General features: G+C 45.3%; 2 protein-coding genes and 1 long non-coding RNA gene across 3 annotated transcripts; 1 reads left to right on the top strand and 2 right to left on the bottom strand.

Annotated features, from left to right (window-relative positions):
- The first annotated feature begins 7,359 nt into the window (after positions 1-7,359).
- On the top strand, positions 7,360-102,471 carry NID1 (nidogen 1). The gene is made up of 20 exons (XM_015126951.3): positions 7,360-7,942; positions 28,191-28,490; positions 31,654-31,880; positions 35,030-35,412; positions 39,016-39,165; positions 42,832-43,083; positions 45,772-45,972; positions 49,722-49,967; positions 51,959-52,102; positions 59,325-59,450; positions 63,112-63,261; positions 64,387-64,509; positions 84,627-84,854; positions 87,482-87,654; positions 93,124-93,250; positions 96,523-96,694; positions 97,632-97,789; positions 98,340-98,463; positions 99,186-99,298; positions 100,308-102,471. Exons 1-20 carry the CDS (start codon positions 7,718-7,720, stop codon positions 100,427-100,429), a joined length of 3,744 nt encoding a protein of 1,247 aa, XP_014982437.3. The 5' UTR covers positions 7,360-7,717; the 3' UTR covers positions 100,430-102,471.
- On the bottom strand, positions 50,051-51,683 carry LOC114678808 (uncharacterized). Its single transcript, XM_077988785.1, has 3 exons — positions 51,679-51,683; positions 51,031-51,391; positions 50,051-50,088 (listed from the first exon to the last, which is right to left on the bottom strand). The coding sequence occupies exons 1-3, from the start codon at positions 51,681-51,683 to the stop codon at positions 50,077-50,079; spliced, it is 378 nt and encodes a 125-aa protein (XP_077844911.1). The 3' UTR covers positions 50,051-50,076.
- On the bottom strand, positions 87,566-89,550 carry LOC114678804 (uncharacterized). Its single transcript, XR_003730348.2, has 3 exons — positions 89,427-89,550; positions 87,912-88,011; positions 87,566-87,701 (listed from the first exon to the last, which is right to left on the bottom strand). It is a non-coding gene; the product is annotated as an uncharacterized LOC114678804 (long non-coding RNA).
- Positions 102,472-103,002: the final 531 nt, after the last annotated feature.

Genomic DNA, 103,002 nt, shown 5'->3' on the forward strand with positions numbered 1-103,002 from the left:
CTCCCGGGTTCAAGCGATTCTCCTGCCTCAGCCTCCCAAATAGCTGGGACTACAGGTGCCTCCCAACATGCCTGGCTATTTTTTTTTGTATTTTTTGTAGAGGTGGGGTTTCACTATGTTGGCCAGACTGGTCTTGAACTTCTGACCTTGTGATCCACCCACCTCGGCCTCCCAAAATGCTGGGATTACGGGTGTGAGCCACCGCGCCTGGTCTTGTTTTTTTTTTTTTTTTTTTTTTTTTTTTTGAGACGGGACTATCACCCAGGCTGTGGTGCAGTCGCTATCTTGGCTCACTGCAACCTCTGCCTCCTGGGTTCAAGTGATCCTCCCGCCTCAGCCTCCCAAGTAGCTGGGATTACAGACGCATGCCACCACGCCTGACTCATTATTTTGTATTTAAGTAAAGATGGGGTTTTGCCGTGTTGGCCAGCCTGGTCTCAAACTCCTGACTTCAGGTGATCTGTCCTCGGCCTCCCAAAGTGCTGGGATTACAGGCGTCAGCCACTGTGCCAGCCTGAAATTTTTCAAATTAAAAACTTTAAAAATGACCATTACTGCCAAAAACACTGAACAACCTGATTCAAAATCAGCAAAGACATGAAAAGACGTATCTCCAAACAGGATGTATGCATGGCCAATAAGCCCGTGAAAAGATGCTCAACATCCCCAGTCATTAGAGAGATGCAAATCAAAACTACAATAAGATATCACTTCATACCCATTAGATGGCTACTATTAAAAAATATAAAATAGTAAGTGTTGTCAAAGTATATAGAGAAACTAGAATGCTTGTACACTGGTGGTGGGAATGTAAAATGGTATAGCTGCCATGGAAAACAGTATGGCATTTCCTCAGAAAATTAAAACAGAATTACCATATGATCTAGCAATTCCCTTTCTGGGTATACACCCAAAGGAATTGCAAAGAGGGTCTTGAAGAAATATTTGTCCATACATGTTCAAAGCAGCATTATTCACAATAGCCAAACATGAAAGCAACAGATATTTCCACACACAGATTAATGGATAAGCAAAATGTGGTACTACATACATACAATTTTTTTTTTTTTTCTTTTGAGACAGGATCTCGCTCTGTTACCCAGGCTGGAGTGCAGTGGCATGATCACAGCTCACTGCAGCCTTGACCTTCTAGGCTCAAGCGATCACCCTACTTCAGCCTCCCCAGTAGCTGAGACTACAGGTGCACACCACCATGCCTGGCTAATTTTTGTATTTTGTAATTTTTGTATTTTTGTATTTTTTGTACAGATGGGGTTTCACCATGTTGCCCAGGCTGGTCTCGAACTCCTAGGCTCCACCTGCCTTGCCTGCCAAAATGCTGAGATTACAGGTGTCAGCCACAACACCCAGCCTGTGCAATGAAATATTATTCAGCCTTAAAAAGGGAGGAAATTCTGACACATGCTACAATATGGATGAACCTTGAAGACATTATGCAAAGTGAAATAAGCCAGTCACAAAAAGACAAATAGTGTATTATTCCCTTAATATGACATCTAGAGTAGTCAAATTCTTAGAGATGGAAAGTAGAATGGTGATTGCCAGAGGCCGAGGGAAGGGAGGATGGGAATTATTGCTTAATGGGTGCAGAGTTTCAGTTTTGTGAGATGAAAAGAGTCCTAGAGATGGATGATGGTGATGGTTGCACAACAGTGTGAATGTACTACCATTTAATACATTGAATGTAATACTATTGAACTCTACACTTAAAAATGGTTAAGATGGGAGATATTATGTATGTGTAGTTTACCAAATAAAATTCTTTTTTAATAACTGAAGAGAGAAAAATATTTGCAACCATTACAATAACAATTGATTCTGGTAAGAGTCATTAATGGGGTTAAAATTAGAGAGTAAAAGTTTAATGAAAGGCAGAATATTTATGTAGTGTCAAATTATCTGTTTCCAATATATTTATTAATTAGAAAAGAAAACCCAGTAATTTTACAGTGGAGAAATTAGGAGGTATAAATGTACCAAGTGATGAAAGTAAACACTATCAGCATTAGGACAAATGGACATGTTCCTTCTGGTATGTTGCACTAAGAAGGACACAATATCACTTCTATGTTACTGCTGCCAAAATGTATGCAAAATCTGATCTAATTATGAAAGAAACACCAGACAAACCCAAACTGAGGAACAGCCTACAAAATAACTGGTCTGTCCTCTTAAAAAATGTCAAGGGCCAGGCTCAGTGACTTGTCCCTGTAGTCCCAGCTACTAGAGAGGCTATGGTGAGAGGATCACTTGAGGCCAGGAGTTTGAGGCTATAGCATACTGTGATCACACTGTGAATAGCCACTGCACTCCAGCCTGGGCATAGCTAGATCTCATCTCTAAAAAAAAAAAAAAAGTTAAAGTCATGAAAGGTAAAGAATGACTGAGGAACTCTTTCAAGTTGAAGAAGACTGAAAGCACATGACAATTGAATGCAATTTGTAATCTGGTATTTTCTTTTGCTATTACAGGACATTATTTTGATATCGGTGAACTCTGAATAAGAGCTGTCAATTACATTATAGTATGATATCAATGTTAATTTTCTTATTTTGGCAATTGTGTTACGGTTAGGTGAGAGAATGTTCTAGTTTTAAAGAATATACTTAAGCATTCAGAGGTAAAGAGGTGTCATGTTTGCAACTTACCCTCAATGGTCCAGATAAAAATATATGTGTATATATGTATCGATGTGTCTGTGTGTGTGTGTGTGCATGCATGTGTGAGTGTGTGAAGAGACAGAGAGACAGAGACAGAGACAGAGAGTGAGAGAGAGAAAGTAAACATGGCAAAATGTTGCTATTAAGGAAAATCTGAGTAAATGAGATATGGGGATATAAGGGTATATGGAACTTTTTTTGTATTATTTTTGTAATTTTTAGGTAAGGCTGAAAATTACATAAATCAAGATTAAAAATTAAAATAACAACAAAAGGCAAGTGAAACCCCGGCAGTGAATGCTGGAGGACTGATGATAATGAACCAGGAAAACATTCATGGGAAAACAGGATGTAGAACTATAGGAATTAAACTTTACCCTGAAAAGCTTGGCATCTTCCCAAACACATAGGTGGACATAATTGTGTTTTCCCAAAGTACTTTTTATCCGAATCTCCTTTGAAAACAGAATAAAGTGAGCACCAAATCCTGCTTCATTCTCATCCTTTGTCAGGGTGTCTTTTTTTTTTTTTTTTTTTGAGACAGAGTCTCGCTCTGTCGCCCAGGCTGGAGTGCAACGGCACAGTCTCGGTTCACTGCAAGCTCTGCCTCCCAGGTTCACGCCATTCTCCTGCCTCAGCCTCCCGAGTAGCTGGGACTACAGGTGCCTGCCACCACGCCCGGCTAATTTTTTGTATTTTTAGTAGAGATGGGGTTTTACTGTGGTAGCCAGGATGGTCTTGATCTCCTGACCTTGTAATCTACCCACCTCAGCCTCCCAAAGTGCTGGGATTACAGGTGTGAGCCACCGTGCCCGGCCAAAGGTGTCATTTTTATCTGAGATCACAATTGAGTGTGCGTTGTTTAAAATATTCCTGAATTAGGTGAATTCCCTGGAATTGGAATACTAATACATTTACATCTACATGGTATCTGGAAAATAAAGGAAAGCTCCATGGCCATATATGGTCAGTTTCCAATCCTCACAGGAGAGTGAGATTAGAACAAATGCCTCCTTCAGTGCAATAGCCAATTGAACTCTTTTCCCACTCAGCTGCCTGGACTTTTGTCTGAATCATCAGAGAGAAAAGTTACCTTGGGGCCGGGCGTGATGGCTCACAACTGTAATCCCAGCTCTTTGGGAGGCTGAGGCAGGAGGATCACCTGAGGTTAGGAGTCCGAGACCAGCCTGGCCAAAATGATGAAATCCCGTCTCTACTAAAAATATAAAAATTAGTCAGGTGTGGTGGCATGCCTGTAATCCCAGCTACTCAGGAGGCTGAGGCAGGAGAATCACTTGCAACTGGGAGGTGGAGGTTGCAGTGAGCCAAGATCACGCCACTACACTCCAGCCTGGGTGACAGAGCGAGACTCCATCTCAAAAATCAAACAAACAAAAAAGTAAAATTTACTGTGGCTTCTTATAGACACACAGCCTGAGACCTGCTTCTCAAATTTTGTGTTTCTGCCTCATCAGGATGACAGCCATCAAGAAAAGAGTGTAAGTCTCAAAAGAGCAAGGTTTCATTTTTTTTTAAACTGGTGTATTACAGAATTATGGGTGCTTTTGGTAATGCAGATATCAGATGATTCTTCAACATATCACTGAGTTCTTAAACGGTTAAGAACCATGCACATTTTATTCATGTGTATGCAGCATTGGGCTAGGCTCTGTAAAGTCAGGAGAACAAATAAAGCACATGGGCCTTGCCCCCAAAGAGCTTTTATCCCCGAAAAACATAGAAACAACTAGAAAAAAAAAGACCAAATTATTATATACACTTAGAAAATGTCCAGAGCACAATTTAAAAGTAAGTATTCTATGACGAATGTGTTTGGAACTACAAATTCTAAAGGAGTGACAGGGACACACTGTCCTACTAGGAGACACAGCATCAGTATCACGTCCTATAAGGACTGGGCAATGTGAGGCGAGTGCAGGGCTATAAATAGTAAATGACAGAGAATTTACCGTATATACTGGACTTACTCAGGCCAAGAGATACTGATGAAATAAAGGAGCACAAGCATGCACAAAGAGATTATGGGCATTATGTATAAACAATGGAGCAAATAGATCTTGTGGGTGGAAATAAAGGGAGAAACCTTTCCTTCCATAGAAGGGCAGGATTGTGCGGCAGAAAGAATAATAGCTTTGGTGTCAGACAAACTGGGATTCAAATCCTAGGTCTTTCACTACCTGTGTGAAACTGGGCAAGTTATCTCATCGCTGCAAACCTTGTTTTGCCCATATAGGGCTACTAGCTTGTGCAGTTATTAGTATTAAATTGAATGCTACATGAAGCATCTAGCAGAAGCAGGATTCAACAAGCGATATCTCTTGTTGGTTTGTGTATTTCTTAAAGCATCGCACTGTGTTATTGCTGTGTTTGTCTCCCCAATAGATTGTGAGTTTCTCAAAGAAGGGATTGTGCCTTAATGGTCTTGGCATTTTGAATTTCTAGTATAGAAATTCCTTGATGACTTGGGGCCCTCACCTGACACTGGCTTGTGTTGTACACTGGTGACTTTGCCTCGGAGGGTGGGACCCCGTTTCCTGGCGAACCATCCTTAGGTAATAAGGATGGTTTGATATTAACTGAATATTTACTTTGTGCCCAGCTAGGAGCATTTAATGAATCACCTTATCTAATCCTCATGACAATCCTTTGATTTTAACTATGAACATCCCATACAAGCGACAAGGATATTAAAGCTTAGAAACCTGCCCACGCTTATACAGCTAGTAAATGGGGAGCCCTGACCTCAGCCAGGCTGGACTCGGGAGGCTGTGCTGAACCAGCAAAGCAGAGAACTGCTCTCCTCCTGTATTCCCCGAGGAAAGTCCCACGGATGGACCAATAGGAGTTTCAGAAGCTGCCTGAGTACCAAAAAGGGAGAGAATTCGTGAGAAGGGTAAGAGCATTCCAGGCACAGACCACAGCTTCAGAGACAGCTCTGATGTGTGACAGAGGCTGGGGTGGGGGTTTTCGAAGGAGGAGTGTTGGAGGCACAGACCAAAAAAGGCTGACAGAGCTTAGGGTTTCCCTCAACCACAGGGCATGGGGAAGTTGTGGGGCCGGTGGCACGTGCGGGTGAGCATAGAAAAGAATCTCCACACAGAGCTCTTGCAGCGCTGGAACAGGCAGTGCTGGGGCTCAGAAGCCCAGAAACAGTCAGAACCACAGATGGCATAGAGCAGAGTCAGAAGGGCTTCTGGGGAGCAGACTGGGGACTCACAGTGCTGTATTGTTGGGCGGGAACTGAAGGAAAAGCACCGTATTTGACAACAGACTGCAGGCTGCATTTGTAACTCTTCAACAACAGGAGTAAAAGGTAGTAAACAGATGGCACTTAAAGCAGTGGCTATAAGTGGGGTCCTTGCAGCTGGGACACCTAGGGTCACTTACCAGCTCCCAGCTGTGTGACCTTAGCAATATGACTTAACCTCTCTGGGCCTCTATGCCCCTTCTCTGTAAAACAAGGCAGGTCTGTTTCCTAGGGTTACTGTTTCCTAGGGTTACTGTGAGAGCAAAATGAATGAATATTTGTAGAACACACCTTGTCTCTGATGGGTAATAAATGTTATCTCTGATGGCTAATGAATTCAAAAGAAAAAGACAAGATCTCATGAGATCAAAAGCGTTTTGCTTAGAAGGCATGTTTCCTTTGCTTTTTCTTCCTGTCTGCTGGTTCAGAACTCACGCCCCCTAAATTTTATACAGAATTTGCTGTTTTCTGAAGAATTATTATAAACTAGGTTCAAGGTCGTTAGTTTTAGCTGCTGACAGGAAACAGGGATGTCCTGTTGACCCCTCCAAGTTAATAGGTGTGACATCAAACATATCCAGCTCCAGCTGTCCCAGATCCTCTTCCCTGACGTCAAAAGGCAGTACTGATTTTCCAGTCCTCTGAGTGCAAAACCTTGAACTCAGTTTTAACTTCGTTTCTTCTCCTCTGCAATGCCGATCTTATAATCAGGTTTTGCTCCTTCTTTCATTTCAATGTTTTAGACTTGGTCCTCCAATAACTTACCTGTCTCTACCTTCACCCTAGTGCCTAACTAACGATTAACCGATTATTCAGGATACCACTTAAATCGCTTATCTCCCTTTGTCAAGAACTTTCAATAGTTTCTTCTCCGAGTGATAGAGCGAATTCAAATTCCTAGAGTTGTGATTCAAGGCTGTACTTCAACCGGTTCCTCCCCAGATCCTCTGCTGGGGGATGGTGCCCTGAATCCACCCGGCTCGGTCCTCCCCCTCCCTTCTCTGCCTCCTGATGACATCCCATTTCTTCCAGAGGACCTGGGTTGATTCCCGCCATCCCACCTGCAGCTTTCCCTGCCAGTTTTTCCAGCCCTAATGTCCTTGATGACTTGGGGCCCTCTCCTGACACTGGCTTGTGTTGTACACTGGTGACTTTGCCTCGGAGGGGGGGGACCCCGTTTCCTGGCGAACCTCCACAGTAGGGGGCACAGGATCAGGCACTCAAAAATCGCTCAATGAAGGGGTGGATGAGCCCATGAACGTGCTGGTGGCTCGGTCCCTTGGCTCGTTCCCAGCTCCCACCCGGTCTTCCTACCAGGGTCAAGCGAATTGGAACCCGGACGCAGCCGAGCGGCAATGGGGTGGGCGCCGTTCCCGAATCCGGAGCGTTTCCACGTCGCGGGCTCTCCACGACCCAACCCTAATCAGAGGACCATGGTGCGGGTCCCGCGCTCTGCTCCCCCTCCCGGAGGCGCCGTTCGGTGGAAGCCGGGCTGCTTTCGAGAATCGCAGGCACCGGCGCCCACCGCGGGAGGTTACGCTTCGCCCCTCGCCCTCCCCCTCGTGGCCATTGGGCTGCCCCGCGGCGCGCCCGCTGGACGGGGCGGGGCCCTCCCCTTTCCCCTCCGCTCCCCTCCCCTCCCCTATTTCCCGGGGTGGGAACGCCGGGAGGCGGGAGGCGAGGGGGCTGCTAGGGGCGTCCGGTTACATCCCCGCCTTCCTCTGCTCTGGCCGCGGGACCGGGTTTTGCGGGACCGCAGTTCGGGAACATGTTGGCTTCGAGCAGCCGGATCCGGGCTGCGTGGACGCGGGCGCTGCTGCTGCCGCTGCTGCTGGCGGGGCCTGGGGGCTGCCTGAGCCGCCAAGAGCTCTTCCCTTTCGGCCCCGGACAGGGGGACCTGGAGCTGGAGGACGGGGACGACCTCGTCTCCCCTGCCCTGGAGCTGAGTGGGGCGCTCCGCTTCTACGACAGATCCGACATCGACTCAGTCTACGTGAGTGAGCCCCGGGAGGGCGGGCGAGGGGCTGCAGGGCGCGGCTGGCCGGGGGCGCCCGTGGAGCCGGACGGACGTGGGCGTCGCAGGCGGGGACCGGGACCCACTGGCCACCAGGGCACCGGGCACGGCGCAGGGTCTCCCGCCTCTGCAGGGTCCACGAAGGTCTCCCCGACCCGGTCCCTGTCATCCGAAGAGCCGGTCGCGGGGGTCTGGGTGGCTCCGCGCGCCCCCGGCCGTGACCCCGGCACCTCGGTACCCCGCGGAGCTTCCTCCCCGGCGGCTGTGGGCTGCATCGCCGCAGGGAGGTCAGTCCACGACCCTCGGTTGTCCAGTGCCTTCGGGGCTAGGACCCGGCCGGTCCCGGGTAGAGCCAGGTTCTCGCGCGGAGCCTCTGCAGGGCAACAGCCGGAGCTGGGTCGCAGCCTGCGCGCGGGCCCCGGGACTCTTGTGGCTGCGGGAGAGTTTCGCCGGCAGCCTCCTGTGTTTGTGTGCGGACTCCGGATGTGTCTTGGCAGTGATGCTGCTTTCCAGTTGGGCTCGTTTCAGAGTCCAGAGTCCAGAGCGGGAAACACAGGGCTCCCAGTGATCCAATTTCCTGTGGCCAGGCATTGTCACCACGGAGGCCCCAAACGAGGAGCGGGGCCAGATGACCTGCAGCTCCCTGGAGCCTCCCCGGGACTGGCCGGGCCTGGGGGCGCTGTCAACTTGTTGAAGTCCTTTCGTGCCGCTGCCTTCCTCCGCTGCGCACCATGTGGATTTCATATAAGGCTTGTGTGCATTCCAGAAGTGCGGGGGGTTGGTGGGGGGGAAGGGGGTTGGAACTGCAAACGCGGCGGCTGCAGCCTGTCCTGCCCGTGAAATGGCTGTGCTCCCGGTCTGGCCTGGGCACACTGCGCCTTAGACAACACTCACGTGGAACTTGTAGGCTTTACCTAAAACGAATGAGCCCTTCAAGTCTGGATCCACAAAGAGCCCTCACCCTTGTTGGTTGACTGCCCTGGCCTCTTTGGACACGGATGAAGCCTGTAGATCCCTTTTCAGTATAACGCTTTTATTTCAGTTTTTAGAGAGACGAGGTCTTGCTCTGTTGCCCAGGCTGGGTGCAGTGGCGCCATCTTGGGTCACTGCAGCCTCCAACTCCTTGGCTCAAGCTGTCCTCTGGTCTCAGTCTCCTGAGTAGCTGGGACCACAGGTGAGTACCACCACGCTGGGCAGTATAAAGTTTTAAATGCATAAAATAAAATCCACAAGATGACCAAGGAAGGCACTTACGTTGAAATACAGATCAAAATATTAAAAAACACACATCTTATGTTCTTATGTACTATATATGCTTATATGCATTTTTTTTTTTTTTGAGACAGAATCTTTCTCTATCCCCCAGGCTGTAGTAGTTCAGTGGCACAGTCTCAGCTCACTGCACCCTCCATCTCCTGGGTTCAAGTGATTCTCCTGCCTCAGCCTCCTGAGTAGCTGGGATTACAGGTGCCTACCACCACGCTTGGCTAATTTTTGTATTTTAAGTAGAGACATGGTTTCACCATGTGGGCCAGGCTAGTCTTGAACTCCTGACCTCAGATGATCTGCCTGCCTCAGCCTCCCAAAGTGCTGGGATTACAGGTGTGAGCCACCATTCCTGGCCCAATATATGCTTACCTTTTTTGTTTTTGTTTTTGTTTTTGAGACGAAGTCTCACTCTGTTGCCCAGGCTGGAGTGCAGTGTGAGATCTCAGCTCACTGTAACCTCCACCTCCCAGGTTCAAGTGATTCTCTTGCCTCAGCCTCTTGAGTAGCTGGACTACAGGTACGCACCACTATGCCTGGCTAATTGTTGTATTTTCAATATAGATGGGGTTTCACCATGTTGGCCAGGCTGGTCTTGAACTCCTGACCTCGTGATCCACCCACCTCGGCCTCCCCAAGTGCTGGGATAACGGCGTGAGCCACCACACCTGGCCTATATGCTTACTTTTAACAACATTAAATAACAAGGTATAGCAGTGGATCCAAGGGCAGTTCAGGTAACGACTGAACTTTGAAGATCAATAGCAATATTCCAAGACACATGCAGCAACTATGATACGATACGAAAAGATCTGTGACTTCTATTAGTGACTGCTTTGTTGCCTGCATTCATAATTAAAGGAAATGCTAAATACCAGTTTTTGGTTTTTTGTTTTTGTTTTTTTTTTGAGACAGAGTCTCGCTCTGTTGCCCGGACTGGAGTGCAGTGGCTCAATCTTGGCTCACTGCAACTCGCACCTCCTGGTTTCAAGAGATTGTCCTGCCTCAGCCTCCTGAGTAGCTGGGATTACGGCACTCACCACCATGCCTGGCTAATTTTTGTATTGTTTAGTAGAGATGGGATTTCACCATGTTGGCCAGGCTAAGTCTTTAACTCCTGACCTCAGGTGATCTGCCCACCTTGGCCTCCTAAAGTACTGGGATTATAGGCATGAGCCACCGTGCCCGGCCAGTTTATGGTTTTTCTCATGTAGAGACCCACTGAATAAGAACCTCTTTTTTTGTTTTCTTTTGAGACACAGTCTTACTCTGTCGCCCAGGATGAAGTACAGTGGCTTGATCGTGGCTCGCTGCGAACTTTGCCTCCCGGGTTCAAGCGATTCTTGTGCCTCAGTCTCCCGAGTAGCTGGGATTACAGACGCTAGCCACCACACCCGGCTAATTTTTGTATTTTTAGTAGGGATGGGGTTTCATCATCTGTAGCCAGGTTGGTCTTGAACTCCTGACCCCAGGTGATCCACCCGCCTTGGCCTCCCAAAGTGCTAGGATTACAGGCCCGCCTAAGAACCCTTTTGTTAAATTGAGACCTGCTCTCTTCCTTTACTTGTGACATCAGACTAACCGCACTAAATTCTAAAGGTCTAGAAAATCTGTTTTTTTTTTTGAGACGGAGTCTCGCCCTGTTGCCCAGGCTGGAGTGCAGTGGCGCGATCTCAGCTCACTGCAAGCTCCGCCTCCCAGCTTCATGCCATTCTCCTGCCTCAGCCTCCCGAGTAGCTGGGACTACAGGCACCTGCCACCAGGCCCGGCTAATTTTTTTGTATTTTTAGTAGAGACGGGGTTTCACCGTGTTAGCCAGGATGGTCTCGATCGCCTGACCTCATGATCCGCCCACCTCGGCCTCCCAAAGTGCTGGGATTACAGGCGTGAGCCACCGCGCCTGGCCTAGAAAATCTATTCTTACAAAACAATTCCTGTCAAAGACTTTCCTGTCTAGTTGGGTTTGATCTGCGCTTCCATGAGAAGGGATCCCAGAGGTCTCTTTGCATCTTCTATCTGTCCTGTAGGTTGGGTTCCCAGGAAGCTGACTTTGACTACGCTGGAGATTGGGAGGCAGATTATTTCATTAGGGTGCTCCTTGGGTCCACACCTGTGGAAGGGCGGGAAATGAGGAAGGATTGAGCAGAGGAGAAGCCCAACTGCAGGGCAGTCCCAGCGAAGGTCTCCGCCAGCCCCTGGGGGAGCTCTGGAGCTGGGATGGCCTTGCAGAGTTGTCTCAAGCCTTGAGGGGACTGGGCCCCTGTGCCCTTGCATGGATCAGTGAGTCAGTGAATCACTAGATAAGAGCTGTCCTGGATGGAGATACACCCGGGGGTAAGGCAGGTTTCTCCCTGGAAGTAACCCTCAAAGCTGACAGTGGAGGGCTACATTTCCAGGAGCTGAAGGGGGATCTGGTGACACACTGCAGTGTCCACCCCTATCTACAGCTGTGCAGATACTCTTTGCATATTGATGGAAGAAGGTGAATTGATAGGAAGTGTAGGCACGAAGGGATGGTCTTCACCATTCTAGGCATTAGGAAAGTGTAAGAGACACCCACTAAGAAAGAAAACAGTTATTGGTTGGGTATACCTCTGTATGTTAGAGAGATTTGCTAGTTTTATATGATTTAATCCTCAAAACATTCCTCCCTTTCTTCAGATGAAGAAACAACAATAATATCAATAATTAGTGATATACCCAAGGGCATGTGACCAGTCAAATGCCAAAGCTTGAATGCTAACCCAAGTCTGTGTCTGACTCATAGTACTTTCAAGCATTAAGCCTAAAACATGTAGCAATGGATGTGAGGGATTGCTGTGAGCAAGAGTAGTAAGAGAAGACTTCACAGAGGAGGTGACATTTAAGATTTCGAAGACAGGTCCAATTGCAGTAGGTGGACAGGAAATGGAGAGGCCATTCCAGATGTACTGCAGGAGTAAATGCATGAGGATGGGAAGAAGTTTGGGAAAATGATGAGTATCATCTGATGAAAGCAGGTAGTTCTATTGGAATAGGAGGTTTCTGTCTGGACAGGCATGTGGGGGTCAAAAGATAGAATGCATCAGTTAGCTTTTGCTGTGTAACAAACAATCTTGGCTGGGCACAGTGGCTCACGCCTATAATCCCAGACTTTGGGAGGCCAAGGTGGGAGGACTGCTTGAGCCCAGGAGTTCCAGACCAGCCTGGGTGACATAGTGAGACCCTGTCTCTATGAAAAAAAATTAAAAAGAAACCAACCTCAAAAACCTGTGGCATGTAATAATAAGCATTTATTGCTCACATGTCTGCAATCCAGCTGGCAGTGGGCTGATCTAGGGTGACCTTGATGGGGTATTTGAGATGATTTTGTTCTGCTCCACAGGTCTTTCATCCTCCAAGCCCATTTTGGCTAATATGGTAGCCACTAGCCCTATGTAGATATCTAAATTTGTTTTTATTACAATTAAATACTATGAAAATTTCAGTCTTTCAGTCACACTAGCTGCATTCCAAGTGCTCAATACCCTCATCTCTAAAGTCCAATTTATCTTGGATCTCTAATATTTTATTTTATTTTATTTTATTTTATTTTAATTTGAGATGGAGTCTCACTCTGTTGCACAGGCTGGAGTGCTGTGGCGCAATCTCTGCTCACAGCAACCTCCGCCTCTCAGGTTCAAGCGATTCTCCTGCCTCCGCCTCCTGAGTAACTGGGACTACAGGCGTCTGCCACCATACCCTAATTTTTGTGTTTTTAGTAGGGATGGGGTTTTGCCAAGTTGGCCAGGCTGGTCTCGAACTTCTGACCCCAGGTGATCTGCCTGCCTTGGCCTCCCAAAGTGCTGGGATTACAGGCATGAGCCACCGAGCCTGGCCTCTAATATTTTTTTGATTGACTGAGTACATTAATTTTTTCAGGACATTGGGTATTATTTTTTGTAAATTGCAGTGCAGTGTTAACATCTGTCATATATTCATTCCACAGATGTTCAACTTCTTGCCTAACAGTGCTAGGCTTTGGGGATAGAGATTGAAAACACCATCAGTGTTGCCACTGCCCTCATAGAGTGTAAGGTCTAGTGATGAAGACAGACATTAAATCAATGATTACGCCTACATTGTGATGAGTTCAGGGCGGGGATATATTGGGGTGAAAGCTGAACTGATTGGAGAGATAGGTGAGCCTCCCCCAGGAGAGCTGAGATCAGGGGGTGAGTGGAGTTTCACTATGAGGAAAGGGGAGGAGGCAGGAGGATGGTTCCAAGGAGGAGGAGGAGGAAGCATGACCACATGTGAGACCCTGTCCCTTGAAAGGAACAGGAGCTTGGTGTGTCCTAGGAATGGAAAAGTGGATGGGAGCGCAAGGCAGTGGCGTCAGATGAACTTGGAGAGCTCAACAGGGGTGGATCCCGTAGCACCTGGTAACTCAGACCTTGCCACTCCCAGCCTAAAGCCCTCTAAGGGTTTCCTTTGTGCTTAATGAAATCCAAACTCCTCACGCTGCATGGTCCGCAAAGCCTCAAGTGGCCCAGCCTCGCTGGTCGCTCCGCCCACATGGCTTCCCATGTCCGCCTCATGTGCCAGGCTGCAGCCACCCTGGCCTTCTTTCTCTTCCTTGACCATGGCCAGCTCATCCCATCCGGGTCAGGGCACCTCTCCTCTCCTTTCTGCCGGGGACACCCGCCCCCAGCTCCCTGGGGCTGCGCCCTCCTGTGGTCAGGCCTCTGCTCACGTGCAGCCTCTTCAGGGCGCCCTTCCCCATCCACCCCCTCGCTGTCTCCTTCCCCTCATAGCATGTCTAATCACCTAACATTAGTTTGTTTGCTTTTTGTGTTTTTGAGATAGAGCCTCACTATGTTACCCAGGCTGGTCTCAAACTTCTGGGCCCAAGTGATCCTCCCACCTCAGCCTGGCTGATTCTTTAACATTTCATTTGTTTGTTGCCGGTCTCCCCCGTTAGAGTCTGAGCCCCATGAGTGCATGCCCACCATGTTCACCACCATCTGCTGGGTACTAAGGATCGTGCCCGTGGAATATAGTGAGTGCTCTGTTATGATCTGTTGAATGAATGAATGAATGAAAGCCTGTTAGGATTTTAAAAATTTTATTCTATGAAGCAATGAGGAGCCATTAGACATTTCTTTCTTTTTTTTTTTTTTTTCTGAGATGGCGTTTCGCTCTTATTGCCCAGGCTGGAGTGCAATGGCGCGATCTCAGCTCACCACAACCTCCGCCTCCCAGGTTCAAGAAGAGATTCTCCTGCCTCAGCCTCCTGAGTAGCTGTGATTACAAGCATGTGTCACCACGCCCGACTAATTTTGTATTTTTAGTAGAGACAGGGCATGTTGGTCAGGCTGGTCTTGAACTCCTGACCTCAAGTGATCCGCCCACCTCGGCCTTCCAGTGTTGGAATTACAGGCATGAGCCACCGTGCCCGGCCATTAGAGATTTCTAAGTAGATGGCTGACACGATTTAACTTTAAAAGATTATCATTTTCTTCAACATTTTCTTCAACAAATAAATGGCATGGTGGGGAAGAAGGAGGAGACCTGGTGTGGGTTAAAGGAGACTTCAGAGACTTGTTGACCAAATGCAAGTGAGGACTTTGTTTCAGTCTGATTAAGACAAATCGGCCGTAAAAAGGTATCTTTGAGACAAACTGCATTTCCAGAAGAGGTATGCATGCAAATGTGTAGATTTCGTTTCTCTTGGGTACATACCTAGGACTGGAATTCCTGGGTCACATGGTAACTCTGTGTTTAATATTTTAAGGAACCGTCGAAGTGTTTTCCAAAGTGACAGCACCATCTGACATTCCCACCAAAAATATATGAGGGTTCTGATTTCTCGACATCCTCACCAACATTTCTTATTTCTGACTTTTTGATTTATAGCCATCCCAGTGGGTGTGAAGTGCTGTGTTGTGAATCTGATTTGCATTTCTCTGATGGCTAATGATGTCGAGAATCTTTTCATGCACTCATTGGCCATTTGTGTATCTTCTTTGGAGAAATGCCTGTTCAAATCTTTGGTCATTTAAAAAAGTTTTTTTTTTTTTTAATGGTTGAGTAGGGCATCTTTCAACAAAAATACTTCATAAATGAGACCAGCCTGGTCAACAGGGTGGAACCCCATCTCTACTAAAAATACAAAAATCAGCTAGGTATGGTGCCACGCACCTGTAACCTCAGCTACTCAGGAGGCTGAAGCAGGAGAATCTCTTGAACCTGGGAGGCAGAAGTTGCAGTGAGCTGAGATCATGCCACTGCACTCCAGCCTGGGTGACAGAGTGAGACTGAGACTCTGTCTCAAAAAAAAAAAAAAAAAAAAAAAAGAAAAGAAAAGAAAAGAAAAAAGAGAGAGAGAGAAGAATCCTTCATAAATGAAGCTGTATTTTTCACATTGGGTAACAGCAGGCAAGTGATGTCTGATTATTGCTTGGCTTGCCATGCTAAGATTAATACCTGGTGTTAAGGAGATTACAGTGAGATCATGCCTGTCAAGTTATATTTTTCCCTACATGAGCAGCAACTGAGTTATGGGGTGACACTCACTTTGGCCTTATCATCTATTTCCTTGCCCACCAACCTTTCACCTAATAGTTTTAGCATCCATTGATGATCTTTGCCTGAAACAGTAATTAAATTAAAGGTTGCAGGATGCTGTTTTATTTTGTTTTGCTGGTTGCTTGTTTCTGTCATTCTTTCTGCATTTATTAGCTGGCATATTCTGTAAAGAGGTTTTCCTCATCAACCGTGACTTTTGGGCAACACTGATATACTGTTCCTTCTGGAAAGACAGATAAATACTTAACTCTTTTCCTGTAATTTTTTATGTTTAAGTTAAGGAATTTGTGTAATACAGTACTAGGCTCCAATTGCCACAGGTAAACTTCTGATATCTATATTCAGGTTGTTAAGGAGAAACATGTGTCTCCCCAGAGATTGGGGGTCTCACACCCCAAGGCCCTTGGTGTGGCATCCTCAAGGGCTACTTCTTTGATAGACACACGAGTAGTTAAAATTTAAAGAACCCAACAATTTTTTTTTTCCCAGTCAAATTTAGCCTGGGGGGTTGTATATCAACTTTAAGGATACTAATACTAATGAGTTCTGATAACCCACTACCATCGGACAAGCCCCAATCATTTTTAAATGTTGGAAAGTAATCTCAGGTAGAAATTTTCAGCAGAAGAGAGGGGTAACTGATCCAAAGTCACTTGGACATTCACTGGATTAAGCTGAAAATGTTGACTCATCTCTATTACTCTTATGTCAGAGGCATGTGAACAAGAGCAACTCCATCTTGAACAGGGGCTGGGTAAAATGAGGCTGAGACCTATTGGACTGCATTCCCTGATGGTTAAGGCATTCTAAGTCAAAGGATGAGGTAGGAGGTCATCACAAGATACAGGTCATGAAGACCTTCCTGATAAGACAGGTTGCAGTAAAGAAGTCCGCCAAAATCTATCAAAACCAAGATAGCGATGAGAGTGACCTCTGGTCGTCCTCACTGCTACACTCCCACCATCGTCATGACAGTTTACAAATGCCGTGGCAATATCAGGAAGCTACCCTATATGGTCTAAAAAGGGAGGTATGAATAATCCACCCCTTGTTGAGCATATCATCAAGAAATAGCCATAAAAACGGGCTACTAGCAGCCCGTGGGGCCGCTCTGTCTATGGCGTAACAATTCCTTTTTTTTTTTTGAGACTGAGTCTCACTCTGTCGCCCAGGCTGGAGTGCAGGGGGACGATCTCAGCTCTCTGCAACCTCCACCTCCCAGGTTCACACCATTTTCCTACCTCAGCCTCCTGAGTAGCTGGGACTACAGGCACCCGCCACCTCGCCCAGCTAATTTTTGTATTTTTAGTAGAGACGGGGTTTCACCATGTTGGCCAGGATGGTCTCGATCTCTTGGGCCTTGTGATCTGCTCGCCTCGGCCTCCCAGAGTGCTGGGATTACTGGCGTGAGCCATAGCACCCAGCTGCTGTTCTTTATTCCTTTACTTTCTTAATAAACTTGCTTTCACTTTATGGACTTGCCCTGAATTCTTTCTTGTGTAAGATCCAAGAACCCTTTCTGAGGGTCTGGATCGGGACCCCTTTCTGGTAACCCTTAGATTGTTCCTCAGCTTTATTTACTAATCCTTTTGCTTCTATTTCTGTTTCATGCCAGAGTCATTTCTTCTGTGGAGTTAATGGGAATCACTTGCAATTTGTACTTGGAATTTTGTTCTGGCACTTATAGTGTTTGATCTTAGGCAAGTTACATAAACTGAAACTCACTTTTTCTCAAAGAGTGAAAATGATATTAATCTTTACTAGGTTTAATGAGATAACTACAGTAAAAATGCTTTGTAAACTGTAAAGTGCCTTGCAAATGGATTAGGCTCCAGGTCCACTTGTGGGCTCTAGGCTGAAATTAATCAGTCTCCACTTTGATTGTGTCCCGGATTTGCCTATTTTCTGGACTTCCTTTTTGTGTTTTACGTTTTTTTGGATTCATTTTGTTTTCCAGCTTTTCGTAGCTGCCCAGTCACTAACTTTGAAGCCATCCCAAAAAACATTGCAACTTGCATGACTTTTGCCCCCAGTGTGTCTAAACTAGGCAGCCAAGTGTAACAGAAAGAACATGGGTTATGGACTCCAGCAGATGTGGGTTCCGATCTTGGTTCCATCACTTGCTGGCTGTGTGACATTAAAGCTAAATTAAAATCTCTTGTCATTTCCTTGTCTGTTTCAAGTATGTGAAAACAGGGATGATTGTACTAAATGCCTGTTGTATGATATTTAAAAGATAAAAAGAGCCTTAGTAAAGGACCTCAACATTAGGTGACAGCCAATGTTTGCTGGTTTCCACTCTTTATGTTAAATTATTTTAAGTTCCCGTTGCCTCCCACCCATGGAGTTTGCTTTTGCAAGTTTCACTGTCTTCTCAGTACAGCGATTTGCATTTGTAAAAGGACGGTGTTTTTTTCTTATTTGTTTCTACCTCAAGTATTCTCTAAACACACGTTTTGGAGAAGGCTCCCCCCAAACTATTGCAGGCCGCTTTCTGCCCTGGGGACTGTTACTAGGCTCATTTAAGCCCCCCCAAAATGGCTGTTGTTTCACTTTTTCAGGGTGTATTTGGACATAAGAAATCTAACATAAATTATAAATTTTTTGAGCATCTGCATATAGACTTTCTCCAGTGATTCTTACTGTCTGAAAGTTCACGTGAAAGAAGAAATGAGACAGGAAATGCTTTCTAAGATGGCAAACGCCCTCCCATTATAAGTTAGGTGCTCTGTCCATCCCCTTCTTGTCAGTTGGGTTGAAACAATTGTACATAAGTGGTTCCAGCTGTTACCCATGTGGTGCTTGGCATTTTCACCCTGGGTTTTTTGTGATCTAATTGACATGCTCTGCCCTAGGGCAGCTGGATGAAAAGTCGTATTGTTTTCTGTGTTTTTTGGGGTGAGTGGGAAGACATGGTTCTGTAAAGAGGCATTAGTTTTACTAGCCGCATAGTGAGCTGAAGTTTAACTTTGCTAAAGGAACTTTTTCCCAGTGTGAACTGATATTGTAAGCAGTATTTTAGGGAAATATTTACATTGCTCAACATGTTGGAAATAGCTGTTTTTCAGTAAAGAAGTTTTTACTCCTTAATGCAAATTCACAAAGAGCCTCACCTCGGCAATATTTGGTTACCTTAAGTTACCTTAAGATGATAGTATTACATTATTATTATCAGCAGCACTCTCAGTGACTCAGACGGGCTTTCTCAGAAATGCATTCACCCCATGAGGGTTTTGCAATATGATCAATATAGCAAGGAATGTGCTGCTGCCATTGCGAGTCAGGGGTCTAAGATGCCAAGTGCAAACTTAGAGAGAGAGGCAGACAGAAAGAAACATGTGATAAACCCTGGTTGGGAGGTCAGAAAGCCTTCACAAGGGAAAATGAGACTTTGCCAAGCACATGAGCTGAGGATTATCAAGAAGGCTTTTCCCTTCCCTTCCCTTCCCTCCCCTCCCCTCCCCTCCCCTCCCCTCCCCTTTCTTTCCTTCTTTCCTTTCTTTCTTTCCTTCTGTCTTACTCTGTTGCCCAGGCTGGAGTGCAGTGGCGAGATTTCAGCTCATTGCACCTTCAGCCTCCCGAGTAGCTGGGATTACTGGTGTGCATGATCACGCATGGCTAATTTTTGTATTTTTAGTAGAGACAGGGTTTCACCATGTTGGTCAGGCTGGGCTCAAACTCCCGACCTCAGGTGATCCGCCCACCTCAGCCTCCCAAAGTGCTGGGATTACAAGCGTGAGCCACCACACTCAGCTGAGGAGGTTTTCAAGAAGGAGGGAATCGTAGATCCAAAAGCATGTAGTGTTAACTAGGAGAGACACCATGGAGAGTTTGGAGAATCAAAAGCAATCTAAAATTTTTTTTCTGGCACATTTCTCCTCTAGCCTTTTACTCACCAACATTCATAAAAACTAAATCGTGGTCTCATAATCCATGTACTTTTTTGAGACAGAGTCTTTCTCTGTCACCCAGGCTGGAGTGCAGTGGTGCAATCTCAGCTCACTGCAACCTCTGCCTCCCGGGTTCAAGCGATTCTCCTGCCTCAGCCTCCAGAGTAGCTGAGATTACAGGTGCCCACCACCACGCCTGGCTAATTTTTGTATTTTTAGTAGAGATGAGATTTCACTATATTGGTCAGGCTGGTCTCAAACTCCTGACCTCAGGTGATCCACCTGCCTTGGCCTCCCAAAGTGCTGGGATTATAAGCATGAGCCACTGTGCCCGGCCTGGTGTACTTTTTAAACTAGTACAAATGTAGTGAACAGAAAGTAATACTGGTGACTGCTGTGTAATACTTAGGTTTCATAATTTCTTTTTTCTAGACTCAGGGCACTGTATGGGGTCCCTCAGGCTCTGTAACTTTTGATTAGTTTTAATGACAAAATCTGCTTTCACCAGCACCATCTTCTGCTCATTAATGTGGTCTAATGTGCCCAGTGCAACTAACACTCCTGTGTCCCTGGGAGGGGAGTGGCAGTGGTAGGAAAGTCTGGGGAAGGAAGAAATTCAAAGATCATGAGGGATGGAGGTAGAGAGTGGAATGATGGTTACCAGATGCTGGGAAGGGTAGGGTAGGGGATGAAAAGAGGTTGGTTAATGGGTACAAACATCCAGTTCAATAGAAGGAGTAAGTTCTAGTGTTTGATAGCATAGTAGAGTGACTACAGTTAACAAATATTGTATATTTCAAAATGGCTAGAAAGGAAGCTTTGAAATGTTCCCAATGCAAAGAAATGATAAATGTTTGGGGTGGTTAATTTCCTAATTATCCTGATTTGATCATTACACATTGTATGCATGTATCACAATATATACTCCACATGCACCCCATAAATATGTACAAATATGATGCATCAGTACAAATAAAATAATAAAGTGGATCTTCACCGACACAAAAAGGACAGTGAAGGGGTCCCGCTTCTTCATTTTAGCTTTGTTGCTTGTGCTTTTGGTGTCATGTCCAAAATGTTATTGTCAAGATCAATATCAAGGGGCTTTTTCCTTAATGTTTTCTTCCAGGAGTTTTATAGTTTCAGGTCTTACATTTAATTCTCCAATCCACTGTGGGTTAATTTCTGTGAGTGCTATAAAATAGGGGTCCATTTTCATTCTTTTGCAGGAGGATATCCAATTTTCCCAGCACTGTTTATTGGAGAGACTGCCTTTTCTCATTGTGTGTTCCTGGTGACCTTGTCAAATGCTAGTTGACTGTAAATATGTGGGTTCACCTCTGGGCTCTTAGTTCTGTCCTGTTGATCTATCACGGCTATCTGTGATAGCTTTGCTAGCCAACTTGATTGTGGTATTCATTTCACAACATATACCTGTATCAAATCACGTTGTACACCCTAAACTTATACACGTTTGTTTGTCAGTTATACTTCAATAAACCTGGAAAAACAAAACCAAACAAAAACAAGGACAATGAGCCACAGGCCCCACTGACAGAGAATGTTAGTCTTGGCTTATCTATTAGAACCATTTGCCCTTCTTTGCTGAATTTCAGATCAATCAGGTTTGTTATATGTTTTTTTTTTTTATTTTTTACTCTATTTTTGTTTTTTGAGATGGAGTCTCAGTCTGTTACCCAGGCTGGAGTGCAGTGGCGTGATCTTGACTCATTGCAACCTCCACCCCCTGGATTCAAGTGATTCTCATGCCTCAGCCTTCCCAGTAGCTAGAATTACAGGTGTGGTTAGCCACCGCACCAGGCCTGTTATGTGGTTTTTAAAAATAAACTTTTATTATGAAAAATTTCAAATATACTAAAAAATATAATGAACTCCCCTGTATTCATTACCAGCTCCAACAAATAGCAATTTGAGACTAATCTTCTTTCATTGATGTCCTCACTTATTCCTAATGTTCCCTCCCCATCCCAAACTGAATTATTTTTAAGCAAATTCCAAATATTTTATCTTTTTGTAAATGTTTCAGAATGTACCTCAAAAGAAAAGACTCTTTAGGCCGAGCCCAGTGGCTCATACCTATAATCCCAGCACTTTGGGAGGCCAAGGTGGGTGGATCGCTTGAGCTCGTGAGTTCCAGACTAGCCTGGCCAACATGGTGAAACACTGTCTCCACTAAAAATAGACAAATTAGCCAGGTGTGGTGACACACACCTGTAATCCCAGCTACTTGGGAGGCTGAGGCAGAAGAATCGCTTGAACCTAGGAGGTGGAGGTTGCAGTGAGCCGAGACTGCACCACTGCACTCCAGCCTGGGTGACAGAGTGAGATTGTCTCAAAAAAAGAAGATTCTTTAAAAAAACAAAATAGTAAAATCATGATCATACTTTAAGAAATGATAATAATTCCTTAATATTGTCTAATGGTGCAAATATTGTCTAATATTGTGCAAATGGTTTCATGAAATGTTTTATTTTGCTTTTCAGTTGATTGGTTTAAATCAGGGCCCAGACAAAGCCTACATATTGCATTTGGTAGATGTGTCTCTTAGGACTTTTGTTTTGAGATGAGGTTTTGCTCTTGTAGCCCAGACTGGAGTGCAATGACATGGTCTTGGCTCACTGCAACCTCCGCCTCCCAGGTTCAAGTGATTCTCCTGCCTCAGCTTCCTAAGTAGCTGGGATTACAGGCACCTGCTACCATGCCCAGCTAATTTTTGTATTTTTAGTAGAGACGGGGTTTCACCATGTTGGCCAGGCTGCTCTCCAACTCCTGACCACAGGTGATCTGCCCGCCTTCACCTCCCAAAATACTGGGATTATAGGAGCAAGTCACCTTGCCTAGCTATCTCTTAGAACTTTTAAAATCTACAGGTCCTCCCCCAATCCCCAGCTCTTTTTTTTTTCTTTAAAATTTATTTTTCAAGAAACTAGGTATTTCTCCATTTTAGTGCTTTATATTCTGGATTTTGCTGATTGCATCCCATTGTGTCCATTAGCATGTTCTTCTGTCTCCTATATTTCCTGTAAACTGGCGTTTAGATCTGGAGACATGACTGAATTCAAGTTGTGCACTTTTTATTTTAGTAATTGGCATTTTACTCCAGTGGCAAGAACGGCAGTAATGCATAGTTCTCTGACCCTTCATATCATCTACAACTGAGCTCACCCTCAGGCCTTATTTCTAAAATAACCTGGGTACACAGGTCTTATCCTGCTTTGAACCTACCTGTCCCCTATGTTGGAGGAAGTCAAGAAGTGGGGAGACTCGTATATATCAGACCATGTGTAAGCTCTGGAACTACCGTGGTGACCAAGACAAATAGAGTGCCTGACCCTGAAGAAATGACCACATAGTGGGGAGAACAGCCGGAACCTACCAATAGGCAGGAAGAAGACATATCAGGGGCTGGGGGTGTGAGGGAAGGGAGAAAGGAGTGAGTGGAAGGAGCTTCCACTGGAGGGGATGCCAGGAAGCTCTGAGAAGGCACTATTTCAGCTGAGGAATAAGGATAAGAAGGGCCAGTCATGTGACTAAGGAGGTGGTGGGGTTGGGCGGGGGCGTGCTGGTGGTAGCTGAGATGGAGAAAGTGCCATATACAGTAACTTCTCACTTACCATTGTGGATAGGTTCTTGGATACTGTGGCTTTAAGCTAAAAATGCATAACTAAACCGATTTGACTGTAGGGTAATTGACAGAAACAACATTTAAGTTCCTATGGCTTATTTCTGGTCAGGAACACATCACCAAAATTCCCATAAAGCCCAAAACACTTCTAGTATTAAACATTGAAATAAATAAATGTGAGCTATACATACATTTAAGATGAATAAAAACAACCAAGATATTATTTACCCAATTTTTGATGAATCAGTGAATAATGGAGGTCATGGTGGTAGTGGGATCAGACAAGGAAGAAATGTTTGCAAAGCAACATTGTCAGCACTTCTGATCCATGAAGTTCAAAAACAAACAATCACAAATCCGACAGCTTGCTGAGTGCTTTTGTACAGCATAATTTATTGGTGTGCATTTGGATGATTATTCGTACTTGATGCATTTTCATTCTGTGATAATTTGTATTCATTCATTCATTTTCCAGCTGCTTATTCCAGTTCAGAGTGGAGGGTGGCCGGAGCCCATCCCAGCAGCTCAGTGTGCCAGGCAGGAGCCACCCTGGACAGGATGCTGTCCTATCGCAAGAGGGCTCCCACACACCCACACTCATTCACCATCGGACAGTTTAGACGCGCCAGTTCACCCAGCTTTGGCATAGCTTTGGGATGGGGAAGGAAGCCAGAGTACCCAGAGAAAACCTACGCAGACATGGGGAGAACACGGACACACAGATGGTGGCTCCAGCCGAGAATAGATTTTTTTTTTTTTTTTTCTCATCAATGTTTTAACAAAACAAGGTTGAATGCAATGAAGTTATTTGAGGACCTGCTGTAGTTGGAGATAGGACATGCAGCGTGAGTGGTGAGAAAGCGGAAGGAACCAGGACCCACTTCCAGGTTCCCTGGCTTCACCAACTGAGCGAATGTTGGTGATGGCCTGGGCATCAGTGGCTGCACGGGCCTGAGGACTCCCCAGCCCAGTCCTCTTGGGGATTGTGCTCGAGTCTGTGCCTCCTTCCGCCTGAGTGCCTGTGTCCCTTCCCTTTTTGCTCCCTGCCCTTCTGCTGTTGAGTTGCCCAATGTTACTTTCAAAAGATGGAGAAAAGGAACAAGGCTGATAGGAGCATCACGCATTTGACAGACTTTGCAAAATGAGACTTGCACCCAAGTAGACGGGAATATTGTTCATCAACTTTGCTATTAACTGTTACTTCCAGGAAAAAGAAGTTTACAGGGTAGAAGGTTAAAGCTAAGAATTCAGTGAAACTTCTGGACATTCTGCATGTTATATTTATCTTTGAAGTCATCTTTCTTCATTATCACAGACGATTGAGCTGAATGTTCAGTAAAACCAGCTGAAAAATAATTTTCCAATGCAAATACTAATGAGGGTTACACGACCATTGTCCAAAGCATTTGCAGTGCTGCAAGACATTTGTCTAAAAACCTGACTCTTAAAACACTCCTTGTGAAAACAGAAATATTCCCATGCCTAGAAGACACTGAGAGTGTTTTCAAAATTATTGGACTGATTTAAATTTCTTTCTTTTTTTTTTTTTTTTTTTTTGAGACGGAGCTTCGCTCTGTCACCCAGGCTGGAGTGCAGTGGCGTGATCTCGGCTTACTGCAAGCTCCACCTCCCGGGTTCACACCATTTTCCTGCCTCAGCCTCCCGAGTAGCCGGGACTACAAGCGCCCGCCACCTCGCCCGGCTAATTTTTTATATTTTTAGTAGAGATGGGGTTTCACCGTGTTAGCCAGGACAGTCTCCATCTCCTGACCTCGCGATCTGCCCACCTCGGCCTCCCAAAGTGCTTGGATTACAGGCATGAGCCACTACGCCCGGCCTGGACTGATTTAAATTTCACTGGAAAACAGCTTTGTAAAACTAAATTGTCTGGATGTGGCCTCCCTGTGATCACTTCCCACCAGCAGCTGCTCACTGCCAACTTCTGGCGGCTCAAGAGAGTGAGCCGTTTCCCACGCTCCCACACGGCAGCTCCCTGGGATGCTTGTGCTAGGAGATGTTTGGGTCCCTGGAAGGGAGACAGAGGGACCAGCTGGGAGAAGCCCCTTGTCTGACTCCCTTCTCCGCAGCCTGCCAGTATCTTCTAGAAAAGCTTTGCTGGTGCCTGGTGATGATGGAAAATATGTCACCCAAAGAGTTAATAACCCATAACATGTGGTTAAAAGAGAAGGTTTTGTTAAGTCTGCATTTCACTCTCAGAGCTCTGGTTCCAATCCTCACCTGGGAGCCAATCGGTTCTGTACATTGAACCTTTTTATTAATAACAAGTTTTTGGCATATTGAGAGTTTGCTCTTTAGTTCCTCTCTCTTTTTCTGCCCCTGCCCTCTCCTCTAGTAATGAGGTGTGAAGAGACTGAGGGATAAGACTCTGGGAGGAGGAGGAGGAAAGGGAGGGGGAGAGGGAGGGGGAGGGAAACAAGTGGCCTGGAAAATCCACTGGCCTTCTAACAACTGAGGGTTGCTATTCTGGACTCGTGTTTTTCCAATCTGTAGCTCTTAAAGTGTAAAATAAAGTACAGTTTGCAAAATCTCTCCCTTTTGATTAGGGAATCTTTTTCTTTCTCTTTTCCCTCCCTCCCTCCCTCCTTCCCTCCCTTCCTTCCTTCCTTCCTTCCTTCCTTCCTTCCTTCCTTCCTTCCTTCCTTCCTTCCTTCCTTCTTTCCTTCCTTCCTTCTTTCCTTCCTTCCTTTCCCTCCTTCCCTCCTTCCTTCCTTCCTTCTTTTTTTCCTTCTTTCTTTCCTTTTTTTTTTTTTTTGAGACAGTCTTGCTCTGTTGCCCAGGCTGGAATGCATCAGTGCGATCTCGGCTCACTGCAGCCTCCGCCTCCTGGGCTCAAGCGATTCTCCTGCCTCAGTCTCCCAAGTAACTGGGACTGCAGGCGCTTGCCACCATGCCTGGCCAATTTTTTTTTTGTATTTTTAATAGAGACAGGGTTTTGCCATGTTGGCCAGGCTGGTCTCGAACTCCTGCCCTCAGTTGATCCACCCATCTCCACTTCCCAAAGTGTTGGGATTACAGGCGTGAGCCACAGCGCCCAGCTAGGGGGTTTTTTCTTTCAGTTCACAGATTATCTAAGGAAAATTATCACTGGCTTGGTCTTCCATGTCATCAGTGGATTGTGTACTAACAAGAAAGTGAGGGGTGTTAGACCTCGTTGGTGAGCCTGAGTGCCCCCACACCAAGGGGCGGTTTGCCATAATATCTCAGGGGCCCTTTTCCCATTTTCCCAAGGAGAATGGGTTTTAGCTGAGTATGAACACTGATATCTTTTTTTTTTTTTTTTTTGAAACGGAATTTCTCTCGTTGCCCAGGCTGGAGTGCAATGGCGCTATCTCGGCTCACTGCAACCCCCACCTCCCAGGCTCAAGTGATTCTCCTACCTCAGTCTCCCGAGTACCTGGGATTACAGGCATGTGCCACCATGCCTAGCTAATTTTGTATTTTTATTAGAGATGGGGTTTCACCATGTTGGTCAGGCTGGTCTCAAACTCCTGACCTCAGGTAATCCACCCGCCTCGGCCTCCCAAAGTGCTGAGATTACAGGTATGAGCCACCACACCCGGCCACTGATATCTTTTAATAGGCAGTTATAACTGATTTCAAGGAGGCAGTTCATGAAGTAATTAAAAGGGCCAGTTTTGGAAAAGGACCAATTTTGCAGTCAGACTCCGTGGGTTCAAATCCCAGTGTTGCCACTTGTTACTTGGTAACTTTGGACACATTGATGAATTTGCCTAATTTTCCCCATCAGAAAAATATGGATATTAGTAGTTCTTAGTCTTTGTTTTTTTGTTTTTTTTTTCCTGAGACGGAGTCTTGCTCTGTTGCCCAAGCTGGAATGCAGTGGCACGGTCTCGGCTCATTGCAACCTCTGCCTTCTGGGTTCAAGTGATTCTCCTGCCTCAGCCTACCGAGTAGCTGGGATTACAGGTGCCTGCCACCACACACCCGGCTAATTTTTGAATTTTTAGTAGAGATGGTGTTTCACCATGTTGGCCAGGCTGGTCTTAAACTCCTGACCTCGTGATCTGCCCACCTCGGCCTCCCAAAGTGCTGGGATTACAGGCGTAAGCCACCACGCCCGGCCAGTAGTACCTAGTCTTAAGTTCTTCTGAGCATTAGATATTAGTAAAATGCCTGGAACATGGTGAGTATTCAGTAAATATTAGCTATTATCCTGACACATTAAAGTATTCAAAATAATTAGTGATACCATAGTGCCCCATACAGATTTGCTTCTTGACACTATATTGTGTCGTCATCTCTTTGTGTCAGTCCTTTCTCTTATCCTTCTGGATTGTGGGTTTCTTAAAAGGTGGGGGCTGGACCTTAACCATTTTTTTCTCTCTTTTTTTTTTTTTTTTTTGAGACAAGGGTTCACTCTGTCACCCAGGCTGGCATGCAGTGGCGTGATCATGGCTCACTGCAGCCTTGATTGCCCAGGGCTTAAGCAATCCTCCCAGCTCAGCCTCCCAGTTAGCTGGGACTGCAGGCCCGTGCTACCAAGCCTGGCTAATTTTTGGTATTTTTGTGTAGAGATGGGATCTCACTTTGATGCCCAGGCTCCCAACCATTTTTGTACGCACACCAATTAGCAGTCCTGGTAGGGAGTGATTACTCCCTTTTTCGAGTAAATTCACTGGGATTTGAATAATGACTCTTGTTCTCTTTTCACACAGCCTGTTTTGCCTAGAAAAGAATGCTGGGATCTGCAGTTCAGGCTCGTATCTCTCTCAGATTCTGTTGTATTTTACATAGCATGGGTACTGGTGACAGTATTCTGGGAGTGGGCACTCAGTCTTACTGAGAAAGGACCCGTTTCTGCATATTCCTTTTAACCACACTTGGTTTTCTACAGGTCACCACAAATGGCATCATTGCTACGAGTGAACCCCCGGCCAAAGAATCCCATCCTGGGCTCTTCCCACCAACATTCGGTGCAATCGGCCCTTTCCTGGCAGACTTGGACACGACAGATGGCCTGGGGAAGGTTTATTATCGAGAAGACTTATCCCCCTCCATCACTCAGCGGGCAGCAGAGTGCGTCCACAGAGGGTTCCCAGAGATCTCTTTCCAACCTAGTAGCGCGGTGGTTGTCACTTGGGAATCCGTGGCCCCCTACCAAGGGCCCAGCAGGGAGCCGGAGCAGGAAGGCAAGGTAAGCGCTCCTCCAGGTCCAAATGCAGGTGAGCAGACACACTGGCTCCATACACTTTGGTTTCATGGTTTGTGCTGCTTGGACATACATTATACACCACTGATAAAGACAGGAAATCCAAAGCGAAATCTAGTAGGCTGCTTCCTGCAGGTCCTAAACCTCCAAAAGCTTATCTGCAAGGTTGTATAACTATGTTTCAATGACAAGTAGACATAAAGAAAGCCAGCTCCTGGTAAGACAGCTACGTGGCAAAAATGGCATTGATAAATGGCATCTCCTGGCTGCTCTTACCTTAGGTGGCAGACAGTGGAAGGATAGTTTCTTTCCTTTCCCCTTTCCCCTCCCCTCCCCTCCCCTCCCCTTTCCTTTCCTTTCTTTTACTTTCCTTTTTCTTTCTCCTTCTTTCCTTCCTTCCCTCTCTCTCTCTTTCTTCTTTCTTTTTCTTTTTTTTTTTGAGATGAAGTCTCTCTCTGTCACCCAGGTTGGAGTGCAGTGACACGATCTCAGCTCATTGCAGCTTCCATCTCCCAGGTTCAAGCAATTCTTGTGCCTCAGCCTCCCTAGTAGCTGGGATTACAGGCATGCGCCACCACACTGGCTAATTTTTGTATTTTTAGTAGAGACGGGGTTTCACCACATTGGCCAGGCTGGTCTCAAACTGCTGACCTCAAATGATCCACCCACCTTGGCCTCCCAAAGTTCTGGGATTACAGGTGTGAGCCACGGAGCCTGGCTAGAAGGATAGTTTCTGATTAGAGAAATTATTAATATGAAACAAAAGGTGAAAATAGCAAAGTACTCCTGAGGTATGCAAAGATAGAAAGGTAAAGCCCAGACTCTAGTTGGGGAGATAAGGATCATTTGGACCAGGTGAGTGGTTCAAAACCCAAGTATTATCATAACCCAGGGTTGGCACCTCCGTGGGCACAGTCATCAGGGAGGGCTTGAAGGACCAGGCTGTAGAGCACCGGCTTGCCCTTGAAGGAAGCAGGGCCTTTTAGTAGGTCAGGAACTCACTGCTAGACCTGAAGTGACTTTTTAGGGCAGGCCTCGATTTTCCCTTGGAAAAATAATTTCTCTCTATCATAACTTCACTTTTATAGGATAATGAGGAAGAGAGAAACCTAATGGGTCCCAGAGCACTTCATATAAATGGGAGGTATTTCGGGCTGGTGGTTCCTAAAGTGTCTACCGCAAAACACCAGTCCTATAAGATAGTCCTTGAGGAAAAGGCCTTCTAGTTTGGGAAATGCTAAAACTGTATCTCCCTCTTGGTGATTCACCCTGAAAAGTCCTGCAGTCAGGAAACTTGCAACCTGCCTGATGCTGTTTTTTTTTTTTTTTTTTTTGAGACAGAGTCTTGCTCTGTCACCCAGGCTGGAGTGCAGTGGTGCCATCTTGGCTCACTGCAATCTCCATCTCCCGGGTTCAAGCGATTCTCCCGCCTCAGCCTCCCAAGTAGCTGGGACTAAGGGCGTGAGCCACCATTCCAGCCTTGCCGAATATTGTTTAACTGAGCAGTCTCCAAACCTGTGATCATACCTCTTCCCTTCCCCCGCTCCATAAAGGTTGCATTACATCCCACAGAGCACACTTTGGGAAAGTCTGTTATGGGCCTGCATGACACATTTTGCTTGCCAACTGTTATCTGTCTGAGTGCCAAATTTCAAAACAGCTTAAATGTTAAATGTCTCAACTGCCTCCCTTTCACTTGGGGATAAACGCCCAGCCCCTTGGTATGGAGCCCTTGCCTGCCTCTTGGGCCTAATCTGTTCCACCTCCACATACCCTTTGTAGCCGCTGTACCAGATTACATGTAATTCCCTGACCTTGCCCTCGCTCTTTTTTTTAAATCCACAGTATCTTGCACAGGCTGTCCTCTCTGCTTGGGACATCCCCTCTGTGACCCCCCTACAAGTGGCAGCTTCCTCCTGCTTGTTCATTCAGACTGGGCCCTCCTGTGAGGCCTTGACCAACCACAGCCTCCTGGCATGGGACGCACTCCCACCCCTCCTGGCATGGGACGCTTCCTCTTACAGCTCCTGCAGCGCTTTGCAAATGTTTCGATTACAGACTGCAACCTCAGGTTTTACAATGTTTTGTTCAAATGTCAGCCTTCCCATCTAGACCGTAGATTCTTGAGTGCAGGGACCACATATTTTTTTCTTCACATCCACAGAGCTCAGGACGATGCCTGGCATGTCGGAAAGGTACTAATATTTAAAGAATACTTTCTCTGTGTCTGATCTTTCTTTCTTTCTTATTCTTTTTTTGAGATGAAGTTTCACTCTTGCCGCCCAGGCTGGAGTACAATGGCATGATCTCAGCTCACCATAACCTCTACCTCCCGGGTTCAAGCGATTCTTCTGCCTCAGCCTGCCAAGTAGCTGGGATTACAGGCATGCGCCACCACGCCCGGTTAATTTTTTGTATCTTTAGTAGAGACGGGGTTTCACCATGTTGGCCAGGCTGGTCTTGAACTCCTGACCTCATGATCCGCCCGCCTTGGCCTCCCAAAGTGCTGAGATTTCAGGCATGAGCTACCGGCATGTACCTGCTCTTTCATATGTGACCTCATGTAGTCTTCCTCATTTCTGTGAAGGAGGTGGTTTTATCTCCATTTTACAGATGCAAACATCGAGGCTTAGGGAACTCAAGTATCATGCCCAAGGTCACATAATAATGAGTAGAGCAAAGATTTGGATCCAAGTCTGTTTTCTCCCAAATCTCATGTTTTTCTTTTTTTTCCTACTGTATGATGCTTGGGTTCAATAAATGTTTGTTAAATGATGAATGTGGTTGAATATGTTAACAGCCATGGAAACAAATTCTGTGGGTAAAAATTTCCTAAATTGCATGAGATTTTAGGCCACCATCTGGAGGTACCATCTGTATAATTTTTCGTTAACCTTAGGGCCACAGTTACGCAGAAGATATTTATGAATTAATCAGAAAATGTCATGTTGACCTAGTCTTAGGGATATTTCAGTGGAACTATCCCGGAATCTTTGGTTCTTGCTACAAAAGTTCTTCTTTTAGAATAAGGTGAAAATATTGCCATCTCTTTACAGCACTGTATACTTTATAGATAGTCTGGCGAATAACACATTTTAAGATCTATAGATATTTTTCCGAGTAACTGAATTTTAACTCATCTTCACAGAGAAACACGTTCCAGGCTGTTCTAGCCTCCTCTGATTCCAGCTCCTATGCCATTTTCCTTTATCCTGAAGATGGTCTGCAGTTCCATACGACATTCTCAAAGAAGGAAAACAACCAAGTTCCTGCCATGGTTGCATTCAGTCAAGGTTCGGTGGGATTCTTATGGAAGAGCAACGGAGCTTTTAATATATTTGCTAATGACAGAGAATCAATTGAAAATTTGGCCAAGTATGCTTTCTTTGTTCTTCAGTGGATTCTCCTCTTAATAATATTTTTTAATGTGGATAATGTAATGTGTATTATAGATCATTACCTAAAAATGTTCCTATGGATTTAAGTTTTACATATAAGTTTTGCATATAGTTTTTATATTATGAAATACTCTTTTTCTGATGAACTTAAGGAAATATATTTTTAGAATGAACAGATATCCTATTTTTTAGATATCATCCTCATTTAAAAGTTTTTTTTTTTTTTTTGAGACAGAGCCTTACTCTGTTGCCCAAGCTGGAGTGCAATGGCGCGATCTCGACTCACTGCAACTTCCACCTCCCAGGTTCAAGTGATTCTCTTGCCTCAGCTTCCCAAGTAGCTGGGATTACAGGTGCACGCCACCATGCCCAGCTAATTTTTGTATTTTTAGTAGAGACAGGGTTTCACCGTGTTGGCCAGGCTGGTCTCAAACTCCTGCCCTCAGGTGATCTGCCCGCCTCAGCCTCCCAAAGTGCTGGGATTACAGGCATGAGACACCGTGCCCAGCCTTATAAGAGTTTTCACCATTTTGTCTGTAAATACAGTTAGAAATAAGGGTTATTCAAACCTATCTCCTTCTTTGACCTCAAGGCTGAGAAAACCTTTTCCTTCACATTGACTACGGGGAAAATTCTTACAACAGAAATAGTGCTCTCAGGTTATGTTGCAGAATTTGACAAAAGGGGGAAAAGCCCAAATTGGTTTTTGAAAATTAAAACCTTTCCTTTCCCTTTATTCTTTGAAAACCAAGAGTGAATCCCCTAAAACCACCTTTTAACTTTATATCATCAAATCTAGCTTGAATTCCTCTGCCCTTCACTTAGTGGTGTGCTGTTAAATGCTTAACAACTGGTTTTATGAGGGCAGGGGGAGCCCTGATTTATAGCATTTGCCTATTTCTGTGATGTAAATACTCCTACTATGGTCAATTTCAAGTTATTAACATCATGTCACTCAATGAAGAGTTCAGAAAACATGCACCATTATATATATTCTCACCATAAAGATACAATAGGCTTAATATATATAATTTCAAGAGCATGGATAGCAGTATGAGAATTAGAATATGACGAGTTTTGAATATTTTTTCCTTTTAAAAAATATAAATTGTTTAATTGGAAGTTCATGTAATTTAATCGTTTAGAATGGCTGTGTTTAATAACTGGCTTGCAAGATTCCTAAAATTTTAACAGCCAGCTCTCACAAGTTAGTACAAATAAGCTCCCACACACCACTGTCTTTACTTCAATCCCAGGCAGATAAATTGATTAGACGTCCTAGTTATGCAGGACTTTGGTGATTTCTCATCCCCACCCCACCTCATTGTTTTGCTCAGTATTTTCCACTGAGTAATGTATGTCCCCTCTGTCCATTGTATAATATAATCATTTAATGTGATTTCTGATAGGAGCACTTCCAATTACAGACACAGAAGAATGGTAAAAATGGTGGAGGAAGAAGTAGAGATCAGGGATATTCTGCTATATTTTATAATTATAAAATGCTTTTGGATTTTGTATCTCATTTGCTTTTCACCACTTCCTTTAAGCACCAAAGGTAAACTGAGACTAGTCCAAGATCCCACAGCCAATGGAGATGGGATTTTTTTTGTTGTTGTTTTTGTTCTTTTTGTTTTGAGACGGAGTCTCGCTCTGTCCCCCAGGCTGGAGTGCAGTGGCGTGATCTCAGCTCACTGCAAGCTCTGCCTCCTGGGTTCACGCCATTCTCCTGCCTCAGCCTCCCGAGTAGCTGGGACTACAAGTGCCCGCTACCATGCCCGGCTAATTTTTTGTATTTTTAGTAGAGACGGGGTTTCACCATGTTGGCCAGGATGGTCTTGATCTCCTGATCTCGTGATCCACCTGCCTCAGCCTCCCAAAGTGCTGGGATTATAGGCCTGAGCCACGGTGCCCAGCCCTGGAGTTGGATTTCTGAAAAACCATGTCTGCAATGTTTTCATTCACACTTCTGACACCAAATGGGTGGGTTTTTTCCCCCCCACACCAACCAATTCTCTGCCCACCAGCTGGGTGTCCTACACTTCAGTTCAATTCTAGCACTGGTGATAGTGCAGACCCCACAGGTTAAGGGCTCAGTCCCACAGGACTGCCCCCACTTCAGATGCCAGTCCCAAGTCCTGTGTTTCCACCTGTACTTCTGACCAACCAGCTATAAATGGAGGGTTTTCATGACATGCTCCTCAGATTTGATAATTTGCTAGAATGGCTCATGTAACACAGAAAAATGCTTTACTATTACCAGTTAATTCTAAAGGATACAATTCGGGAACGACCAAATGGAAGACAGGCATAGGACAAGGTATGGGGAAGGGGTCAGGGTTTCCATGCCCTCTCTGAGTATACCACCCTTCCAGCACCTTGATGTATTCAACCCAGAAGCTCTCTGAACCTCACCATTTTAGGGTTTTTATGGTGGTTTGCATAGGCATGGTTGATTAAATCACTGATCATTGGTGACTGACTCAGTCTCCAGCCCATCTCCCCTCCCTGGAGGCAGTGGGGAGAGCTGGACATTCCAACCCTTTAATCATGCCTTGGTCTTTCTGGCCACCAGCCCCCATCCTGAAACTGTCTGGGAGCTCCCAGCCATCAGTCGACTCATTAGCCTACAAAGTACACTCTTATCGCTCCAGAAATTCCAAAGGCTGTAGGAGCTCTTGTTTCAGAATGTGAGGACAGAGACCAAAATTGTATCATACCATGCCATGGAAAGAGACAGTGGAGAGCATGAATGACTTCAGTCGTAAATCCACTGTCAGTCCTATGAGCCACCTTAGCTCATAACATAGAGCATGTAACCAGCAATTAGGATGAGTAAGTTGAATTTTAAGTCCTTACAATGTCCCTGGAGCACACCTCTGGAATGGCTGGGACTGAGCTTGTGCTAATATTGTGCCCATTTGGACACAGTCTCACCAGTCAGCCCTAGACTGTCTCAGCCACATGGCGCCCAGACGTGACGGCCAGTGCCCTTCCACTCTCCAGTCCTAGCTGCAGGTGATGGCTTGCAGACCAACACAGATCCCCAGGGCTCCCTCTGCTTGGGTAGTGGTGGCTGTTTGTGGGTTGCTGGCCTGTTTCTAAGAAGCCTGTCCTTCCTCCTAGGAGTAGCAACTCTGGGCAGCAGGGTGTCTGGGTGTTTGAGATCGGGAGTCCAGCCACCACCAATGGCGTGGTGCCTGCGGACGTGATCCTCGGAACTGAAGAGGGGGCAGAGTATGATGATGAGGATGAAGATTATGACCTGGTGACGACTCGTCTGGGCCTGGAGGATGTGGGCACCACACCCTTCTCCTACAAGGCTCTGAGAAGGGGAGGTGCTGACACATACAGTGTGCCCAGCGTCCTCTCACCGCGCCGGGCAGCTACTGAAAGGCCCCTTGGACCTCCCACAGAGAGAACCAGGTCTTTCCAGTTGGCAGTGGAGACTTTTCACCAGCAGCACCCTCAGGTCATAGATGTGGATGAAGTTGAGGAAACAGGAGTTGGTAAGACCATTTAAGTTGCAGTCGGTAAGGTCTTGCATGTGTGGACTTCCAGACAGGCATACTGCTGGGGAGATGTCAGTTGTGAGCATTACGTGGTGGTTTGTAAGGATAAGAGCTTGAGAAAGTACAGGCTGAACTCTCACAGCCGTGGAGCCTTGGTGTTATATGCCCAGTGGCTTCAGAGATGCTCAGTGATCTTTTGGGATTAGGACCATGGTTTTGGAGACTGTTGAGTGTGTCTTCTTTCAAGTTTCCTAGTATTCCATTCCGTCCGTTTTAAAGAGAAAACGTCCATTAGAATTATTTTGAAAGTCAGATTTTCTTGTGATTTCTCAGATCAGAAATGTATTCATCCACCTGAAAAAACATTTTAGAAGTTCTTTTGGCTGTTTATGAAGCTTATCTTTGACATTTATTTCCTCTTGGTTTTGGAATTAGAATTGTTGATTATTTTTCTTCCCAGGTTCCGTCAGTTTCAGAGTTGGTTTGTGAAGATCAAAAAAAAAAAAAAAAAAAGTAGATACTCTTAAAAAAAAAAATAGGGCTGGGTGCGGTGGCTCACGCCTGTAATCCCAGCACTTTGGGAGGCCGAGACAGGCAGATCACAAGGTCAAGAGATTGAGACCATCCTGGCCAACATGGTGAAACCCTATCTCTATTAAAAATACAAAAATTAGCTGGGCGTGGTGGCGCACACCTGTAGTCTCAGCTACTCGGGAGACTGAGGCAGGAGAATTACTTGAACCCAAGAGGCAGAGGTTGCAGTGAGTCGAGATTGTGCCACTGCACTCCAGCCTGGCAACAGAGTGAGACTCTGTCTCAAAAAAAAAAAAAAGTTTTACAGTACATTTTCTGGTCAACTATGTTATATCAGATTTTTGCTACATTTTGAGGGAAAATAGAACTCCTGGATGCTTTCATTTGTCTTATTAAAAGATGTTCCAGCCGGGCACGGTGGCTCATGCCTGTAATCCCAGCACTTTGGGAGGCCAAGGCGGGTGTATCACCTGAGGTCAGGAGTTGGAGACCAGCCTGGACAACATGGTGAAACCCTGCCTCTACTAAAAATACAAAACATTAGCCAGGCATGGTGGCACACGCCTTTAATCCCAGCCAATCTGGAGGCTGAGGCCAGAGAATCGCTTGAACCTGGGAGGTGGAGGTTGCAGTGAGCCAAGATGGCGCCATTGCACTCCAGCCTGGTTGACAAGAGTGAGACTCTGTCTCAAGAAAAAAAAAAAAAAGATTTTCCAACTAAACTGTCCTCATTATTTTTTTTCACATTAGTTTGATACAGAATCCACTAAGACTCATATAAATGGGATAGTCCAAGCCTTTAGATAAGCTTATTGCGACTCTCTAATGCTTTTCTACTAAGGAATGATCAGAAAACCCTTAGAAAAGCCTGGCCCATTCCACACTGTTCCCTCATTTTCATTTGCCCTTACTTGTTCTGATTTATCTCACAGTAGTAGCCATACAATCTGGTTCTCACGAGTATCCCAAACTGTGGACGAGATGGGGTGCTTACTGGCTGGCGTGCTCACTTACTTCTGAGGCCCAGAAATGGAGAAGCTGCCGTTTGGTGGCAGGACAAGGACAGGGGCTCATGTCTTAGGGTTCTTCTACTGCACCCTGGGTTCCCGGGGTGATGCTCACATTGCTCAGCACATGCCACTCTGCCATGGGTTTTGGAGTCATCTCCCCCAGATGTGTTGGGTGTGTTTCCTTGCAGATGTTGGGTTTTGAGTCCCACCCTTTCTAGGTATCTCTGAAATTCTCATTTGTGAAGTCATCACATTTCAATGAGACCATATCTAGCCCAACAACTTGGGGCAGTGTATTACTTAAGACTGAAGAAAGCCTAGATTTGAACACAGATTGTGTCTAAAACAGATGTTTTCCTGTCCCTCTACCCCAGTTATTTCCCTATGTTTATGAGAAAGGTCAGTCTTCTGTGGCCGGTAGTGCATTCCTGGTGTTATTTGAATAGTTCACATACACACAGGCCATAATGACCCCTGAGAGCTCTGCCCACAGCTGGAGTTTAAGTAATCAGTAGCATCACGTGTTCAGTTCGGGGCTCAAGTGTGCTCGGCTCCAAACGCTGTCTTTATAAAGCCAGAAATTCCCTTCGGAGTATGTAGGACTCACAGAGTCTACCTGGGTTTAAACTTTGCTTTTCTCTTCACTCATAACAGTCAATTATGAATGGGATCATTATCCTCTCTAAAAGTTTACCCCTCTTGTGCTTTTGAATTTCATTCCAAATTAATTTGCTCTGGATTATTAAATATAATGAGCTAGTTCATGATTCTAATAAAATGAACGTGGAATGTGGAAATTTAAAATAGGGAGACATTCTTTTTGTTTCTTAGGTCAAAGGCTTTTTAGCCCAGGTGTGACTAGGGCATTATTTTTGTTCAGCTTTTGAGCGTAAGTGCTTCCAAATTACTCCTCAGGGAAAAGTGTAAGTTGGGGTGCGGTGGGGGGTGATTGAAAATTAAAAAGAATATAAGCCAGGCATGATGGCACCCACCTGCAGTCCCTGCCACTTGGGAGGTTGAGGAAGGAGGATAAAATATATGTACATATTTTAAGGTTGTTAAAATGGCAAATTTTATGTTATATATATTTTACCACAATAAAAAAAGTAAAAAAATTATATCGTATAATTATATGTAGTATATACTGTATTATACATACTATTATATAATATATAAATATATCTTATCTGTTATAATGTAATATAATGTAATATATTGTATATAATATAATATAATGTGAATATATATTATATATAATTTATATATTATTATATTATAGATTATATAGTACATATAATATACATTTACATATATGTACATATTTATAATTGATGTTATATATTTATATTTAATATATATTACATATATGTAATATATTTGTTACATGTCGTATATAACATAGATAATATATATTATATATGTTTTTATATATATATATATATATATTTTAAGAGTCCCCCCCCCAAACATGAAGCTCATTCTTCTCACTAGTTTAGATGGACACTGTCCTAAGATTGCTATTGGATAGCACTAATCTAATATTGATGCCAAGTACACTAGATTCTAGCAGTTTTCAATAATTAATAATCACCTTGTGATTTATCAACTCCTTTTAGACCTATTTGCCTCAGTGATGTGAGTTGGGGAGCCACATTACTATTATTATTATTTTCCTTTTTGAGACAGGGTCTGGCTCTGTTGCCCAGGCTGGAGCACAGTGGTGCAATCATGGCTCACTGCAGCCCCAAACTCCTAGGCTCAAGTGATCCTCCCACCTCAGCCTCCTCCAGTAGCTGGGACTACAGGTGCATGCTACAGTGCTCTGCTAATTTTTGTATTTTTTTGTGGAGATGGGGCTTCACCATGTTGCCCAGGCTCACATAACTATTTAAAGGCTACATGTAGGGGATTGTAATCTTCTGTAGTAAGCCTGGTCCCTTGAATTGCCCATGCAGGTGTGAGTCCCTGCAGTGCTTCAGGGTGCCTGGATGAGACAGTCCACTGGGCTAGAGCTGCGTGAAATGCTTACAGGTGTGCACTTGTTTTCTTGGACCAGTTTTCAGCTACAACACAGATTCCCGCCAGACGTGTGCCAACAACAGACACCAGTGCTCGGTGCATGCAGAGTGCAGGGACTACGCCACGGGCTTCTGCTGCAGCTGTGTCGCTGGCTATACAGGCAATGGCAGGCAATGTGTTGCAGAAGGTAATTTGCTTTTCTATGTTCATTTCATGCGGGAGAAGGCGGAGCGGAGTTTTTGTTTTGGTGCTCGTTTTCCATGTTGCCTTTACCCACATCTCCGGAGGTGTGTAGTGTTAGGGCAGCCATACGTGGTCTCTCTTTCCTCATTTTCTCACATATTCTCTACAGGCATCCCCCAGGAAGGCCCACTTTTCAAATATGGCAAAGTCTTTCTTTCCTGTGCTATTTCTCCATCTCAGGGGACAGCCACTGGGAGCCCATCTTCACAACTGCCTGGCGCGTGGCCACAAAGGCCGTGGTGTTAAAATTATGCAGCCTGGACAAAGAATTGTTTATACCCCTCACTTTCCTCCATTTCTTTGAAACCTCTTTCATGTCTTTTTCTCTTAGAGTCTCTCTAATTTTATGTGGTGTTGCTCACAGAACCATCTTTGTTTTTTCTTGAGACACAGTCTCACTCTGTCACCCAGGCTGGAGTGCAGTGGCGCAACCTTGGCTCACGGCAGCCCTTCATCTCCTGGGTTCAAGTGATTCTCCTGCCTCAGCCTCCTGAGTAGCTGGAATTACAGGTGTGCACCACCACACCCAGCTAATTTTTGTATTTTTTGTAGAGACGGGGTTTCTCCATGTTGGCTAGACTGGTCTCGAACTCTTGACCTCAAATGATCTGCCTGCCTCGGCCTTCCAAAATGTTGGGATTACAGGTGTGAGCCACTGCGCCAGGCCAGACCTATCTTAATGGTTGTTAAGCCCCAGCAGGGCCACAGAAGGCTGGCTTAGACCAAAGTCTATGGCAGGTAAAGTTTATTCCATCATCCTCTCCCTCCTGTCCCTCTTTCCTGGTGCTCCCGAAGTCATAGCGTGGTTATGATTGAGCATCAGAGATGCACCATGGTTAATGCTGGGGTGCCAATCCCATTGTGTGGCCAAATGGATTCGGCTACGGGCCAATGTCCGTTCTAAACTCTGCCCTCAAAAGGATCAACTGGTTTGGATGCTTGCAGATGGTCACGAGAATCCTTTCTGTGCAAATCTGGGGATCCTGGTAACATTCACTCAGTGCACCATCTGGGAGGCCGGAATTGGTTTTAATTCCAGAATTAACACAAAAACGGCAAAAACCCCACCATGTTAAACGCTCATCCCTTTAGATGCCGTCTTAGTCACTTTTCTGATGCTTCTAATAGAATACCTGAAACTGAGTAATTTATAAAGAAAAAGAATTTATTTCTTACAGTGATGGAGGCTGAGAAGTCCAAGATCAGGGAGCCACATTTGGTGATGGCCTTGTTTCTGGTGGGGCTCTCTGCAGAGGTGGCACAGGGAACTGAGCATCCTAGCTCAGGTCTCTCTTCCTCTTCCTATAAAGCCATCAGTCCCATTCCCGTGATAACCCATTCATCCATTAATCCACGACTGGATTAATTCGTTCTTCAGGGCAGAGCCCTCATGACCCAATCAGCTCTGAAAGGCCCCATTTCTAAATGCTATCACATTGGGGATTAAGTTTCAGTATGAGTTTTGGAGGGGACATTTAAGCCGTAGAGATGCCAGCAAATTATCTCATTTGTCAGGGGTCATTTTCCTTGTGTGTTTAATGTGGAACTTCAATTGCTTTGCAAAATTTGACTAAGTAAAACTCAGCTGGAAGAATGGTTTCTGTTCTTCAGACCCCCTGCCTGCCATAGTTACAGTTAAATTCGTTATCATTTTAAGCTGCTAAAAACAAAAAATCATTTCCTTCTGTGTCCCCATTAGATAAAGTGAGGTTTTAAAAAAATACTACCTTCAGTGATGAAAGAAAATTGAGTATGCTTTACTTATTAATTTTAGGGGATGTTTTTAACTTCTAAACTGTTTTTGATTTTCTTCTAAATCCCATCACCCCAGGGGTGGTGTGCCTTTGCTTCTTTGTTTCAGGCTTGGCTTTTGTACCTTCCCCACCCCAGGAGAAGCTTCCAAAATCCACAATAAGAGCTTATTCTTAAAGAGCAACCCCTTAGCCTTTTCTACCCCAAATATCAGAGCTTGAAATGCTGAACAGTTTGTGTTTGGCAGCAAGCTCAGATATGACAAACTGTTCAGCCACATATTTTGACATTATATACACACTCTGAAATAGATTTGTGGTTTAAATATTTGTTGGATTCCTGCTACTTAAAAAAAAAAAGTTTCTAGCTCAAAGTTTGGTGGAAAAAATTTTGTTTGGTTTCTTAACTTGGCTTTCTCGCTTGTTTTCCTAATTGTTCTTGGGATGCCTTTTTGCGCTGTTGGCCAGCTAACTTCACAGCATTCCCCAGTGTAATGAGACAACATGTGTGCAGGATGACTCTGTTGGATATGCCCTGGCTGATCAGAGAACCTGTTGAGCCGTTTGGGCATATGGAACCCAACGAAAGGTCATCGGAACGCAGCTGATCCCCAGGTGCCAGCCCCTGCCTAGGGATATTTAACAACATTCACTGAGAACTTACTACATAAAGAAAACCCTGCCGACCACCTGTGAAGGGCTGGGAGTGAAAATCCTGACCCTATGATGGTCATAATCTAGGAACAGAAATAAGATATGTACAATCAATAACTGAAAGCAGTACCACATCAAACCTGAACAATGCAACGTAACTTCCGTTTTCCCTCTTCCTTCAGTTTTTGTTTGAAATATAATTCACATACCTTTTTACAGTATACAATTTGGTGGGTTTTAATATGTTTACAAAGTTGTCCAACTATTATCTCTAATTCTAGAACATTTTCATCACCCCCAAAAGAAACACTGTATCCATTAGCAGTCACTTTTGATTTCTCAAAATCCCCCCAGCCCTTGCCAAGCCCTCGCCTACTTTCTGTCTTTATAGGTGTTCCTATTTCGGATGTTTCATACACATAGAATCGTACAATACGTGACCTTTTGTGTCTGACTTCTTCCCCTTAGCATGATGATTTCAAGATTCATGCATGTTTTAGCCTGTATCAGTATTTTATGCCTTTTTCTTTTCCTTTTCTTTATCTTTTTCGAGATGGAGTTTCGCTCTTATTGCCCAGGGTGGAGTGCAATGGTAAAATCTCAGCTCACAGTAACCTCTGCCTCCTGGGTTCAAGCAATTCTCCTGCTTCAGCCTCCCGAGTAGCTGGGATTATAGGTGCCCACCACCATGCCTAGATAATTTTTTGTATTTTTAGTAGAGACGGGGTTTCACCATGATGGCCAGGCTGGTCTTAAACTCCTGACCTCAGGTGATCCGCCTGCCTCAGCCTCCCAAAGTGGGATTACAGGCATGAGCCACCGTGCCCAGCCTCCTTTTACTCTCAAATGTGATAAATTCTATGGTCCCCCTAGTTCTAGATCACCCCTGATATTGTTCTTCTTCTGAAATTCTATTTTTTTGTTCCTGCAGTTCCTCAATGGCTGTCCATGGAGCCACCTTTTGTGCTATCCATTTTCAGTCACAGGAGGAGAGGCAGGGGCATTGGAATTTTGAAGGCTCACAGCATACTGTTGTGGATAGTCTCAGGAAGAACAACTACTTTTGCTTACCCAAAGCCATTTACCCCAGTGCTATTTTGTTTCTTTGCTGTCTTCATCAATAGGTACAGGTCCTACATATTACTCGTGTTTGAAAGGCTGGCTTGGAAGTGATCTCTATATTCCTTCTTTGTTTTCTTGCTCAGGTTCTCCCCAGCGAGTCAATGGCAAGGTGAAAGGAAGGATCTTTGTGGGGAGCAGCCAGATCCCCATTGTCTTTGAGAACACTGACCTCCACTCTTACGTAGTAATGAACCACGGGCGGTCCTACACGGCCATCAGCACCATTCCCGAGACCGTTGGATATTCTCTGCTTCCGCTGGCCCCAGTTGGAGGCATCATTGGATGGATGTTTGCAGTGGAGCAGGATGGATTCAAGAATGGGTTCAGCATCACCGGTAATTTATATCCCACATTAAAATTAATGGGACCCACAGTAGTGCCTAGGGGGAGGCCTGGGAATGGATGGAAGGAGAACTCCAAGTCTGCAGACAACTTAGAAGCATGTTGTTGCTCCTTTTTGTCTGTAGACAGGGCATCCTGTAGTTCTGTCCTGGAAATAAAATGATGAGGTAAAATGAACATGTAATATTATCATTAATATATAGCAATTGAGACTGCCTAGAATTGGCTTTTGATTGAGGAGCAATTTAATGGTGGAGATTTAGGCGTTTCTGGCAGAACAAGTAATATCAGCTTGTAGAACCGCACAACCAAAACTGCAGGGCTCACAGTTTGCCTCATTCTATCAGCCTGCCTCTGAATTCCAAAGCAACATGAAACTGTTCTCAAGCCTGCCTCTGAATTCCAAACCAACCTGGAACTGATCTTCGATATTTCCTAGGATCTGCTCAGAGAGAAGGAACCTGCCATTTCCAGCTAGTTACTTAAGCCGCATAAACATAATCCTAAGAAGTCTTAGGAAGCCCAAATATCCTTGGAGTTTTCTAGAGACTGCGCCCTACTGAGGAAGTTCAGTCTTTATTGGACGTGTGGGCAGATGGCTTGAGGGATGTTTCCTTGGTGTGGTGGACTTCTCCTTGCTCTGCCAAGTCCAGCCCAATCTTTGCGTGCTGGAGACCCATTCCCGGGAACAGCTGGGTTGGAGGAGTCTGTGTCCTTCATCACTGGTCACTTCCAGGACCTGGAGCTTGTTATGCCTGGGCACAGGTACCCAGCCACTGCCTCCGACGCCCTGGACCTGCCTTCTCCCTGACTGCCTGAGCCAAACTGGAGCTTTAGCCAAGGCTTTATTAGAGGAAACGCTGCTGGGAGCAGGGTCCCCATCCAGGCTGCATGCTGGTAACCCTCCAAAAGTTATGGCATAGAAATACATAAAGTGTGGCCGTCTTAAGAAAGGAGAGGCTGTGTATTAGAAAAGGAGCAAGGCTGGGTGCGGTGGCTCATGCCTGTAATCCCAGGACTTTGGGAGGCCAAGGCACGTGGTTCACAAGGTCAGGAGATTGAGATCATTCGGACTAACACAGTGAAACCCCATCTCTATGAAAAATACAAAAAAATTAGCCAGGTGTGGTGGCAGGCACCTCTAGTCCTAGCTATTCAAGAGGCTGAGGCAGGAGAATCGCTTGAACCCAGGAGGCAGAGTTTGCAGAGACCCAAAATCATGCCACTGCACTCCAGCCTGGGCAACAGAGCGAGACTCTGTATTTAAAAAAAAAAAAAAAGAAAGAAAGAAAGAAAAGGATTGAACCTGCTCAAAAGATTTGCTACTTTTTGGCCTAATGTTTTTTCTCCCTAATCCACAGGCATATATATTCTGAGTGTTATAACCATATTGATGCCCTCATGCAAACCAGATGCCCTTTTCTTTGCAAATATAATTGAGCTGCAGCCAAACTCACAGACCCCACTCTTTCCCTGCACAGCTTTTCACACTGTTTTTTTTAAATATGAGTTAATTTATATTGGTGCTATTTTGTAATATACATGGACTTCAGCTGGGCTGAGGAAGAGGGAGTCTTTGCAAATTCCCAACAACAGCAAATCTCTTGACTACAATGATCCTTCTGAATTTCTCCTGGTCCTGTGTTATCAGTGAGATATTTGCCTGGGACTTGTTTAACTATAAAGCTGAGGTTGTCAAACTTTTTCGGCAAAGGGCCAGATAGTAAATATTTTAAGTTATGCCTAATTATTTTAGGCCTTATGGTCTCTGTTGCAACAGCTCAACTCTGTCACTGTGGAGTGAAAAGCAGCCACAGACAGTATATAAATGAATGAGCATGGCTGTGTTCCAATACAACTTTTTGAATGGGCACTGAAATTTAAATTTTATATAATTTTCACATACCATGAAATACTATTCTTCTTTTGATTTTTTTTAACCATTAAAAAATGTAAAGACCTTTCTTTACATTTGTAGAAAATGTAGAAAAATAGGCAGCTGGCAAGATTTAGCCCTGAGGCCATAGTTTGTCAACCCCTGCTGTCATGGGGCAGGTCATTGTGGAAAAGGGAGAAGTACTTTTCCTGCCTGTCTGGGGCTGCCGCCTTGCACAGACCAAGAGGAGTTCCCAAGCCGTCATGGTAGCAGGTGATCCTAGGATGGTTTCTGGTACTGGGAATGGTTTGCGCCCTGAGCAACTCACCCATCCGACCAGGAAGTAGCTATTTCAATATTCATCACTGTAACTGGCATTATGGAGCAATTGACAATTTGCAGAACATAGATTGTATCCTTTACAACATAGATTGTATCCTTTCTTTTAATCATCAGGGAATGGAGGCTCACAGCAGTTAAGTAGCTTACTCAGGTTCACCCAGACAGAGCCTAGCACGGCTGGGAGTCAAACCCCTGTCCTCCACTATTTCCAGCACAACCCTTGAGCCAACCCAACAGATGCTGGGCTGTGGCTGGGAAGCCTCTTCTCTCCTCTGTGCGTGGCTCAGTTGGGCCACAGGGATGTCTGAGTTCTGTCTTCAGCGTCACCAGCTCTATGTTCTACCAGCCAAACCAAAGCACCTGCAGACGGTTCGCACCAACCCCACTCCACACTGTGAGCCTGGGGCGGGCAGAAGGGCGCACTCCCCAGTCAGCAAAGTGACAGTCTCATCTTGTTTTTCAGGGGGTGAGTTCACTCGCCAGGCTGAGGTGACCTTCATAGGGCACCCGGGCAAGCTGGTCATTAAGCAGCGGTTCAGCGGCATCGATGAGCATGGGCACCTGACCATCGACACGGAGCTGGAGGGCCACGTGCCGCAGATTCCGTTCGGCTCCTCCGTGCACATTGAGCCCTACACAGAGCTGTACCACTACTCCACCTCAGGTGAGCCCCAGCCGTGTCCCAGGGCCAGCCCCGGACCGGCCACCAGCCTCGTGCTCTTGACCCACCACGGCAGCCGTGAGCTGGGGCTGTCTCTGGGATCTTGAGAGGGAAATACACTGGGCCTTACAGTCACCTTCCCCCCAATTATAGATGTAGGACGCACTCCTTGTAGAGAATTTTGTGCAAAACAGACAATATGCATAAGTTAGAATTATAAAACCTGGACATAATTATTATGACATTTAAGTGTATTTCCTTTCAGCCTTTTCTCCAGCATCTATCTATTTACATGTATATCAAATATCCCAACACATAATTTCAAGCTAAAGTAATTTTATTATACATCTATATGTACTTTTTTTTTTTTTTTTTTTTTTTTTGAGACAGGTTTCCAGCCCAGGCTGGAGTTCAGTGGCGCAACCTCAGGGCACTACAACCTCTGCCTCCTGGGCTCGAGCAATCCTCCTGCCTCAGCTTCCTGAGTAGCTGGGCCTACAGGTGCATGCCACCATGCCTGGCTAACTTTTGCATTTTTAGCAGAGATGGGCTTTCACTGTGTTGGCCGGGCTGGCCTGGAACTCCTGACCTCAAGTGATCCACCTGCCTCGGCCTCCCTAAGTGCTGGGATTACAGGCATGTGCCACCGCGCCCAGCCACATCTATATGTACTTTTAAAAACTACATTTATTCTCCATTTGGTGCCTGGTTTTAAATAATTTCAAACTTACATGAAAACTGAAAATAACCCAAAAAATGTTCACATACTATTTATCTAGCTTCACCAATTGTTAACATTTTGCCACATTTACTTTACCTTTCTTTCTTTTCTTTTTTTCTCTCTCTCTCCTTTCTTTCTCTCTCTCTGTATATATATATGTGTGTGTGTGTGTGTGTATGTATGTTTACTGACCATTTGAGAATAAGCTGTATGTATTATGATAGATCATTCTTTAAACACTTCATTTGTTTTTCCTAAGAACAAGGACATTCTTTTAGAAGGCCACAGTACAGTTATCAAAATTGAGAAATTTAACATGGATACACAGTGATATGTATAGTTTTTTTGTTGCTGTTTGTTTGTTTGTATTGAGACAAGCTTTCACCCTGTCACCCAAGCTGGAGTGCAGCCTCAACCTCCTGGGCTCAAGCGATCCTCCCACCTCAGCCTCCTGAGTAGCTAGGACTACAGGCACACCACCACGCCTGGCTAATTTTTAAATTTTTTGTACAGATGAGGTTTCGCCATGTTACCCAGGCTTATAGTTTTTATTTAAATAAAATTGCAATCATACCACGCTGTTGTATCTTCGCCTTTTCAGTTAATGTCATATCATGAATGTTTAATAGTCTCATTAAGCAGTCTTTGAAACACTTTTTAAGGAATCTGTATGATTCTACTGGATGGCTTTAATTCAAACCATTCTTCTACTTTCTAAAGCTTGGGTTGCTTCCATTTTCCCCTCTTATTATGAGTTGAAATGATCATCTTAATCATAAATCTTGGCCACATTGATTCTTTCTAAGACTCAATTCCTAGAAATAGAAGTGCTGAGTCAAACAACAGGAGTTTTTAATTTTTTTATTTTATTTTATTTTATTTTTGAGACAGTGTCTTGCTCACATAGAGACCCACTGAATATTCATGAATGTGAACTCCTACGGGGGGTCATTGAATCCCAGGTTAAGAACACCTTTGTTTTTTGTTTTGTTTTGGTTTGGTTTTGGTTGCTGTTGTTTTGAGACAGGGTCTTGCTCTGTCACCCAGGTTGTGGTGCAGTGGTGTGATCTCAGCTCACTGCAACCTCCGCTTCCCAGGTTCAAGTGATTCTCCTGCCTCCGCCTCTGAAATAGCTGGGATTATAGGAGCCCACCACCAGGCATGGCTAACTTTTTGTATTTTTAGTAGAGACAGGGTTTCTCCATGTTGCCCAGGCTGGTCTGAAACTGCTGACCTCCAGTGATCCTCTCGCCTCGGCCTCCCAAAGTGCTGTGATTACAGGCATGAGCCATCGTGCCTGGCCACCTTTTTAAAGGCTCTCATTAAATTGCTGTTCAGAAAGGTTGAAGCAATTACTGGAGTTTTGTGGTTTGGTTGAGTTCTCCTGGGGAGCTGGGAGACAGTGGAGAAGAGGAGGAATGAGCAACAGGACCACAGTCGCAACCGGCTTGCAGCTGAATGGCCTTTCTGGCGTGTGGGAGCTGGATAGGAGGCAGCTTACACTGATCTTTTATTTATCCTCTGGCTTTTATCCTTCTATTATGGAGAAAACTGCAGCAGAGCACAAAAATATAAAGAGTCTTTTATGCTTCTTTTTTTTTAAAAAAACAGGAAGTTGAGGGTTTTGTCATGTGGGCCATAGCAGGCCCTCTTCTGAGTGGGGAAGACTGTCTCTCCTCTCCTCTGTTCAGGCTGGCTCTCTGTGCTTCAGTAATTTTTCCAAACCTGGCTACTGAAACTCATTTAATATCTCATTTTTTTGGTATTGCACAACGGCTTGGTCTAGAGCAGTATGTAGAAAGCACCATTTATTGGCCAGACGTGGTACCTCACACCTGTAATCCCAGCACTTTGGAAGGCCAAGGCAGGCAGATCACTTGAGGTCAGGAGTTCAAGACCAGCCTGGCCAACACGGTGGAACCGCGTCTCTACTTAAAATACAAAAAAATGAGCTAAGCGTGATAGCACACGCCTGTACTCCCAGCTACTCAGGAGGCTGAGGTGGGAGAATCGCTTGAACCCAGGGAGCAGAGGTTGCAGTGAGCCATGATTGTGCCATTGCACTCCAGCCTGGGTGACAAGGCAAGATTCTGTGTCAAAAAATAAAATAAAATAAGAAAAAGAAATCACCATTTATTGAATCATAATTGAGATAGCCTATCTAAAGCAGTTAGCACGTCGTGACAGAGTAAATGCTCAGTAAATGGTAGCTTATCTTATTAACACTATTAGTCTGCTTGATTCCAGAAATTTTACATACATTACCTGGTCTGATCCTCACCTTGACCTATTTTGTATTAGAAATTGAGATCAGGCCGGGCGTGGTGGCTCAAGCCTGTAATCCCAGCACTTTGGGAGGCCGAGACAGGCGGATCATGAGGTCAGGAGTTCGAGACCATCCTGGCTAACCTGGTGAAACCCCGTCTCTACTAAAAAATACAAAAAACTAGCCGGGCGAGGTAGCGGGCGCCTGTAGTCCCAGCTACTCGGGAGGCTGAGGCAGGAGAATGGCGTCAACCGGGAGGCGGAGCTTGCAGTGAGCCGAGATCCGGCCACTGCACTCCAGCCTGGGCGACAGAGCGAGACTCCGTCTCAAAAAAAAAAAAAAAAAAAAAAAGAAATTGAGATCAAAGATGTTGAGTCACCAGCCAGTGGCCACACAGCTTGTGAGTGGTACTAAGTGTGAATTCAGGGGCATCTCTTTCCAAGTGTGTGTCCTCTCCACCTGACCTTCATCTCTAGTTCTGGGAGTTTTCAAAACTTACTGAGAACCAATTGATGAGAAAAGCAACAAATATACATAATATGAATGATGCCAATGATCATTTGGGAAATCCAGGTATTTCATAGACTCAGACCGAGTACAAACAAATGGTCTTATTTAAGCTGTTCTGTCTGATCTGTCGTCTGGTAGCCTTATGGGGAGGGAATGCCATTGGTGCTTTCAAAGCCCTTGATTCAGCTTCTTGCATCCTTAACCATCTTCCCTTTGTCTTCCTGCCTTGTCCCCTCCCTCCTTCCCACTCTGCAGTGATCACTTCCTCCTCCACCCGGGAGTACACAGTGACGGAGCCGGAGCGAGAGGGGGCAGCTCCTTCCCGCGTCTACACTTACCAGTGGCGCCAGACAATCACCTTCCAGGAATGCGTCCACGATGACTCCCGCCCAGCCCTGCCCAGCACCCAGCAGCTCTCGGTGGACAGCGTGTTCGTCCTGTACAACCAGGAGGAGAGGATCCTGCGCTATGCTCTCAGCAACTCCATTGGGCCTGTGAGGGGTAAGGGGACACAGCTCATGCTGGGCACAGGTGCTCATGCATTTTTTAAAACCCCACTCTTTGACATTATTTTTGGTCTCTTACTTGCAGTCTATAGAAGAAAATTATGCTAAAATATTTTCTGGCAGGAAAAAAAAATGTCTTGTTATTTGTGATTCTTCGAAAAGCTGCCTGTCTGTTCTTCCAACCAAAGGCCTATTCATGATCCTATTTAGAGTAAAGTGCAGAATGCTAACCTGTTGAGGTGCCTTACAGAGTGGACCCTCTTAAGGCTACTGCTGGCATTGGCAGGGCTTTTAAAACCCTTTAATATTCAACCTTGAAAGAAATTGTAGGCCAGGTGCAGTGGCTCACGCCTGTCTTCCCAGCACTTTGGGAGGCTGAGGTGGGTGGATCACTTGAGGTCAGGAGTTCGAGACCAGCCTGGCCAACATGGTGAAACCCCGTATCTACTAAAAATACAAAAATTAGCCAGGCATGGTGGCACGTGCCTGTAATCCCAGCTACTTGGGAGGCTGAGGCAGGAGAATCGCTTGAACCCGGAGGCAGAGGTTGCAGTCAGCTGAGATTGTGCCACTGCACTCCAGCCTGGGCAATGGAGTGAGACTGTGGCTCAAAAACAAAAAAGAAAAAGAAAAAAAGAAATTGTAGGGCCAGGTGCAATAGCAAAAAGAAATTGTAGGGCCGAGCGTGGTGGCTCACGCTTGTAATCCCAGCACTTTGGGAGGCCAAGCTGGATGGATCACCTGAGGCCAGGACTTTGAGACCAGCCTGGCCAACATGGAGAAACCCTATCTCTACTAAAAATACAAAATTTAGCCGGGCGTGGTGGTGTGTGGCTGTAATCCCAGCTACTCGGGGAGGCTGAGGCGGGAAAATCGCTTGAACCTGGGAGGCGAAGGTTGCAGTGAACCAAGATCACACCACTGCACTCCAGCCTGGGCAACAGAGCGGGGCTGTCTCAAAAAAAAAAAAAAGCAACTGAATTGTGTGGTTAGTGCCCGAGGAAAAAATAAAATTAGGGAGGGAGCCTAAAACAAACGCTTGCCCTGTGACTGCACACCACTGGCGCGGTGGTCCGGTCTCTGGGCGTTTCCGGCTTGCGCGGTGGTCCGGTCCGCGGGCGTTTCCGGCTGGCACCCTGGTCCGGTCTCTGGGCCTTCCCGGGTGGCGCCGTGGTCCGGTCCGTGGGCGTTCCCGGGTGGCGCCGTGGTCCGGTCTGTGGGCGTTCCCGGCTGGCGCCTTGGTCCGGTCTCTGCGCGTTCCCGGCTGGCGCCGTGGTCAGGTCTCTGCGCGTTCCCGGCTGGGGCCTTGGTCCGGTCTCTGCGCGTTCCCGGCTGGCGCCGTGGTCAGGTCTCTGCCCGTTCCCGGCTGTCGGGAAGGAGCTGAGGTTTAGTGAGCTTTTGTGACATACCGGTGTCAGACTTCACATTTGTCCATATCTTTAAGCCTCGGGGGTCCCGTATAATTGGGTCTGGTCTGGGCCTTAAAATCTTTCCTTTTTTTCAGTTGTCTTTGATTCTTCCTCTATATCCAAATCATTTCTCCAGCTAATTAATTCGTCCTCGCTTTAACTTTATGAAGCAGAAAGAAGGTAGGCGTTCTCTCTCCTGTAGCACCTGTGGCTCCAGGCATCAGGAGTCGGTGCATTTTTGGTGAAGGACCAGATAGTAGATATTTTAGGTTTTGCTGGCTATACAGTCTCTATCACGACATGTCAGCTCTGCCATGGTAGCACAAATGCAGCCATAGACCACACATTAACAAATGGACGTGGCTGGTTCCTAATAAAACTTTATTTACAAAAACGGGGGGCGGGGGCCATGCTGGTCCTGCCCCAGGGCAACACAGGAATTGGCTGGTGTCCCATTCCACTCTGCTCTTCTGTGATCACCTTCTTGCTCCCCAGTTGTGGTTGACTTTCTGTGGAAGAAGGAAACCTGCAAGAGCTCCTGAAGACTCACTTGGTTCCAATGTCTCTGCCCTCACAGAAGGCTCCCCTGATGCTCTTCAGAATCCCTGCTACATCGGCACTCATGGGTGTGACACCAACGCGGCCTGTCGCCCTGGTCCCAGGACACAGTTCACCTGCGAGTGCTCCATCGGATTCCGAGGAGACGGGCGGACCTGCTACGGTACAGCCTTTGATTCTGACTTGTTGGGGCTGGGAAATCAGGCGAGGAGGAGGCATCCAGATTCAGTAAGCCAGAGAACTGGGTGCAGCAAGGAAGCACGGATGAGATAAATACTGGTGGATATGCCAGGCCTGAATCATTTATGCTTCACATTCACTGTTCTCGTGGGTAGACTCAGGAGTACTGGCCCATTCTTTCATCTGATCTAAGCAGCAGAGTAGAATTCCTAAGGCCACACTCCACTCCATCTTTTTTTTTTTTGAGACGGAGTCTCGCTCTGCTGCCCAGGCTGGAGTGCGGTGGCGCGATCTCGCGATCTCGGCTCACTGCAAGCTCCACCTTCCGGGTTCACGCCATTCTCCTGCCTCAGCCTCCCGAGTAGCTGGGACTACAGGCGCCTGCCACCACGCCTGGCTAATTTTTTTGTATTTTTAGTAGAGAAGGGGTTTCATTGTGTTAGCCGGGATGGTCTCGATCTCCTGACCTCGTGATTCGCCAGCCTCGGCCTCCCAAAGTGCTGGGATTACAGGCGTGAGCCACCGCGCCCAGCACTCCACTCCATCTTAAGAATGCACAGTTTTAAAGGAAGTTGTAAGTCAGCTGTTAATGATAACATCAGTAATATAACAATAGCTATAATTTACCCAGGCGCTGTTTGAACTAAGTGCTTCACAAACATCATCTCATTTAATTCTTCAACAACTCTAATGAAATTGATTTTTTGTTCCTTTATTAAAAAAAAAATTGTTCGATTGTGGTAAAATATACGTAACATAAAATATACCATTTTAACACTTTTTAAGTGTACAGTTCAGTAGCAATACATGCATTCGTTTTATTGTGTCACCATCACCACTGTCCATGTCCAGAACTCTCCATCTTGCAAAACGAACTCTGTACCCATTAAACAACAACTCGCATTTCCCCCTTCCTTTAGTCCTTGGCAATCACCATTCTACTTCCTGTCTCTATACATTTGATTATTCTAACGATTGCATATGTGGAATCATATTGTATTTGTTCTTCTGTGACTGGCTTATTTCACATAGCATAATGTCTTCAAGCCTCACCTATGTTGTCACATGTGTCAGAATTTTTTTCCTTTTTAAGATTAGATAATATTCCATTGCATGTACGTGTTACGTTTTGTTTAGCCATCCATCAGTGGGCGCATGGGTTGCTTCCGCCTTCCGGCTATTGCAAATAATGTTGTTATGAACGTGGGTGTGCAAATGTCTGTTGAAGTTCCTGCTTTCCGTTCTTTTGGGTATACATTCAAAAGTGGGATTGCTGAATCATGTGGTAATTCTATCTTTAATTTTTTTTTTTTTTTTTGAGATGGAGTCTTGCTCTGTCGCTCAGGCTGGAGTGCAGTGGTGTGATCTTGGCTCACTGCAGCCTCTGCCTCCCAGGCTCAAGTGATTCTCCTGCCTCAGCCTCCCGCGTAGCTGGGACTACAAGTGCTCGCCACCATGCCTGGCTAATTTTTGTATTTTTAGTAGATTCGGGGTTTCACCATGTTGGCCAGGCTGGTCTCGAACTCCTGACCTCAAGTGATCCGCCCTCCTCAGCCTCCCAAAGTGCTGGGATTATAGGCGTGAGCTGCCATGCCTAGCCTTTCCATCTTTAATTTTTTGAGGAACCACCACAACGTTTTCCATAGTGGCTGCAACATTTTATGTTCCCACCTACAGTGCACAAGTGTTTCCATTTCTCCATCTCCTTGAAAACGCTTGTTTTCTGTGCTTTTTAAAATAGGAGGCCAGGCGCAGTGGCTCATGCCTGTAATCCCAGCACTTTGGGTGGCCGAGGCGTATGGATCATGAGGTCAGGAGTTCAAGACCAGCCTGGCCAAGATGGTGAAACCCCGTATCTACTAAAATGCAAAAATTAGCCAGGCGTGGTAGCGAGTGTCTGCAGTCCCAGCTACTTGGGAGGCTGAGGCAGGAGAATTGCTTGAGCCCGGGAGGCAGAGATTTCAGTGAGCGGAGATCACACCACTGCACTGCAGCCTGGGTGATAGTGAGACTCCGTCTCCAGAAAAAAAAAAAAAAAATAGGGGCCATCCTAATGGGTGTGAGTTTCATTCTATTTATTTATTTATTTATTTATTTATTTATTTATTTTATTTTTATTGTTTTTGAGACAGGGTCTCACTGTGTTGCCCAGGCTGAAGTGCAGTGGCACGATCTTGGCTCACTCCAGCCTCAACCTCCTGGGCTCAGGTGATCCTCCCACCTCAGTCTCCCGAATAGCTGGGACTACAGGTGTGCCACCACGCCTGGCTAATTTTGTATTTTTTGTAGAGATGGGGTTTCTCCATGTTGCCCAGGCTGGTCTCAAACTCCTGGGTTCAAGTGATCCACTTGCCTTGGCCTCCCAACACTCTTTTCTTATAGACGAGAAAACTGAGGCTCATTAAAGTGAGCTGTGACAAATAGTATTTGAACACAAGTCTCTGACTCAAGCATCTGTATTACTCCATCTTCTAGTTGCAGTTATTTTATTATTTATAACTTAAGTTCAAATACTTTCATGTAGGCAGCTTGATATTTGTTTGTTACTAAATTTTAATCTACTGCCAAGGGGAAGTCAGTCCACTACCAAGGGCAAGAATGCCAAGTGCTTCAAGCAGTGCTATTTAAGCCTGCAATTAGTGACAGGGCTCACTAATGAGCATAAGGAACGCTAGAAGGAAGCTTCCCTAGTGGGATGAATAGTGTGTTCACATATGGTTGGCCAGAAAAATGAACAGTTCCCTCTACCCCTGCTTGACCGAGGTATAAGAATCTGGCAAACCCAGCAGTCTCAGAATTTGGGAATCATGCCTGAGGTCTGGAATCCAGCAGCTGCAGCTAATGGCAGATTTGGTGTGCTGATGTAACGTGAAGGTTAGAAGATCCTGCTGTCAGGGCCTTGCGGTGTTTGCTTCATAGTGAACCTACCATGCAAGGTGCCTGTCAGGATGTCTGAAATACTGGAGGGCAGGAACTTGTGCGCATAGTACAGGCTGTATGTTTGGCCAGCTTGCTGATAGCTTTGTAAGTGGTAGAATTCAGTCTGAGACTCACCTTCCTGGTAATGTATCGCTAGGGAGGGGACATAGTGCCTACTCACCTACAATCGTCAGTTTCCCAGTATATCCTGCAAAGAGCCTGACAGCCTTGAATGGCTAAATTGGCTCTGGCCAGTTCAAAGCAGCATGATGCCGTGGTGTGTGTGTGTGTGTGTGTGTGTGTGTGTGTGTGTGTGTGTGAACAGGGGCCCTCCCAGGCTGCGAAGACGGTCAGTGTGCGGGGGTGGGGCTCCTTCACTGATCCACGCCTCCTCGTTACACAGCCATGCTTCAATTTCGTAAGCCTCCTGGATAGTAAAGTGTGGAAGTAACCCGGTCTGCCAATGTTGAACTGTGACCTCCTGGCTAATTCTGCCCTTGGTGCCTGAGCTTGCCACAGTGGGAATGCTTCACTTCAGAAGGCACAACCAGCCATCCCTTATGTAGTCTGCACCATCCTAGAAAATCCTCTAATATCCTTGTCCAGGAAGACAGGTGGTTGCATGTAGACTTGCTTTTGTCCCGTGGTGAGTGTTCGTTCTGACTTATTACCTCCGTGGAATGCGAGCGTATTCCCAGTCAGGACACTTATTGTTCTGGGTCACTAGAACATGCCTTGAAGTGTTAATGCATCGAGACATGAGGCTTAAAATAGGAAATTGCATTAAGCAGATCACTTCATGTGTTATTTTGACCTGGGAAGTGCGTTAGAGGAGAATGAGGATGAGCCTTTGTGATTCGGTGTGCAGCGCTGACATAATGGTATATGACACCCCAAACAAGGGTGGTTTTGGTGAGACGTCGCACAGTGAACCTCCACAGTAATTTGGAGACGATTTCACAGAGCTCTGTGATTCTCTCTGGTCCATGGCAGGATGGCTCCCACTGTTTCTCAATTTAGAGCCTGTAGAGATAGTTTTGGCTCATCTCTCATTGAGTAATCGTTGAGTATGTAGAAGGCATTTAGCAAATTGGCAATGAGACTCTTCTCCTGTAAGAGCCTGGCCTTTGTGAAAGGGAAAAATTGGAGAAACTTACAGTTGTTGAAAATATGTGAAAAGTAGCCACTCTGAAAAAAGTCAAAAAGGAGGCAGCAATGACAAGAAGGATCCAGGATTTTCCTATTGAGTTAGAAAGTTATCCTGTGAAAGGAAATCTCTTTCCAGAGAAGAGGTTGACCAGATGCTAAATAATAGGAATCATCATTTTCCAGTAGATACTGTGGTATGTTATGAGAGACAGTTGACACTTTACAATTTCAACTGAAGAAAGGGTTAAGGACCTGGCTTCAATTTATAGAAAAGAAGATTTTTTTTTTTTTTGAGACAGAGTCTTGCTCTGTCACCCAGGCAGGAGTGCAATGATGCAATCTCGGCTCACTGCAACTTCCACCCGCTGGGTTCAAGCGATTCTCCTGCCTCAGCCTCCCAGGTAGCTGGGATTACAGGCACATGCCACCACGCCCGGCTAATGTTTGTATTTTTAGTGGAGATGGGGTTTCACCATGTTGATCAGGCTGGTCTCGAACTCCTGACCTCAGGTGGTCCGTCTGCTTCAGCCTCCCAGAGTGATGGGATTACAGGTATGAGCCACCTCGCCTGGCCCTAGAAGAGAAGATTTAAATTAGGAAGAATTTCCAAACTACGAAGACCATGAACTAATTTCCAAACTACGAAGACCATGAGCTGGGAAATTGAATTGCTAGGGTCTTGTCCCTTAAGAAAGGGTGTTTGTTATCTAGTCCAGCATGTGTGTGTAAGCCTGCATGGAGGAGGAGGCTGTGTTAGGGAACCATCGCCTCCATCATCTCAGCAGCCCTGAGGTCTTATTTGTTGATAGCTTTTCAGGTAGGGCGAGAGAGAAGAGCCTGGTCAACATAGAAGCCTTTTTCAAAACACAGCTTCCCCTTGCATAAATGTTCCCAGTCAGGAACAGAGCTTGAAGAAGATCCCCTGTGATTTTGCTCTGTCTTCTTGATTGAAAACTGCTGCTCTGTGCTCTCGTGCTTTGGCAATAGAGTCTAAGTCACTGAGCCCTGCAATGTGTACAATGTTTCCAGACATCTGTGCTGGGAGTGTCCTCTGAGAGTTGCAGCACAGAGGCAGTGGACACAGGAAGCCCCTTTTTCTCCCATGTTGGAGCGGCAGCTGATGGATGGAGCTGTGAAGTCCACACGTGCTGGGTGCACTCCTTCCCCACGGCCATCCCCAGCTTCAGCTTGCGTAAGAGCCTGCTTTGGGAGGGGCTTTGTTCCAGAACCTTCTGGCTGTGCCTGGTTCAGTACTGAGACCTTGTGTCTTAAACACGTCACAGAACACACACGTATCAGTATAATCTCTAAAAGTTGAGTAGCATTTGGTTTGGTTATTTGCCTGGGTACAGGACAAACTATGGGGCTGATGTGGCAAGAATGCTTGTCTTGTGCAATGTTGACCAATAGGCCAGCAGGACATTTCTCTCACCAACAAAGGCCTGGCTAGACTGGCCATTGAAGGTGGACATAGGAGGCTTTGACTCCCATGTGTCAAAGATTCACATGAAAGCATTGGGGAAGAGATTTATGAGTGGTGGAAGAGTTGTGTGGTCTCAGCCATTATGAGAAACATGTCTTATTTGTTTTAGGTCTAAAACATGTCTAAATTTGTTTTAGACTAAGAGCTGTGGCTCATGCCTGTAATCCCAGCACTTTGGGAGGCCCTCCTCATGCACATCTCAGGGTTTTAGAAATGCCAGAAGTAGCTGTCTACACTCTGAGTATGAGGTTGACAGGTTGACGTGGGAAGAACCTTGTGTAACTGTTCATTTCAGCCCCCATCAGTGGCCACGTAACCAGGGGGATGACAGGTTAGCTCAGTTTCTTGCCTGGGCTAACCAGCCTTACATGAGTGGTAGCCACAGCCTGGCACCCAAAGCCTGGCGGCCATCTGAGGGCCGTGTTCCCAGAGTCAGCTGAATTCATCACCATGGCTGGGGTGTTGGATGAATCCCTGGTTAATATAATCATAGCTGGCTGTCTGGAGCATTGCTGGGGCCTCCATCTATTTTCTGTAATCTGCAGAAGATAAGTAGTATTATACTTATATAACCCTCAAGATAAGTAGTATTATACTTATTTACCAAAGGGGGAACTGAGGCTGAGTAGTTGGATAACTTGCCCAAGACCACACAAGTTAGTAGCTAAAGGAAGCAGGATTTGAACCTAGCTAGGTCCAACTCCAAAGCCTATGTTTGTTTACTCCATGTTACCCCATGATGGTGGCTGTGGTATTGTCATAGAAAAGGACATCACTCTCCTAGTTCATTTATAGTCTTATGAGTGAATGACTTCCCTTTTAGTCCATTAAGCCCTAGATAATATTCAAAAATTCACAATTAAGCTGTAAATTGTTCAACTTTCCTTTGTAACAGTAATGGAGAAAGTAATATTTTTGAATAACAGCATATTTAAATATACTCTCAAGTTTAGGACTTAAATATAGGACTTGAAATTCTCAAGTTTAGGACTTGAGAATATATTTAATATTCAGAGACTCTCAGTATTCAGAGTCCAGAGATGTGTCTCTGTGTCCTTGTAACATGTATTTGGCAATCTAATGGGAGAGACTCGTGTTCAGGGGTCCCAAGCTCAGCAGTTAACTCCAGGAGAGGTGGGGGAAGCACACGTTTCTTTGGGAGAAGGGTGTGGGGATCACTCTCTCCAGTTATGCACAAAAATTGTATTTAACACTACTTTTGGTATATAGAAAATTTGTTTTAGGCTGGGGCAGCGGCTCACACCTGTAATCCCAGCACTTTGGGAGGCCGAGCCGGGTGGATCACGAGGTCAGGAGTTTGAGACCAGCCTGGCCAACATGTTGAAACCTCGTCTCTACTAAAAATACAAAAATTGGCCAGGCGTGGTGGTGCGCACATGTAATCCCAGCTACGGGGGAGGCTGAGGCAGGAGAATCACTTGAACCCTGGAGGCAGAGGTCGCAGTGAACTGAGATCGCACCATTGCACTCCAGCACTGGGCGACAGAGCAAGACTCCATCTCGGGAAAAAAAAAAAAAAAGAAAAATTTGTTTTAAAATTGATCTATTGTTAGGTGAAAATGCTATTTTATTATAGTCAGTAATGTTTGAAGAGGTTTAAAAAAAGCCTGCATTAAAAAAAAATTTGCTGCAGATATTGATGAATGTTCAGAACAACCCTCAGTGTGTGGGAGCCACGCAGTCTGCAATAATCACCCAGGAACCTTCCGCTGCGAGTGTGTGGAGGGCTACCAGTTTTCAGATGAGGGAACGTGTGTGGGTAAGTTCTCCAGGTAACTTCTCAAAACATTATTCACATGGTGTGCATTAGCTCTTGTGCAAAAGGTCTGGTTCCAGGTAAAAATGAGTCTGGTCAAGTTGGAAGGAGCTGGGAAGGGTAATTTACAAAGATGAATCAGACTTAGCCCCTGCCCTCCAACTATCTGAAGAGTCACAAGTACAGTGAGTAAGCAACGTTATTGCCTACACTAGTAATACCATCGCCTCTCCTGTTGCCAGCTTTTGCATTACATTTGCCTCTTATAAACTTCTTTTAATCATTTTTATTATGCTTTTAATAACTATAAAGCTATTAGACATGTTTCTTCCAGTAATCAGTAGCCTTGGAATTCATATTGAGGAACTACCTTATAGGTACTTTTGTATCATTACCTATCTTAGATTGAATTCTACCTGAGTTACATCTGAAATTCCAATTGGGGTCATTCTATTTATGGATTTTAATTTTACCAACCGCGAGCAGCAGCATAATTTCTTAGCCTTATTGAAGTAAGTTGCAGCTGTTAATTAGGCTAATTATGCTCTTGCTGAATGATGATTTTGGTGGTGATGAGGATGGGCCAGCCACAAACAGCCAGATTGTTTAAATTCTTTATCTTTTTCCTCTTGGTGCACTTTGACCTGGTCATTCAAGATTCTTGAACGACCAAGGCCAGCATGTTCCCAGGTCTGGAGGGTGACATGTCAAACGGGCATCTGAACTCAACATGTCTCCCCAATTTAAAACAGATTCTTCCTGTACCATGTCAGCAAACCATCTTCTTGCCTTTCCCTCACTGTTCACCAAACCCTAGAATATTTTCTTTTTGCTCTGTCTCAAAGCTTGGGTAAGGCTGCCAAGGTCCTGGGGTGAGGTGGTGTCTTGAGGGTGGGAGGGAACAGGCAGTTCTCATATTTTGAGTGTGACCCAAACATCTGTGAGCTCAGGGAGGCCAGTCCCCTCTGCACAGTTGAGATTTTCACTCTGCTAAAGTTACTGCTGCTTGTTTTTTTTTTCCTCAGTAAAGAACATCAGTTTCTGTGTATTTGGCATGATTTCTTTCTCTGCTGCTTGAGGCTAAGGAGATTCAAAAGTTTAGTTTTAATGACCATACCGTTTACATTACACTTCAGCTCAAGCTTGGGCAGTGGATACTTGATCCCCTGGGTGATGATGTGCACAGTAACTGAGATCTATCCTGGGACACCTGTGTGGAGCATGGTGACCTAGGTTTCTGGATCCAGTCATTCCTGATGTCCACACTCACTGAAGGGGCAGGGTGGGGTGCAAGACAGGTGCTGGGCAAATGTCTGCTTCAGACATTTACTTCTGAGGAAGGCACCCTCTCTGGGGCTCAGTTCCTCGTCTGTAAAATGAGGTGATTAGACCGGATCATTGGTTTCCTGTGACCCATGGAGCTCTTGGAGGTGCCTCCAGAGCTGTCAAGGAGGACACAGGCCAGCTGCGGGCAGGCTCTCATCCTCTCCCCTGATCTCTAGCCTCCTTTTTTTTTTTTTTTTTTTGAGATAGAGTTTTGCTCTTGTCACCCAGGCTGGAGTGCAATGGCGCGATCTTTGCTCACTGCAACCTCTGCCTCCAGGGTTCAAGCAATTCTCCTGCCTCAGCCTCCCGAGTAGCTGGAATTACAGGCATGCACCACCACGCCCAGCTAATTTTGTATTTTTAGTAGAGACGGGGTTTCACCATGTTGGCCAGGCTGGTCTCGAACTCCTGACCTCAGGTGATCTGCCTGCCTCAGCCTCCCAAAGTGCTGGGATTACAGGTGTAAGTCACCACACCCGGCCTATATATTTGAGGGAGAACATCTTCACCCCTTTTAATTGGCTCCTTTGAGACTCACTGTGCAGAGAGAAGGCTCACTGTAGAACCAAGTCTGCCTACATGCATTCAAAGAAATAACTCTGGCTTGTGACTGAGTAATTGAGTGGTCATTCTATCTCTCTTAGAATTCCTTGTTAAAACAGTGTTGTAGGTTGGAAGCCAGCACTGGGAAGGTTACCCTGCAGGTCAGAAAGGAGCAAGGTGAAGAAATAGACAGGGCAAGGTGTGCTCTGCCAACTGTGAGGGGCTGGCGGCTCAGGCAGGGTTGTGGGCTGGCCAAGGGGAGTTATCTTTTCATGAGGATTGGTATCCATTATCGGGGAAGGGATGTTTGTGGACTTCCATCTTTGGCATTTTCTGTAAACTCATGACTCTCTTTGCCCCCGGGTACCAACTTTGCGGTTAATTGAAATGTGCAAAACATGTTTTTGTGAAGGAAAGATGGGCCTCAGCTTGCCTGTAAGTCACCTTGATGTGAAGACGCAGACACCCCTCTGAATGGACATAGCCCTGTGACACTGGGCTGGCATATGGAGTGTGGTGAACTTGAGGTTCTACTTCACCTGCCCTGGGCATCTTGGTGCAGGGCACGATGGCATGCATCAGCTCTTCTCTTGAGGCAAGAACAGGGCCAGGCTTAGGCAAAAAGCTGCAGCAGTTAACTTCCAGTATGCCAAGCACAGAGAGGCCCGTAGATGGGACTGTGATTCTCTTAAGAGTCCTGATGATAGAACTCATGGAAGGAGGGCTGAGGAGTAGATGAGTGTCACAGAGGCTAGGTGACAATGCCCCATCTTGTGCTGCTACCTCAAGGTGGAAGGCAAGGGTTGAGGTCTACAGAGTGATTTTTAACAGCTGGTTCAGTTACTCTGGGGTTCCTAAGGCACCATTGCATTTTGCTTCTGATTTTCTAAAAGCATTCAGAGCCAGGACAAAGCCCCATCCTCCCGATGTCAGAACACACATCTTTCCCTCCCAGCAGGTCTTGGGTAGCTGGATTATCCCAGATGAAGGAGGACTCATGTTTCTCCTCCATGAGTCTTCCTAAGATTGATTTCAGTTTGTCCTGCCTTAAGTGCAGACAGACAGAGAAAGAGAGAGAGAGAGAGAGAGGGAGAGAAAGAGAGAGAGAGAGAGAGAGTTGGGAGTGGGGGGAAGAACATAAACCTCTGAGAATTACACAATTTGTCTAAGGCTGTGTGGTTGACCCGTGGTACCTGATATATACCAAGGCTGCCTACTCCAAAGGCTCACAGTCTTCTAACCATAACCATACCCATCTCCTTGGCTTGGAAACATTTATTTGTCCTTCCTTGGTGGCAAGTGGGTGACTGACTTGGGCATTTGTAGTGAATGTTCCACCTGTCCAGGGTGGGCCAAGGCTGAAGACACCACGTGAAAGTCTCAGCTCCTTCCCTCCAAGCGGTCTCGACAGAGTTGCCATCAGAAGTGTGGCATCAGCAGATGTCCCACCCCCACATCCAGATGAAGGGAAAGTTGGGTCCTGGGGACCCGTGATGGGGATCTGGTTTGGAGAGTGGCCTGAGACAGACTCACAGAGTGAAACTGAGGTCAAGCCAGGCGGAATGACCAACCGTGGTGTTAGTCAGTCAAGACCCATCAGAGGCAGAACCCAGGTGGGAGGAAACGGTGAAGGCAGTGGTACCAGCCCAGTGAGGAGTGGGGTGGGGATGAAGCTGTGGACGTGCCTAGGGGTCTAGGGTCCAGGCATGGTCCCTCTTTATAGAGCTGGGAGGGGCACGTGGCCTGCTCAGATGACTTTCTTCCTAAGACTGTGCATCAACCTTTTGTTCTGAAGCTGTCGTGGACCAGCGCCCCATCAACTACTGTGCAACTGGCCTGCATAACTGCGACATACCCCAGCGGGCCCGGTGTATCTACACAGGAGGGTCCTCCTACACCTGTTCCTGTTTGCCAGGCTTTTCTGGGGATGGCCAAGCCTGCCAAGGTATGTGGTTGCTCTGATTTTCCCCTGTGTGTAACCTGAGGAAGTTTCCTAGGTGGTACCTGGCATGTGCCAATCACCAACTCACTCCCAAATAAAAGAAAGAGTTCTTCTGTCATCTCCATTGGGTTAATGAGTTGCTTTTCATATCTCTCTAGTAGTTTGAACTATGCATTTTCTTTCGGGGGCTGTTCTCATTGGTGACTGTTTTGTTCTAGGTGACTAGTTCATTCAGGTGACAATTAGACACCTGCTCTCTGCTAGGAACTGGGGATATTTTCTGTCTTTCACGAAGAGACAAACTCTCCTTTTACCTGGAGGACATGCATGGAGCTTAAAGTCCATCCCTTTATTTAATAAGATGTATTAATATATAATAATTCAACTGGCTTGTTCTAACCTTCTCCTTCAAAAAAGCAAAGTTGTCTGATTGAATAAATGACTGCAGGTCAAAGAGTAAATGACTCAATGTAATTCCTTCAGACTTGAGCTTCTTGGCTGCCAGGGTGCTCTTACAGGTAATTTTAGGTAAGATAACCCATGAATAGAGTACCCTGAGTCTCTTGGTTTGCACAATCACTTGATATTATACCATAGAGTATTTCTAAAAAGTCCCAACTAAGGTAGAATTTCTGAGATACTTTCTCTTTGTTACTGAACATGTGGGTGTCTTCTCACTTTCTGTCAAGTAGTTAATAATCTGTTGGTCAACACTCAGACAGTTTTGAAGCTCTCATTTATGACAGGAGGGATAATTTTATAACGCAAATAGATCCTATCTTTTCCCCGTTGTAAGGTTGATACAAGCATTCTTTTCTTTCTTTCTTTCTTTCTTTTTTTTTTTTTGAGATGGAGTTTTGCTCTTGTTGCCCAAACTGGAGTGCGGTGGTGCGATCTCAGCTCACTGCAACCTCCACCTTTGTTGCCAAAGTGAAACACATTTGTAAGTGCAACAGATAGAAACTGGGGAGTCAGTGACTTGATAGTTAATGTTTAGTGAGTTTTGAAATACTCTTCCCGGATCAGAAGCAGGTTCCCATAGATTTGAGTAAGTGGCTTAAATTATTGTGTAAACTCCGAATTCCAGAAGAAATCTCATTGTCCCTGGGCCTGGTGGCTGTTTTACAGATGTGGATGAATGCCAGCCAAGCCGGTGTCACCCTGATGCCTTCTGCTACAACACTCCAGGCTCTTTCACGTGCCAGTGCAAACCCGGTTATCAGGGAGACGGCTTCCGCTGCGTGCCCGGAGGTAAGGTGGTGGGACATCGGGAGTTGGCAGCCCATTGCCCTATCCATAAATCCAGAGCTCATGGCCCTGGGAGAGAAGGTGAGGTGGGAAAGTAGGAGGCTCCATGGAGAGTTCTAAGAGTTGTTGAGGTGGGAGATCAGAGCATGGACTGCAACACAGAGCATTCTTTGAAATGGTAGAACATCAGATGGGAACATTGCCTGTAATCCCAGTACTTTAGGAGGCCAAGGTGGGTGGATCACTTGAGGTCAGGAGTTCGAGATCAGCCTGGCCAACATGGCAAAACCCCCTCTCAACTAAAATTACAAAAATTAGTCAGGCGTGGAGGCACGTGCCTGTAATCCCAGCTACTCCGGAGGCTGAGGCATGAGAATCGCTTGGACCTGGGAGGCAGAGGTTGCAGTGAGCTGCAATTGAGCCACTGTAGTCCATCCTGGGTGACAGAGTGAGACTGCCTCAAAAAAAAAAAGAAAAAAAAAAAAAGAAAAAAGAATATATTTGACACCTTAGACTGGAGTTAACCAATTGTGTTATTGATTTTTAATTACTGCTGATGTTGTTGGTCAGATACATTCATGCCACTATAAATTTTTTCAATTAGAGATAGGTAAACATGTTCATCTATCGCTTTTTAAGCAGTTAAAAACCATTTAAATAACCATCCCCTTCACTAGTCTGTGAGTGCATTGAAGACCTGTGAGCTCATTGAGGGTGGTGCAGCTCCACTTTATTTTTTTGTATGTTTCCAGCACCCAGTGGAGTATTTGGTATATGGTGGGGCTCACGGCTGTTTATAGCTGTTGAAGAAATAAGTGAATGAACCAGTTCCATTTCTCCAAAAGCATTTGGAAATCTTTGTTTATCTTCACTCTCAGTAAGACTAGTTTTTAGAGTAGCTGTCTATCAAAAAAGAGAAAATGTCAGATTAAGATTTACATTTTAATGTATAGTAGCACAAATTGTTAGTCTAAATTATTTTCTTCTGCTTAAAATGGGGGTTAGCAAACTATGGCCCATGGGCCAAATCTGGCTGGCTGTTTTTGTAAATAAAGTTTTATTGGAACACATCCATGCTTATGTATAGTCTATGGCTGCTTTCATGTTACAAAGGCTGAGTTCAGTAGTTGTGACAGAGACTGTAAGCTCTGCAAAGCCTAAAAAGCATAAATAGGCCGGGTGCCATGGCTCTCACCTGTAATCCTAGCATTTTGGGAGGTCGAGGTGGACAGATTACTTGAGTCCAGGAGTTTGAGAGACCATGCTGGGCAACATAGCGAGACCCTGTTTCTACAAAAAATACAAAAATTAGCTGGGTGTGGTGTGGCACACCTATAGTGCTGGCTTCTCGGGGGGCTGAGGTGGGAAAATGGAGCCAGGGAGATTGAGGCTGCAGTGAGCCAAGATCACACTACACCCCAGCCTGGGTGACAGAGTGAGATCCTGTCTCAAAAAAAAAAAAAAAAAAAGTATAAATAGCCTACTATGTGGGCTCTTGACAGAAAAAGTTTGCTGACTCCTGGCTTCAATAAACCCAGGCAAGGCAACCTTTTGTTCCTGAAATTATGGGAACAAATACCACCACTCATAGATTTTAATGGGCGGGTTACATAGAGAAGAGTGTATAATCATTTGAGTCAAGACATTCCAGCCAGTATTAAAAATGACTAATATTCATTGGCCAAGCGCGGTGGCTCACACCTATAATCCCAGCACTTTGGGAGGCCGAGACGGGCGGATCACGAGGTCAGGAGATTGAGACCATCCTGGCTAACACGGAAACCCCGTCTCTACTAAAACACACAAAAAATTAGCTGTGTGTGGTAGTGGGCGCCTGTAGTCCCAGCTACTCAGGAGGCTGAGGCAGGAGAATGGCGTGAACCCGGGAGGCGGAGCTTGCGGTGAGCCGAGATTACGCCACTGCACCCCAGCCTGGGCGACAGAGCAAGACTCCGTCTCAAAAAAAAAAAGTGACTAATATTCATTATTTCCTTAGGCTTGCTTCACATCTCCAGTTTAAAGAGAAGCAGATGTTTCCAATTTTGTTTTTTTGTTTTTTTAACCTGACTTTTTGTCCCCTCTTGAAAACTCTGTTGACTAAACAGAAACAGATCCAGAGGTGTAGGCTGGGATCTAAAGATGGGACAAAGATAAAATTAATAAGGGCTGCTTGCCAGGATCGTTTATATATTGGATCTTGTTCCCTTAAGAAGTTTAACATTTGGTTATATACTGGAGAGAGTGTGCATTAGAAATGTGTAAGAGTGTTCATTGAGTATTGTTTGTAATAGAAAAAAATCTAAATGACTGCAAACAAGAGGAACAAACAGATGACTTTTGGTATAATCCATACAATGAAATAACATATAGCAGTTAAAATGAATGAACTAGAGTTCAGGGGTAAGTCTCAAAAACATAATGTCGAGCAAAAGAATTTATAAAAGGATATGTATAGCATGGCCCCATGTGTATAAAACATAAGCCTATGTGAAAATATACCTACATGTGTTATGTTATGTACATACATAAGAAAGCTACAACATGCACAGTGAATGAGAAATGAAAAGTTCGGGATAGATGTTACCTCTATAATGGGAGAGAGGGAATTGGGATTGGGGAGGGATACATGGTGTGTCTTAGTCTGTTTGGGGCTGCTCTGGCAAAATACTGTAGACTGGGGGTTTATAAACAGCAGAAACTTGTTTCTCATAGTTCTGAAGGCCGGAAAGTCCGAGATCGATGTGCTGACAAGTTGTGTGTCTGGCGAAGGCCCACTGCCTAGTTCATAGACAGCCAGACATCTTTCTGCAATGTCCTTATATGGTAGAAAGGGCAAGGGGTCTCTTTGGGGACGCTATTATAAGGGCACCACTAAGGCCATTCATGAGGGCCCCCCTGTCATGACCTAGTCACCTCCTGGTGGCCTCACCCTCAATGCCATCACCTTGGGAGTTAGGATTTCAGTATATGAATGTGGGCGGGAACATAAACATTCAGACCGCAGCACAAGAGCTGCATTTGTGTTTCTAAAGTTTTATTTTTCAGTCAGAATATGAATACAGATATTTTCATCATATTATTCTAAATTGCATATGACTAAAATACTTTATGAAGGCCAGACACAGTGGCTTATGCCTCTAATCCCAGCACCAAGGAGGGTGGATCACCTGAGGTCAGGAGTTCAAGACCACCCTGGCCAACATGGTGAAACCCTGTCTCTATTAAAAATACAAAAATTAGGCCAGGTGTGGTGGCTCATGCCTGTAATCCTAGCATTTTGGGAGGCCAAGGCGGGCAGATCACCTGAGGTTGAGAGTTCAAGACCAGCTTGACCAACACGGAGAAACCCCGTCTCTACTGAAAATACAAAATTAGTCGGGCGTGGTGGTGCATGCCTGTAATCCCAGCTACTCGGGAGCCTGAGGCAGGAGAATCACCTGAACCCGGGTGGCAGAGGTTGCGGTGAGTCGAGATCACACCATTGCACTCCAGCCTGGGCAACAAGAGTGAAACTCCTTCTCAAAAAAAAAAAAAAAAAAAAAATTAGCTGGGTGTGGTGGCACGTGCCTGTAATCCTAGCTAATCAGGAGATTGAGGCAGGCGAATAACTTGAGCATAGGAGGTGGAGGACGCAGTAACCCAAGATTGCACCAGTGCACTCCAGCATGGGTGACAGAGAAAGACTCCATCTCTAAATAATAAATAAATAAATAAATACTTTATGAAACATTACAGGGAGAAAAATAATGCATAGTGTCATCTGGTCTCCTGGTGCCTATCATAGTAAAGGACAGGGATCATACAGCACTTATTTGGTACTTACTGTATACAGAAGGGGCTAGTTTCCAAAAGAAAACTAAACTGGCTTTGAAGGTAAGCCAGTTAAGATCATGGCTACTGTAACGTCAACTGATAACAGACAAACTACAAGAAATGGTGATTTGTTCCTCTTTGTCTTCTGCACGCTGCTCCACATCCTGTGTATGGATTGTAAAGTTAGTTTAGTGGCTTGCTGTTCTCACTTTCTTTTGAATGGAATGTTGAAATAGCAAACAATAATCTAGAAAATATCAGATTGAGAATACATGTAGTAGCAATAAGTATTGCTCCATGAAGCAATGCTTGTATGTATATTTGTGTATGTGCATGGGTAGTGCATGCCAGCAGGTGTGCGTGTGTGTGCGTGCACATGTGTATGCATGTCTAAGTGTGCATGGGCTGGTGTACTGGGATGCTGAGTAAAATGTATTTCTTTCTGTGGATCATGGTTAGAAAGTTAGAAAGTCACCATATTAGTTCTCTATTGTTGCATAACAAATCATCACCAAAGCTAGCCACTTAAAACAATAAGCATTTATTTTCTCACAGTTTCTGTGGGTCAGGAGTTCAGGAACAGCTTTCCTGGGTGGTCCCTGGACCCAGGGACTCTCATGGGGTTGTTGCTGAGACATCAGTCGGGGCTGTGGTCTTCTGTGACGGCAAAGAAGGAACCCCGCTGAAGGACCCGCATGGTTGTCGGCAGGCCTCAGTTCCTCGAACATGGGTCTTTCTACAGGGATGGCTATGTGTCTTCAAGACCTAGCAGCTGGCTCCCTCCAGAGCAAGTCAAAGGAGAGAGAGAGAGAGAAAAAGAGAGACTGACCAAGATGGAAGCCACAGTCTTTTATAAACAGATCTTGGAAGTGACAAGTATCGCTTTTGTTGATACCATCAGTCTCGGGCCATCCCTCTTGCAGTGTGACAGGGGTCTGCCCAAGTATGGAAGACCAGGCAGTGGGGAAAATGAGGGCCATCTTGGAGGTCGGCCACCGTAGCCACTGGCCCTGACCTTGCCTGGACAACATCTGAGAGAATGTAACTGGCTAGGTTTTTGTAACATAAGGGAGTTTATTAGAGGATCAAAGAAAGGCATACAATGTCTTGGGCTAGAAATGTAAAACCTGGTCCTTAAGGGCAAATACCAAGCCTGGAGATGTTGGGTCACTTTGCTATACCCTTAGCACCAGCATTCTGCATCTAGATCTGGCGCCACACATCTGAGGCAAGAAGAAAATGAGATTTCAGGAAGCAGGGCTATAAGGAAAGATGAAAACATGCAGGAGGATACAGCTCAAAGGACAGAAAGCTGAGGAACAATGTAATGTGGCTTCTGTTGTTTATATTATAGTTTACACATGTTTCAAGCAAACCCAGTGTGGAAAAACTAGAATTTCCTAATTAGAGCTGGAAGGGACACTAGAAAATGTGTCATTTATCCTATTTGTTTTACAAATAAGGAACATGAGGCCTGAATAATTTCTTAGTTTACAAAAAAAGGTTTCTTGAATCTTCTTTTTTTTTTTAAGAGACAGGACCTTGCTCTGTCATCCAGGTGCAGTGCAGTCATAGCTCACTGCAGCCTTGACCTCCTGGGCTCAAGTGATCCTCCCTCCTCAGCCTCCTGAGTATCTGGAACTACAGGTGTGCACCACCATGCCCAGCTAACTTCTTTTTATTTTTTCTAGACACAGGGTCTCACTATGCCCAGGCTGATCTTGAACTCCTGGCCTCAAGTGATCCTCCCACTTTGGCCTCCCAAAGTGATGGGATTATAGGCGTGAGCCACTGTGCCCAGCCAAATTCTTTATATACATATACGTATCTTTGTGTTAGTCTGTTCTCGAGTTGCTATAAAGAAATACCTGAGGCTGGGTAATTTATAAAGAAAAGAGGTTTAATTGGCTCACAGTTCTGCAGGTTGTACAGGAAGCAGAGCCTGCACCGGCTTCCTGGGAGGCCTCAGGAAGCTTACAATCATGGTAGAAGGTGAAGAGGGAGCAGGCGTCTCATGTGGCAGGAGCAGGAGCAAGTGAAGGGGGAGGTACTACACACTTTTCAACAGCCAGATCTTATGGGAACTTACTCACTATGCTGAGGATGGCACCAATGGAATGGTGCTAAACCATTCATGAAAAAACCACCCCCATGATCCAATCATATTTCACCAGGCCCCGCAATGCAATCATATTCCACCAGGCCCCACCTCCAACGTTAGGGATTACAATTGAACATGAGATGTAGAGGGGACAAAAATCCAAACCTTATCCATTTTAAATGAAAACAATTCCTAAGCCCTCCACTGTTGGCTTACATTACTTTTATTATAGATAAATCTAGGTATCAACTTTTTTCCTAACTATAAGGTCAAAACAGATTTGCAAATTAAATAAAACAGTTATAAATCATAAATTTCCAAATCAACATTAGTTTAATGTGCTGATTGTTGTTTGAGATGAAATTGCCATTCCTGCTGTTGGCTCCCCGACCCTGGATGGACATTCTTTCTGTCTCTACTGGGTAATTCCAGTCAGCCTATGAAGAAGTTGTGATCGTTCTCACCTAAAAGACAAATAAAAATGGACAGATGTGGTGGCTCATGCCTGTAATCCTATGGCTTGAGGCCAGGAGTTTAAGAACACCCTGGACAACATAGCAAGAACCCATCTCTATCAAAAAATTTAAAACTTAGCTGGGCACAGTATTAACTAATTGTTACAAAAAATTAAAAATTAGCTAGGCATGGCATTTAGAAATTAGCACACACCTGTAGTTCCAGCTGTTCATGAGGCTGAGGCAAGAGCCTCACTTGAGCCTGGGAGTTTAAGGCTGCAGTGAGCTATGATCGTGCCCCTGCACTCCAGCCTGGGGTGACAGAGCTAGACCCTTTCTCCAAAAAAATTTAAAAATAATAAACAAAATGAAGCTTTCCCTCAACCCTGCATCCGTCTCTCACTGCCATCCCCTCTCCCTCCTCCCTTTGTAGTTTAACTCCTCATCAAGGTCGTCTGGAATTGCTGCCTCTACTTCCTCCTCTCTCATCTTCCATTTTTGTCCTATCTTTATATTGTAAAAATAAAACAGATGCAGAAAGTCGAAGAAAGCAACAGGTAGTTCAAGGAGTTACTCTAAGGTGAGTCTGATTGTCACTACCACTCAGATCTTAAAATAGAGATTTACCAGCAGCCCCAGGAGCCCCACCTGCCCCGATCATAGCCTCCTCTCTCTCCTCAAAAGCAACCACTAACCTGACATTTGTAGTAATCTCTTCCTTGCATTTCTAATAGTTTTATCTCACTTGAGTGTATTCCTAGACGTTGTAGGTTTAGTGCTGCTCATTTTTCTATCTGTAGTTTTCTTCGCCGTCCCTTTCTTTTCCTTGCATTTGGTCTGTTGAAGAACCCATGCCTTTTGATCTGTAGTTTCCCACAGTCTGGATCTTGCTGATTGCACACTCATTGTACAGCACAACAAGCTCCTTTGTCCTCTAAATTGCCTGCATATTGTCAGAGGCTTGATCAGACTTAGGTTCACTCCTTTTGGCAAGGTGGTGGTGTGATCTTTCATCAGGAGTGCATGTCTGCTTGTCTGACTTTTTGTGATGTTAGGAGCTATTGATGATTACTGCCTAGACCCATTAATTTCTAGGGAGGGACAAATGGTGATATTCAAATTTCATCATTACTTTCTCATTTATTAGTTGAAATTCATGCTCATTTCCTGGCTCCACTCATTTCTAATGGGGGGAGCAAAATGGTGATAGTCTAATTCTATTCATTGCAACAAAATAACAACTAAAACTGTATTTGTAATTTGGGAGCTGAGAGGTAACTTTATTCAGCATATGGGTGGAGAAGCAGAGGACAGTCAGTCTCCCAAGAGAAACGTAAAGCAAGTGAGTGACAAGGAGAGAGGAGCTCTTGGTTCCTGACAGTTGTCTAGTTCTGGTTCCAGTCTCTTTTTTGATTCACATGACATAACTATATTTTCATAATAAATTCCTCCTTTGGGTTTAGGTTAAGTGAGAGTGGTTCCTGTTACTTTAGTTAAAGAACTTTGGCCAGTGAGGGCACTGTGCACACTTACGATGATGTTATTACTATTAGAAAACGCAGGCTGGATAGTTACTGTGCTTGGTACGGAAGTTAGTTGATGTTTATGGATTTTTGTTCATTTTAAAATTCAGGTAAGCTGTTTCTTTACCACTTTTCCTTTCTGATGTGTCTTCATTAAATAATGCCTCCCTAAAATAACATGAATAGATATCTCCAACATCAAACAATAGTTTCAAAAAGTGAAATTTTTATCTAGTGGAAGGAATAATACTAAAGTAATAATAGCTAATACTTATATAGCACATAATTTTTGCCCAGTATTGTTTTAAAAATAGCAAAATGTAAGGTAAATTAGAAGAAATCTTTTTAGTAAATGAGATTTTATGTCAAAGTGTATGGCATTTGAATCATTTTGCAATCAGAAAAAACAGACAATTGGTTCAAATATCTTGAGAATTGTATCTTACAAAATTATGATCGTGTGTTGTTTATGCTTTCCAAAAGCATTACAATTTGCTTTTGAGATTTCCCAGCTCTCTCCCCATCCCCCGCCTATGTCTGGGCCTTCTCTTCCCTGGTCTCTGCTTACGTTTGTTTGTTTGTTTGTTTGTTTTTTGTTTTTTTGAGATGGAGTCTGTCTCTGTCACCCAGGCTGGAGTGCAGTGGTGCGATCTCGGCTCACTGCAACCTCCACCTCCCAGGTTCAAACAATTCTCCTGCCTCAGCCTTCCGAGTAGCTGAGACTATAGGCGCACGCCACTACGCCCAGCTAATTTTGTATTTTTTTTTTTTTTTTTGAGTTGGAGTCTTGCTCTGTCCCCCAGGCTGGAGTGCAGTGGCATGATCTCAGCTCACTGCAACCTCCGCCTCGTGGGTTCACACCATTCTCCTGCCTCAGCCTCCTGAGTAGCTGGGACTACAAGTGCCCACCACCGCGCCTGGCTAGTTTTTTGTATTTTTAGTAGAGACAGGGTTTCACCGTGGTCTGGATCTCCTGACCTTGTGATCCGCCCGCCTCAGCCTCCCAAAGTGCTGGGATTACAGGCGTGAACCACAATTTTGTATTTTTCATAGACATGGGGTTTCACCGTGTTGGTCAGGCTGGTCTCAAACTCCCAACCTCACTGATTTGCCCACCTCAGCCTCCCAAAGTGCTGGGATTACAGGCGTGAGCCACCGTGCCCGGCTCCATTCTTCTTATGTTTGATCCCACTCTCAGCACTGTCTTCCCAGCGTGATGCCCTGACAGCCCGGTCAATTTCCTAGGGCCTAGCTCTTCCAGCACCTTTAGTCTTTACCTTTTTTTTTTTTTTTTTTTGAGACAGTCTTGCTCTGTCACCAAGGCTGGAGTGCAATGGCATGATCTCGGCCCACTGCAAGCTCCATTCTCCTGGTTCACGCCATTCTCCTGGCCTCAGTCTCCCGTGTAGCTGGGACTACAGGTGCCCACCACCACGCCCAGCTAATTTTTTCTATTTTTAGTAGAGACGAGGTTTCACCGTGTTAGCCAGGATGGTCTGGATCTCCTGACCTTGTGATCCACCGGCCTTGGCCTTCCAAAGTGCTGGGATTGCAGGGGCGAACCACCACACCTGGCCTGGTCTTTAACTTAAAGTAAGAAAAACCCTCCCAGTTTTGCTGCTGTTTTTACATTGGCCTGCAGTGCCTTCTAGAGTGCCTGTTAGCTCTTGGGCTTGCCTGTTCCCACACCGTGAGATGCTTGCCGCTTTCCTCTGCTGTCTTCCACACAAAGATAACGGTTGGTGGTGTGTCCCTTCACCATTCCTTATCACTGTGTTGCTTTGCAAATGTCACCCATGGGCTATGGATTTTGTTATCTAGTTAATCCATCTGGAACTGGACTGTAAACAGTAGGCTCCCGCATTCTTCCAGAGTCTCTCATTCCCTCTCTTACCGCTGCAGTCGCCTTCCTTCCCCACCACAGCACCCAGACTGCTCTCGTAAAAGTCAGCAACAACCCTCCCTCTGTTAGATCTGAGGCCTCATTTCTTTTTCTTTTTTCTTTTTCTTTTTTTTTTTTGGAACAGAATCTCACTCTGTCATTCAGGATGGAGTGCAGTGGTGCGATCTCTGCTCACTGCAACATCTGCCTCCTGGATTCTTGTGCCTCAGTCTCCTGAGTGGCTCGGATTACAGGTGTGTACCACCACACTTGGCTATTTTTGTCGTTGTTGTTTTTTGAGACAGGATCTCACTCTGTTGCCCAGGCTGGAGTGCAGTGGCGCCATCTCAGCTCACTGCAGCCTCTACCTCCCAGGTTCAAGCAATCCTCCTGCCTCAGCCTCCTGAGTAGCTGGGATTACAGGTGCTTGCCACCATGCCAGGCTAATTTTTGTATCTTTAGTAGAGGTGGGGTTTCACCATGTTGGCCAGGCTTGTCTCGAAATCCTGGCCTCAAGTGATCTGCCCACCTCTGCCTCCCAAAGTTTTGGGATTATAGGCGTGAGCCATCGTGTCTGGCCTGAGGCCTCATTTCTTGATAGCGCTTGGCACAGTTGGTCTCACCCTCCTTCCTGAAACACTTTCTTCATTTGGTATCGAGGACAACACACCTCGGGGCTTTCTGCAATTCCGGCTGGTGCATATCACTGCTGGTATGATCAGCCCCATCGAATGCATGAAGATATGTGGGTTAGAGAGACTAGATAATTTGTCCAAGGCATCCAACTAACTAGCAGCATAGTCAGGACCAATAGTTAAATGTTTCTTAAGCATCTCTTGTGTGCTTGTCACTGCACTTGACACGTGAACAGTAAAATGTCTCCACCCTGGACGAATCTGCACCGTAACTGGGCAGGAAAAGGGAATACTTGAAGTTAGTAGTGAATAACTAGTAGTTATCACTAGGAGTGATAACTAGCAGTGGGAAGCAGAGATGCGGGTGGGCTAGAAAAGCTGCGGAAAGTGAGAGAGGGAGGATTCCCACTCAGCCTTTTCGGCGGGTGAGGTTTGAATAGGAGGCAGGGAGGAATAAGGAGGAGGAGGCGCAGTCAGGCAAATGGGGGAGTTGAGGTTGAGGAGGTTCCAAACCAGGCCACCCAAAGGCTTGAAAAGCTCCCGGTCTTGATGCCTGTGCCGCGTCTGACCGCCACCTCCTTCCCTTGTGAGTCTCACATGGCCTCATTTCCAAATCCACGGAGTCATCGTTGAGCCTGTGGTTCCTCCAGCCGTTCTTTTTCTTGAAGTCCTCTCTAACCTAACCCCAGGGAGCATGAAGTCAACCATCCTCACCAATGCCTGGAATTTCTTGACTTCCTATCCCTCTTCACTCTCAGGCTACAAAGCTCTTGCCTTAAGTCTGTTCAGCCACTGTGCCTAGGCTGCTGTGACTGGGTGTGTTGGAGACACTGCAGATGTATTGCCTTGTTTTTTTGTTTGTTTTTTTAGAGCCTCGCTCTGTTGCTCAGACTGGAGTGCAGTGGCGCGATCTCAGCTCACTGCAACCTCCGCCTGCCGGGTTCAAGTGATTCTCCCACCTCAGCCTCCCAAGTAGCTGGGATTACAGGCACATGCCACTGCGCCCAGCTGATTTTTGTATTTTTAGTAGATACAGGGTCTCACCATGTTGGCCAGGCTGTTCTCGAATGCCCTGCCTCAGGTGATCTGCCTGCCTCAGCTTCCCAGAGTGCTGGGATTACAGGCATGAACCACTGCGCCCAGCCTGATCTATCATCTTTAATGTCAGCCAAGCCCTTGACCAAGGCAGGTGTGTTGCTCTTCCTCTCTGTCCCACAGCAGCCTGTCCAGACCACGGCCAGCCACTTCTCCCACTGTGCCACTGACCAGGGCCCTCATCTTTCACCCTAGCCTGTACAGTCAAGGATTCTCCTATGTAGCCCTTGCAGGGCACCTGGCTGATGGCAGCTTTCACTAAATGCTTATAACACTAGTGAGTAAGTGCTTCACATGTCCATGGGACTCTTGACCTGAAGCGTATGATGACTACCATGATTTTAAAAGCCTGCAGTGGTAGAATTTCGGGAGAGGGAGGCAGCCGGGAGCCAAGAGCTACTCCAGGAAGCAGGTGTGACAAAACTCAACAATGCAGTTTCACATCACGACAGAGGAGACTGCACACAGAGGAGCAGTGCGAGTTCTCTTCTGGTGCTGGTTTACGACCTTTCTGTTTTCCCTTCTTTGTTTGCCTTTTCCTAACTGTGAGTTCAGTGCCCCCCTGGCCATTCGTCTTCCCCTTCAGCCCTGTGAGAATGGGGGTAAATGTTGAGAAGGGACATGAAGAGAGTTCATAAGTAAAGAAGGCTGTCATCACCATTATTGTTATTGCTATCACTATTACTAGTGGTGTGGTTCTTAGTAGCCCTAGGAACATGAGGATGAAGACCATGTCAGATGGACATTGCCCCCTTGACTTGTAAATTCCCATTCTTGGAAATTTGGCACTCTTGCTTGGACTGACAAGTGTCTATTTGGCAGCAAATGAGATGGGGCTGTAAGCCAGCAAAATCTCAAAGCCAGGCTGGGCGCGGTGGCTCATGCCTGTAATCCCAGCACTTTGGGAGGCCAAGGCGGGCGAATCACGAGGTCAGGAGTTTGAGACCAGCCTGGTAAACATGGTGAAACCCCATCTTTACTAAAAATGCAGAAAATTAGCTGGGCACAGTGGCAGGCGCCTGTAATCCCAGCTACTTGGGAGGCTGAGGCAGGAGAATTGCTTGAACCCGGGAGGTGGAGGTTGCAGTGAGCCAAGATTGCACCACTTCACTCCAGGCTGGGCGACAGTGAGATTCTGTCTCAAAAAAAAAAAAAAATCTCAAAGCCAGCAGAGACCAGGGACGGTTCACTGTACCCGAATGACCTTGTCCAGAGATGTGTGTCCCCGAAGTGCATGCTCAGAGTCTGTGCAGGCCCTGGGAGTAGCTGTCCCTGCAGCGGGGCACAGACTCTGTGCAGGAAGATGCTGAATAAACAGCGCCTTCCCGAACAAGTTCCATTCTCAGTAGCCCATGGGTTCTCCCGTGGTTACATGTCATCTCTTCCCAGAGAGTCTTGACATCTGTGAGCATCTCCCCTCCCTCCACTCTATTGAGTCGATGAGCAGCTACAATGGTCATTTATTTGAATGAACACAGAGAAATCAATTTAATCAAGCAAGGGAATGGAATGCAAATCCAAAGTCAAGAATGTACCTTCTTCTTAGTTCTCCTTGTAAACCAAAAAGTATCTGAGACAGATTTCAATCAATTTAACAGTTTATTTTCCCAAGTTTAGGACATGCCTGTGACACAGCCTCAGGAGGTCCTGATGTCACGTGCCCAAGGTGGTCAGGCTACAGCTTGGTTTTATAGATCTCAGGGAGACATAAGACATCAATCAATACAGGTAAGATGTATGTTGGTTTGGTCCAGAAAGGTGGGACAACTGGGAGCCGAGCATAGGGTGGAGAGCTTCCAGGTCATAGGCAGATTCAAAGATTTCCTGATTGGCAATTGGTTGAGTTGTTATCTAAAGGTTGGAATCAATAGAAAGGAATGTCTGGATTATGACAAGGGCTTGTGGAGACCAAGGTTTAATCATGCAGATGAAGCCTCCAGGTAGCCGGCTTCAGGCAGAACAGATTGTAGATGTTTCTTATCAGACTTAAAGAGTCTGTTCTGTCAGGGTTTTTATTATTATTATTATTTTTTATTGAGACAGAGTCTTGCTCTGTCGCCCAGGCTAGAGTGCAGTGGCGCAATCTCCACTCACTGCAAACTCTACCCCCTGGGTTCAAGGGATTCTCGTGCCGCAGCCTCCCAAGTAGCTAGGATTACAGGTGCCCATCACCATGCCCAGCTAATTTTTGTATTTTTAGTAGAGATGGGGTCTCACCATGTTGGCCAGGCTGGTCTCGAAGTCCTGACCTCAAGTGATCCACCCGCCTTGGCCTCCCAAAGTGCTGGGATTACAGGCGAGAGCCACTGCATCTGGCCTGTTCTTTCAGTCTTAAGGTCCATGTTGACATTAATGGTAACGAGACATGGCCAACCCTCCCCCTCCTCTCATGGCCTGAAGTAGTTTCATAGGTTTACTTTGGGATGCCCTTGACTGAGAGGAGGGGTCCATTCAGATGGTTGGGGGACTTGGAATTTTATTTTTGGTTTACACTCTATTTTATTTTCCTCTCATTCTCTTTGTCCCCCCACCTTGAGAAAAGTCACCCCAGACTTCCTGCCATTCCGCAGATAAGTATCAGGTCTTGAATGCTTTCTTCCGTAGTAGCTCGAACTAGATGAGTAAGAAGCAGCTTGTCTGAGTCATCAATTTATCAACCAGAAACAAACTCAGGAAATGCGTCTTTAGCATCCCCACTACCCCCACCCCAACCAACAGGCCTTTCATGGAAAGTTTCCCATGGGCCCCCCCCCCGCCCCCGAGAGACTCAGCAGGGGGCTCTCCCTAGAGGCCCTGGGCTGCTCCCACTGTCTGCTGGCCCAGGAAGTCCACCGAGATCACAGCTTTTTATAAACACACTTGAGATTCTATTTCCTGAGTACAGTCGAGGTTCCCCCTCCTTTTTACAAGTTCAAGATACAGTACTTCGAAGTTCCACTGTAAATTCTAGATCCCTTGAGATTTTGTATGCTGGCCAAATACTTAGTTAGCACAACTCTGTCGGCCACATAAAGTGGAACAACCCTTACTGCCTGAAAAGGTTTGTTTGGTTGACAGCATACGGAATACCAGTTTTGTTTTCCAACTGGAAAAGCACCACCATATGCAGATGTGATTGGTAGGAAAATGGGTCTGTGGCTACACGGATAATTTTGGTGAATGTGCTAAGGTAATGTGCGTACATCGTTGTTCTTGTAACAGGTTCAGTGTGTGGGAGCTGTCCTGAGCACTGGCAATGTGGATGCCAGATGCCAGACCAGAATGGCGGGGGCTAGACCAGAAACCCAGAGACCTAGGTTCTCGTTAGAACTGAGCCACCAACCAGTGTTGTGGCCTGAAGGAGTCTCAACTTCTCTGAGTTTCAGTTTTCTCATTTGGTGTAAAAACTGCAGTTGCTTATCACGTAGTATTACTATGAGAATCAGATGAAATATATCTGTGAATGGAAACAGCTTATATGAAATCTCTAAAACCCTATGCCAACATAAAATTTTGTGCAAGTAAACACCTTTTACGTTCAAGAGTGAACAGAACCAGAAGTCTTTTTTTTTTTTTTTTTTTTTTTTTGAGACAGAGTTTTGCTCTTGTCACCCGGGCTAGAGTACAATGGCAAGATCTTGGGTCACTGCAACCTCTGCCTCCCGGGTTCAAGTGATTCTCCAGCCTCAGCCTCTGGAGTAGCTGGGATTACAGGCGGCCACCACCACACCCAGCTAATTTTTGTATTTTTAGTACAGAAGGGGTTTCTCCATGTTGGCCAGGCTGGTCTCAAACTCCTGACCTCAGGTGATCCACCTGCCTTAGCCTCCCAAAGTGCTGGGACTGCAGGCGTGAGCTACCATGCCTGGCCAGACATGTTTTATTCCAACCAGATGGCTTGCTTCTATCTTTGTTTGGTGCTTCCTACATCAAATGTTTTGTTTTGTTTTTTATATTAATTAGCCTCTGAGACAAAAGAAAAGCTTGCATGGTTTTCTCTTGCCGGGTTCAGCAAATACTTTCCTGGCATGCTAACTGCTTGTCACCATGGGAGCAACTGCAATAAGCAAGCCAACATGAGAACTGGCAACACAGACAAAGGTCCTTCAAACATTCGCTGGCAACACACTTGTGGAATGTCACCGTGTCTGCCTTTCGGGGATCCAGTCGCAAATGAACATCTGGGTGCAGAGCTCGAAATATCTCTGTGCACCTGTCTTGTCACCTCCCACTGACTCCTCAAACAGTCCTGTGAGATCTGTTATTACTGCCATCCCTGTTCCCCAGCTGCAGGAAGCACAGCTTAATCTGTATCATTGACACGTGCAAGGTGACACCAGAAGTCATGGAACTCAGGCCAGGTGTGGTGGCTCATACCTGTAATCCCAGCACTTTGGAAGGCCGAGGGGGTGGATCACCTGAGGTCAGGAGTTATAGACCAGCCTGGCCAACATAGTGAGACCCCGTCTCTACCAGAAAAATACAAAATTAGCCGGATGTGGTGGTGGGCACCTGTAGTCTCAGTTATTCGGGAGACTGAAACAGGAGAATCTCTTGAGCCCAGGAGGCAGAGGTTGCAGTGAGCATTTCACTCCAGCCTGTACAAGACAGAGCGAGACTGTAACTTAAAAAAAAAAAAAGTAATGGAACTGAGAATCAAAAACATTCCCAGGTGCAAAATTCTGAGAAATATATAATATTCTAGTCTATGTGATTACAGCATGTTTTTATTATTAACATTTTAGCATATATTAATTAATGCACACATACATAAACATATATACAAATAAGTACATATTTCCCCTTAACATAACTAGTAATGCCCTAGAGCAGGGGTTGGCAACTACAGTCCCCATAGGCCAAATCTGGCCCACTGTTTGTTTTGTAAATAAAGTTTTATTGCGAAAGCCACACTCATTCATTGATGTATGAGACATGATTGCTTTCATGCTACAACCACAGAGTTGCATAGTTGTGACACAGACCTCATGGCCCACAAAGCCAAAAATATTTATTCTTCCTCTTAACAGGAAAAGTCAGTTGAGCCCTACCCTAGACCTACTCAACCACTATCTTCTACTCATCAAAAAAAGCACAGAGGAGGCTAGGCATGGTGGCTAATGCCTGTAGTCCCAGCACTTTGGGAGGCTGAGGCGGGCAGATCATCTGAGGTCAGGAGTTCAAGACCAGCCTGACCAACACGGTGAAACCCCATCTCTACTGAAAATACAAAATTAGCTGGGCATGGTGGCAAGCATCTGTAATATCAGCTACTCAGGAGGCTGAGGTAGGAGAATTGCTTGAACCCAGGAAGCAGAGGTTGCAGTGAGCTGAGATCGTGCCACTACACTGTAGCTTGGGCAACAAGAGCAAAACTCCATCTCAAAAAAAAAAAAAAAGCACAGAAGACTGAGACAGGAAGATGACTTGAGTCCAGGAGTTGGAAGCCAGCCTGGGCAACATAGCAAGACCCTGCCACTTAAAAAAATACATAAAGTGGCCAGGCGTGGTGGCTCACACCTGTAATCCCAGCACTTTGGGAGGTCAAGATGGGTGGATCACTTGAGCTCAGTAGTTTGAGACCAGTCTGGGCAACCTAGTGAGACCCCATCTCTACTAACATTACAAAAAATTATCCAAATGTGGTGATACATGCCTGTAGTTCCACCTACTTGGGAGGCTGAGGTGGGAGGATTGCTTGAGCCTGGGAGGTGAAGGTTGCAATAAGCTGAGATTACACTACCACACTCCAGCCTGGGTGACAGAGTGAAATCCTGTCTCAAAAAAGGAAAAAAAAACAAAACAGAACAAAACAAAAAAAACCATGGAGTGAAAATGGACAGAATTAAAAGGAGAAATACAAATTATATATTTAAAGAAAAAGCACCTGGGCATTCCTTGGCTCTCCATGCCTTGTGGACGATCTCTTCTGTGTATCTGCTGTCTCCTGGTCTCCTCTGTCAAGGCAGCCACTCACTGACTTGCAAATGTGTGTTCAGTTGTTGACTTCCCTCCAGACTGTGAGCTCCCTGAAGGCAGGCGCTATGGGTTATTCCTGTGTGCATTCCCCCAGCACAGTCAAGTAGGTACTTCTTGGTTTTTTGGGTTTTTGTTTTGTTTTTTGGGAGACAGGGTCTTGCTCTGTCACCCAGGCTGGAGTGTAGTGGCATGAACATGGCTCATCGCAGCCTCAAACTCCTGGGCTCTACAGATCCTCCTGCCTCACCCTCCCAGGTAGCTGGGACCACAGGTGCATGCCACCACACCCAGATAAGTTTTTTATTTTTTGTAGAGATGGGTCTTGCTGTGTTGCCCAGGCTAGTCTTGAACTCCTGGGCTCAAGTGGTCCTCTCTCCTTGGTCTCCCAACGTGCTAGAATTACAGGTGTGAGCCACTGTGCCTGACCGAGTAGATGATTTTTGTCAGGGAGATAGACAAGGAACAGCTCCTTAGAGTCAGTGAGATACAGGTATGGTGTGAGCAAGCCCAGATCACCCTGGGAGGTCATAGAGGGGATTGGACTCAGCCTTGGGGAGTTGAACAGGCTTCCTGAAGGGAGTTAAGTGCCTAAGCTGATTTCTGAAGGATTAACCAGACAGGGAGAAGGAGAGTCACAAAAAGAATATCACGTGGAAAGGCCTGGGAGGGAGAGGCAACAAGACATGGATGAAGTATAGCTCTTAGCAGTCAGTGATGTGGAGAATGGGTACCTCCTGCCAGTGTCTGGACGTTGCTTTGTGTGGTCAATACTGCAGAGGTTACAACTCTGGACTGGTGACTGAACTCTAACCAGTGTGGAGTGCACTATGACTTGGAAGTTGTTTATTCCAGGCCACAGCTGCTTATTAGCAATTCCACAGCTTCAGAAGTACAGCTGTCCCTCAGTATCCACGGGGCATTGGTTCCTGAAGATACAAATCCACCGGTACTCAAGTCCCTGATATAAAATGGTATAGTATTTGCATATAACCTATGCACACCCTCCCATATACTTTAAATCATCTCTAGATTATTTATAATTCCTAATACAATGTAAATGCCATGTAAGAAGTTGTTATATCGTATTGTTTAGGAAATGATGACAAAAAAAGAAATTTGTTCATGTTCAGTACAAATGCAACCATCCTTTTTATTTTTCCAAATATTTTCGATCTGTGGTTGGTTGAATCCACAAATGTGGAACCCATGGATATGGAGTGTTCACTGTATTTCCCTGTCTTAAGATCTGAGTTGTACAGTTTAGAGGTCAATTTTCATGCCAAAAAGCAGGACATAAATAAAGGAAAACATACAAGTGTTGGTAAACGCACTTGGTGGTATCTGGTCCCTGAAATCTTTGGCCTTGACTTGTCGGTTATCAAGAAGCTTAAGATGCCAGCATGGCCAACATGGTGAAACCCCATCTCTACTAAAAATATAAAAATCAGCCAGATGTGGTGGCACTTGCCTGTAATCCCAGCTATGCAGGAGCCTAGGGCAGGGCAATCACTTGAACCTGGGAGGCATAGGTTGCAGTGAGTCGAGATCACACCACTGCACTCCAGCCTGGGCAACAGAGTGAGACTCCATTTCAAAAAAAAAAAAAAGAAACTTGAGATGATAAAAATGACACATTTAGAAAAAACAGAACAAAAAAATTTCTTAAAATAAAACCCAGTGATGTTCATCACTGGGTAAGCAAAATATGATCTGACCCTACAATACAATATTATTCAGCCATGAATATGAAGCAGGTTCTAATACATGCTACCACTTGGATAAAGCTTGAGAACATTCTGCTAAGTGAAAGACGCCAGACACAAATGTCACATATTATATGATTTTGTGTATACGAAATGCCCAGGATAGGTAAATGTGCAGAGACAGACTGTAGATTGATGGTTGCCAGGGGCTGGGAAGAAGGGGGAAACGGTGATCAACTGCTTAATGCATATCGGCTTCCTTTTGGGGTGATGAAAATGTTTCAGAACTAGGTAGAGGTTGGTGGTTACTCAGCATGGTGAATGCACTAAATACGATTGAATTGTTTACTTAAAAATGGTTTACTCAGCAGGGTGCAGTGGCTCATGCCTGTAATCCCAGCACTTTGGGAGGCCAAGGCGGGTGGATCACCTGAGGCCAGGAGTTCAAGACCAGCCTGGCAACATGGTGAAACCCTGTCTCTACTAATAATACAAAATTAGCTGGGCGTGGTGGCAGGCGCCTGTAATCCCAGCTACTCAGGAAGCTGAGGCAGGATAATCACTTGAACCCAGGAGGTGGAGGTTTGAGTGAGCAGAGATCGTGCCGCTGCACTCCAGCCTGGGTAACAGGAGAGAAACTCTATCTCAAAAAAACAAAAAAAGGTTCACTTTATGTTCTATCAATTTGCTTCAATTCTTTTTGCCTCAATTAAAAAAAAATGTTTTAAAAGGAACTACCTAGGAGTAAGAAGGAGATGTAAATATAATTTTGCTGACAGTTAAACCTATTCAATAATAATGATGTTTTTGCATTTTGAAAAATTGATGAAACAAAACCCAGTGATACACAGGCAGCCCTCGTGGTTCTGAGCGAGCTGCGGGGACTCCTGCAGCCCCGCCAGGGAGCACTGACGGATGACGCACCTGACAGCTTTCCTGTCTGTTTCTCTGATAGAGGTGGAGAAAACCCGGTGCCAGCATGAGCGAGAACACATTCTCGGGGCAGCGGGGGCGGCGGACCCACAGCGACCCATTCCTCCAGGGCTGTTCGTTCCTGAGTGCGATGCGCACGGGCACTACGCGCCCACCCAGTGCCACGGCAGCACCGGCTACTGCTGGTGCGTGGATCGCGACGGCCGCGAGGTGGAGGGCACCAGGACCAGGCCCGGGATGACGCCCCCGTGTAAGTGGGTGCAGGCCGTGCTTGGGCGTGTGCCTAAGAAGGACCTCGGGGACCAGAATTGCTGAACACGCACTTGGCTCTTCTGCTGCGCTAAAGCTTGAACTGTTCCACTGGCTCCAGCCCCACCCCCTCCCTCTGCACCCCTCTTGCCTCTCACCCCGCTCCTCCCCATGCTTCCTCTCCTCCTCACACTCTCTGTCCTCTTACCCTCTTCTTTCTCTTTCCCCATCCAACACACACACATGTGTAGGGTGTAAATACCCAGTGGGGCCTGCCACAGCAGTACCCTTAATGGTAGCAGAGCGGCTGTGTGTGCTCCGGGCCTCCCAGAGGAACTCTTTGCCGAGGGAGGCTGGAGGTGGAATATTCCTGCTCTGGGATATGGCAGGGACGGTGGGGACCAACCTGAACGTCTTCCCCAGGGCTCGTGTCCTAGGCAGTGGGACCTGTTCAGACCCTTGCAACCCTTGCCTCCTTCAATCGTGCCCTAGGGCCTTTAGCTACTTGGGTTGATTTTTCAATCCAAGGAGCAAACAGCCACAAAGCTTTCTGCGTGAGCTGGTTTTAAGACCATCACCGGAGGCAGTGGGAAGTTGCTGTCCTAGGGGCCAGGGGCCCTGTGTGAGGCCCAGCCTGGTGGCTGTGTGACTCTGGACAGACACCTTCCCCAGCCTCAGCGTCCTCAGTCTCAGCCTAAGACATGAGGCAGAATAACCCTGAGAGTGATTCCCAGCTCTAAAATTCTGCTTCTGTTGCAAATGTAGAAACTGGTTATTGTCACAAATTATCAAAAACCAATATAATAAATCTTTGAATCTCCACTCACAATTTAGCTAAAAATCATAGATTGATCTCCTATCAGATATTTCCCCAAAGCTGCTAATAAACAGTAAAACAATTACTCAGAAACTTCACTCATTCACGCAGCCAACATTCACTGAGGGGCAGTGCTGTGGTGGGTGCTAGGATATCCAGAGGAAAGTCACGGTGCTGGGCGCCCAAGAAGCGGAAAGGACGGTGAATAAACAGGCACAGTGTAGGGAGATGAGCTTTAGGAGAGGGTGGACAGCGACCAGGGAGCCGAGGAGGAATCCTGGCTTGTGTGGGGCGATGGGCTCATGGGTGAGGCTTTCCAGAAGCAACACTACGTGAGCCACGTTTCTAAGCCTGCGTATTGGTCGTGAGGGCAACGAGGAGCCTGGGATGGGTTTGGAGCAGGTGCCCATGTGAAGCAGGGTTTAGGTTTAGAGTATCACTGGCTGGGGGTAGAAGCTGAGAGGCAGGCATGACAGTCCCTGGCAGGGGGGAGGTGAAGGCTGTTGCACTAATGATGAATCCAGGTGAGAAACGGATGGATTTCAGAGATATGAAAGAGGTCATCCAGATTGGTTTATGTCACCGATTGGGTGTAATAGGCAAGACAGACAAGAGAAAGTGACCTTGGGGACAACCTTGTCCAGCTCTCACTGTAGAGAGCAGGAGACCAGGCCCTGGAAGATGCATGCCCTGTGCACACAGCGAGTGAGTGGGCGGGGCCCGGACAGGGCTCAGGTCTCCAGACACCCCGATCAGCCCTCTTAGCCCTCCTTACTCTGCAGCACAGCTGTGTGTCCCTCCTGGGACATTGTCTTGTCAAGTGAATCAAGGAGCTGGCCAGGGTTTGAGGTCAGCAGATGAAAAGGCAAGCCTGACTCTGAGGGAAAAGGAGCCCCTGGCCATGATTTTGTTCTTGAAAGCCCATAAACATCATGCTCTTGCTTGTCAGGCCCCAGTCTGTCCATCCCTGTGGCACCGGGACAGAGTGCACTGCATGGGGCAAGCTCATTCTGATAGGCTCCTCCAGCATGAAAAAGCTCAATAGCTTGCACTAGAGCATGGCTCCCTGTGGGCAGGGAGTTCAGGGATGCTGTTTTTGCTGTTGTGCTATCACTGGTGCTGCCGGTGCTGCTGGTGCTGCTGGTGCTGCTCTTACTTGCTTCACTCCTCTAGCACCAGTGCCCAAAGCAGAGCATACTGTAGCCAAGCTTTTCTATTACAAGGGAGGCCGGCCGGGCACGGTGGCTCACACCTGTAATCCCAGCACTTTGGGAGACCTAGGTGAGCAGATCACTTGAGGTCAGGAGTTTGAAACAAGCCTGGCTAACATGGTGAAACCCTGTCTCTACTAAAAACACAAAAATTAACTGGGTATGATGGTGCGTGGCTGTAATCCCAGCTACTCAGGAGGCTGAGGCACAAGAATCGCTTGAATCAGGCAGGCAGAGGTTGCACTGAGCCGAGATTGCACCACTGCACTCCAGCCTGAGTGACAGAGCAAGACTCCATCTCAAAAAAAAAAAAAAAAAAAAAAAAAAGAGGGAGGCCAAGCCTTTTTTTTCACATGACCTTTAACGCTTTGTATTACCTTCTTCATCAGTGCCCTTTGACTGAGGGCTTTCTTCTGGTGCTTTCAGCTATAAAATGGGCAATGTGTGGCTGTGGCAGTTTGTGGTGCCATGAAGGTGATATGACCTGATGTGTGGGTGTGTGTATGTGTGTGCATGCTGCGTATGTGTGGGGGTGTGTGTGTGCATTTGTGGGTTTCTGGTGCACACGGGCCTCGCTCACTGACCCCCTCTGCCATGCAGGCCTGAGTACAGTGGCTCCCCCGATTCACCAAGGACCCGCAGTGCCTACCGCCGTGATCCCCTTGCCCCCCGGGACCCATTTACTCTTTGCCCAGACCGGGAAGATTGAGCGCCTGCCCCTGGAGGGAAATACCATGAGGAAGACAGAAGCAAAGGCATTCCTTCATGTCCCGGTGAGTGCTGGCTGATTGCACCTGGTGACGGCTCCTGCTTCAGTGACCTGGAGAAACAAGCAGGACGAGGTCAGACCAGAACCCCAGGCTCAACCCCTGGAACCATGGGTGCTCATTCCATGTGGGCCCAGGTGACCATCTCTAGATGGGGCCACTGTATTGCTGAGCTGCCCATGAGGCTCACAGTAAGATGGGCACAGATGTGGGAAGGCCTTCCAGAGCTACCCCTTGGTGGTGGCTTCACGCTAATTTCGTACCTTGTTCGTGTGCATCTGCTGGCTTGATCTTTCCATTCCTGCCAAATTCATGGTGATTCATCTTTCAGCAGCTGCTCAATTCGAGAGCCTCATATCTGCCCTGAGGTAGCAACAAGCATTGGAGTTTTTAGAGGCTTTCAAAGCTTCAGGATGCATTTTGTGATTTAGGGACTTCTTTTCCCATTAGATAGAGGTTGGGCAATTCAGAAAAGTCATTCTGTTTTATCTGATCCTGACTCCTGCCAAGAAACCAAACCTGAGACCTGCAGGCTTCCACTACAAGGCTGAGTCAGAGTTGTTGGAGCAGTGGGAGGGGCTATGAGGGTCCCATGAGGAGTGAAGGAGAGGGAGGGTCTGAGATCATTGGCGCTTGTAAAAGAAAGTCCAGCAGAAAGCCCTATCATTCCTCACTGGGGGCACAAAGTCTGCTTGAAAATTCTTGGTAAAGATGCTACTTGGGCCATCTTGTCTGCCACAGGCCCAGCTTCCAGTTTTTCTTCTCTTCCTCCTTTCTCTACCCATTGTGTTTTCTTCTTTTTCTACTTACTCTTCCTGAATTGATCTCCACTTCATAGATGCCACACATAGCCACATCCCTTCTTTGGGACCAGGGAGGAAATATCAGCAAAAAAGTATCCAAAATAAAAATACTTCTCAAAAGCCTCTTGCAAAGAAGTCTTTATGAGATTCATGTCCTTTTCCTACACAAAGCCCTCAGATGGGTTCCCTCTTCACTCAGAATAAAATCCAGTCCTTTGCATGGCCCTCAAAGCCGTATAGGATCTGGCCTCTTGTTCTCTCTCCCACCCTGTTCCCTACCACTCTCACCTCACTCACTGACTTCAACCCTCTGGCCCTCTGGCTGGTCTTTGAACACACCAGGCACATCTCTGTCTCAGGGCCTTTGCACTTGCAGTTCCCCCGCCTGACAATTGCACAGTTCACTGCCTTACTTCATGCAAATTTCTGCCAAAGCATCATCTCTCAGAGAGGCCTGTCCTGATCCCCCTGTCCAGACAGCAGCCACCACTGCTCTCTAGCTCTTTATGCTGCTTTGTGTTTCATCAGAGCTCTTGGCACTATGTGATGCATTAAATACCCATATTTGTGTTGTGTATCTGACATGTATCTTTCTATTAAAATATCAGCACCACAAGAGAGGAACTGTTCATTTCTTTCATGGAGGTGTTGGTTTCATGTAGTATTTCTAGACTCAAAACTGTGCTTGGCATATAGGAAGCACTCAAAAAAATATTTGCCAAACAAATGCATACATGATCATTGTATTCATCTATTGCCTTGCTGAACATGTAAACCCCTTGAAGATCATCTGTGTCATTTCCATCTCCAGCACATGCTCTCAGGTAATAGGAATGGGTTAAATTCCCTGTGAAAGACAGTCTTTCCCAAGACCAAGGGGAGAGGCTAAATGTCATGTGAGGCAATAAAAAGCAGATAATTTACAGCCTGGGCAACAGGGAGAAACCCCATCTCTACTAAAAATACAAAAATTACCTGGGCATGGTGGTGCATGCCTGTAATTCCAGCTACTTGGGAGGCTGAGGCACAAGAATTGCTTGAACCTGGGAGGCAGAGGTTGCAGTGAGCTGAGATCCTAGGCAACAGAACGAGATTCTTGTCTCAAAAAAACAAAACAAAACAAAACAAAACAAAACAAAACCCCAGATAATTATTTAACTGGGATAGGTGGAAGGGGGAATGCTGAAATAACAGGATAAACATTCACCATCTTTTGGAAAACTGTTTAAAGTGGTATTAAGTATATAAACAATGTTATGCAACTATCACCTCCATTCATCTGCAGAACTTTCTCATCATCCCAAACTGAAGCTATTAAACAATACCTCCCATTCTTCCTCCACCCATGTCCTAGCCCCTGGCAGCCACCATTCTACTTACTGTCCCTATACATTTGACTTTTCTGAGTACCTCCTAGAAGCAGAATCATACAGTATTTGTCATTTGTGTCTGGCATATTTCACTTAGCACGATGTCCTCAGGTTCATCCATACTGTAGCATGTGTCAGAATTTCTTTTTTAAGACTGAAAAACATCGCATTGTATGGATGCCATATTTTGTTTATTTATTCATCTATCAGCAGTTGCTTCCACCTTCTGGCTTTTGCAAATAATGCTGCTATGAACACAGGTATACAAATATCTGTTCAAGTCCCTGCTTTAACTTCTTTTCGATATATACACCAAAGTGGAATTGCTGGATCATACGGTAATTCTGTATTTAATTTTTTGAGGAACAACCATACTGTTTTCCACAGTGGTTGTACCATTTTACATACCCACCAGCAGAGCACAAGGGTTTAAATTCCTCCATATCCTTACCAAAACTTGTTGGCTGTTTTTGTTTTTTAATGATAGCCGTTGTAACGGGTGTGAAGTGGTTTTGATTTGCATTTTCCTAATAATTTATAACATTGAACATCTTTTCACATACTTAATGGCCACTTGTATATCTTCTTTGGAGAAATGTCTACTTAAATCCTTTTGTCTGTTTTTTGATTTGTTCTTTTGTTGTTGTTGAGTTGTGGGAATTCTTTATATATTCTGGATATTAACTCTTTAAAAGATACATGATTTGCAATATTTTCTCACATTCCATGGTTGTCTTTTCAGTCTCTTGATTATGTCCTATGATGCACAGAAATTTTTAATTTTGATGTAGTCCAATTTACCTATTTTTTCTTTTGTTGCCTGTGCTTTTGGTATCATATCCAAGAAATTGTTGCCAAATCCAATGTCATGAGGCTTTCCCCCTGGTTTTCGTCTAAGAGTTTTATAAGTTTGCTCTTACATTTAGGTCTTTGATTCATTTTGAGTAAATTTTTGTATGTGGTGTGAGGTAAGGGTCACTGTCCTTTTTGACTTGATCCCTTGAGGAGGAAGTAAGTGCTCATCCTCCTGATTTTCCCAGTAAAAGATCATCCTGGTCCACCACTTCCTTGTTCCTGAGACCTTCCCTGCTGAGTCCTTCCCTGGCTTCGTAATGCCTAATATTGTGACCACAACCAAGCACCCACTCCCAGTGTTTCTTGTAACTGAACAATTCAGTGTTTACAGGCTATTGATAGAATCAAACCTCACCACATGCTGAGATCATACAGCCCGGCAGCTTCTTCCTGAGCCTCTCATGGGCAGCATCCAAAGAAAGGAACTCCTCACTGTCTGATCAAGGGAAAAGTTTGTGCTTCTATTTTGTTTTTGAGTTTTTATTTTGAAGTAATCAGAGCCACAGGAAGTTGGAAAGGTATACAGAGAGGTCCTGTGTACCTTTCACCTGGTTTCTCCCAATGGCTAAATTTTACAGAAGTATGAATCCCTATTGTTTTAAAATATTTTAATTTGCAAAAGATCTCGACAAGGCTTTGCCAAATCAACCTATAGGCAGATGACTTGTTTTGAGCTGGTTGCTTTAAATAATTTAAGTAACTCAGTGTTCTTTCTAGGTTGGAGTCTTGTCTAAATATCACCATAGTTCTTCACACATAATGAGCACCTAATAAATACTCGTTAATGAGTTACTGGCAGGTAATTGATTTGCCTCTTCTGAGGAGAGGCTGGCTTACTCAGAGCTAACTGTCAGTGGCTTTTCAAACCGAAATATAGCCCAGTAGGTTTTCACGAAACTCAAATCACATGTAAAACGTTACTCAACTTCACTTCCTCTGGTCCTTTTCTGTCTCACTTTTGTAAGAACCAATGTGTGGAAAAGGACGCTGGGCATGTTTGCTGAAGGAAATGTTTTCTTTCCTTAATGCTGTGGAGGGCCAGAGAAGTTGATGAGCATGTTTGCTGAAGGAAATGTTCTCTTTCCTTAGTACCACGGAAGGCCAGAGAAGTTGATGGGCCTGGGATGCTGTGAAGGAGGTACCCATAGTTGGGGCCTGAGCATTTGGTTGCGATGGTTTGGGAGAGTGAATATCTTAAAAGTGCACAGCATTGTCTGGGCACACTGGCTTACGTCTATAATCTCAGGACTTTGGGAGGCCCAGGCAGGTGGATCAGTTGAGCCCAGGAGTTCGAGACCAGCCTGGGCAACATAGTGAGACCTTATCTCTACAAAAAATAGAAAAATTAACTAGGTGTGGTGGCACATGTCTGTAGTCCCAGCTACAATTTAAGTGTATATTGTTTACATTTAACCTTATCTATCCCTTCATTTATTTGGATCTTTTATAGTTTCATGCTGCAATATTGTATAGTATTCAGTGTGGAATCTTGCATATTTAAAAATATTTATCCTTACATATTTTCTGTTTTTTTGATACTGTCACAATTATTAAGGTTTATTTTCTATATTTTGCTAGTATATAGAAAAACAATTTTGTATCAACTTTGTATCTTGCACCCTTGCTAGATTCCCTTATTGGTTATAGTAGTTTTTTAGATTCCGCATGACTTTCTACATAAATAACCATATTATCTTAGAATAGAGTAATTTTACTTCTGCAATATGTATGCCTTTTATTTCTTTTTCTTTGTCACCTTCAAGTAGGCAAAGATTTCTTAGTATTCAAAAAGCATTACCCATAAAAGGAAAAAATAATAAATTAGACTTACTAAACATTAAAAACTTTTGCTCTTCCAAACACTATTACGAAAATGAAAGAGCAAACTACATACTGAGAAGAAATAATAGGTGGGTGCAGTGGCTGGTGCTGGTAATCCCAGCACTTTGGGAGGCTGAGTCACATGGTTTGCTTGAGCCAGGAGTTTGAGACCAGAGTGGGCAAGACAGTGAGACTCTGTTTCTACAAAAAAATTTAAGAAATTAGTGAGGCATGGTGGCACATGCCTATAGTCCCAGCTACTCGAGAGACTGAGGGCGAGGATCACTTGAGTTCAGGAGGTTGAGGCTGCAGTGAGCAGTAATCATGCCACTACACTCCAGCCTGGGCAACAGAGACCCTGTCTCAAAAAATACATATTTATGCATGTATACCCACACACACACACAAATTCCTACACATATAGATGTGCATATATATGTATGTGACAAGAGTTTTATCTGAAATATATGAACAACTCCTACAACTCAATGATAAAAATGTTTAAATAGACAAAACACTTGGCACTTCATAACAAAAGATATCCAAATGCCTGTAGGCATGCAAAAAGATTCTCACTATCAGATGCTTGTAGATGGACCATTCTAACCACTGGTCTTCACTTCCAGGCTAAAGTCATCATTGGATTGGCCTTTGACTGTGTGGACAAGATGGTTTACTGGACGGACATCACTGAGCCTTCCATCGGGAGAGCCAGTCTGCATGGCGGAGAGCCAACCACCATCATTAGGCAAGGTAAGCAAGCAAACATCATTTTTCCTTTTTGGTTTTACTTGTAGCAGCCCAGTGGCCACGTATGCCAGAGAAGAACAGCAAATGAAGCTGAACTTTCACAAACATTTCTCAGTCTGTTGTTGCATTACTGTGATAAAGTACATAAAGTTTAGGCACAACCTGCTTTTCAGTGTTCAACCTCAATTCCTCAACAGAGCAAATTCCTCATTAAGGATGCCAAGTTCAACCAACGACTCTGCGCATTGTTTTTCATGCCTACATTCAACAAATCAAGACTATTTTACATGGGTATGATTTATCTAGTTCAACGACCATTACAACAAAAATCCAAGGACCTCTAAAAATTCCACTGTGCTGAAATGGTCAAGTATTACACGTTGCTTGATTCAGTGACTCATCAACTGACTTGGGAATATTTTTGCTCATATGACATTGTCATGCTGATGATATTTGTTCTGTGGAGTCATCTTGCATTCTCTGCAAAATATTCACATCAAAGATACATCTTTAAAATAGAGCAGCCTCATTTTGTATTTCTTTTTACTTGGCACTGAATGTAGTTTTTTCTATTTTCAGTGGAATGTTTCCCTAACAATTGATATTCTAGACGATTTCCTGTGCCTGTGGAATAACTCCTGAAGCATTTTTTTCCCTTCTTTGTTGCCTTCAGTAGAGATGATGCAGCAGGAATGAAGCTGAGGTTGAATTAACTATGTCTGGCTTTGGACATAGGCCCTGAATCCTTTTCTGGAAGCCAACAGGCTATTTAAATCATGTCTTCTAGTTTTCACACTTTGGTTTAGTGAAAAACAGTTTGAAAAAGCCTATCTCTCTGTGTTAAACATGTTTTTGTTATTCTCTACGATTTCATTTTAAAACCCAGTGGAAGAGGGGAATAGGTCATTGTTTGCTATTTCCTGTTGCTTTTGGAGCTTGTAGTCATCCAAGAACGCTGTAAGCACAGTAAGAAACATTCCAAGCAAAAGCCTACTTACTGTGAAAACACAGAATTCAACCAAAATATGATCTTTGTAGAAGAAAGATCACTGGGAATAATTTTCTTTTTTTTAAGAGAGAAAGAAGCTTCCAGTTATCTCCTTAGCATGGTACAGGTTGGTGCTTGCCTAGTGAGTAAGAGTGACAGTTAGATATCATTTTCTTTTCTTCCTTATTTCATAACAGCCCGGATCCCAGGTTTTTCTTTCTTTCCTTAAGTTATGGTCCCAACCAAGTATCTTTAAAAAGTATCATATCTTTGAGGTAAGCAGTAAGGAATACTTCCTCAGACTGCACATTGAAGGATAAGATTTTCCAGACCTTTCCCTTGGAAGAGTAGCTCATAAAGAAGTATTTTGAGTTGAGGGAGAGGGGGATTGGTTGCTTTTGGGTTTGAGATCGGGACCAGGGCTGGTTCTAAGGAGACGATATGCATGGAACTTCCTCCAGGTGCCTCGCAGAGATACTCTCACAGAGCAGCCTGTTTTCTTTGCGTATATCTGAGTGGCTCTTGTCTCTCACACAGGATGTGCTCGTTCCAAATATACTCCAGAATAACTTATTCTGGTTCTATCTGAAAGCCAGAAGGGACCTTTGGAGGTCAGTCTTACTGTCCCTGTTCGTCTAGGGACATGAGAAATATTTTAGTACTTTATAAATCTCTACTTTGGGTTTAGATAATAAAGACTTTGTTTAAGTGGTGTTTCTAATTTTCAATAAACTTCCTCTGGTGGGCTTTCTTTCTGGGGGCTCTGATGTGTTCAGCATCCAAGGTCACCATCATATTAGGGCTCTGGCGAAGGCTAATGCAAAGGGGGCTGAGGGTCTGTATTGCTTGCATATTGACAAAAGAACCCAGTATTGGAGCCAGGCGCGGTGGCTCATGTCTGTAATCCCAACACTTTGGGAGGCCGAGGCGATGGATCACTTGAGGTCAGGAGTTTGAGACCAGCCTGGCCAACATGGTGAAACCCTGTCTCTACTAAAAATACAAAAATTAGCCGGGCATGGTGGGGCGCACCTGTAATCCCAGCTACTCGGGAGGCTGAGGTAGAAGAATCATTTGAACCTGGGAGGTAGAGGTTTGCAGTGAGCCGAGATCGTGCCACTGCACTTCAGCCTGGGCAACAGAATGAGACTCTGTCTCAAAACAAAACAAAACAAAACAAAAAAGGAACACAGTATTGGAATGGTTTCCTCATAGCCCAGATCCCTCAGGTAGGGTAGCCCCTTCTCCTTCCTGCTTATACTCCAGTCATACTAAGTGACCTTCACTCCTTCAATCAGTAGAAGGGAAAGATAGCCTAAGTGATATCAATAAAGCACAAATGGCTATTATTAATTTTAAAAAACTGTATAATAAAACACCAATGCAATCTTGAGCTTCCAGTAAAGTTAGATGGGTGCTGAGGGTTTGCAGGGAAGGTTCATGTTACCCGGTGGCAACTCCTGGCTTGAAAATCAGTTACTATAACCCAGTAAAGACTGGGGTGTTATTTGTAATCACTGACACCCTTCTTTGTACTCCTTATGCTTGTATGAAAGTAATAACAGCTATGGTTTCTTGAAAGTATTATTTCTGTGAAATGACCTTTATCCCCCATAATTAATGAACAAGATAGAACTATTTTTCCATTCCCCATCTTAAGATCTTCCACTGCCTCCCCTCTGCCTAAGCTCTAAGTTCATTAACATGTCATCCTACCTTCATCTCTGACCACTCCCCCACCCTCATGGTCTCCAACCACATATAATGACATCCTGTTCACTTCAAGCCACCGTCCAGCCTTCCTTTATACCTATGTGCCAGTCCCGCTACCTAAAAAGCTCTCATCCAGGATCTTTGTCTGACCAACTGCTATTGGTCCTTCAGGTGCCAGCTTCCAGCAATGTCACCTCCCCTAGGAACCCCTCCCTGGTCTCCCCAGGCTGGGGTTCCTCCTGCAGCCTCCCATGGGACCTGGAACTCAGTCTCAACTGTGGTTGGCTGTGGGCTCATGGAAAACTGGGCCTCGGCTTAGTCATTGTTACTGTCCTGGTTCCCAGTGTGCTGCATGATGGATATCCACAGAGTGAGTAAATGGCATTTTTGAATTTGTCACTTTGAGTGTTGTTTATCTTATAAACAACAGGCATTTCACATTCTCATTTGGTTTCTCAAAGTGCAGGGATTGGACACCACGTGAAGTAACATTGAGTATTCAGAAAAACCTTATCTCACCTGCTTAGAAAACAAAACAAAACAACAATTAGAGGAGCTCTGTGTTTACTTCTAGATCTTGGAAGTCCAGAAGGCATTGCTGTTGATCACCTTGGCCGCAACATCTTCTGGACAGACTCTAACCTGGATCGAATAGAAGTGGCGAAGCTGGATGGCACGCAGCGCCGGGTACTCTTTGAGACCGACCTGGTGAATCCCAGAGGCATTGTAACGGATTCCGTGAGAGGGTATCTTTGTGTAAATATGTGTGTGCATCTCTTTGATTTGCATCTGCCCTTTTAGAGATTCTCAGATGTGAGGCTTTAACTCCAGCATTGCTCTCCTGAAATCAAAAAGTACAGGACAAAAGAGTCTACGGTTGGTGACTTGTAGATATCCATGGTACAATGCCAGAACATGTATTACAGTGTGGACTTGATACCATGTCCCACTTTCAAATCTTTTGCTAAGAGACTTTACAAGTTGGCATGCTCAGAAATTGGATATTTTCCATATGGCTTCAATGTGGATCAACACTTAGGTTGTATCAACTCCAGAAGAGTAGCAGGGCGGCATAGATGGACCCCTGAGGCTGCTTCCTGGGGCAGACCCAGCCTGAACACGCTGGAGACCCCTTCCTGTGGGTTTCTTTGGCACATCCATGCTTTCTCTTCCTACTTATTGCAGGGTCTACCTGTTACACAACAGGCTTTTAGCTCCTCGGCACTGATTCTTTCCCTTTGAGACCACATCTCTTATTCTGTGGCCACTCAGCCACCTCCTTGAAGGCAGCCCCTGCCAACATCTGCTTCGTGCCCTAGTCTGGTCCCCTGGGTCTGCTGTGCTGTCCTCCATGTGGGCCCCATACAGGGAATTCCATGTATTTATGCCAGCTGTAAACTTTTACTTTGTTTTCTTTTGCTAACAGCTTCATTGAAATATAATATGTCAGTTACGTTAAAGGGAACCAAATTTGTTAGTAACAGAATCACCAAATTGAAGTGAGGAACCAAATCCAAGTGTCCTTGCAAAAGAAAATGTGTTTTGTCACCTCTAGATCCTTTCAGGCGTTGTTTTCATGTCTGCCAATCACTTCATGTAATTCTTTTCAAGTGCTTTTCATAAACTTTTTCTCATGCATCCTTATTATTTCTTTTCCTCTTTCCGCTGCTTTTCCTCCTCCAGGAACCTTTACTGGACAGACTGGAACAGAGATAACCCCAAGATTGAAACTTCCTACATGGATGGCACGAACCGGAGGATCCTGGTGCAGGATGACCTGGGCTTGCCCAATGGACTGACCTTCGACGCGTTCTCATCTCAGCTCTGCTGGGTGGATGCAGGTGATGGAAAGCTGGACACTGTCCAGGGCGGGTCTCAATCTCCTGTCAGGGGTGGGCAAACTAGGGCCCTGAGGCCAAATCTAACCAGCCACCTGTTTTTATATAACCCAGAAGCTATGAATGAGTTTTACATTTTTAACTGGTACATTAAATGTATACTGGTGCAAAATTGTATAGATACCTGTGAACTGTCCTTGGTTTTCCCTCTTGGCCTGCAAAACCTGAAATAATTTACTGTCTGGTGCTTTAAGAAAAAGTTGGCCACCCTCATGTTGTAAGTGGCACTGCACAGAGCCTAGAGTCACCCTGATACTGATAAGCAATTCACGACTTACATTACTCTGCCCTGGCTCGTGCCTCCCCAGCAGAAGCAACACAGGAGGAAGAGACACAACTTCCCAGTTTTTAAGAGCAAGCCCCATGTGTTCTCTGGGATTTGTCATTGTAATGCTTAATTCCTCCCACTCTTGCCCTTATTATTCTTGTTTTTTCGGCACAAAGGGGCCATTTCTTGCATGAACGATGAATGACTTGTTTCCACTCCACACAGGCACCAATCGGGCGGAATGCCTGAACCCTAGTCAGCCCAGCAGACGCAAGGTTCTCGAAGGGCTCCAGTATCCTTTCGCTGTGACGAGCTACGGGAAGAATCTGTATTACACAGACTGGAAGATGTACGTCAGCTGTAGCCGTGGGGGCTGCGTGGGGGCTGCTTGGGCCTGCACCTCCACCCACTGTCTCTGGGAGGCCAGGCCCTTCCCGTCTGGCCTCTTGGCTTGACTTTTGAGCCTCCAGAAATGTCCCCTCTAGGGATGTCTCCTCTCCCTCATCCTTCTGGCTGTGAGGAGCCAAGAGAGGAGCGTGAAGAAGGAGGGAGGACGAGGCCCTAGAGTACAGGAGGTGCCATTTATCATCCAGATGCTCCTGACTGTGTGGTTTCAAGTCTTCAAACCTGGACTTCCTCAGCACGGCTGCTCTTTCCCCAGGAGCTGGCCCAGGGTCACATGGCCAGTGGGCTCCATGTCCACTTCATGTCCCTGCTTCATTATAGTTGTCAAACTGCAATATTCCCACGGCCTCTTCTTGACCACCCCTTCCTGCCAAAGGAGGGATTCAGCTAAGAAGACAACTGGCCAGAGGCGTCTGTCTAGAAAGCTCATTTCCTGCCTGGGATTTAGAGTGGAGGGAAGACCTAGCTGGTCTTTATCCTTTTGTAAAAAGCCAGAGAAATGCAGGCTTGGCCCACCCCAGGAGAAAGAAGGGATGTCTAGGAAGCAAGCCCATCATGTCTGTTCATGGCCTCCAGTTTATCCTTAAAATGACAAGAGGCTGCCTTGTAGATACAAGTTCAAGCCATCAGATGTGTTTTCACCTTCTGCCCTTTGGTACTTTGTAGGAATTCCGTGCTTGCTCTCGATCTTGCAATTTCCAAGGAGACGGATGCTTTCCAACCCCACAAGCAGACCCGGCTGTATGGCATCACCACGGCCCTGTCTCAGTGTCCCCAAGGTAACTCTCCTGTGCCGTTACTGTTGGGGTACTGGGGGCACCTGGAGGCTCAGAGCCCACACTCTGGCTGCTACCCGTATGGCCACTAGTAGCCTTGATTATGCTGTAAGAGAGATCCAGTCCTTTGCATCCAGGGTCTTCATTAGAAGGTGGACCAGTTAAATAAACAGAAAATATTAGGTCATGAAGTTGTCAGGATGAGGAAAAACATTGAGTTTTGGGCTGGATATAAAAGTATAGGGTCCTCAGGTTCCAAATAGTCATGTTAGGATATTACAATGTTAGGATCTCTGCTGCTTTAAAAGTCCATCCATTTGGCCTAACAGCAATAACAATAATTAATAAGAAGAATTGCAAACATATGTGCGGCACTTACTGTGAGCTATGAACTTTACGTATACCAATTCACTTAGAGTTCTAAATATTTTGTATTCATTAGTTCATGTAATCCTCATAGCAACCCTATGAGGTAGGTACTATTACTATGTTCATTTCATAAATAAGCAAACTGAAGCAACTTGCTCCAAGTCATGCAGCTCACAGAGGCGAGTCCAGGCATCCTGGCCCTGGAGTCTGTGCTATGCTGCCTCTTGAAGGCCTCTCCCCTCACCCACTTTCCTTCTCAGCTTCCCTCATCTTCTCCTGTCAGTGTGAAGCTGGGAGTGCAAGCTACATAAAAAGAACTTCTCACTTTAAAATTCCAACTCCATGTTATAATCGGAGCTGGAGAACTTCCCCTGAGATCTGTTTAATAGCCTTAGTAGAAAATCTGCATAACCCCCAAGTTGGGAATCAGTGTTTGTGTCTGTCTGGTTTAATACTGATAAAACAAACAATGGATCAGCTCAGCTGATTGCCTAGCACAGTGTCCCCACTCTCCTGAAGTCTCCCTAGCATGGCTTCAAGGAAACCAAAATTGGGATCACACACAAGAAAGAGCCCACTGTCTTAACTGGCTATGGAGTCAAGTCAGGGAGAGGGCTACTGAACTGATTTCTGCCTTTTCCAGGCCATAACTACTGCTCAGTGAATAATGGCGGCTGCACCCACCTCTGCTTGGCCACCCCAGGGAGCAGGACCTGCCGTTGCCCTGACAACACCCTGGGAGTTGACTGTATCGAACGGAAATGAAGACAAGAGTGCCTTATTTCCTTTCCAAGTATTTCACAGCAACACTCTACTTGAAGCAACTTGGTCCAGATTGAAAAGTGTCCTCTGGCTGAGTGGCCACTAGGCCCAGACCCAGCCCAGCCTGAGCCCCAACAACTTTTTCCTCATTGTTCCCCAAAACATGCACCCTGGACTTCTCTAATAGAAAAGTCTCCACCCCTACACAAGGACAGAACCTTCTACCCCTACCCCAACCCTCAGACAGACTTATACATCCCTGAGTGAGGATTACATGCCCATTCAGTGTCCTAGGACCTTTTCCCAATACTAGCCCCCAGTGGTGAACAGAACCTCCCAAATTTGAGTTGCACCCTTCCCTGTGGCCTTATGAGCTCAGCCTCGCTTTGAGGTACCCACCATCCTGTCAGCTCCTTGACATATGAGCCAGGGCCTGACTAGGAAAAGTTGGGAGTTAAGGAGGGAATTAGCATTCCTTAATATTTTGTTTTGGTGCTCTGAATTTCTTCTTTATTACAGTCCTATATTTTTACTCCTCAGTTCCTCACCATCATCATCTTATCTAAGACCCCCATTATAATGTTCACACTCTGCTTTTTGATCAAAACCTACCCTGTCCTAGAGATATATGGGCATTTGGTGGATGATAATAAACAGCCCCTCCCAGATAGAATGTCAATATTTGAGCAGTAGGATATTGGCATTTGTTAGTTAAAGGCTTAAATCAAAAGAATGTCCAATGGTAGGAATTTCAAGGTGTAGTCAGATATTTGAGAATAGGGGATTGTTTTGATGTGCCTTAAATTATACCAAAGATTACTAATTATTCCTCTTTGCCCAAAATACTTGCATCCAAGGTTCTAGTCTCTGTTGCTGTGTTGGTTTTCAGTCCCACTGCTGGCACCAATGTCCCTCCTTTTCATGGAGACCTATTTGAGGCACAGGATGGGGCTGGCACCAGATGATTTCCCACCACAGTCCCTCACCTCTGGCCTCCACACTAGAGAACCAATTTACACTCAACAATGACCTCACCCCTCCTTGGTTTCTCCCTCTATCTGTGGCCATTGTTGGATGTATTCTCATCTAACAACACAATCTGGAAAGACTGAATCGAATATTTATACTAGTGGTTCATATCCTTTATTGCTCAATGATCTAATTAAAAGGATCATTGCCACATTTCATATTTATATTTCTACAATTTGTTTAGAAAACATCTCCTGACCATATCAGTAGCTGGTGTTATCTTTTTATCAACTGCTTCCCAGAGTCCTAAAACAATACAAATTTTGGATTGAAAAGTTCAGCATAAGGAGTTTGAGTGAGTAAAGGATGGGATAAAGAAGTCAAGAAGATTCAATGAAAAGTATCACAAAAAAGAGTTTGATCAACAAGAGAAATAAAAAAGCCCAAGAGGAAATGGGAGGGGAAGGAATTTAAGAACAGCAATAAGTAAAACTCTTAAGTAACTCCAGAAAGAAAATGGTACATTTTGCCAAAGACCACTTATACTTGAGAACATGGAAGAATTTGCCTGATCCTCTCTTTGGGGAAGAGAGTCTCTCCTCTTTTCCTCAAACCCCGTTACCCTCAGCCTCTCCACCCCACCTTCTCCTGACTTTGTCCTCACTTGCTTCTGCAGTACATTGGAACCTGAATTGAAATAAAGTCTTCCCTTGAATAATTGGAGTTTGTCTTGAGAGGCAAATGTAGCCCCAAGAATCACAAGATTCAAGGACCATGTAGGTCTTTTACACATAGCCCAACTCCATAAATCAGTCTCGCTTTCTTTTTGTATTTATCGTTTCATATTAAACCCTCTATATCAAATGTTCATCATGATTTTGTATGATTTTTATAACTATTTTATTCATTTTATTAGATTTATTCTAAAATTTTTAAATGGTAAATTCTTAAACTGTGGAAACCACTAAAGGTGCTTATTAACTGTTCTCCCAGATTTGTACAAGTATTGGAAGATTCCTTGAGTTTACAGCTGTACAAATAGTGTGGAAAATAAATTTTTTTTGTTAAAAAGAAAATCTTCCTTTATCTTTTTTGAATGAAGAGATTTAATGTTGGGAGGCTGATTCACAATAGACAGACAGACAACCACTTAATAATCTGCAAAACCTGTGGAACCCAGAAGCTCTTATCCCAGTATTATAAGAGCTAGTGTGTTTCTCAACCACAAAAAAACTTAGGGGTTGTACTTTACTTACAAATGAGTAGGCTGGGTGCAGTGTCTCATACCTGTAATCCCAACACTTTGGGAGGCCAAGGTGGGTGAATCACTTGAGGCCAGGAGTTTGAGACCAGTTTGGGCAATACAGGGAGACTCCATCTCTACAAAACATCAAAAAAAAAAAAAAAAAAAAAAAAAAAAAAAAAAAGCTGGGCATAGTGGCACACACCTGTCGTCCCAGATACTCAGGAGGCCGAGGTGGGAGGATTGTTTGAATCTGGGAGGCTGAGGCTGCAGTGAGCTATGATTGTGCCACTGCACTCCAACCTGGGCAACAGAGTGAGACCCTATCTCAAAAATGTAAAAAATAAAATAAAAAATAAATTAT

This window comes from Macaca mulatta, chromosome 1 (assembly GCF_049350105.2).
Source record: "Macaca mulatta isolate MMU2019108-1 chromosome 1, T2T-MMU8v2.0, whole genome shotgun sequence".
Lineage (NCBI taxonomy): Eukaryota > Metazoa > Chordata > Mammalia > Primates > Cercopithecidae > Macaca > Macaca mulatta.

Coding starts and splice junctions, on each gene's coding strand:
- NID1 (XM_015126951.3), top strand. CDS start 7,718: ATGTTGGCTTCGAGCAGCCGGATCCGGGCTGCGTGGACGCGGGCGCTG. Junction 31,881..35,029: donor TCAATTGAAAATTTGGCCAA/GTATGCTTTCTT, acceptor CCTTCCTCCTAG/GAGTAGCAACTCTGGGCAGC. Junction 93,251..96,522: donor AACCACCATCATTAGGCAAG/GTAAGCAAGCAA, acceptor GTTTACTTCTAG/ATCTTGGAAGTCCAGAAGGC.